The following is a 144,179-nucleotide window of genomic DNA, read 5'->3' as shown; positions in this document are numbered from 1 at the left end:
TTCTACTCACTCAACATGGAGAGTGTTTATAAGGAAATTCTTTTCGCCTAATAATGTTCAAAACTTTCCGATTTATGTAGTCACATAATCAGTATAATATCATTATGATTTCAACCACATTTTTTTTATGTGGTTCAATAATACTTCGGGTTCACTTTGAAAAACTTAATGAATTGTTTTCTTTATCGTTAGTTGATATAAACTAGTATCGAAATCAAAGTCATTTACAGTACTAAGCACAGTATGGTGATGAGCAATATTATAAATCTCTTCAATCGAAGCTGGCATTTGAAGAGTTCTAAGGAGGGATCAATTCAATTTTATTTATCGAGCATTCAATTTTAAGAATTTTTCGCTTGAGAAAATCCTCACTATATTGAGAAATCCCTTTATTATATTTGCATAAGCGTAGAGCTTGTGAGATTAAGATAGTACATAGAAACTACAAGAGGAGAAGCAAATCAAGTGACTTTTGGCTAATGCACTGGTCCGTACGCAATCATAATTGGAAGATTGAGTCGAAGATCTCAATATGATTCTAAATTCATTTTGACTGGTATTTAAATGCCCTGAAGCTGTTATGGTTTTCAAGGATTATCTCTCAAAACTCCACAGTCATCAACATTGAGATTACTTATATTTTTTCAGCCTATTCTTTCAATATTACACAAATACCATTAGCACCAAGCTGTTTACCTCAATTTCGCATTTATCATAGTTTGGAATCTATATTTTTTCTTATCCCATTTATCCCATGTTTTCCGTAAAATGAGCTCGTATTAAATCTTCTAATGTCGATAACAAAGCTTAGTGCCATCCAAGATCTGAATCTAATAGCCACCTTAATAAATTATTGATTACTTCTCTGATCTAAATGTAATAAAAATATTGTATGAATCATAACATTGACGCACATTCTAAATCCTTCTTAATTATTGTCAACAGAACAGAAATTATCTTTTGAACCCCTGTAGGCAATAATCAAAATTAGTCCCAGTTGTAATCCTACTTATATTTTGGGATATTTCATAGTACTGATAAAATAAACAATGCTAATCACTCAGTAACATTAAAAACAGATAATTTGATCTTAAGCCAATGACTCTCAACAGCAATAAGTTTTCAATAAGTTGAGGAAAAATTGTATGTAAATTATAGATTATACTTATGAAATCATCAAGCAGACATTCACCCCTGATAATGCCTCACAGGTAGAGAATACTTGATTTGATTCACATATAATATTTCTTGTTGAGTTTTCTACTGCAATTTCCATTATTTTTTTGTCAATTTTCGACTTGAACTAGTAGCTAATATACTACTACTAGAAGCTAGAATTTGATTAATCAGAGATTAAAAATATCACTTAGTATATATATATATATATATATATATTCAACTTATACATAACATAATGTATTACATTACATATTCTCTTCATAAATAAAGTATATTCTCCCCTCTTTGATTCAATATTCAGTTTTCTTGTAGTGAGTGACGATTCCTTAAAAAGTGGCAATTAATTATAATGACATAAAAAATGTCAAATATAATTTGAAACGAAAATCCTTGTGATAAATATCTTGTGTCGAACATGTCTGTACAGAATTTTGGTGTCATTGACGAAAGGCTTCGAACGAGAATCTTTTGAGATAATTTTTTTTGTCTTAAATTCTTTGTTGTTCATTTTTTCTTTGCTGCTATGTGCTATACAAGTTCTAATCATTTTTGTATCACTATAATTTGTAATATTCCAGTTCTCTATTTATTGGTGGTTTACTTTATGCTAGAAACTGCTGTCAAATATTAGTTTTTCTCTAGAAGCATTTCGATGATGAGACAATGTGTCTGTACGAAATGTTGGACAGACTTGTAGTATCGTTAGTGGTTGGCCCAACAATTAGGTGGACTTGAAAATAACTTCCCTGTAGTTAAGAGTCTGTCTGGAATTTTATTCATTTTTCTTGTTATTATCACCATGATCTCTCTCATCACCTACACACAAGTTTAAGACCTGATTCTCCGCAGAAAAAATGGAATATATTTAAATGAATGTTATTCCAATAATCAAACATTATAATGAATAGATAATTATAATAATAATAAACAAACTCATACTTCTGTGTTTTTGTCCCAATATTCATAAGTATATTCACCTGTCATGGATGATTTGATTTGATTTTATGAACTATAGTTATCTATTGGATAATTTTGTTATTCCATAATACTGCATAGTGGAGATTATGTAAATATGAATATCTTATGAATGTCTTGGCTGGAAAATAATTATTTCTTGCTCATTATGTTTCATTGCACGTCAATTCATTCTTATGAAGTGCAAAAATACGGGTTTTCCTTGATGCAGTTTTTACTGTGAATTACGATACTGATGCTGTTAGCTCACTTCTATAGAGCACAAAGTCCTCGTAGGTAGATTGATTAATATGGGGGACAAAGTCACGTGATAAAGAAGTCACGTCATATGAGGATAACCTTGGCGCAGTCGGTGAACCGGACTAACACAACATAACAGATAAGCCATCAATGCAGGCCAAAGGTGACCATCTGACTGCTGGAGAAAGTACTTCTCCTCCTCCTTCGATTGCCACCTCCCATCAGCTAGAGCAACGGAACCGATGTTTTTTACCGGGTCCCCCAATGTTTGCTCCCAAGACCAGTTCCACCTTCAACTCACCTTGGCTGTTTGTTTACGATTGCAAGATATGGTGCAACAGATCACAATTCACTTTCCTTCCAAACACTCTCTTCCCTGATGCTCAGAATCCGGGTGCGTTGGGTCATCCACATCCAGTCAAATTTATTGAAAACGCCTTCCAGCCAGCCGCGAGCTCACACAATATTAGCATCTGAGCATCGGAAAACTCGATTTTAAATTATTCCAGCTCCACCTATATGCGCATATGGCTTGCATAATAGATTAATAGGTCCTGATTGCTGTTTTCAGGAACCTTTGACCCAAAATGCGAGGAAATTCGCAGAAATGTGAATCCATATTCGTGTGTTGACTCCCATCGCGTTGCAGTTGGTATCCTTGACCTGCAGGTCAAGCAGCCTCGATGGGTCGTATCCTTGACCAACGGGATTCCACTATCAAAATATTATGAATCCCAACTAACTGGTATAATCATTTTCAGGAACCAATCAGTGGTTATGCAGATAACAAGTTATCCAATTCATCCTTGTCATCCGCTTCTAGATAAACAACATGAAAAGTTATTTTCCCTTTCTTTTCAATGTCCACTGTCGTTTTCTAACATTCTAAAAGTGGAAGGCTCCTACTATTTCCTTCTCTATCCTATAACACAAGATCACATATAATCCTATCAGATTTTGAATAATATTATTACATATATTTGATATAAATAATCTTATTCATATATTACGGTTGTATTTAACTACTGTATTACTCATTTATTAATTCCTAACAGTCTCGAAGTGGTATGCTCCTATTATTTCCTTCTCTATTGTATAGCACAACATATTCAAAATTAATAATTGTTTCAAGTGTTTGTGTTCTGTTTCAATGTAGAAATTAGTGAAGAATTGGAAAGTCGCACATAACCATTATTTGAACAATTTATTTTATGAAATTGGAATGAAAAGAAGTTTTGGACTGTAGTCTGTTTCTTTGTCCTTAAGTTGATTATAAATGATAAATAAATAGTTTTTTTCAAATTGAGTCGAGACTGTTATCATGGCTATTGTTGCATACTTTTGAGAAAATTACATTTATTCATTAACTTAAAGAAATAATTCAAATATCTACAGATATTTCAATTTTCTAGTAATTGAACTGTGATTAATATTTCAAAACTTGATAGCCTCTGTGATTCAGATGAAAACCGTTCACTAGATAGAAGTAATCTATCGTCTATTTTTGACATAGCGCTACACGACACGTCTATTTCCCGTATTAAAGAATTTTCCAAAACAAGCCACTGATTCAAGAAGCCAGAAAAACAGTGAAGAAGGTGTCATAACTATTATATGATTACTGTCTATTTCACTGGTTAATCGAATTTAAAAAAAAAAAATTGTTATGTTAATGGTTTGAAAACAGATAGAGTTGTCACGTGATTATTACCTTTTGGAGTTATTTTGAAAATAGACTGAAGCTGTATACAGTCATTTGAAATCGATCTATGGAACATTTTCACACTTAAACAAATGTAATATTGTACCTTCAATATTGTTAGATAACCGCTGCAATCATTATTTTCTGAGAGAGCCTAATCATTTTGAAGAAGATTCAGATTGTAAATTAATTTGCATCCATGCCTGCAAATTTGATCGAGATTGAGAAAAGGAAATACAGTTTCAGAAGATTGATCGAATCGTTTTCCTTGTTTGCAAACAAGTTTTGACCTAGGTTGTTGCCATTTAGTAGGTCAATGTACTTGATTCTGGCTCACAGCCATAAGTGTGTTACACCTTTCAAATGAAAAATAAAAGTATCATTATTTATCTCCAGTGATCTTTTCCACAAAAATTTTCCCACTATTGATTCGAATTGTAATTTGAATGTAGTTTCTGATAAGTTTGTTGAGTGGAATAGTTCATCATAATCCACTGAACTACAGGGATATCTTATCTATCTCATCTTCTTCATTGCTTTCATTTCTATCATCGACCTCCCATATAAAATTTGCAAATTTCCACTAAAAATAATTTAAAGAGGTTTTAACCAGTTTGTAGAGCTATCTCTGAGAAGAAGCTCAATCTTTTTGTTTCAAAAACATGAATTCATTTCCATTGTTTCAATGTTTAAATAAATTACTTAGTCCTTCAACAGGACTAAGTGAGAGAGGAAGATTGACCGCAAAGGCTGCAAAAACTTGAATGAAAAATCCGTAAAGTGCTCGTTTTTTGAAAACTTTCTTTTAATCCATCATATTTCATATAATTTGAATAGTAAACGAGGATCTCTCGTCAGTTTTATTCTACTAACTGTGAAAGGAAGTTCGAATTGCATGAATGGAAAATATTTTTAAATCAATTCCATTCACTCTTACTCATTCCACATTAGGCTTATGTTCTCAGATGAGGAGAAGAACATGAGTGATAGTATGGAAACAAGAGGATTTGGGTTAGTGGAAGCTGGTGCTAGGAGAAGAATTGCATCACATCCGATCTATGAATCAGCGCTTGATCCTGACTGGAACAACGTCCTTCGGTGGAATGCTCGGAATGTCCGGAAAGACATTGAGACTGCCGACAACTACAGAAAGTGGGAGTGACCCACTGTCAAATAGTGGAGCTCTTCAACAATCCTTTCTTCCATAAATGGTTATGCATTTGTACAGACACAGCATATCTGTAGTGCAGCACATACGATGAAAACAATAAAAAAAAACCCACGTGAATCGAGGCACCTTTCTAAGCTACGCCCTACCTTTATGTACTCACATGATTCAGTGAAAGGACATTGATGCGAATATGACAATGTTTCTGAAAATACCTGACTACTCAGATTGGGATATTTTTAGACTTCGCCTACGAATCGATCTCTTTGAGAAATTATTTGTCATCATCGGAAATTTCAAGATCGTGACTTCGGCTGGCAATAAGAAACTATGGACCTTCAGTGAACAGGCCACATACATTCCTCAACAGTTCGGCAGGATATGATGATGATACGGGAATTTCATTATTGGAAGATGGATGTGGATGGACGCTAGATGTGGAGATCCTGAATGACACTCACTTCCACATATTTACATTTTGAAGAAATCACAAATTGAAGAACAATCAGAATTGCTTCATATCCTAATTGGAAGAGATGTATTTTAATTTTCAATTTTAATTTAACTAAAATTCAGGGTTTAAGGGTGAATGAAATCTGTACTGTAAGTGCTATTATCTACGGTCACAATAAGTGATGAAATAACTCGAAATTCATATACATACAGATGCAGATCAAAAATATATCATTAGACTGTCGATAATATAATGACAAGATATGTTTAATGAGAAGAAGATTTTTCATAACAGAATAGACTAGAATGATTGCTGTAGCAATGTGACAAGAAATTACTATAATATTACTATTGTAGATGATGAATTGTCCTCGAATTCGATTGAAAACTGAATAGAATCATAAATGCGAGAATAGAAACCTATGTGATTTTACTATGATTTTTACACCACTTGAGAATTAGGTTAGTTATGATGCAACTTGTATTGATGCGAAATGTCTCATTATTATTGAACCTGCTTTACACATGTTTTGATCTTCATGAAATATCTACTAGGGAGGTGAAGTGTGTGCGTCGAAGATAAATTATCTCCTCACATACGTGTCTCAACTTGCAATCCGAACTATGGAACAATACATTGTTCATCGGCTTTACTGAATCTTTCCTCCTAATCTATTTTTGGAAAACATCCCTTGCAACTCGCACACTTCCTGAATACCACCCCAGGAGTCAATGACCGATTGGAACACCATTGCATTGGCTTTGCAAAACAAAAACAAAATGTTGTCTTCAATGATAGAATCAGTCAAATATACACATGCCACAGAGATATCAAGATAGTTGGCATTCAAGTTTGAAGTGTATTATGTCTATGATATGGTATAGATTGAAGGAACATCACAGTCAGGATTATATTAGACGTACAAGTCTGTAATACTCATACCACGAAGTAAACAAACATTGTTCCTATCTTCTGTGGTAACTGAGAATAACTAAGTGATGTAATTTGTATTGATGCGAAATGTCTCATTATTATATAATAATGTATAGGAGTTCCATGACATAGGTCTACTATGCAGTCTTCTCCTCCTGCTACATCATATAAGGGGAAATGCCAGAAATCAATGAGTTTGAGCAACTTTTTGATCAGTAAGAGTTGCAACATATTTTGAGATTTCATACGATGGAAATTGATTTTATCTTTCTTGCATTTGGTAAATACCTCAGTGGGGGAGTTTATCTTAAATTTCCTGCTGGAATATTACTGTATGAAATTTTGTTGTGGAATGTTTTTCTATTTTACTAAAGTGAACTTTAAACTTTCCAGTGGGATACCGTAGATAATGGACATAAAATTATTCCAATGGACGATAAAATTCATTCGTCCAACTGATTACAAAGAATCTATTTCCTTAGACAGGATCACTCGAAGCTGATAGTAAGGTACTAATGATTTCCTTGTAATGTACATTGAGCGAGGACTGTTACCATATTTTGTAGGAATTATTTATTCGATTTTTAAGATAAAATTTATCGTAATTGACTCAGTAATCGCAGTTAAAAGAATACTCTTGAAAAAGACAACCTGTTTGATCATGTTTCAAGTCATAATTTTTTTCAAAATTGACAGAATTAACTCCTGTGATTTTTCCTGTCATTGACAATTTTCAAGGCAACATAATTATGTAAATATTTGCAGAGGACATTGTACAGTTTTTCACCAGGTTCCTCAATATTGTGCAATAGAGTCCGTTTGAACTGAAGTTATTACAGATTATTACGTAGGACACCAGTGTACCATACATAACGTAATAAAACGCGTATATCAGTAGACTCAGTTATTCTCTACTCCCACAATGTTTGAGGTAATTGTTTTAGTTCAACAATCGGAGAATGTTTGAAAATAGAATATTGTCGTTGGCGTTGGCGGTGGTCCCTAGTCAAACTCATGTAGGCCTACTCGTCATAACAGCGTTATCTAGTGACCTCACGCTCTAGAGTGAACTACCTAGACACCTAGGCTACTCAGCAAAAGTAAACTGATTGTATTTGGGATTCACAGTTTATAGTTTTAACACCACCTGTATATTAAACTTCATGTTCTAACAAAAAAACAACTTGTCCCACTGACAGACTTGACAGTAATTGTTTCTAGTGATTCACTGATAATTTATGATAAAATAAAAATATGAGGAATTAGTTATATGAGGTTGAGCACAAGTATTGTAATGATAATAGGACAAGGAACAAGGCCTATGGTTATCAGCCCATGTTATATAAAGGTATATACAATTATTATTCTCCAAGCATCAAACTATAATGGCACTGAAAACATAGTAGCCTAGGCTGATGTTTAAATATTTGAGTTCCAGTATTTTATACACAATCGAAAAAACTGGTTGAATTGAAATTTGATGTTAGACTATAGTGAGGTCCACGTTATAATGACAGTATTTGATCAACTTTGGTTTTGCTATCCTTGTCTATCATTTGACAAAGCCGGTGGTACTATCCTTTTCCAGGTCCACAACGATGGCAATTATGTTTTTGAAAGTGTAAAAATATAATTAATTAATGCAGAGAATCGGCATCGCTATTCTTCTATCTTTATCCACTGCCATTATAACGTGGACCTTACTATAGATTCTCAGTGTATCGCTATTGTCGGTTGAAGAATTGATCGTTTTGAAAAAACCTTAAGTTAGTCTTACATGATTGGATAAAGGAGCATTTTTCAGTTCAATTAATTATTTAATTCAGTTTTTATTATAATAGTACCTACTACATTTCTTAAATTATACATTCAGTAATATTTTCATTTCGAAGATCTTATGTGTGTATAAAATTAATTAGTGTATAAATTTTGTACAAGTGACTAATATTAAGTTATGTAAAGACTCCACGTCAGCATACAAGTTTTCTTTTGCAGACGTGTAGCACAATTATTTTATTTAAAAAAATTATTTGTACCATGTACTTTTTGTGCAATAAACGATTTGAATAAATTCCCTCCCCTCAATTTCTCTGTACTTTTGACGGATAAAACAAGCCTGGTAAAATTTCCGTGCAGACTGTTTGGTATTGGAAAAATAATAAAGATCCAATTCAGATACTTATCAATTTCTCCAAAGAAGTGATGGAACAAGAAAAAAACAGGTGGTAGTAGTCCAAAAATTCTCTTGCTCCTAGATTCAGTTCAAGAGAATTTCCCAAATAAGATTATGACAGGAGCATAAATAACTTTTTTGAATTACAGGTATATTCTCATTTTAAACCTCATTGGGATAATAGCGAATTGATCTAAATATACTTCCAAATTGGTGATGGGAGCTTGAACAGTTTTGTTACAATAGTAGAAACTTCTATGAAAATTTGGTAAAATGTGCCGTCAAATGACCTCTAAAATAGGTTGAAATAATGTATCAGGAGCTACACCACCTTTCCAACTTTCCAACCGTTGAAGTCTCCACCCTTATCAATTCACCCGTCTATTTGCATACGACGGAATCCACAGTGGTTAACACTGAATGGGACTAACTTTTGAATTTTTCAATAAAACATCATTGGATTCATTATATTTAAGGGAAGGAGAGAAGTAATTGATTTGGATTTTATCATAGAGAGAAGAATACTTTAATAAGTAATTCTCTAATTGGTATCTAAGTAATCACTTGGTAATCACTCCTAATTTCTTGTTAGTACTAATCTATAAGTAATATTTTTTAATCTCCGATTTTATTAATCAGAAACTGATCTAGATCTGTCTAGTGAAATTAATTAAATTTGTTATGACTGTGCCCCAGAAAATATGAAATGGACAGCAAAGACGAATCATTCTTCAAATGTTAGTTCTATGATTTAAATTTGTTTTTTTAAGATTTGCATTTTTTCAAGCTTGGAGGTTTTTCTTGATATTCTTCTCTACTGAGACCAACTTGGAAAAACATTGAAACTGCTTTAAAAACAATATTATCACATTCCCGAGTTTGATATATTGGGTTGATGATGTTCTCATGATTTACGATTGAGAAGAGGAATCAACGCTCTTTGGTGCTTCCACTCCCTCATCCTCAATGAAGTAGGAGACGAGCAGAAAAAGCATGAATGAACTTGCTTGGCGCCAACAGCTCGTAGGCATATTATAGCGGATCCGTTATCACACATGAATGTGTGAAGCGAGTATTGGAGCAACCTTGTGTGTGTGTGAGTGTTCGCGTTATGAATGAACAAGTGAGTGGGTGACAGAGACAGGAATAGAGTTGCACTTGTTGAGTAAGAGCTCGAAAAAACTGAATCAAATTTTCAAATAGTTTGAGCGAAGTAAATGTGTTATCAGGGAGAGAGAATGAGTGAAAGCGAGGATACAATTATTGAGGTAGCTATTTCTTAGGCAGAAGGATATCAAGGGTTTGGTGTTGGAAGGAAGATGCCTGGTTGCGAGCTGCTATGGAATTGGTCCGAAATGACGTCATTGATGACATTGTTACGAGATCATGACGTCACGAGAGCGGTCAGCTGTCTAAGGATCATTCACTCATTCTCTCTCTCTCGCCGACTTATGGCGAGAGGGGAGGCTGACTTGCGTGTGTTTCGTAGAGATACTCTTTCCTCTTCTATCTCTTCTACTGATAGCAGGATAAAAAGGATCGCAAATGGAAACCAGACAAGGATAAAAGTTACAATATTCTTACGAAAGCCAATAGACGTCTGTAGTTTATTGGAAGTGGCAACGATGAGACAGTGTATTCCTTATGGAAGAAAGCTGTCTGTCAGAGTGGACACAGTTGGGAGGGTGAGGAGAGGCTGCGAACACTCACTACTTTTTAACTGGCGCACGCGCGCGCACACAAACGCAAAGCTGTGAATGAGTAGAGGCAAAGCTTTCAGCCAATCGCGTACCAGGAAGGACCACACCTGCTTCGTACTATTGGTTAACCATGGAAAACCCGGTGAATTCGTCATACAGATGAGCGCTGGTGGGGGATCCTCAGAGGGTTGTCATATATGCACGGCACACGGCCACTTTCCGCCAGTCTAAATAAACATTCACAGTCGACACAAGCCAAATTAACAAGTGATTTTATTATCGGCTTGCCGGTACGTGTGCTTTTCCTTGGCAACATTTTTGTGACAAGAGTTTTCCAAGTTGTGCAAGTATGGTTGCTGTTTCGGAAAGTGTTGGACTTGATACGAAAGTGAGGATGTCTCTTCGAAGATCTAACTCATCCAAAGGATTGTCAAACAATTTGGAGCAAGAGTCTGTTGTGCCATCGGTACACTTGTCTGAGGACGACATGTGCCGCGTTCTCGATCGCGACCAAAGAACAGTGTTTGCACCTTTCAGTGAGGTCTGCCGGCGTCCCGGCGTGCGCGTCACATGCGACGGAAAGACGTCGTCTCCGTCCCGACACGTGAATCAGCATCCGGCTGAATCCGCGGTCACATCTCATTCCTTATCACCATCTGTCGCGTCAAACTCGTCATTCACACAACAATCCACAACGACAGACCGGAAAAATGTCAGTGCCGTTTCCAAAGTTACGCCAAATTCATGTCGAACCACATCTCACCAACAGTACCCAGCAGCATCCAGTTTCCATCAACGTTCAAGTTCCTTTGCTTCAAGTAAGTTTCACATTATTTTCTTAACTAATCTAGGATTTTCTATCCATTCAAATAAATGCATTATCATTGCTACCTCCCACTATACATTTCCATCAATGTGTTTCCTCATACTATCACAAAAATTTTGTAAAAAATGTTGATCAGTTATCTCTATGTATTTCAAACCCAACACTCTATAACAGTTTATAGATCTATTTTTCAATGAATTTATAAAAAACATCATTATTTATTGAGTTCCGTCACAAAAAAAACAAACAATGAAATTAATAAATGATAAGACAGTAATGCTGAGTGATAAGGGCTTCCTGGAAGTAATAGGTATATCGGATTCCATAGAGATTGATTAAAAATGTATATTCCAAATTATCAATATCTTATTGATCATGACATTTTGTTCCAGCCACAAATGCCACAAATGCATTTGTCACTCATGCTACAAGAAGTAATGAATTTTTACAATTCCCAGTCCTGATTGAAACTTGAACAGGTCCTTATTTAACAATTGGAACTTTTAGAAAAATCTTTAAGCTTTGTCAGCATACCTTGCACTTCATTATTATTATTGCATTTCAAGTGACTCTCGATATTTCATGAATAATTAATCTCATCAAGATTTCAATACTCTTTATCTTATGACTCAATCATTCTGATTATCGAGGCTTTTGATAATATATTGATGTTATCGTACGAAACGCATGATTCCCTGAGTTCACCTAGGCCCTACTTATAACCTATCTATTGATAGGCTCCTTGTTAAGCTTTACAGTTTTTTCATATATTACATCCATCCCAATTCAAAGTGACTCCTATAACAAGCCAGTTATAATATTATCCTATTATCTTTGAAATGCAAGGAAGGAGAATTTCCAACAATTGTTCTGTTTTCACTGATAGCAAAGAGGATAAAAAGTTTAAAGTTCAAATATTTCTCCTTGTCCTCTTCGGTGATAGTTTGGCTATTCATTTGATAGTGGAAAACTAACATCTTAATAGGTAGGTACTTGAAATTTGAACAGGCAAAGATGATACTTCGTGGACAGGTGTAGCTCTAGACAATACAAGGGAAGATGAATCCCAGGATTGTTTTCTGTCATAAGAATACGTAACGTTAGCTCTCAATAAAGGTGATAATGGTTCCATTGCTGGAGCATTCTCTCATTCCAATTGCTGTTTTCATCACAGTGTGTTGTGCTTATTCATTATCGATGCTATTCTTCTACCTTTAAGAGATGTTCAGGGGTTAATGACCGTGACTTTTCATTAACAGCAAATCACAGAGCTTCAGATTTGATTGTGATTGGTAGACTCATCTGATCAATCGGCATCTTATGACTTAGCCAGTCTAGAAATTGTTTAGATTGAATGGTGGAAGAGACAAAACATTCCTCTCTGGAGCTAGTTGGAGAACATGTGTTCGTTCTAACACAGCGCAATGAGCAATTTGGAGCCCATGTAACTGAATATTTTACATAGGAAAAAAAGAAAACAAGCTCTGTATTTAGATTATTTTATTGTACACAACAATCTTTTCATTAAGTGTAGCAGAGATTTCTTGAATGCTGTAAGATTTTCGAAAAAAAAACTCAAAGAGCAATTTGTTTTTAACGTGATATTATCACTCTCCTATCTCAACTATAAATGCTAATTTTATTACCATATTAGGCCTATTCTCAATTTACTCAGAGTCAAGTGCGTGGAATAAACCTAACAGGGAACTCTGTAAGATGAAGTTTTGCATTGCAATATAATAGTCTAATAATTAGCAAATATGAGACCTATAGCATTTATATTAATAACATCACTTTTTTCCAAATTACCTGCTTTTTTGTTGTTATTATGTGTCTAATCCATCTAAATTAGAAATTTTTGTGCCGTAGGCCTATGTAATATATTTTTAAACTGGACATTTCTTTAAAGAATAGTGGAAGATTTTGGACTGCATTATTTATCAAAATCGGTAGAGAGGCAGTTTTGAGCTAAGCCTGTTTCTTGTCTCCCAAATAATTCTGTTATGATTTATGTACTAGTAAATAAATAAATAGCCTTTTAATGATCAATTTTTCAATCGGAGCTCAGATATTTTATACCAACATGCTGGAAAGCCATAACTGAAGGAGTACATTGTGTCACAGCATAGAGTTGTCATTATTTCTGACCCTACCACAGTTCAAATTTTCCCTACATTTTCAACCCGTGAACAGTGATAAATAGTGTTCGATCACAGAGGCCTGAATATTGAATGCAATCTAATTATAGTCATATGGTGATCCCAGTTCGCATCATGGAAGGAGAACAATACAATAAAAATCAAATTCCCACGGCGATGACATAATACAATAGAAGCAAGTGTAAGCAAAGAATCAGCCAACAGAACTTGCTGTATTTACTACAACGGTATTGATTTTTCTTCTCTAAAAATAGGTATAAAAACAGTTGAACACCATATATGAATGTTGTTGGAATAAATTAGAAATCTCTCTTCTTGTCCATAAACTCAAATGGATAAAAAGTGCCGGAATCCATATCATCCTATTTGTTTGTTTGGGAGTTCCCATCTAGGCCTAACGTGTGAATCACTGTTTTTTTTTACATATAAGATGCTTATGAGTATGCACCATAACATGTTTTTTACTATTAAAAAAAAGAGAAATTTTAATCACCCAAGTATGGGGAAACTCGTGCAGCATAATATTATCATAGAAGATGTGATAATGTCCATCAAACAGTCACATAGAATAACATCTGTATTTCAAATTTAAAAAACAAAACAATGTGAGTAATATTATATCTCTTGTTTGGTTTTTTCCTGTTGAGATATAAATTGTTTTGGTGATCAATTTCACTATTCTATTCTATTTACTATACATTTAATTTCAATTGAAAATGTACATAATAGAATCTTCAAAAAAATGTTTAAAGTTTATATTATAAACTTTAAACATTTTTTACTTTCACCCATTGAAACCCAATTAGAATTCAAGTTCAAAGCATCTCTCACTCGCTCTCTCTCTCTCTCTCTCAATCAATTAATCAATAAATGCATAATAATCTCTCTGTAATTCTTCTTTCAACGTTCGTGTTATTCAATTTCAGCAGTTCAATCCCCATCCTTTTCTAACAACATGATATTGTTCGAGACAAGGATATACAGTTCAGAAATCTGGAAGCGCTAAGATGGTAAACGGAATTTTCCTTGTATAAAATGATTTGCTTGATATTAAACTGATAAAATCTATAATTATCAATTGAGTGATTGGGGAGATAAGTGCCTCAGCAGATCTGAAAAAACGAAACTAGGTAATTTTGTGAAAATTGTAGACGACGGGTGGCTGAAGGCAAGATAGGTGACTCACAGGTGTACGGAGATCAGCAACAATAATTACAGCAAGCAAGTTGGTGGCTTAATTAGCCGATTAGCCGATACTCAATAAAAACTCATGACACATCTCGTTCGTACTTATAAGGATGTCGAGCATTTCAATGTATGTGAACAATCAATTTATAGAGAACGAACTGTTTCTGGATACTGGCTGCAAAGTTCTGATTTATGGATTTCTAACTATTCAAGATTTTTGACACAATCGGTTGAATAGGAATTCATTCCGATGAACAATTTTTTTCATTTTCGAAATGATAATTCTATTATCTTATTTCATGATAAATGATTCAATTTTTTAAAATAGTCTAAATTCTCTTTATTCTATACAGTTTTATTTTCTCTCGCACTTGAAGTCTATACACAGTATTGAATGATAACGTCTAACAAACTAAACTCTAGAAAGTTCTTTCATTGATGCTGAGAGAATAATATAGATTTCTATAATCGGATAATTTCATATCAGATTGAACACCATTTCTTGAATATTCTGATTTCCATTATCATTCACTCATCAGATGAACATACTGCAATAGTAATCAAGGAAGAGATGGGTAGAAATTAATTTTTATATTGTAAACATTCAATGTTGATTCCTTATCGTTATATTCGGTTGATTTTTCCTAATATCTAGCCAGAAAAATATAATCGTACGTGAAAAAGTACTACCCTGTTCACGAGAGCCCTCAATGTTGACTGCAGTTTGTAGTCAAGATATACGTTGAAGCTATAATTTTGTTGAGAAAGGCTTGTCAAACCAGCATCAGTGCAACATAGTGTTGAATGCTCAGCTACTGAGTGGAAGGACGCTTTTTGAAAACTGTACAATCTTGGGAGGGCTGAATAGTCTGCACGTTGGCATCAATGCCTGCCTACCTGACCACCTATATTTAGTCACAATGATCTCTCTATTCACAATCAGGAGGTGAAATTCCACGGTCTGTGAAAGAATGACTTGAATGAAACCACACACTACTTGAAAAAGGAAAAGTTGCCTTTCTCTGTCAACACTAAGTACTACAATGTGAATGTGACCAATCGACCATAATTGTGCGAGTCTTCATCCCCTTGTCAAGGATACCATATGTATCCAGTATGAAACAAAAGACCTGTCATCCTCTGGCCAGGTTTTCAAAGTTCTTGAATTCTACCTCTCCGGAGAGTGACTCCGGTTTTACATCTAGATTGCTCTTGCTTAGATCTTCAGCGATAATAGAAACAATAAAATTCTTCTTTTGAATATATGAAAGAAGTTTAGACCTATACAATATTCTTTGTATAATACAATAAGCTATTTTTGTACAATTAATGATGCATTCATCATGTGAGCCTATGTAAGTTATGTTCCATTTAGAGTAAGATCGAAGAATGATCGGTAGATAATTACCCAATTTACCGGTTGGTGAATACCCTAAAAATGCATAGAGAAAAAAATTGTAGATTGCTTATAAATTGATTACAAATCGCTTCTAACAAAGCTTTTCTCATGAAAATCTTCGTTTGAGTTTGAGAATGATTCTCAAATTGTAATCGTTCTCAAATTCGAATTATTCTTTCAACAATCATAATAAGTTAGTGGTTAGAGTGTCTGCGCACATTTTTTTCTGGTCCGCGCACAGGCATTTGCCCATGCAGACCATTTTCTGAAACATTTATTTGATTTTGTTTATTCCTGAGATTTTTTCATTTCTGTTGTTTGTATTGAAACTGAGTACATAAGATATTTATTTTGTAAATTTGCAAAAAAATTAAAGATACATTATGAATAGGTACATCATATTCTTGGTTTGAGCACGGTTCATTATAACTTGATCACGAACAGTTATAATAGTGTCGGAATAAATGGGCTATGTATACATAAATCATGTATAAACATACGTCATGGCAGCATGATATGCATGAGAAGTGAATAGCACTTGAGGCAACAAATTCTCGAAAATATACGATGTCCATCTGCAGTGGGATTGAATCATCGACGGGGTGAATCAGGCCAGCCAAGGCAATGGCAACTTTTTTTATTGCTCAGCGAATGTCATGTGATGACATTCGTCATGTAAAATATCGCATTAATTGCTGCCGGAAATATGTGGCTAATAGCTCGGTGCTCATATGTACGGTCTTGGCCAAGTGTCACATCTTATGAGCTGGACCGGCTTCTCAGTTGATTGGATCACCGGTAGGTCGAATTCTTTAGCAGGCAGACGAGAGCGCATCTTCATGGGAGGTGAGGGGATGGATGGCCTGAGCAATCTTCGTCTTAATAAATAAGTGGTAGACCTGGATCGTTGTCTGTGTCATGTCTATCGGTTGGCCGACAATTAGTAACAAACTGAATGCCTCTATCTTTCTTTAAGCAAAAAGTGTCGCTTGATTCTCATCACTGTCATCTATAACTTCTCGAGTTCATAATGATTAGTTACTGGAGTGATTTGTTCAAACAGTTGTCATAATAGCTTCAATTCGTCTTGTTTCTCAAATAACAAACTTTATTTCATTTTAAGAATTTGGAAGCACTTTTATCATATTTCACTTGAATGTACTGAAGTAACAATAGCATAGTGGTACAAAACAAAATGTAATGGTTTTCATTTGTCATATCATATGATAATTTGATTACATGATATGATATTGAAAACGATTACACTCAATGTGGATGAATATAATTATTTATTCCATTTATCGATACATTTACAAATACTGAGGGATACTTGCAGCTCTATTAGTTTATAGGAAGAAAATTGAAATATAGAATAATGAGAAAAATTGTAATATAATTGGACAGGGAAGGAGTACTATTCTCTGAACTTACAGTGCTCAAGCCAAGAGATTAATGCAATTGTATGAAAATTTAATGGATGATTTAGATCTGGAATAATATTTTGAAGAACGTAAGAAAATGTTTTTATCTTCACAGATTGGTAATGCGGTTTGCTTTCCATAGTCCACGGTTTGGAATTACGTTAATACAGTGGGACGTTTTTTAGGGGAGAAGAATCTCAAGTCATTGATTGAGATTACTTTAGAATCAAACCTGGTATTTTGTCTCAATTATTCCTGAAATTGTTGGTGGAATGTATAAAAAATCCTGATCAAGATGGCGCAACTTGACATAGCCGACATAGGGTTGTATGCGTGTATCACTTGTAAAAAATAGTCTACATTGTGTGCATCAGTGGCTAGACTGATACTTGAGTATGGGAACAGCCCGGTCATAAACATTAAACGTATTGCAACTGAGAAGAGCTGCGGTTTTTTCCGCTAATCCTACCTGTAATGGAGGAAACAGCTATGCCAATTACCGTTCATAATTGCAGACTAATGTTTCCAATTCATCATTCCACGCAATTCCTTAGCTGCTTGCATCCAGTCTGGTGACAGTTCACAAGGGCTCGTTAAACGGTGGCCAATAGGCCTACTAGGTCTGTCTCTGTCACGTAGGCCCACTACATGCAAACCCAATAAAACATCTCACTTGTTCATTATACTCGGTTGCTAGGATGCAAATATCGATTAAATTGCTCAATTTCATATTTTTGAAGCAGCAGTGGTTCAAAAAATTTAAAAATGATAACATTATGATAATTTGAGTTCTTATAGTTCAAATGATTTTGCGATTTGAATGAATAGATCTGAATAAATTGGGACAAATTGATGAATAATTCACTTGGTAATTTTCTACTCTCAATTTATTAGTAACTCCAAGTATCACAATAATGGGATTTGTTGACGAATTAAGTGCATTCGGGGTGTCAAAGTATAGAAAGGCAAATTTCCTTGAGAATAAGATCTCATCTACCAGTATCTCGAAGTATCTCTTGATAAAGATTAGTATATTTGAAAATAATTTCCAATGCATTCCATGTAAATAATTATATTTGAGTTTTTTCGCAGTTCGAGACTGATAACCCTGAGAACCCAGTGAGTTACTCGTATTTTATCAGTAGATCCCCTATTTATTTATTTATTTCTCGTTGTATTGAACAGGGGATAGAAGCAGAGACGAACAATAACAATGTTCCTCCATGCTCTCTATATGGTAGAACCGGGATATTTACCTCATATTCTAGTCAACAGATGAATCCTGAACAAAATTCAGTCATGTAGACGATATGGCCGTTGAAACAGGGACAAACATTTCCCGTTAATCGGATGGACGGCCTCCAGAATATTCTCCATTCAATTCTATTCTGCAGCGTCGCGGCTTTATTCTTGCTAGCTCAACTATGAGCTGGAAGTATTGCCTTTTCCAACAGATAGCTTTGCCGCCCAATTAGCGCAGATTACAGAAGACAACCAGCCAATTGCTGTTGAAAGGTGGCACAGATTGAAACTCGTTAAAATGGGCACAACAATAATAACAGCTGAAACTGAACGAAACGGAAATGGAAATCCTAAAAGGCTGAAAAAGCAAAGGAGAAGAGTATTAATGAGAAAACGAAGATCGAGTCGGTGTTATTGATGAAAGGCTGTAAAAAAACTATAAAATATAAATGTAGACTTGTTAAAAATGAAACGGAAAGAGGTAGCATACAAAATTATAATTTCTAAAGTTGAGGTTTCAACTTGGAAATGAAAAATACATTATTCCTCGTTCCCTTCATTCTCGCGTATCCACTAACCTTTATGATAAGTCCTTTGTTCAATATTGTAAGAATATAATGTGTGAAAATTTATTCAGCACAATCCATTATGGAATAGAACTATAGGAGCTATCTCTCCACTATTTTTAACTAACACAAGTAACAAACAGATGGAATATAGTACTGTAATACTGCAATTTACAATGGTATGAGTTCCTGAGGCATAAGTGTCCTTGCATTACACTGTGCATTCATGAACAGGAATAAATCTGAAAATCAGATTCATCAAGTGTAAAAATTGAAAAATTCAATTGAATTGATATCAAACAAAAATCTTATTCTCATTCACAAGAAATTGAGGATGTTAAACAACATGGTTATACTCATTCTCTCTTTAAGGGGCTAGAATAATTGTGAAATATGGACATTATCAACGAAGTAATTGAAATATCTTTCACTTTCTTTCATTAATTCCTCCTCTTCATCAATTAACGCGTTTATCTGATTCCCTTTCAGCCATGATTTATAATTTTTTCTATTATGTTTTTGATGGGTTTTATTATACCGCGATTTTTTAAATACAGTAACCTGAATCATTTTCATTGAAATGAAGAAACCTAATACCATTGTCTATTATCATGATAAAATATTATAAATATATTTTATCATTATATATTCTATAACATAAATATTATGTTCATTGAATGAGTTACAATCTGAGTAAGAATGAGATTTCATATGAATGGGAAAAACATGTTCAAAGGTTGAAATTATGAGAAACCATCGAGGCTGTCTCAACCGTCGAAAATTTACATCAGAAAATATTGTAGCTGACGTAATGTCGAATCCAACCTCATCGAGAAATCTGAATGAAATATATTAACAATAATATCATATGTTTATTAATTCGGAAGAGAAGAATAAAAACTTGCTTTCAATTTTAAACAAGCGTCAACAATAATCATATGTTCAAAGTGATCGAAATTTGTTCCCCGCTTTCTGGATGATGTTTTCATGTGTTTGCCAAGCTCCGTTTGATCTTGTAGATTTCATTAGGACGGCAAGAAATTGAACGTTCAAAAATCGATGTGTGTGTAAACTGGCTTCACAGTATTCACGATGTTGTTAATGGGTTGGTTGATTTTTATGCTGTTCTGTCTGTATTTATGTTCAGTATTTTATGTGTACTTCGTCTTCTTTTGTGCAGAACTAGTCGAAGTGCTGACATTGAGCGCCTGTGTACTGAGCCTAGTCAACCTGCCCAACACAACCACAGCCGCACCGATGGGATCCCGTTCGCCGCGACGTCTGGACGACGAACCGCCCTTCTGGACGAACCCCTGCCAGGTCGGACCCTACTACCCCGACCAGGTCGGCGACTCTGTCGATGTGTCCTACTACTCGATGCCGTCCGAGATCAGCAACAAGGAGCTCATCAACATCATCACCGTCTCAGCTCAGGTCGCCATCAATGACTACTCGACGTTCATCGATCCCTACGTGAGTTTCATTCGCTTCATTTCCACATTACAATAATATTTAGTGACAATATTATCAAGTCATACAATGGTAAACAGCTGCTGTAACAACAAAATTAGCGTTCAACGCTAATCTACGATTACATGTTAATATGGTTCCAATCATATTGTGTTTCATTCGAGGATTGAATAAACAGCTGATCCTCCTCCGTTTAAACCGAGATGGCGCATAATATGGGCCTAGAACCTCTCTCAGAAACGCTTCCAGCTGATTCTGAATCAATTTCGATGCTATAATTTGATTTATTTTAAATCTTATCCAAAACTTATTATGGATATTATAATACAAAGATATTATGGATATTACGGATTGTTTTTCTTTTAAATTATTATATGAATTACAGAATAGAACATAAATATTGAGTTTTCGTTGTAACGAATTATGTGTTAGTACATTGAATAAGTTTTTAGATACTCAATTTCCATCAGTACGAACCCCTAGGTCTATAGAGTTCATGACACCAATGTTAATTTGGAGCGAGACTGAATGTGTTGATTACATAATATATCATTTTATCAGAGTATACTACAATATGTAGTATATACATACACTATAATATTATACTTGTAAACAAAATTTTCAACAAGCATCAATATGGCCGCATGTCCAGACCTCTTTCTATAGTCCTTGAATAACAAAGTTCAATACTATTATGGTGTGTTTACATGCATACAGAATTGCTTTGAATTTCCAGTTTCTGTTCGTACTATATTTAAAAGCGAACGAAATTATATTTTCTTTCTTTGTTTATCAATTTACCAACTTTTGGGAATTGCCTGCACAAAGCTAAAATACAAATTCGTATGAAACGGTTATTGTGCATGTATAGATCATTTTGATCTGTGATGAGAATGAATGAATTGGAAGTCATGATAAATTTTCCCATACAAAAGCTATATATAGATTATATTCCAAATGTAAAGACATTTGATCTCCTGATGTCGAACAAGTTTGAACGCAGTATTGGAGTTGTTAAGTGTTATGACCTCTTGCACTAGCTCCGATAACTGTTTGATGGAACCAGCTGTGGAAGACACTAAACAAATAAGTTTCCTCTTCTGGATCAGTATTTTAAAGACGGACAGAAGAATGAAAATGAGAGTGAATGAATACACAGAGCGCGCCCTAGGTGTTGGACAGACAACACTATTTGAACACATCCTGTGAGTTATGAACCACCGGAAACTACAAGACTTAGCTCTTCTTGGGCAACGGTCAGAGATGAAAAGTTCATTAGCCCAGAAACCAAAGAAGAAAATATTCTGACTCAATAGATGAAATACTAAAGAATATTCAAAAACTTTTTACTGATAATAATCCATAAACTGATATGGAACTCATGAGAAACAAGTACTGTATCTCAGTGGTCACAAACTACAATAATAAGAAGTAGAAAACCCAGTCAAAACTAGATTTTCTGGTCAAAATATGTTTACAGTACTGAATTTGGAAATAATACAAAATATTTGGACTAGAAAACCCAGTTAAGACTAAATTTTGTGTTCAAAATATGATTTATCATTTTTATTTCTTGCTGAAGTAAGCTACTTCCTTGAAGTAGGGATAAAGAGTAGTTATTGTTATGTGTTGGAGTAAATGTATCATGCCATTCATATTTTTTTCAAAATTCAATCGGAAATAAACAAACATATTGAATTTTGTATGTCCAGTTGAGGAAAATTGATTGGGGGAAATACAATTAAGTTTTGTAGTGTAAACAATAATAATTGCAAGCATGTTCTGTAAATTCTCAATATCACTTCGACATTGATGATGAAATATTCATCATTTTGCGCCTTAGAAAAAGTTCAAGAGTAAGTGTATTTTTGCAAGGTTCTGCCGATGACGCATAAAAAATGACCAAAACTTAATGCGCACGACTTTTAAAGAGGAGACGTGCTTAGAGGCGTGAGACAACGGAAACTCACGGTTGACACAATGGTGCAACCAAAGTGGCTAAACACGCGTGAGAAGTCCAATACAGACATCATGATGATGATTGTGATGTTGTTGAGCATTGGGATATATCGAACTTTGTACCGCGTTTTTACGATGCACGTCAAACACGATCGGGCAAAGGAAATGAAGCTATAAACTGTAGGCAAAATAGCCGCCGCGCCACTGCTTGTTGGCGTCAAGCTGTCTAGCACTCACCGCCACAGCCAAGCCAAGCCAAGCCAGACGCTCTGGCTCCATGTCATTGCCATTCAATAATAAAGCAGCCGCTTCACATTGACCGTTGTCGTTGTCGTCTCAAGATAACAGGCTTTCGGCGCTATCGTACATGCTCAACTAAAATAATGTTCACTGTCGAGAAGAAAAATTATTGGTTGATACTAATACTAATCATATCCTACCTATCCACAGTTCTACGTTTTTCCATGGTTGCATAAACAATGTTGTATAGCTGGCGACAGATATTTTTAAATCCATCCATTCGCAGACTCTGCAAAGCTACAGATTTTGGTCAGAACATTACAAACATGAGCAATACGCCATATTCAATGGTTTGATGTTAACAATGTACTTAATTGTTTAATCCAATAATTTGGATTCGATTTTAACCTTTTAAAGTTAGGATTGAAATAACTCTGATTGAAGCTTGATAGGACAAGACTATCATAGTCACATGTACTGCACTCTTGTATTAGTATCGATTTTTAAATTTCAACATCTATTGCAATATTTACTGAGTGCGTTTTTAATATCTGTATGAGCCCAAAATAGAGAATGCACTCCTGGGAACAATTGAATTCAAGTCTCTTGGGAATAAATGAGAATGTAGGTTCGAGCACGTATTTTGAAACTGATTGATGTTTGCTCCGATATATCCACTTGAGTAGACACTATTATGAATTGAACTGAAAATCACGTGATTTATCCTTTTCCTGGAATTGATTTTCTCTATTCTCCCACGCTACAACTTTCTCTGTAGATCTGCATATCTTAAAGCAGTGTCATTTATACAAACGTGACTTTTTTAGATTTTTCACCTCGATACAAAAGTTTTATGAGGCGACAGGCTGTCTGGAAAAAATTCAGACATTGTTCCACACTGGGCAGGAAAATTGCATCAGATATTGTAAAAAAATGTTATTCTCAGACATTTTGCTTATTTCCTCTCGATTATCTTGAGAAAACCCGATCGAAATACCAAATAGATTATTGAATGTTTATTTAACTCCAAACATAAACGAGTCATGCCGATTGATGACACAATCTATTCACAACTTTAGATTGTCATCATAGTTAAGTTACAGCTGTGAGAAAATTCCGCTAACGAAATCATTACAAATCAATGAATTTGAATTATTGACACTATTATCTCCAACACTCAAATTCTATTTTCCAAGCAAAACTTGAAGTTTTCTAGAAACAGCTATGATGGCTCCACTCTACTCTCATAGCATATTTTGAATGTTCGAAACAATAAACATTTAATATATCAATTAAATCACTTGATGACTTTATAAACAATAATTTGAAAGTAGAGTTTAGAAAAATAGTTGGTGCACTAGCAGACTTTAGTCTAATTGAAGTTTTATTTCAATTGTTGACTCAGACTGTCTGTTTGTATAGCCTGAATTTTAATTTACTAAGAACATTCAAAACTCATATCAATTGTTATATAGGCCCCCCTCCCTATAAGGACAGGAAGCGGATTGATACAGCGATCAGCGAGGCTTTTCATTTGAAAGAATCAATAATAGATTGCTCAAAAAGCATTGATGGTGGAGAGAGGAGTTGATGACAAGCACTGGCAGTAGACAGACAACTGTGGCTGCCACTGCGCTAATCATTGGGGCAGGTTGACATCCCAGACGATCCTCCAGTCGAACAACGGATAGACAATCAGAAACTGGTTACACCCATGAATGCTGCTGGGTGCCCCACAATGCATGCAGTGGTGACTCCTGTCGGCTCGGAAGGAAATGCCTCGCGTGTCACCTGCAATTATACAAAACCAACATACGACGGTCTAATCTCCTCCTAATGGTTTTCAATTATTGCTGTCTCCAAAAACTTTTAACAAATTAGGTTCTCATTAGATGCCGATGGACAGAGAGTAGAGCGAGATGGAACGAGGGTGAACGTTCACAAAAAAGTTTCGATATCAAGTACGCATGCATGCAATGTCTACAATGTCTACTCTACTAAACAAGCTCGACATTGTTGCTTTGTGTCTGATGGTAATAGTTCAACTAGAACACACGGGATGGTGGTCATCACTTCAGTCATTGACTTCCACAGTCAACATACCTCTACAAGTTTTGTCTACAACTTCGCATCAATATGGTTCACATACATTTCAATTGACAATTATTCGTGAACAAAAGACAGAGAATTTTGTGTATTGATAGGCTGCTCAACAGACTCAATTATAACACTGATACTGATTCACACTCTTCAGTCATGAAACTTACATTCTTAATCGTCAGATGGAGGTAGCAAGTAGAGAAACAAAATTTTTGTCAAATTTTGTCTGTAGTATAATCAGCCAAAAACATTTAATAACAAGTGTTTTGAAATATCCCGATTATTGTCTTGATGAATCCTGAACTTGAACTTTATTCAAATATTCCATGAAAATCTTTATCTTTGTTTCAGGTGTCAGAGACATTCCAGAAGCCTCTAGCTCAACTTCTCAAGGAGTTCGATGCGAATAAAGGTTACACTTGGTTACCTACAGTTCCAAAACAGCTCAACCAAACTCTACCAAAGGAGTTCAAGACAAAGTTGGAGGTGAGTTTTCAAATCATGAGGTTGATACAATGAAGTTTACAGATATAATGACAACTGGAGCTATTGCGCCCGAAACGTTACAACGTTGGGTGTTTATATGAAATTAATCTTTCTACTATAATGAACTCAATGCGAAAACAAACTCTGAAAGCTGCTCCACAATCTTTTGATTATAAATTCAATTAATGACTCTATTTCCCACACTTATGGCGGTAGCGATTTTAATTTCATGTCTATTCAATATTGATGTATATTTTAAAGTGCATCCATTTTTAAATCATGATGTGGAGAAGGATGAATAATACAATTAATGTTTTACTCAACTGATGAGTCCAGAATAAGTTGATGTCACAAAACAGATTAACATAAACATCTTGCTTTCCTCTATCCACTTAAATCGTAGCCTACTGCAACAACAGAAACAATTTAATCGGTTTCTATTGGCTCTGAACATTATACAAATTCTGTGCCTGTGTGATGATATGCAGTTAACTTCTAGTTTTTCTTAATTCACTAGAGATGTGTGATAGTTTTCCTAGCATCAATAATACAATATTACTGTCTCAAAAAAAAACAAGTAATCCTGTTTAATAAATAACTTGATAAATTCACATCACAATTTCTGAAGCTTCCTTGAATCGATATGATCTAATAATGGTATTTTTCATTTGTTTCAGTTGGAAACGGCCCTACTCGACTCGTACGAGTACCTGCAGCGTGTGGCTGTTGGCATGGAGGCAGTGGCCAGGGACCACGATTTCTTGGGCACTAAATTCCAAGACCACTTCAAGCGTAGTCTCGATGAATTGAGAACGGTGAGTTCACTTTCCAAGCACCGAGATGCAAATTTCTAATTTCATAATGAATCTATGACTTTCCATTAGAATCAGTTATTGGATAATAATGTAACACAATAAAACATGAATAATGTGAGTAAATTATCCAAAAAGACAAAAATTCAATGATGTTTTTATGCAGAGAGATGACATTGAACAGTTTATTCTGAGTTTATGGCTGAAAATATGTTTGTTTACACACTAGTGGATCTCTTTTCCTATCAGTTTATTCCTTTCGCTTTAATCGAAACAATTCAATTCAAATAAGTTATTTCACGAACCCCATGTGATTTCATGATGTTCTTCATTAGAGTAGAGCTAGCTTTATAAACGAAAATTATTTGTTGATCTCATGGAAGTTGGCACTTTTCGAAAATGATCAATATTAGTGAAGGAGCTTGCCAATTTGAGATGTTAAATATACTTCTACTGGATATGGATTTTCGTTCAGTATTCCAGTTTATTTCTAATCAAAACAGTTTTTCGCCTACATTACTTGTAGACTAGCTATGATTTCATAGTAGAGCTTTAACTTCATCTTGGAGTGTATGCTGATATGTCTGTCGTCTTAGCAAGCATTGTTAGATTTTGTATTCGTGGTGTTTATTGATGAAAAATAAACTAGACTAACTCAGTCAAGAAAAAGCGAAGTTTAATTGTTTCAGTAGAGATTTTCTAGAACAGTATAGAGTATTTCATTGAACATTCATGATAGATTTTGTTTTGTTTTTTAGAGACGATGTGATAATAATTTGCTATTTTCTGCTTATACAGGTTCTTTGCGAAGTGAACTCGGTGATCGGCAATTTTAAAATCAAGATGCGACCAGACATTGAGCGCTCAATCATGCCGGACGATGTCCGCCACCTGCCCTCGGACACAGACCGTCACATCCGGGACTGGCTCATCTTCCGGGACTACATGAACGTGATGGAGTTCGTGCTCGAGGTGTTCACTCACCTCACCGATCAGATGTCAACCAGCTCCTGAGTGCTGCGAGTGCTCCGGTTGTCTCGCTGGTCGGCGCGCAACTGGTTCAGAAAAACGAATCAACTCAATCACAATAATTATTGATGCTGCTAATCAAACAAATCAACTTATTCAAAATTGATGCTGCCAATCAAACGTTAACTGCTCGATACCCAGTTTAAACTGTTTCAAAAACACAAATCAACTTATTCAAAATTGATGCTGCTAATCGAACATTGACTGCTCGATCCCCAGTTCACTTTCACGAATTATTATGAAATCGATTATGTAAAATTTAAAGATGCAGAGCATCTCATAATTTCTTTATTTTATTGATTGTTCATTGAAAAACGGCAGAAAATTATTGTTAAATCGATTATGTAATTTAAAGATGCAGAGCATCACATTTCTTTGTCCTATCAATTATTTATTTGAACACTGCAGAAAATCTGTAAGAATGGTTTATGCTTTCCCTATTATAATATAAAAAATAGGCGAGGGTTTTTCAGCAGGATTGTGAAACAGTACTTGTTCTTACATTAACAATATGAATACCCTTTATAAATTTATATTTAACTTTGAATTTTTTACGTATTTGACCAGAGAACATTGATAGGAACATGGGATTTCAAAGAAATCAATTATTATTGTTTTACTCTTCATGTCTTACAACTCTTGATGTATTTGAAGAAATGGTTTCTTCAGTACCCTATGTATTTGGGATTGGTATCCTTAGTACCTATGTATTTCATGTCAGTTCAAAACTGTAAATATTGTATTGTATAGCTGTAGTCCTGAAATAATTTGAAAACAGTAGTATATGAAGTCAAAATTAGCTATATTTTGTCTGTGAATTCATGGTTTTAATTGTGTGCATTATTGAATATTCATAAATACTTATAGATCAAGTTTTAAGTCGAGCAAGTTTATAGAAATTTGAAAATTAGAATCAGTATTGCTAACCAATTGGAAATGTCTCAATGAGTGTTTAGAATAATTAGATTCAATAGAGGATAGTGTGATGTTGATATTCATTTTTATAGATTATTTGGAAAGAACAATATTTGAAAATTTGTACAAAAAATTATTGAATCTCGAGTATGAAAAATAAATTGATTTTCAGTTATTCTAGGATTCTATGAGACTTCCACTAATTTGTTAATTATTCTCCTGTTTGACACCTTTTCAATTCCACAAAGCCATCGTCTAGTTTTATATTTTTATTTTATTGTGATTTTATCAAGAGAAGCTTGTATTTTACATAAATGGACATATTCCCTAATGCTATCAAAATTTCAAGTGTGGTACTTAGAAAAGCATATAGAGTGGTTGAATAGAGAACTTAGTATAAGCTTAACATAAATTTATTTATTCAATGTATTTATCTACTGTAGGATTGTATCGGAAATTACCTATTGACTAGTGCAATAATGCAAGTCGTACTATTTATTATGTAAGTCATTCTTGAAATATATTGTTTCCTATACTTTAAACATAAATTATTGAATTAGACTGAAATGTTAATCTTTATTATCATCATCATCATCTGATATAGGAATAAGTTAAATATTGTTGCTATTACAGTCCAATCGTCATATTCAAAGTATAAATTATATTGTTGGCCATAATTACTTGTGAATGTTTTTATAATGTATTCATCTATAAATACTCATAATCTCGTTCGAAAATGTATTAGAATTTGAAAGTTTACTTGAACTATTCTGACACGCTCACTGGATAACTATTAACTCTATTCTCTTAAGAAAACTGTGGAAGTGAGAGGGATGTATATTTCATGAAAAATAAGATAGTGACCTAATGTAATGCTTCATCTAATGTAAATAGCATATTTCTCCTAATTTTGTCTTCATTAAATGGTGTTTAATCATCTCTTTCTTTATAATTATTGTTATTATTTATTTATTATATTTAACTATTCATATTGTTGTTATTATTTATTGTGACTGTGATATTATCGTAAGTGTATGTGCACTATTTATTCAAACATTATCAATAAAACGTAGATTTCAATCTTATCAGGTTTATGAATTCTTAATAATAAGATCCTAGTCCAATTAGAATCACCTAATGTGTACCTACATTGAAATTCCTCTTCCGGTGAGGGTGATATAGTGAAAGAGCCTTTCATTCTATATGAGACCTGGTTGGACAATATCTTGTCATTGTCCATATTATTCAACTTATCCCGAAAAGGGCTCCCGGGCTCCCGTGGAGGATGTTCAAAGGTGATAACATTCTTAATGGTATCTTTCAGAAATGTCAGTAATTTATTTTCCTCAAATTATGCTCCCATATATTATAATCAATATCTCCGACTATTGTAGAATCACATTTTCCAATTAATCCAATCAATATGTATTGTTCTATGTTCCATAGCTTTTTTCCTGTTTAATTCATGATATATATCATTCAATTAGAGAATGATTTACAACAATGGACATCAAGATTGACGTGTAGAGTTCAATGGTAGCAGAAATTCAAAAGAACAGTTTTGGGCTTTAAGCTTGTTGTTCCTTTCCCAATCATTCATAGTTGAGAATGATATTGTATTCATTGATTTATAGATAAATAAATAAATAAAACTAGCGTACAAGTTCAACTATTAAGATCAAGAGACATACTAATGTTGTTTTTCTTCCATGGTTATGAATTGCTATAAAATTGGAACACTTATATATTCAATTATTTCAATAGATATTTACTTTTTCCATCTCATATTTTTTGTCACGTTCTGTCTTCATCACATATCCCCACGAAATTAACCTTTCATTCCAATGAAATGTTAAAATGGAATATTATTTCAACAAATGTTCTCAATCTTTTGCCATGAGTGGACACAGAAGATACATTATCGTCCCTCATTTTGATCTCGTGTTGTGGATGCTACTTAATACAAATGGATAAAATAAAATGAATCTACTCATTTGTACTTCAAATGTGTAGTTAGGCTACTGTTGATTACTGACTCTGGCGGTCACAGGGTGGCTTCAGAATGCCATTCATCCATCGTACGATATTTTCTCCATTCATACATTCATTCATGGAATCTAGTCGAGTGCCGAACATGACAAAAGAACTGACCAGTTTAAAAGTACTACATTCCACTCAATGAACGTAATTCGCCAGTTAATTCAATAAAATTAAAGGACAATAACATGAAGACTATTGACATTGATGAAAAGTCATGAATGTGTGTACGTCACAACATAATCAATCACGCACCTTATCCACCAATGGAAGCAATGGATAACGGCCAGGTTAGATTAAATTCAGGTTTTTGAAACATTTTTAGAGTATGAAGAACGCTTTTGCCCTTTTATAAGCACATAAATGCGATATATTACGCCCTTTTTTGACCTTTTGGAATGCAAGTTTCCAAACAAAAAGTTTTTTAGACAAAATACGAAAAAAAACTGAATAACAACGCTTATAAAAGGAATCAGTTCAGATTTGTAAGAAACACTCCAGATTTTGGAAATCATGGGTCTTCTCGTTGCGTATACTGTAATCTGAACATTGGATACAGGTTGTAGATGTGAGGAACACCCTCGCGTCAGAAACACACTCTCTTTCTTTCTATTTCACTTTGACTTTCTGAGAATTCTTATTGTATCTGATTTATTTTAAAAAGCTTCTATTGAACATTTCAGATATGCTTCACTGTCGTCATGAAAATTATTCTTTATAAGTTACAAATTAATAAATCAATCTGAATTGAATTCTCTCACAAAGATGCACGTTTTTTCAAGAGATCCAATAGATGGTTTTGAAAAATTCTCTTGTAGGACACGTTTCTTCGACAAAATTGCGAGTTCATCACGATCAATATACCGTTACATTCTTGTTTTATTCTATATTTAGTTATTGCATAATCAACCTATAAAGCTGAAGTTTTGATGACGGGGCGATACATTTGTTTTAAGTTGCGAAGATTTTAAATATTACTTGTTATGACTATAAACTATAAATTCACGGTAGGCTGGAATAGATTTTCTCTGAATCCTGGAATGCAGTACATGGAGAGACCACCCACAGTCTAGAGACAACTTCAATATAACGAAAATTGATCATAAAACATGATTTTGAGAGCTATTTTCATGAACTGTTTGACTTCGCACTTCACTTCTCCGCTTAAAACAGCAGTTGAATATAATCAATTGCTTCGTTACAGAATACATTAATTAATGAGTGATAATATTTGATTCCGTACAACCGAAAAGAGATTTTGAAGAGATTTTGGTTTTGATAATCAAGAATGTTAGTGGAGCTTGTCACAAACTGACACCGGTTGTTCAGGACCTCTGGGCCTGAGAGAATGTCTCGCTGAGTGCAAAGCATATTTTTTCTGCTTTATATCCGCAATATTTCTAATATAGGCCTAAAGCCCCGCACATACACATCGATTTTTGTTCGTATGTTATTTTGCCGTCCTTATAAATTCTATTAGATTAAACAGATGATTCCAAACGATGTGTTTGTCAAGTTCCATTCAATATGATAGAATTCATAAGGACGGCAAAATATCTTACCAACAAAAATCGATGTGTGTGTGTGTGTATGGGGCTTAAGAAACTTGCTGCATTGTCCATTGATTGCGAACATGACTAATTTATTTATTAAATAATAAAATTAATAAATAAAATTGATTAAATTATTACAAAAATTCATGTGATTTGGTGTCATAATTTATTTATTCCATGCCATGCTGATAATCTGCCGGAAATGAACAGCAAATTCAAAAAAATCAAAATCCTAAAGAAGGGCTCTTTAGAAAACTGTTAAACGGTGCAAAATATCGATTCAATTATTCACTTCACTCAAATGATTCACAAATTTTCATTTATTCACCATAAAAGTAAATTATTGTTATACTGAACCGCTGCACGTTCTGCACAAAGCTGAATTCCCACATATACGTATCAGAGTCCGTTATCGGTTCGATGTGAATAAAAATACCCTTTTCATGAGATCTTATATCAACTGATACTTCTATTTATCTACCACTTCTACTATTCATACTCGCTCAGCCGGGCTGAGTGGAGAGATAGCCCAATTACCCAATTAGAGCTCATGGGAAGAATATTTTCACTGAACCGAACACAAACTCTGATACTGAGATGTGGGGATCCAGATTTAATCTGTAGCTCAACTGTTTGCCTAGCTCATTATTAGGGTAGAAATTTATGTAGTCTATCTTGTAAGTTGAGATTCAAAGTAGCTTCTATCCACCTTTTTCCAGAAACAAACGAAAATGTTGAACTTTACATTTGAAAACTTGCCTACCTGATACTGCTCAAAGTAGTTTTAATAATTGAATGTAAAGTTCAACATTTTCGCATAAAAGCGTTTCATAGCATTTCAACGTTTTTTCAAGACCAGGTGATTGAGTCTGTCTGGAGCAGGGTATCATGCAGCACGTGGCCTGTGGATAATGTGGCCAGCCGACAGCCGTCTCCTCTGTTCAATAAGCAGCCAATGATCGGAGGGTGAATGCATCGCTCCCCGTTTCATTCAAGTGATCGAAATGTGTTTTCTTCTCAAAGAAGAATGACTTCCACCGAAAGGAGGTCTGCCGATGTCACCTGCAACTTGCATATCCACTCCTCGACCTTCGCGAGGCGCTTTGGTGTGTGGTCCCACATGAACTTAACGACCAACCCTTATCTGATTAAATACGACTGCACTAGTAACCAGTACAGTCCGATATAATTAAGTTGCTCGCTTGCTGTGCCAGATCGTATGGTCCACTCATTCATTTAAACAGCTTACTGGGTATATCCTCCCACTGAACGCTATTTAACAGGATATTCAACATCGGCTGTACTACAGATGGAATTAAATAGAGAATGCATTTATTCAAAGTGCAAAATTTAGGATTTTCGTTCAATAATAATTATCGGCAGTACTAGTTGAAAAATCTAGTTCGAACCATGAAACAAAATATTATCAAAATATGAAAACCATAGAGCATATTATTATTATTATTATTGTTGTGTGAAGCCACAAATTCTGAGCAGTGCTCAAGTGTCATACAACATCCTATTATATTGAGCGAGCAATTTCTGTAAATAGTTTTATATCTGGTTATTTATGTCCAACGGATCTCGAAAACGGCTCTAACGATTTTAAGGAAATTTGGAACATAGTAGGTTCATGATATAAAAATTCGATTGCACTAGGTCTCATCCTTGGGAAAACTCGCTGAAGGACATGAAAAGGATAATAATTATTCATCCTTGGAAAAACAGATGATAATTTCGTCGTCTGTCGATAACAGAAGATGCGTGAGCCTGTGTGGGAAATCAGCTGTGTAATCAATCAGCTTACCGTATCTCGCGAGAAATCTAGAAACTCTAATAGACTGGATTATAATAATCTGATTTGTTGACATGACATGGTATATCTTAATATTCAAAATTAATCATTATTTACAGTTTTAAGTGATTAGTGAGTGTTATTTTGTTATTCAATTTGTTTTTTGAACAATCTTAATTAGAACTTTTCTGTTTTCAAATATTTGGACTGGAAATTGGACCTGAATTCAAGTGTATGGAACATAATATACTTTTTGGACCATTTTCAGTTTATAAATCGAAATTCGGGGAAGAAACTGTTTTGGGCTGTGCCCGTTAGTCCTTCCCCAATCATTTTGAAGAATAATTGTCTTCTGTTTATCAATAAATGAATAACGAGCGAAGCTCGGTGCTCCGTTATTGTTATTTTAAGAACAGAGTCATATAAATGCCCTAAAACACTCTTCAATGGTATAAGAACAAGCCTCTACAAGTGTCTCAATTTATTATCGTTGATACGAAATTGTTTTGTTGATACGAAACATAGACATCAGTCTTCTATGGCATCGCAGACTGCCACAGTCTATGTAGCTTACACTACAGTGAAAATTGACAAAAATACAAAATTAATATACTGATAGAAAAAATTGGTTTTATTGTCAACGTCATCGTATAGTCTACACTAGCCAGCACTGCTGTTGAAAGTGAATGTAATACTTCTCTTACCAAGTTGGAAGACATTGATTCTGTAGTCAATTGTGTTTCAAGACTACAGTTTTGTCTCTAATCAGATTTTCTCTCATCTAATATGCAGTACAGCATTTGAAAGGCAGCATTGAATTCACTCTTTCTGTGGGAGAGGGGATTTTGTGATAAGACAAAAAATGGAAGAACTTCTTGGGGATGTGCAGTGATTAAGGAAATAAAATAAACTTGGATTTGTAGGCTCTTAAGAAAACTCTAGAAATAATAATAAGCCTGGAATCGAAATCGAACAAGACATTTTCAATGCTATATAGTTAAAAAGTGAGAGATTTTAATAAAAATAGTTGAGTGATGATTAACGATTATCCAATTTTGAGATGATCTTCATTATCTTGTTGAAATAAGTGTGTATTTTGCTTGAATCCTCCAATACCATAGTTTTCAACTCTGAAAAAATCAACACTTTGTAGCTTGTTGACATCCAATTCTTAGACTAAAATTTGGTTAATGAAAATGATCACGTAAGGAAACAATAGTATGATTAATTCCATAGAACTATTGTACTAATTTTCATTGGAAGGCGACCAGATCTCATTATCTGGCGTCCAGATAATAAGAAACTTGCATCTTTCTTCCTGCATTGACATGTTTATTGGCTGTGTCTACTATTATTTAATAATGAATATATATTTAATAATGAATCATTGTTAGTTTTATGATTTTTAACTTAACAGAAGCTTGCATAATGTCATAGCACAAGAGTTTTTGATCTATACAGCTCTAATATTGGTTATTAATGAACATTGATTGATTTATTATAATGCAGTGAGGCTTTTCAATAGGAGGATTTATAACAAGTGTGGTAATGAGCAGCGAGCCACAGACACTGTGAGCATGCAATGGGATAGGGAAGGAAGGGTGGTCATTCAACCACCAACGCTGTGTGCTGGGACTGGGACAGAGCAGACTGCAGGACCACAGAGGAGGTTCAAGAGGGATCTGAGGGGGCAGAGACCCCCTCCGAAGACAACAAAACTGCGTGTCCCTTCCTGTCGGCCGCTACGAAGGTGTGAGCCTTTTTGTGTTTTGGCGTTTCATGGCCCTACAAACGAGCTGACTCCCTCTCCCCCCCCATCAACCTGGTCTTCTCACCTTTCCCGATTATATGAATGAGGGAAGAAATTCCTCAAAGAAAAGCAAAAACGAAAATGCCCTGTCAATTCAGAATCAAAAGAAAGAGAAGAGTGAAAGAGGCTTATTTGGTAGTGTAGTGTGTGTGTGTGTGTGTGTGTGTGTGTGTGTGTGTGGTGTGTGTGTGTGTATGTGTGAGTGTTTGAAGGTGTTTTGGCTTCCATTCTTCATTTTGTTCTCGCGCATCCTGCGACTAGGCCTATATATCTTCCTTTAATAAGAGAGGCTGAAACTATTGTAGTGCTGGTGTTTGGCGCCAGTGGACTTCTGGAGGCGCATGCGCACACACGCGCCCAGTGAGAAAACCATGTAGCCCAGCCATAAATCTATTAATACTTGGTGATCAAAAACGTTTGCCGCCTATTATACTCGGCAGCCCACCTCAAAACCCATGGAACTTATTTCGCTCAAAGGTTTGGCGAGATTTTTGACAGGCGCTGACTCACACGGATTCCACATGGCAGAGCACAGATAATGATCTAGGAATGCCTTGTTCAATAATAAGCTCCCAACCACCGTGGCCGATCCTTACTTTTTATAATAGCAATATGAAACGTCAATGAATTTGTTCGAGTGGCCGTCTAGACAAGCTACTCGCATCCCATCCTTAGAAACAGTTAGCCGTAGAGGAATGTTGGAATTCGAGCTCCCAAAAAATATACCTAGTTTTCACTTCACGTAGGCTATTCATTGAATTTTTCTTGGTTCATCACTATACTCTTTTAGAGCAGGTCCAATAGGAAATACAAAAACCTTTCAGTTTCCAATAGCCCGTTGCACAACCAAAGTAATATTGCAAAAGTAAAAGAATTAATGTTTATCAAGATTCTATAAGTCTCTTCCACAGTGATAAGAGAATAATTGTAATACTAGTAGTTCTGTGAACAGAAGACCTCACGCAGTATTCTCATCCACAAGTACCTGATGTCACTTGTTTCAAATGTTAACAAACTCAGTTCACGTTTGAATTTGTATTCCATATGATATAATTCATCCAGTTCCGTGATAATCTTTCTATCTGATGAAAATTAATTTCTTACAATCAAGAATGTTATAATTTCTCCAGCATTATTTAGTTCATTCGTTTAATCACCTATTAAATTGGGTTTTTGGAAGGTGAGAATATTGATATTGATGGGCACGCATAATTATACCATGACTGCAAAACAAAATACTGAAACCAAAGACCTTAGAGCTGCGATTAGACCGAAATTATTAACAAAATGTTAATAACTCAATCCTCATAGATTATATTAGATTGAACATAACTTATCATACACATGATGAAGATGTGTGTTTTCAACTTCCGTTCAATCTAATAGAATCTATAAGGATCAAGTTATCAAGATAATGTTAATAACTTTGGTGTAAACCCAGCTTAAAGATGCATACCTCTTTAAGGTCTTTGATTGAAACTATAGACCTTATACAAATACAGTAATAGACTGGCTTCTCTACACATCTGTGTAATAACTTGTCAGCTGATTTATGATGAATAACTCTATAGTCTGATTTTTACTCTAATTTTGGCGTATGAAGGAGGCTCCTTTTTCCATTTATAATTATTATCCTTGAGATGCAAAATTTCCAAAAACCTTGTATACACGTTGACGCGCAATTTAAAAAGGAACATACCTGTCAAATTTCATGAAAATCTATTACCGCGTTTCGCCGTAAATGCGCAACATATAAACATTCAAACATTTAAATATTCAAACATTTTAAGAGAAATGCCAAACCGTCGACTTGAATCTCAGACCCCACTTCGCTCGGTCAACAATAGATACGTAATATACGTTAATTGTAATACACGTAGATGTTTCAATACTATGATCCCCTCTCATCTGTCTCAAACCGGAGAAGTAGATTTACAAACATTATTTGGATATAGGTTATCACAATAAAAAAAAGATTGTGGATAAATATGGAATTTACATTATATAAAGATTGTCCTGTGCTGTAAAAAATTGTAATGACATGATTAACAATAATATGATATCGATTTAGTTTCTATTTTTCATCGATTCAAGTGGGTATCACTTATTCCAATATTCGGGAAAATTTCACTACCGTATTATTTTGAGCTCTTCCTGAGTTTTGCAAAAGCGTGATTTCTCATGTTTCAAGAGGAAAATTTATTTATGAGAGATGTGATCTCGACTATAGATAGGCCTATTCACAAGTTTATAGTGTTTTTATTTACAGCAAACAGTCATGGGAACCATACAATGTATGTTACTTCCAAATAATCCTAAGTAGTGTACTTGCTAAGAAATTTGATAGGCTGTGTCCTCACGTCTTATGTGAGATCTTCATACTTTTTTTTAGAGTTTAATCGCGTATGAGCTCTTGCTCTGGGGGAATAGTCCACAGTTCAGGATATGATATATCCTATTATATTAATCGACCAATTTCTGTATATCTGTTTATATATATTTTTTATATCTGATTATATGGTTATTTATGTTCAACGGATCTCGAAAACGTATCTAACGATTTTCACAAAATTTGGAATATAGTAGGTTTATGATATCAAAATTCGATTGCACTAGGTCTCATCCCTGGGAAAACACGCTGAAGGACATGAAAAAGATAATTCATCCTTGGAAAAACATGATGATTTCGTCGTCTGTCGATAACAGAAGATGTGTGTGCCTGTGTGGGAGATCAGCTGTGTAATCAATTAGCTTACCGTATCTCACGAGAAATCTAGAAATTTTAATTGACTCCATCAAAATAATCTTATTTGTTGATATGAGATGGTATTATATCATAGTATTCAAAGTTGATCATTATTTTACAGTTCCAAGTGATTAGTGAATGTTATTTTGTTATTCAATTTGGTATGTAAACAATCTAAATTACAACTTCTATGTTTTCAAATATTTGGACTGAAAATTTGACCTGAATTCAAGTGTATGGAACATAACCTACTTTTTGGGATATTTATAGTGTATAAATCAAAATTCGGAAAAGAAACAGTTTTGGGCTGTGCCTGTTAGTCCTTCCCCAATCATAGACAGAATCGAGTTCTGTTTATCAATAAATAAATAACGATCAAAGCTTGGTGCCTCGATATTTATATTGGTAATTGAAAAAAAGGTTATAAGAATAATCACAAACTCTGGAAGACTAGACTGAAATAGGTATACTTACAATAATAAACTTGTATTTTTTACTTGCCTTTTATATACAAAAAATAACTGAACTAATTTCAGAAGAAATATACATTCCCACAATACTATACTCCGTGCAAATATTCTTCAGACTTGGAGGAATTTGCGGCGCAGAGAAATGGAGGGAGATCAGCCAATTGCAGTGATGGATTGAGTCATAGGTGGAAGTGTAGTTGTTAATTTGTTGAATAGAGTCAGTCGAGTCTGTGATTGCAGAGAAGATACTTCCTAAGATCATGAGCGCTTGAATACTCACTGATGGACATTAGAGAACGCTGGCCGGTACACAACGGAAACATAGCTGCCATTGTATCCCTGTTGCTGTATTCCTTCTCTGCTGCCCATTTCCATCCCAAGTCCGAAGTGATTAGGAGTAGAGGGATAACGGAAATATAGAAATACCTTTCTGCAGGCTGACTGAATTGCAGGATAGCTATGATGCTGTTAGAATAAGAATGTTTAATAAATTACCACTTGAGTGGATAGAAGCTCCATTTCAATTATTTAGAAAAAGGCTGAACAGCGGGTTATATTAATTGAGAATTCATTTTACAGCTTCACTCTCTTGCCGATAGAGCATGAATAATTGAGAGTTTCAACTCCATTCTTTTGTTGCTAGTTCAAGACAACGGTTTCAGTTTTGTTTGTGTGGAGGCACTAGGCCTACATTGTAGGGAGACTATTTAGTCCATTTATGTCAACATTTAAAGATCGATTCCAAACAGAAAAAGTGAATGGGCGAAGAAGAGAAAAGAGAATGCAAACTTCCTTTCCCGCTACAGAATTGTAAAACTTCTGGACAGAAGAGTTATGTATGGGCTAGTGGAATGGTCAGCCCACGTGCTTCCATTAACTAAATTTCAAGTGCTAGCTGACGCGAAAAAGACCATGATTCACAGATCCTTGACAAGCGCGTGCTTGAATGGGGTTAGGTTAAAAGGGGTTTCTTGTGTCGGCATTTGCAACCTAGCAGTATATGAAAAAGAGTATAATAAAGACAAAGGGCCATGCATATGTATATTGTCAAATACCCATGATGCCTCTAAAACATTCCTTTCTGTTCATTTTCCAAAGAATAGAAATAGTAGAAGGGCTTTCATGCACAAACAAACCTGCATTTTCCTATGACTCATGCTCCAGCCCTTTTTCAACGGTAAAAAGCAACGGTAAGTTGGCCACGTTTAGTTCTTTGCAATGTTTGATCGGTCAAGTGTAATAATGAGACACCACCGATCAGGATGCGTTTCTTCTGAAACTGTTTTTCAGGAATGACAGGTTTGTTCAGGCAATACTTCTTCTGAATGCTTTTCAAAAATATGTGATCAAAACAAAGTTTCAGTGTTCAAAAGTTCATTGAACTTTGTCCCTAGAGTGGATAGATTATTATGAGATAAAATTCAAGTCTTTAAGTAAGTTAATTTACTATTCATTTATGTATTTTGTACATAATTGAACTTGTACATTTGATTACTATTGGTTTTACTCAAAACCATCGGTAGCCTTGTACATTTCAAAAATAATACCAAACACATTATTTATGATACCTCTTTCAATATCCTTTTTTCTTTAACGTGAACTCAAATTCTAGGGTGGGGTTCCATCATCAATGCATTTTGAAATATTTTTGAGTTTTATACAGTATATCGTATTGCACCACGATGTTCAAGTACCTCTCACTTGTGTACAGTATAGTCAGTTTCTTGTATGTCCACTGTCCATTGTGAATTTGGTTACTTCCATTTATTTTTCTGTATGCTCTGGTTCAATTTTTCCTCCATTGTTATCATAGCACCTAGTGAGAGACTAATAAGCTATTATTTATATTGATAAGAGATATGGTTCGATACTAAACTGAATGGCTCAATGGAACTAACATGGTTCAATGAGATTAAATTCTCTGTACGGGAATTGATAGGCTTTTAATCTTCAATTGCTATGAGTACTTTGAATTGCATTCATGGTTCTAGTTTAGTGAATAGAATATTTTTCCTTATTCAGAACAAAGTAGATCGATTAGAATAATTCTCAACAGTAGATTCTCATCCATTTTTGAGTATGATGCAAATTATTTTTTATATTGGAAGTATAATCTTGTTAGATCTTCGACACTGGATTCAATTAAATGAAAATTCAATTCAAAAAGTTCTTTATGCCTCATAAAAACAAAATAATATGATTCACAATCTGCTGTCAGTTCTAGATACTCTAGATACAAGAAATCATACATAAAATAATATTTTTGTACAGTAAAAAACTCAAACAGAATAGTTGAAATTGAATCAAATAGGAAGTGATCCTCAAAAAATCATAATCCTAGTTTTCATCTTACATGATGAGATCATAACTCATCAGGATTGAATTATCAGGGAAGAGTCGTGAACTGACAGTGCTTTAATTCAGCACTATCAGATTGCATTATGATATACTAGCAAGTAACCCGTGCTTTGCACCGGAGAAAATTTTGTGTTGCAAACTGCAGGAGTCATGGAATAACAATTTATTATATTGGATAGAAACATTATGATTATTCTATTGTGATTTTTTGTTTCGATTTCTTTGTCTGTATATTTTGTATTTTATACTAACGACGTGAGTGGTGGAGTGGACATTACTGCCCAAACTTTGTCACGTCAACAAATATTGAAAAAGTGATTCAATTCTATTCTATACGCCACGGAGTCATTTGGAGTCATCTCTATACGTCACGGAGTTATATCAGTGATGCCCACATGAGCTGCAGGCTTGTGCATGGGTGATGAGATAAATGATAATGGGAGATGAGTTGGCCTACAGATTGAGGTGGCTTCCTAACCATCTTGTTCGTGAACCTATAAGTGAGTCTATTCATTTCACGACAAACAATAATAACTAGTAGTTCTGTGAACAGTAGACCTCACGCAGTTAAAACGCACAGTCTCTTCTAATACTGTTCTGTCCTGAGATGTCGGTGTGTAAACATCTAATGACTGTTTGGGTTGTTGTAACGACAATAATAATAAATTTCAATTATAATTATCAGCATTACAATGCTAATAATTTGTCGTAAACAACTATGCTACTATCATCAAAAGCTTAGCGAGTTGAAAGCAGAGATAAGTCGGGAGAAAATAATATGCTACTTCAAGTTATCAATTGTATGTTTCAATGCTTGCAATTAATATTCCACACGACAGCTGGTTTTTTACCAAATTACATTGAGATATTAATATTGCATGTGTCATTGCATGTGATTATAAATCCACTCGACAGCTGATTTATGATGATAATTCTATAGTCTGATTTTTCAGGTCACATTGGCGTTCGAAGGAGACTCCTCCTTGAAATACAAAATTTCAAAGAGACCTTCAAATACGTCGACGCAGAATTCAAAAAGGAACATACCTGTCAAATATCATGAAAATCTATTGCTGCGTTTCGCCGTAAATGCGGAACATATAAACATAAGCATTAAGAGAAATGCAGAACCGTAGACTTGAATCTTAGACCTCACTTTGCTCGGTCAATTAATGACTTGTCTAGCAAGTGAGGCCGTTGAAATCAATTTTGAATAGATGAGAAAGAGATAGCCTGAATTTATCTTGTAATTAAAGGCCGTATTCACCAACTACGTTCACCAACTACGTTAAGTTGTAGATATGGTCGCATTTATCATTTTTATGTTTCATTCCGGGTTTGAACGAACAGCTGATCTTTCTCTGTTCAAACCGAGATGGATTCAAGAAAGGTGATCAGGGGAATCTCAAAACTGTGTCTCTACATCAATCAAAATCCGTTCACCAGAAGTATTATTAGTTGACACTGCACACTGCAGTCCCTGTGGGAATTTGCTCAGTAGAAACGAATGAACTACTTATGCCAGAGCACGCAGAACCTGCTAAATATGACGCTTATGTGTTTCATTGCAGGTCTCCGTGCTTCTACCCTCAGCAAAGCTGATTGTTCACAGAGATGCCCGCTGAAACTGCCAGCCTGCTAACACGACACTTGTAACTTGTAAGCCACCTGTAAATAAATCTACTACGTATCGGTTTACTCTTTTGTGCGTGCAATGAAGAAAGGAAACTGGCATCCTTGGTCCTTAAGGAGACTATTATTTTACTCTTTTTTGCACTTACAACCAGAAACGTTACGAATTAGTTAATGAGGGTGACGTCTGATTCAGAATTCAAAATCGGGAAAAAATAGATTTTCAGATCGTAGCCTCATCTCTCATCGAAAGATAGAATAATAATTATTGTGGGACAGACAATGGATGAAAATACAAAAAATTCAATTTGGAATAAACTTCTTTCAAATAGTATGGAGCATATTCAGGTCCTTGCAAAAAAAACTAAATCAAGCTTATTTTGTAATTCTCACCCTCTCTCACTCACTAGACAAAAGCACCCTATTGGCTGTCTACTACGCATATGTCTACTCATATCTAAGCTATGGAACCATTTTCTGGGGAAATTCTGTTGATAGCGGTAAAATTTTTATAATCCAGAAAAAAAAATAATAAGAGTCATTTGTGGATTGAGATCAAGAGATTCTTGCAAAGCATTCTTCAAAAACCTAAACATTCTAACGCTACCATCTATTTATATCTATCAATTGTTGGTTTTTGTTAAACAGGATTTAGATAAATTTCAATTTTGCACAGATAATCACGGGTATAATACACGCAATAGTAGTCTCATTGCTTTTCCAGTACATAGACACACAGCTCTAGAAAAAACTCCATTCTACTCTGGAATACGTTATTTTAATAAATTACCCGCAGCCATCAGAAATCTAGATTCAATAAACAAATTCAAACTAACAGTCAGAAAAATGCTAGTAGAGGAAGCCCTATACTCTGCTGCCGAATTTTAATTTGTGAAAAGGGGCTGTACAGTGTAACTTAACTTTTTGTGACTTTCATTTCCATGTGAATTTGATGAGATACATCATAGAGTGTATTTATTTCTTTTACTTTTAAGAAGTTAGAACTAAGTCTTTTAGATATAAATTTGTTCTAGTATTGACATGTCACCAGTCAAATGAGTGTTACTCAAAAATTGATGTAATGTGACGATAAATAAATGAATGAATGAATGAAAGTATTGTAAATGCTACTTTCGAAGAATAAGTGATTTGAAAGTTAGCAAAGAGGTAGAAATAAAATACAATTTTAAAGGGGATTATGTGAAAAAACTACTCCCTGAGTTGTTCTAGATTGATTTCTGAATGATGGTGATCGAATATATATTGGATTTTACAGTCGAAAAATTAATCCAAATAATGAATGAATAAATGTATAATATGATTAAGGATAGAACTGGCTTATACACGTACGGGCGATAGGAAATTCACGAATGACGAACGCATCATCACGTCTGAACTACTGGACTGATTTAACTTGGAATTTGCATATAGATTATTTATTTACCGAGTACGGTTATAGGCTTATTTTAAATTTTTCAAGTTTTCAGTTTGTCAAGTTTTTGATTAGACCCTTGCGGAGCACGGGTTACCTGCTAGTAATGAATACAATGTTTCTGCTTCTAATGAATAATGTATAAATTAATCCATTTATTTTGGGCTGAATCATTTTAATGCAACAGTGATAGTTGAATAACATCAAGGCTGAAAAAGGTAGCCCAATGTCCATTTTGTCCATTCTACCTTTCCATCCTGGATAGCCAATAATATTACTAGTAGTTCTGTGAACAGTAGACCTCACGCAGTATTCTCATCCACAAGTACCTGATGTCACTTGTTTTAAATGTTAACAAACTTAGTTCACGCTTGAATTTGTATTCCATATGATATAATTCATCCAGTTCCGTGATAATCTTTCTATCTGATGGAAATTAATTTTTTACAATCAAAAATATTATAATTTCTCCAGCATTTAGTTTATTTGTTTATTTTTAATCACCTATTAAATTAGTATTTTTGAATGTGAAAATATTGATACTAATGGGCACGCATAATAATACCATGACTGCTGTCACGTGGTATTTTAGCACCACAAAATATTTTCGAAATGAACTATTGAACTTTAATAGAATTATTATAAAATGGAAAAGAAAGATAACCTAGTCAAAGAACCACTCAAGTAAAATCGAATGTTGTTAGTGATAAAAGAGTAATCGTATTATCTAAAATGATAAGAAAAAACATGCATAATTGTGATTCAACAACTATGAGGATCCATTGGCAGAATTACAAATTATAAAGCGGCTTATTTATTATTGGCAGATCATAAAAAATAAAAGTTTGCATGTACATTTGAGGTTAGAATTATTTGTTTACACTTTTAAATGAATCAATCGATCTAGAATAAATTGATAGTTATTTGAATCAATACCTAACAAATCAGCTGATTGTTCGATCAACCAGTACAAGTTGAATTATAAAGTTTACTCACAAAAGATGTATTATATATACTGAGGAAGATTTATGTAAATAAATAGGGACAACTATTATTGCTGCATAAATATTTATTACAATCTAAAAAAGTACAAAAATCAAGGGTATACAAAACTCGTATAAAAAACTAAATATATGTTACATGTTAGCATCGTATATCGCGATTTATTTATCAGAATAGTTTAAGACAATCACCCCATATATTTATATAAATACTTTTATTTATTTTTTCTATTATAAAGTTGAAGAAACCCTGAATCTGAAGCAACCAATTGTATGGAGTTTGTTAAATTAAAAGCCAATCAGAAAGAAGCTTACAAATCGTTCAAGGAAGAGATAAAATTTTTCTGAAAACCACCTTCTTCTGGCTTGTGATCTCGTTCTGAAAGGATGCACATGGAAATTAGGGTTCTTCCTTCTTGTTAAATTTTAAAATTATCAAGCCAATCCCTTTTTTAAATGTGAACTATTTGTAATTAATGTTTATTTATCTGTGAACTCAGTGTTGTTGAAGAGTTCGTAATTGTAATCAATTCCCATAAATATATCTTTAATTCGGAAAGAAATCTATAAGAAATCTGGACTACGCGCGAGCCCAGCCGAGACGAAAAGGACCTGCATAACTAATTATTGGAATTAACTAGTTCATTCTGCGAGACCGTCAAGAACATCATTAATGAGAGTGTTAGATCGAACGAGCTCGTTTTATTAAGGCCTTTTGTTAAGAGTTGGGGAATTAATCAAAGCGCTATATAAATAAATGCGTATCAAGGAAATTTTGCAACGTTTTGAGTGCTATCATATAGTTTATAAGAACGTTTTATGAATTTTATTTGATATATGTAGGAAGCTTACTTTCATGCACGGCACGGACTCATTAAAAACCCTGAGATTTTATTTTTCAAATATCAATTTTATTAATTATTATTTGCTAATTGATCAAAGCTTGTCCTATTAAATCTGCAGACCGAACAGGTTATAAATTGTAGAATTCTGAATTGACTGGAAGTCCAAGAATCAGTATTAAATATAATATATTTATAATTGTTAAAACTCACAATTGTGAATGCCAGTAAACCTTGTGATAATTATTCAAATATTAGAAAAGAATTTATATATATTGAAAATTTATAGATATAAGAATATTTTATATATATATATATATATATATATATATATATATATATATTGTTTATGGGAATATATTTTGTGTTTTATGTCAGCATACAAAATCATAGAAGTTTATTTTATCCTCATTCATCTCGTGATATACAGTTTGGGCTGTCTCAGTACCAAGAAAAAATATTCTGCAGCATATAAAATTAGTGAATCAATTAATATTGATCTTATTAAGTGCATTCAGTACTTATCATCTTTTGATGATAGTCATACTAGTTCGCCAGAAAGAACATATCAATAATTATATTAATAAGGTTCCTGTTATATCATATAAGGATCCAGAGAGCTTCCAGAACTGGCGTTGTAAGTTCTAAGGAATTTCGGAAGGATAAATTGGTGGATACCTGTATTCATGGTGAGCGTTTTAAAAATCAACTAGAAAAAACTATAGTTGGTCTTCATTATTCTCAGTTGGGTACATGGTTACTGGTAATCAGTCATCAACTGTCTTTTTGATTTCCTTATTGGTATTCTTCAAGAACTTCATAGAAGCAGCGGTAAGAATTATTAATCACCAGTCATTGAACCTTGTGGTGATTAAATATATTTGGAAAATTTTTTTAAAATATATTTTTAAAATGTATCTACCACTGAGCTAGAGCTGCGGTTTGAACCCAGCAAATTTGCGAGCCGGACGGCCTTAACTATTTACGAATTTATTCGCAAATTAGGGACTTTAGCAACTGCTCTTATATATACTAAATTTACCATTTTACATAATATCACCCAACAAGTGGGGCAAACGTTTACCATTTCACATAATGGCTTCACAACGTGGGACTCTATCATAAGAGATGAACCCCCAGGAATTACGTTTTCACACTGCAAAACAAAATATTGAAACCAAAGACCTTTAAAACTAAAGATGCATACCTCTTTAAGGTCTTTGATTGAAACTATAGACCCTATACAAATACAGTAATAGACTGGCTTCTCCACACACCTGTGTAATCACTTGTCAGCTGATTTATGATGAATGATTCTATACTCTGATTTTTACTCTAATATTGGCGTATGAAGGAGGCTCCTTTTTCCTTTTATATTATGCTTGAGATGCAAAATTTCCAAAAACCTTGTATATACGTCGACGCGCAATTTAAAAAGGAACACACCTGTCAAATTTCATGGAGACCTATTACCGCGTTTCGCCGTAAATGCGCAACATATAAATGTTAAGAGAAATGCCAAACCGTCGACTTGAATCTTAGACCTCACTTCGCTCGGTCAATTACTGTTGAATAATAGTCTCCCGAACATTGTCAGCTCAATATTATCTCTATCAAGTTTTATAAGGCATTTTCCCCTTTATATAAAAATTATTAACAGTTTGGAATAATGTAATCAATGATTCTAGAGCTATTCCTCCTCCCTCACCTGAAGCATTAGTTGATTTTTTTCAGTACTATTCTTGGAATCTCTGCTGTAGTGAGTTTTTATTGATAAGAGATTCAGTAGTGCCAGACAGCATCTTCATCTGAGCTCTTCTAGGTGAAATTTCATACCGATAAACTTTTCAAACAATTACTTACTTGAGTATCACATTATCATCAACACACTATACGCAGATTTCAAGCTATGGCACTGTTTTTTAGGCTTTAGAAATAATATTAGTGAATAAAATTAATATATTGTGACATGAAATGCCATGAAACTATTCTTTATGGATTGGCAATGGGACAACTAAGTTTCTCCGATGAAACAAAGAATTTCTATAATATAACGAATATTCCATATATAGGCTACAAAAAAAGATTGGAAAGAATTATTGTAATAGCCATTGTTTCATAGTCTAGAGTGACTCGTTCAGTTCAAATCATATTTCAATGATCGAAACGCAACTTGTGAGCTACAGTAAATTCTATCATCCGTGGATAAAAAACCATTTCATGTTCAAAGTTTTTCTCTTGATCTAACAGATTTTCAGGTTCAAAAGGTGGAAGTCCTTCCTTCTCGAATGGTTTGTCTTAGGTAGCTATTACGAAATTTCTCCCTACATACCGACCGAACAGAAATCAAGAGACTGTAAGGCTAGGCGCACACCAGTTAGTCAAGACAAGATAAGACATGATCAGACACGTTTAGTCACTATACTTCACATTGTTGTTTATGGCACAACTCATACTTATTAGTTATTGCAATTAGAAATGTCTTCATAAGCGACTATGTGAAGTATTGTGTCTAATCATGTCTTTTCTTGTCTGGAGTATCTAGTGTGCGCCTTGCCTAATAGTTTTTGTTTCATTACTGTAATAGTCACCGTATCATCAGCTATTTTTTGAAGTTGAAATTCAATTCAATTTATTTGTAATGCACTTGATGTCTTCTTCTACAACTGCAGTAAAACATTTCTTCATTTATCTATTCAATTATAATAATACTTCTTCCCTATCTGAACTCACTTGTGGAAAATCAGGATAAGAAATGTTTTCGTTTCAAAATTCGGCAAAGCGATAGGTTATAGCTGCATTCATAGATGAGAGGCGGTGTGGTATGCATGGGGAGGTTGTTATGTGTTATGCCAGCAACCAAGACACACACAAATGCCGACAACAAGCGTGTGAAGATTTCACATGTGAGATTTAGTGTGAAAAATGGATGACAGTGTTAACTGGCGGATGTATTTGGCTCTAGAGTCGAAATAAAATATTATGAATCAGCAGGGGGTGGCGCCTCAAAGGCTCTGCGGCTCTCTAGTGAGATTCACAGTAAACTGTCAGAATTTCTCATGAATAACACCAACGCTTCCCATTCAAACAATTCTGTACAGTTTGGAGTAAGTCTCATTGTAGATATATGTATCCAGGACATATGTATTCAGTCTGACATAGTCCTACTATACTCTCATCATCATTTTCTCACTGAAACAATTAAAAGTATGATAAATATTGTTCAAGGCACTAACAATAATGACTATCAATAATTAAAAAGTTATCGGGTAGCTTGTAAAATTATTGGCTACTAGATTGATCTATTAATTTAAAGAAGCATAATCATCATGGATTATTTGTACTTTCAAGTGATTTAAAATAAAAATACTATGTATTGCTTTTGTATATTATTTTGAGGCAATTAATTTGATTTGTTCTTGAAATGTATGAGACAAGGGCTACTTATTTTTATTTATAAGATAGGATTATAGTACCCTTTGAAAATAATTGAATAATAGATAAAGAATATAAATTATAACAACTAGTTTCAGTGTTCACACCATCTCCAGGTTATAAAATAAATTTCAAATAAACGTTTCACTAATGGTTAATTTCAAAATGTTTTTTTTTAATTAAAAAAATGAAACCATTAGTAAAACGTTTATTTGTAATTTATTTTACAACCTGAAGATGGTGTAAACACTGAAACTATTTGTTATAATTTATATTCTTAATTTATTATTTTCAAAAGATACTATAATTCTATTCAATAAATAAAAATCTGACTTCATTTGATCTGTAAAATTCCAATAACTTATCTCATATTCACACGCATGAATATTTCTCTTCATCACATTATCATGAATTGAAATTGTAGCATTCTTGAACTCTTTCTGATAAATTGATATTGTAATATTTTCTGAAGTTCTTGTTCAATATTGGGATGTAGAATCAAATTTTCAACTGTACATGGTTTATGAACTTCATTGTTTCCATTTCAAATTCTACATGACTTCACGGGTAGGCTACTGAAAAAATAAATTTATGAGAAATCCTCGTATTCTCATACATTATATGCGAATCAAAGACAGCCTTCTATAACACTATTCATTCACAATCCTGGGTACTCCATGAAATAATATGCATTTTAAATATCTCCTGCAGATGACTATCTTCGATTGAGAAAACAACGAGCACAATAAGTTCAAAACCAAATACCATACATTCAAGAATTCTATTTCTAAAACTGTTGGAGTAGTTACAGGACTTAAAACCTCTGTAATGACATAGAGATAATACAGTGTGAATGATGAACTATTTTCAAAAAATAATTATTTATTGATGTGAAAATAATAACATTGGAGTGTCATGATTTCATCGTCTGCTCCAACCTGGCCGTGTCTTTTTGCATTCAGTACAAACTCACAGGCGATAATTCAATCCAGGACAGTGTCACCATGTTAGGCCTACTTGAGAAAAATGTTTTATAGGATGTTGATAGGATGGAACGTAGAATTGAAGAAGAATCGGACACAGTTCAAATTGAAATGTTAGTAAATGTTAGGGCAGATATTTGTTGAGCGATTTTCAACGCTGAAACGACCAGTGCGACTAATCGCGATTCCGTGGCTGATGTAGGCGGTTTGGGTACTTGAGTTTGGAGGTGTGGACAAACAGGCTGCAGCGTGACTGCGTTGACTGCGTAGCTTGAATCGTTGAATGGGACCGTTGCGAGCTTTCAACAGCGCGCTTTGTGTGAATGCATTGTCAGGACAACGTCCACGACGGCTGCAAAGGTGTTGCTGATGATATTGTTAGTTTAGTCAGTTTGAAAAGCGCAGCATGTGGTGGATCTACAGCGATTTCAGAGGTCTCTGGAGGAAATGGGGCAGGGAGTGTCACCAGGAGTAGCTTGTTTCGTCGTGTAAAGTATTTAAAAGTGAGTTGAAAGATGCCGCAAGATCTGGCGCCGCATGCAGCTGGGAACAGAGTATGGTGTAGCCTGCGGGTGGCGTCCAAATTCCACACCACTCGGCCCCCCACAATTCCTATGATATTTGGCGCAGCGCATCCATCTTACCTCTTACATCTGAATGCGGGGACCGGAAGTCATCATCCTCACGAGGACACCCTTCGAGATGATGTCCTCGTCTCCTTCTCCTCATCCAGCTTCATCATTCGAAAACAACATATTCACATCCTCCATTATCTGCATTTGTCCCCATTCATACGTCAGGTGCTTCGTCCGGTCTATCTCTCTGATCCCCGAAAAAAACACAAACACCTCCTTGTCTACTTTGCTACATCTGACCCGTCGTCTTTCACACCCTCACAATCTTCAGCATTAACTCTCTTAAGCAAACAAAACACCCTCACACAATAACCTAGCTGTCGGCCGTGGAAAAAGCCCACATTAGACAGAGATACATGCAATGCTTTCGGCGATCGTTGAGAGAGACTTTGAAAAGTTTTTCTATTATTTTGTCGAGTGAAAGGACTCGAGAATTAACAAGCCGCGAGCTGGGAGAAGAAGACATGACTGGTTGTGATAGGACCGACCTGTCACACACCGCTTATCTCAGCCTGTTGATCTTTGTAAGTGATAATTTAGTGCTGCTCTGACAATGCTGCTCGCTGCTGGTTTCTCACTGTTTTGTGCTACTCAAGACTGCAACCGACAAGACTGCCCCAAGGTGACAAACTTCGACAAGACGTTTCCTGTCCATATTTGAAAATATTTGGAACCTTCTTATCGAATTTGAACGTTAGAAGAATGGTCTCTTCATGATTTATGAAACAATGTCACAATATTCATCCTTAATAAAACTACATATAGTAATTTATAATTTTTATTTATATTTTCATAATACAATCGTAGAATTTGTGTGAAAAAAATGTTTTTTTTTTTAAATTATGTCTTCTGTTTAAATTTTTTTCAATTTTAAAAAAAATTATGTCTGCTGTCATAGGAGATTGGGAGATTGTGGTCATGTCGGCGAAGTGAAATTCCCTACGGGGCTCCCCATAATTTAAGACATACGCTAACAACAACAATACAATCCTTATGTTATTGGTCAATAGAGTATATCATGCTTTCTTCTTTTAAAATAAATATATGAAGCTGTTATAGTGAAGTTCAAAACGACAGTCTTTTTTCTGGTTCGCGTCCACTTGTCCATGGGTAATGAAACGATGGCATCCTCATATAACCATTCCCTTGATGTGATTCGTAGCTTACCCATAACTCTGCTGATGAATATTCATGTTGATTGTGCCTTCCCATTATATGGCCTGTATCATGGCTTACTTTAGATAAAGTAAGATATCTATCTAAAGTTATAAAGATATCTATCTATAGAAGGCTATGCCTGTATTCAAAAGTATTTCAAGTTCGAACTTTGTCAAGTATAAGCTTAGAACTGATCTAAATTATCAGCTGACTAAGTTTGACCTTGAAATAGTTTTGAATAGAGGCCTTTTGTATTGGAGTCCATCAAAACTGTTCAAATTTAGAGAGAATAATAATTATATTATTGTGATAGAATAGAACAACAACCAGAATCTTGAAATTCCAATAAAATAATTATAGGTATTTTTATTACTATCAAATGCTTATTATTGAATAATAGTTATCTGTAAGTATTGAGTTTATAATAGTGTTTACTAGAGTTAAAATCCTATCTCACAAAAAATATCATATTTATGTAAAACCCCAACTATTGAATTGTTCACTGAATATCTGTGCCATCATTCCGGGAAAATAATGATAAGTGACATTGCTTACTCGTATGTTTGAATAGTAGTTGGAAATTGATATGAAAAGAATTACACTTGAAAAGTATGGCACTTAAGCCATGAGAAATATCAAGTCAAATAGCTTTACTCATATTAATTCCAATCACTCGTGCAGTAAAGCTGCGTTTAATCCTTTTAGATTCTATTAGATTGAACAAAACTTATCATACACATGATGAACATATGTGTTTGTCAAGTTCCGTTTAATCTAATAGAATCTATAAGGATTAAGTTAATAACATTTTGTTAATAGCTTTGGTGTAAACCCAGCTTAAGAAACGCAGATTGCTTTGTATCTCTGTCTTTGATTCAAGCACTTGTAAACCAAGTAGCAAAAAACCTTATCATAGAATTCAAGCCCATCATAGAATTCAAGATCCGGACTGTCAAATTATTTTTACAATCCTTTACTAATCTAGCTCTCAAGAATCCCACCAATTTCCTTCACGACGATTACATCAGATATCAGAGCGTGCATCCCGATGGATAACTTTTAGTAGAATTTTAAAGTTAATTTCTTTATACAACTTTATAAGATTTGTATTTTTTGCCTCAACCTATTTTATACCTTCCCAACTTGCAACCCCGGGGCAACTCCAGGTCGGAAACAGAAGATAATTTGATTACGAAATAGCAATAAAGGAATGAGCGTGCGAGCCAGTTGGGACCTTCTGGAATTTCCGGATCGTCCGAGTGCTCTGAAATCTCAAGATTTCCGGTCAATTTATTACCAACTCCGGAACTTGAGCATACCGGTAGGCAACACTCTAGTCTATGGAATGGAATTATTGAATAGCATTCACTGTCTAGTATTAATTTGTTACTATTCTCAAGTTTTTCTTTCATCACATCAAGAAACTTAACCTACTAGGTAACAGCATGCGAGGAGCGTAGGAGATGATGAAATAATTTGCAATATGTTGGTACTGGGTGTAGTAGTACCTACTATACATGTTAATTTCACCTTTAGAGAGTAATTTACCATCTATCGATACCTAAAATAATTATTGTACTCTAAAGACACATGCGTATATTCAATAATCAGTTGTAACATTGAACAGGATAGATATTTTTGTGCTGTGGCATCCATCAATAATATTCTATAACAGCTTTATATTTTGTACTTCGGTTACGTACTGTACTTATAAAAGAGTAAATAAATATTTTTCATCACCAAAAAATAAAATCATTCAATCATTTTATAACCTTTGTCTGCGTTTATTTTAATGATGAAAGGTTTAAAGAGATACTTTTATCACTCACTTATTCAAAAGCACATAGCAGCCTTCAGACTCTGAGTCTTCTTTCACCACCTTTCATAGCCCCTTCATTCTATCAAGGTAGGCAACATACAATACATAACCGAAACACACGAAAATATTAATTTAGAAGTGAATTTAGTCCTGTAAATATTTTTGAACATGGCTCAATATTACTCAGAGTAATGAGAAAAAAACAGAAAATGCTATGAGTATGAGAAACAAAATCTGTAACAAAAAATTAGATGGTAATAAAAAAACTGGATTGTAATATTTTTGCAATAATTTTAACAAATGGCTATCCCACACTTGAAATATTACATTTCCAAGCAAATCTAATCTGATATGATTCGACAACAATCAATAGGATACCTATAGCAAATATATAATAGGAAGGGCCTTGAATTACATTTTAGTGATTTTTTATTTATTGAACCTCTCTTTTGTAAACCATGATTGAAACTTGTTCCCAAATACTTATTATTTTTGCAGACTCTCATAATATTATTTGGTAGACTTTGAAATAATGTTATACATATATAATTAGACTGTATCATTGTTTCTATACCAAAAGTTTGTCGAGTATGTGCGTGATTTATTCTTGTTTGGTTGGAAATCAAATATTTTCAGGTACAACTCACTCAATCATGAATTTATAAGGAAGGAATAGAATATAGAGGCTATAAGAATGAATAGTCATTTATTTAAAGTCACTGTAGAATAGAAATGCAGAGACTTTATGATCAAATAGAAACAAGGATACTAAGGCTATAATTAGAGATACGATAAAACTAATTATTATACTTTTCAACTTCTTACAGATCGTATTCTTTTTCTCTATGCTATAATACAGTCATTTGTTTATAATCATTGTAAATAGAAACAACCTAATACGCCATCTGTCGATAGATATGAATGAACGTTGTGTTCTTTCAAAGACGTAGTTCCCCGCTTCACTGCTAGATGGCAGAAACCTCTATACATAGACTTGAGAGTGTCTTGTATATAGAAAATCTTGTATACAGAGACTAAAAAACTGAGTGGACAAGGAGCCACTATAATAATGTGTCTGATTAGAACCATTAGTAATGGTTGTGATAGTAATGCCATAATATAGTCCATAATATAGTCATAATATAGTCCATAATATAATCCATAATATAGTTATAATATAGTCCATAATTTAGTCCATATTATAGTTCATAATATAGTCCATAATATAGTCCATAATATAGTTCATAATATAGTCCATAATATAGTCCATAATATAGTCCATGATATAGTCCATAATATAGTCCATAATATAGTCCATAATATAGTCCATAATATAGTTCATAATATAGTTCATAATATATTTCATAATATAGTTCATAATATAGTCCATAATATAGTCCATAATATAGTCCATAATATATATTGATAGTCCGCATCACTATAAAGGTCATTACACCTACAAATATTTTCATAATGTAAGAATTGAAAAAATATATGTATTCTATCGATATATCGATCAGATTATGTCAAAATGAGTGGATTTTATACATTATATGCCTAGTATTATTATAAGACGAACCCTAATATAAAATAACTCGGAATTCAAATTTCGCTAACACCATCACTGTGTCGCCTTTCACTCAATGTGAAAGCATCGGAACAATCGTAGTTTTCAAAATTATATATTTATGTATCTAATTTGTTATTTCTGAGCTGTTGAAAGAGAATGAGTGTATTTTTTAAAGGAGGATAAACACATTCGACCAAACAAAACATGGTTGATATGATCTGAACTAATTAAGAACAACCGACCTAAAAATGAATGGTTGTAAACGAATTAAAGTCCATTTCAATAAATAAAAATGATTGGTGACGTACGAATGGAATGAACGCAACTCCTTGGCATTATAGAGAAACTTGATTGAATAATAAAAAATCAATCAATTTAGTTGAATGTTTTCTCTGGCGGAATTCTAATTTCTCATTAGTATACTATCAAAACAATAATCACATAAAACTTGTTTTGAGAGTTACTACAGGTGTCCAAGTTTCCATAATTTGTTGTTGGTGATTCCCTTGCCTCGTGCAAAGGATTAAGCTTATCATCAACAAGAGGAAGATAAGTATATTCTGTGAAAAACTTACAATGACTATGGAGTTGTACCGTGATATTGTATTCGAAGAATGATCATGATATGCCCATTAGGTTTTGATGAAAATCTTGTACTACCTATGAATTTACGAGCAAGTCAATTTGAGTAAGTAACTTTGAACGTACCGTATTTGATAAGTGGAAGATCAATTCAAATTCACATATCCTACTACTCTCAATACTCCTGCCTCAACAAGTATTGACAGAGAAAGAAACATTCCATACTTACGGTATAGGCCTAAGTGTTTTCTTTGTTAGTTGAGTTTTAATATTTTCCACAATTAGCTGAAACTATCTTCAAATTCCAGGAGATTAGATAGATTCTAAAGTCAATGTGGTCTGTGACAAAGGACTTCTTGAGGTACTCAACTTCAGACTTCCATAGATAACACATTTTCTCTCATTCCATGGAGGATCTGAAAATCTTCATTTTTCATACTGAATATACCCATACATTCATTTCTAAGTATTAGAGCTGTTAGTTTAGTAATATAATTGATTACCGTATCAGGTAGAAATTCAGTTGAACGAGTGGAAAAACATGACCAGTATATCTCCGTCTTTCGGATGAGACGATAAGCCGTCGGTCCCGATTACATAAAAAGTAGTCGTCATCTCTCATCACCAACCTTCTCACTCATTACCCACTGTAAAGCTTTTCCTGGGGGAGTTACTCTCGCCTCCAAGGATAGGTCGATACACGTATAATGATGAATCTTGTACTGAGTCACCAGTATTGAGGTTATAAATTTTGAAAATGCGTGCGTGGACGCTAAGTGAGTACCAGACTGATCGATTCACTACAAGATTCGATACAATCGTCTGAGTCGCGGGAGGCTTTAACACTCGCTCACCCTTGATTCCTCTTATGACAGATTGTATAGTGATAAAAATTTTTATAAGCAGTGTAGCGGTTGCTGAACACTAAATCCAGATATCTTAGAACTATTACCTGTAATGGAACAGCATACAAAATCATACAGGTCGAGCAAAAATCCCGATGTAGATAATTTACGGGACTGCGTCTCTAATAAATTCAGAAGGATTAAGATAGGGTACTTGGACCAGATATCGTTCGGAATATATTTCGAGAACAGAGTCTTGTCGGGTTTATGCTCTATTGTAGGAAATTATATGATCTCCAGCTGCATCTGCTGTACAAATGACGAATTCGCTCCTTAGTCGAGGTTGGTAACAGATAAAAGCTGATATATGAGCAGGTAAGGATAGAGAATAGATAATCTCGATCTGACCCCACACACTACATCCACTTAGATCTGTTCCAATATCCAGATTGATTCAATTATTTCAATGATCGTACTCGATAGGTTCTTGATAATATAGAACGTGTCAGACACAATAATTGACAGGCTTAAGAAATAATCGAACTCAGAAGACGAATTGACAAAATTTAAATATAATATAATAAAATATATAGTTTGACAGTGCAGATATAAAGCTTGAATTACAGATTGAAAATAGTTTAACATTAACAAAAATGATTAGAAATTTTCTTGTACTTGCATGACACCATGCATGATTCAACAGAATTTTATGATTGATAAATTTAACAGTTTGTGAAAAATGGTGAAAATAAATTATAAAATATTTTTTAAAATTTTGCTCGGGGTCGTGGTTCTGGCAGCGGAGGATAGCTAATCAACTACAAGTTCTTATAAATTCTATAACAAATAAAAATCTAAGATCTTAATGGTAATAAGCGCTTGTCGGCGTGGCCATTAATTTAACGAAGAAAATGTTATATTTTTTTTGCACTGTAATTTCTTTCAAAGCGTAGATTGGAGCCCCAAATTTCAAAACTTACGTGAAACTCCTTGGCGGTCGTGGTTTTTCCTTTGGCTCAAATTTGTTTGATCGGCGGCGGGTCCAGGCTTCGGTTTCAGCACGTGTGGAGTTTTTAATTAAATATCTCCTTCACCAATTAAATCAGGGAATAAAATTAAACTTGAAACTCTCGAATTATCGATTGATGAAATAAATTTACAAATAACAAATAAAATAGCCTAAAATATTGGCTCACAGATAAAACATATAAACTCGAACAAAATTTCACAAATAGGTCTTTGGTAACTTTTAACAAGGTCTTACTGGTGAGGATTTCAAAAGGGAAGTGCCTTGTCTTCTTCTAAGCTCGGGGCTAGAACCTTTTCTTTGAGAATCTGTGTAATTAATTTGCATGAAAATTTGCCATTGGTAGAATGATTATGACGTAGGCATGACGTCAGTGGCAAGCAGTAAAATATAATTCCTTTAATTACAATAATAACTTAATTTGTATAATTCTTTAAACTGCTTAATTCTCTAAATAGAGTTCCTCTATACAGTGTACATGCACTAGCAAATATTATGATAAGACAGGTTTGTTGTCTGATAACAGATTAACATATGATATTTTCAAACGATCACCCTTTTAGTGCTATTCTATGGCATATGATTGGCTTAGACTTGCCAAAGAGATTCATTCACCATGTGGTTCAGTTGAAACAATAATTTATAATTTAATATTCCTATACAATTCTTATTATGTTTGAAACTGTTATAATTAATTTCTGCTGCTCTTATCAATAATACAATATTCATGCTATGACCTAGTTAGTCACTATAATACTTGACATTATAATATAATTTCGTGAATAATAAATAATTTTAACAATAATACATACATTTTATTCTTTATTTGAAAGTCTTGGTCCTCTATTAATAGTTCTTAATTTTAGAAATAATATTACAGCTTGCATGAAAACCTGGCATGACATTTATGGTGTATTGAGTCAGTCAGCTGTGTTTGAACTGCTACAAAACATCTGATCAATAGTAAACAAAAGTGTAACCTCCAAAATTCAATGAGCAATTTATAAACGATTCGTACTCAATTTGCAAAATAATTATAATTTTATAAAATAATTCTCTGGAAAAATGTGTAGTACAGAACGGTACTCTTATCTGATACACAGCTGTTGATAAGGAAGCTTTATCGCTCGGTCGCTAACTATTCGTTTAGCAGATCTTTCATTCTATAAGGGTAATTACAATTTTTCTGGTCGATTCTCTCCTTTCATGAGATTTATTTAAAAGTTTCATCACACCACGTACAAGCTTATGTGGGCATCACCCTCAATATTATTATTATATTGTAAATAGTTATTGTATAATTCTCAATTTTCATTTGTTAAAGGTTACTCAACATAAACAGTGTAAAGACAGTTTCTGAATGATTCAGTTTTCATTTCTGTTCAATATCCACACATTCCATCTACAGTTTGTGGCAATTATAATTATAACAATTATGAATTACCTTGGCATATGAGATCTCAGCTTTGTAGAAACAAGAATGAAAGCTGTCAGGAAAGATTCCATGATGTTGACATGAATGACTGACGATAAACATGCAGCAGGAGAATGAACATGTTGACAGAAATTACTATGCAAACATCTACCATTATCGTGGATTCAATATCCATTTAAATTGTAAATTTGCAAGGTTTTGCTTTTGATAATTCATAGATGATTATCACGCATTGTTGTTTTAATTTATTATGATGGAGGTTCAACCAATAATTAGTGTAATATATTACAGTACAAAGTACCTAACCATATTATTGAGAGGTGGACAGCGATTTACGAGTATTTTCACTTTTTCCCGCAAAAATATTCTTCTTGTGATGACATGTATTTTCATCATCAAACACTTATATCTTTCTCATGTTTGTAATGAAATTTCATTAGGATAAAATTTTTCAATATGGTTACGAATTTTATTTGTCGAAGCCGTTTCACAACCTGATCTCTAAGGAAATCATTGGAAATGATAATAATGTAGGAAGTAGGAGCCATGATATTGATACAGTATTTGAGCATGGTTAATATAGGAGGCTACTGGAAGTAGCGATATCATAGTCGCAAACTGCAATGGAAAATCTTGAAATATCAATGAGAATCATTTTAAAATATCCAATTATTCCCTGTTATGAACTTATCCTAGTCACATTCACCTACTCCATTCAATAAGAATGTGTAAGTAGTATGTATATATTATATACATACTATATATTACTATATAGTACATAATATATACTTCATGCTCTACTAAATATTCAATAGTGAAAAGGCTGAAGTGCAGAGAGGCATTGAAATAATATGTTCTCCAGTGTTACTAGATTACCAGCTCGTGGTTGTCATATCGGCTCCCATTCTGTTTAACTGTTTTAGTTTTCTATTGAGACATCAAGTTTTTCCATTCAGCCACGTGTTCCACTACTGAGGGAACAATAACATTTGTTATAATAGGTTAATGAAGGCACGTGTGTCATAGACTCTTGATATTGTGAACATTGGATTTAATTTCAGTATCGTTGAATCGACCAACGAAGAATTGTTCCACAATTCCTATTATTGATCCTGGTCATAATGATGAGAAGTAGTTGTAGTCAATAAAACGTGGAATACCGGAACCTTATTTCAAAGTCATTATTATCGATGCGAAGTGCTAGATGTACCAGTATAGACAATTCAAGATATCCATAGCATTAAATATTATAAAAGATGGTCTAGTATGAATAACTTGGTTTCAAAACTTATTAAAATGAACCAAATACGATAGGTAATAGACTAAATTAATGCTCTCAGAAAGGACAGACTAGCAGTAGAATACTACAGGAATTACAATAAAGACTATTCCAAATGGAATATTTCCCTCTATTTTAGCCTACCGTAGTGTGTGATATGTAGAATATTATTGTATCTGACTATAACGATAGATTAAAGATAAATGAGTGTCATTTGTCTCTGCTATAGCATTACTGTTCCATCACACACAAGAAATAAATCTTCAAATTTAATCTGTAATAAGAATGATATTCAATCGAGATCTGAGTTGATCACTGGCTGGATGTTGCTAGAATAATCCAAGGAAATCCGCGATATCATTTGATGTTAAACTATTAACCATGTTATGACAATTTAACGATGTGAAGAATATTAGAGAATCGTGCATATCAATTATGTTTGTGGGTTTTGAGACACATTTATGGTGCTATTCGATAAACATCGTAAATAATCTTTGTTGGACATGTTTGCACCGCTAATATAACTTCTAATTACGATTAATGCTACTTGAGCATTGAGTATCAATATTCATCCAGTTGAACTTGGCGGTATCAATAATCACATAACGACTAGTGTTGTGTTGTCGTTAAAATCGGAGTAAAATTCATTGCAGTCTGTCCATTTACAGAATTTCTTTAGATTTTCCTTGTTTCCCTCTCATTCTCATTCTTGATAAAGTAGAGTGTTAATGAAAAGAATATAATTAAAGTATTTGAGTATATAGAATATATTATTCTCTCGCAAGAATTGACGGTTTCATAAACAAATTTTACTCTAGTAACTTCAAATTGTGAATTCACAATTTTGTTTTGTAATTCTGTAGTTCATACTTTGTAAATATTTATAGAAAGGTTAGCTATGTTTTGAGGTCTTGTAGAAAAGTGTGTAGGCTAAGGTATGTGGTTCCCATTTCTCCAGCACTCTGAAACCGCAATTATTGTAAATAATGAGATCAGTATTGTTGCTATCAGAGACGAGATAAAAGTTTTATTTTGAACCTAATAATATGGAAAGTGTTGTAGTTCTACAAATAGAATAGAATATCATTGTTTGAACTGTTTGATTGAACATGAGCCATAACACAGCCATGGTGTTGTCTTATTAGCCCAGTTGAGACTAGTGTACTGTCTATACTCTCGTGTACGGTCAAGCTGTACTCTCGTAAACAACATCGAATGCAAAATTCTTCCTGGAATCCTGAAGTCCCTGGTAGTCAAAAACGTTTACATTCCAGCAATTCACAATAGGTTTGATGTTGAAAGAGAGTTGGAGAGGGCTGTGAGTTTATATTTTTTATTCATCCATATTTTTATGACTCAGATAGCTAGTGATAATTGAAGAGGAATCAATGATCGTTCTTGGAATGATGGGGCAAGCCTGGAAAGAACTGTACTCCATTTTTGGCCATCGTCCCAAATACATCCAGTGAATTCTACAACAGAGCTGGTCAAGCTCTTAAAAATTGTCCTATATTCTAACAACATCTTGTATATCTCCCAAGAACTATTCGGAATCTATTGACCCACTGCTTGTCGCTAGAAATTAATCTAACTTGCACACATACTATAGAAACATTCAGAAACGCTATAATTTATATAGAAAAGGTTGTCAAATTAATCATTCATGTATTGCACCATTCCTTCAATTTATGAATCCTCAACCTTGAAATATTGATGCATATTTGATATTATTTGACATGAAATTCAAAATAAATTTGATAGACCGAAAACAATATAAAATCGTGAAAAGAAACAAAATAAAAGATTCAGTCGGATTGTATATGATTACGATATGGATTAGAAGTCGGTATACCTTGAATACAAGGTGGCATAAGAATACAAAAATTTTAAATTCCAGTATGTGAAATAGAAGTCATTTATATAATTAGAAATTCAATTTCTATTCAAGGATTAACGTATTTGAGGCTACTTCAACTTGAAACTCGAAGAACTTCTTCTTTGGGCTGTATTCCTGAACTAACCGAACACAACCAAATTTTTTAACATACAAAAAGTATACAGAATAATTTACATGTTGGAAAATGTTATTTCGCCTCAACCTTTTAGGTGGTATTTGAAGTAGAATAGTATTGCAGCTACGTTGCTTCATTCAGTCAAAACAGTTGCCCTTATACAGTATAATATAGTACGCCGTCCAGAGGTTTATATCCGATTTATAGCTGGCAATAAAATCATGGAAAGATGTTATCAGCCTTTTAATTTCTATTCCAAGCAATATAGTGTAGATTAAAGACTGTTTTGATATTGATAGCTCACATTAAATATCATACATTAGAAAAAAAAATTAGATATGCTTGCCAATTTCAAAATTTTATGTAGTACACGTGCTTCAACAAAAAATATCCATGACATAGCTATCCACTAAGCAACAAGGAAATGGATCAGAAATCAGTTACTGGTTAATACTGTTCCATCTCCAGTAATTCATCATTTAAAATGTATTGATTTGTATAGAGAATGAATGACAAAAATCGCTAACGGCAATTTAAAGTATTCCTATGCCGGGAAAAATGAAGATTTAAAGTATTAAAGTATTACTTTAAACATTTTAAGTAATGTCAATTTAAAGTATTCCTATGACTGGGAAAAATGAAGATTTTCTAAGAAGATCAGAATACACAGATACAGAACTGGAGCTGCGTTGGCAGTCCACAAACTACAGGCTTCTTGTGGAGCCGTACTTCTCTGAATATCATTTGAGCTGAATTGTTTCTTGGTGATTCGGAGCCTATCTAAAGCTATAGTAGGTCCACTCATCAGCATCCATCTCATTATCCAAGTAGGCCTACAAGCCTGGAGCATCACACTCAGAAAAAATATATTCCCTGAACTTCGTCACTTCATTACTCGAGCACAAGAGTTTGCAGCTTACTCAATATCTCTCAGCACACTTATACGTGATTTCTTGAGGCACTAGGAGAGCCGCTCCCTGAAAAAATCAGCTTTTAGGATACTTTGTAGTCGATATTACTTGCCTCATTCTCAGCAGGAAACAATTCGAGCTGAATTGAACTGAAACACAGATTGCTAATTTCAAAATATTGCATGAGACTGAAACCATTCACAGTCAATATTTCCTCGCCCAGATTTGACAAAGTTCAATAAAACTATCAGTCTGTTAAGCATATGGTTTCCCTTCTTCCTTGAGAATTTTTGGTCTCTCTCACACGGATAGCGGATATGTCACGGCTTCTGCTCCCTCGTAATTAACATAATTATTATTTCGTTCTCCTACTACTGTGTCTCTCACACGGGGATCCTACGACTCGCGCAGAAGACTCAAAATGTGACTCAATTATTTCTAAAAATTCGACTAACGGAATTTGACAACATATTTGTGTTCTTATTCAATTATTTTTCTCAAAGTTCAACTTTTAAGATTTTTGATTTTATATTTGGATTCAGCATTTTGAAATTCGAAATGCATAAGTCCGATTTCAAAAAAAGGCGTGAATTAACTTCTAAAAACCAATGTTCGCCTGCCGACTACTAATGAGAAAATACATGTCATTCTATTCACTGGACACCATCGTTTTCAATGTAGGCTACATCGCTTTGACTTCTCATTTATAATCGCCTATTTTTAGCTCAGCTCAACACAGCTAGCTTGTCACTCTCTTCACTGGATTGATGAACAGGAAAATTGCATTTCTGCATTTGTAGACTACAGTTCTACAAGTAGATTCCAATTTGAAATTTCAAAAATTTGAAAGGAACGTACTTGAGTGCTTTACAATTATTATTGGTGAGCAATTTCCACAAGGAACGATTAAGAGTTGGTTTGTTAAGTGTTGGTCTTGATTCGCGTCAATTGAACTGCAAGCAGATGGTTGATGATGGAAACCCGTTCGAGGGCGATACAGATTGTTCAGGAATGACGTCTACTCGAAACGAAACCAATGGCAAGGTCATTGATTTGCACTCATCTGCAAGTTCATTTCATAGGCACCTTCTACCCTTGCTAAGGATGCACAATGTCAAAATAAAAGAACATAATTGAGACTTGATAGACTGACTTACTGATTGAAACTCACATTTACGTACACGTTCAATTTCGTACCCAAAGTGCATTCTGAATCAATAGACTCAATCAATCAAAAGCCTTCAATGACGGTATAAAAAGAAACTATTTGGAATAGATAGGTGAAATGAATTAAATATGTATACATTTTTAAAATTATATCACAGACTAAGTAAACAGACAGTTGTAGACCAGATAGACTGGTAGGCCTAGACCAGGTTAGATATGTGATGATTATCCTATACTATTGAACGAGCAATTTCTGTTTATATTTTTATGTTTAGATGTTTGGATGTTTAGATGTTTAGATGACAAGATGTTTAGATGTTTAGATGTTTGGATGTTTGGATGTTTGGATGTTTGGATGTTTAGATTGTTTAGATGTTTATATGTTTGTATTTCACCAGATCTCGAAAACGGCTTTAACGATTCTCACGGAATTCAGAACAAAGTAGTTTTATAACAAAAATTCGACTGCACTACTAGGTCTCAACCCTGGGAAAACTCGCTGAAGGATATTTCAAAAAATAATTATTATTCATCCTTGGAAAAACAGCTGATAATAATCATTTCCTCGTCTGTTGATGATGGAAGTGAGCGAGCGAGTTCATTTGTGGGACTGTGTCAAAATTATGACTCAGCTGTTGAACGTTTGTAATCACTCAATCAGGTACTTAGTGCCGATTGCAAAAAGCCGGGTTATTTTTAATCCTGATTATTTCCAGTAGATCCATCTTTTTGAAATGGTCTCCTCTGATTTGGTTCACGAGAAATTAATCAGGATTTAAATTTAACCGGCTTTTTGCAACCGGGCCTTTGTGAGGGAAATTTTTGCATTCCTCTGGGAATTAATATTAACTTTATTCTTTCATTTATAATATTACTGTGGTTGAATAGAACATTTCTGTATGAACTATGAATGTTATTATGATTTCTTCTTTCGTGATTAATTTTTCATGTTTTTGTACTCCAGAGCGAAGCTCGGTCCCCGATACTACATATTTGAAACATGAGAAAATAATGAATTTCTCTTATAAGATAACGGTTATTGAACCTGCAGTAAACTAAGCTACTGTATTTATCGAATATTTGAAAGTTTCAGGAATCAATGATTCGTGATGGCTTGCATTTTTGAGAAGTCCTGTATTCCCTCTACAAATTTACCAATAAATTCACTTCACTATAAATAACCACATGTTATAGTGAATGTAACATCATATATCAAAAAATATTTGAATTCTCTTTTAAAGAGATTCAAGAATTCAACTGTACACTGTGATTCTCAATTCTAAAGATGTCATGAAGAATAATTAAAAATATTTCTCAGCGCGACCACGAAGACGACCCTTTCTTGAGTGATTTAATTCGACATTATTTGATAAAACATTTCTGAATTGAAGTATATATCAACTATTGAAGTAAAATCTTTTTCACATGCTAAATAATGTTCATCCATCCATTCAATTATTGGTTCATCTTATCCTTCAGATCTAAGAAGGTAAATACAGTGGGATGTGAATACATCAACATAGCCGTGCAGGTTGAGTACGGTATGTAATTTAGCGAGCTGGCAATCGGCTGCCCCAGGGTTTGAGACTGCAACCACCTGGTCTTCATTAGCCTGTCATATCGAATTGAATTAGAAAAAACGGCGGCATTCCTTTGCGATGAGACAATCCAATTGATAGCAAGTGAAACGAGCCTTGAATCATGTAGGCTTACAGGTCGACCAGAAATCAGACGATCAGATTCATCTTCCAAACGACATAATATTGATTTTGTGTATATGATAGTAGGATTCGAATGTCTTTATTATATGCGATAGAAGAGACTGAGAAATAAATCATAGTGGGTTGGAAGTTGGAAGGATCGTAGGTCTTTCACGTAGGTTATTAAGTAACAGGCTGCTGTAGGCAGCAGGTAGGATACATGTTTATTTATCTTATCTGATTTTTTCATGTATTATCAATCTAATTTTCTACGGTGGGTAGCTCTTATAGAATTGTACCTAGCTTTTGATCTGAATTTCTATGGTTGAACCATATCTTTGTGCTTGTTTTTTTTTCATCAACATGACATCTTTTGTAGTGCTAATCGCTATTTAGAAATTTATCCTGTATGGTGCAACCCAGTATATGAATATATTGATTGAACTCAGATTATTGTGAATTGATTATTATTTGAGAAATTGAGTTTGTTTGCGATTACACAAACTATCATAAAATACAGTGAGTGGTGGCTATTTTAGAATGTGCCTGTCATCAACTTGAATCAGTTTTACAAATATGAATAGTAAATCAATCAATATTCTGATAAAACTTGAACACATAATCAGGGTTAAATATAATATTGATTTTTTCTTTAAAACTATCTAGAAACAAATATTCAATGATTGGTAGTGGCAAAAGAAAGATATGTTGGCATACCTGATGATGTGGCCAGTGGCCAAAAGCAGAACTATTTTACACTCCCAATATTCTTCCAATATCTCATCATACAACATACTGAGCCTGTGAATATTTCCATAAATTCCACCAGCCAACTTGTCTAGTCCCCAAATATTCCCATAATCCCACCATTTTTCAAGATTCCCAGAGTAAAGTTTCTTGCATGCTGTCTCAATACAACTTCAGAATAGAATAGAGGAGCTCCATTCATGATGGATTACAATACTGGAAATAATCACAATGACAGATTAAATGAATTCGCTACACTAATATGAGAGACTTTGTTTTAGATTGATAGACAAGGGATCAAGAAAGATCATATTTGAACTCAACTCGAGGAATTAAATCAAATCAACAATATTGATTTTTCACAAGATTATAACAAAATTGCTAGAAACGATGTTTTAATACAATATTCACAATTATTATAAGCTACTGAAACAAGTATCTCTACCAAAACTGTGCCTAGATCACTTTAGTCAACTCCCAATAAATTCTTTCGATGGTTGTTACTGGTTTCAAATTGAGCCACCATAACAGTCTACTCTGACGTTAGATCATTCAAGAATCACGTTATTTAATCATATTATGATGTGGATAGTGGAATAATGACACTAATAAACGTTTGTTGGACAACAAATGTGTCAAAAATTTAACAAATTATTAGGGAAATGATTTTACATCCCATTTCATTGCAAGCTGATCACTCAAACAACATTCCTCCAAGCGATAACATTATTCGCACAATGCGCCCCGCTGTCTTGTCATAGAAATCAGCGTGTGGTCTTGTAAAAACTCAGAACTTGATACTCCACGTCCAACTACTGGATACTGGTGTTTCCAAAAGGTCTTCAACCTTGTATGTGTCACACACATTTGTAAATTTTAATTAGCTTCTACACTGATTATGACAAGATCTGATCTTCATACTTACTTAGTAAGAAAACATACAGACATATGTAAGTCATTTTAGTTTGTTTCTCATTTTAATTCAGTTTTAGTTCTCCATGAGAAGAGCCCTACCTGCCAATTCAATACCATTGTCAACAATGAAAACCATAGATCATCTCCTGGTGTACTGACTTTAGTTGTATTAATTTGTTTGTCACTATCAAATCAATGAATTTTGCAGATTGAAATGAATGAGAGATTGCATTTATCCAAATCCCAATGAATATAGTTTATTCAATTTAGATTTTCCTTTGATAATTATGTTTGTTTATGTTTCTGAAGGGACGGATTCAAAGAACCGAAGCTTATTGTGTGTCCCAAGTATGTTAGTTAGGCAAACCAACTCCCGTGTCCTTTACGAGATCCAGGAGTTTCTTCCCTATACCAACATCCCATTCCTCACCTGGTTGCTTACAGCCAAACAGAGCCCTTCTTCTAGCTCCAAGACTTTCGCAATCCAGTATGATATGCTTAGCAGTCTCTTCAGACTGATTACAAAGCCTACACATCTGGCTTTCATTTCTGAGTTAAATTGTGTGATGCTAATAATTACAATAGACTATTTTGTGAGCCAATTAATATTTTTTTTTCTATTGGTCAGTACTATAGCCATCTAGTCTAAAGACTAATGAGCTAATTTTTTCTATCCTAAATTACTACTTGAAAAATTGAACAGTGAATTTCTCATTAGAAACTCTTGCTGCTATTGTTTAATTAATATGTACACTTATTGACTGCACTATAGAAGCTAGATTCACTCAATCACTGCTCTGCTCTTTCACTGGACACTACTTGAACAAGCACTACACTAGTTCAAACGGTTTCCTCCTTTTGAGCCTCCGCACCAACCCTCCATTGTATAGCAGCTGGATCGCCTCGACGTTGTCATGTTGGTGCAGTCGCCCCTCGTGCCTCTCCGCATGCCTCTGGATCTCGGTGCACACCAGATCGACGTGAAGGTCTCTATGAAGATCGCTGTTCCTGACATACCAAGGAGCATCCACAATGTTCCTTAGCACTTTGTTTTGAAAACGTTGAATGATATTGATGTTGCTTTCTTTGGTACACCCCCAAAGTTGTATACCATACGTCCATACTGGCTTTAATATCTGTTTGTACAGAAGTACTTTGTTTCGGATTGAAAGGACAGAGTTTCTTCCGATCAGCCAATACAGCTTCTTATATTTGATTCCAAGCTCTTCTCTCTTCTTCTTGACATGGGCCTTCCAGCGAAGCTTTGCGTCCAAGGTCATACCTAGATACTTGGCATCATTAGCATATGGTACAACTTGGTTGTTGATAGTTATTGGTATGGGCAGGTCCTTCTTATTGGTAAAATTGATGTGAATCGACTTTGTTTCATTCAATTTCATTCTCCACTTTCTAGTCCAATCTTGAATTTTGTTGATGGATCTCTGTAGTTTCTCTGTTGCAATATGTATATTACTGTCTACTGATAATATGGCTGTGTCGTCTGCAAATGTTGCTGTAGTATTCTCATCAAGACTGGGAATATCGCTGGTATAGAGTAGGTAAAGAACTGGTCCCAGAACACTGCCTTGAGGAACTCCTGCTTTAATTTCCTTCAAATCAGAATATGAACTTTCATGCCTGACCCTAAAGTATCTGTCAGTGAGATAGGATTGTAATATATCTGTATATTGCTTTGGTAGCACTTTTTTGAGCTTGAAAATGAGACCTTCATGCCATACTTTATCAAAAGCTTGCCCTATATCAAGGAAAGCTGCTGAGCAATTTTTTTTCTCTTCTAAGCACTTCTCTATTACATTTATAATCCGATGCACTTGATCTATTGTCGAGTGTTTCACTCTGAAGCCAAAGACAAGTTAAGTAATGGCCTGATTAAACCGGTCAAACTTCTTGGAATTTATATGGACTACAAGCTGAACTGGGACACACATATTGAGCACCTTTCAAAAAAATTATCTCAAATAGTCTATTTATTGAGAAAACTAAGAGGCTGCGTGAATTTGGATACACTCATATTGATCTATTTCGGGCTTTTCCACTCTCATTTGAGTTATGGTGTGCGACTATGGGGTAATTCCGTCCATGCTAAAACAGTGTTCTTATGGTAAAAAAAGGCTCTTAGAGCTATCCTAGGACTAACACAGCGAGATTCATGCAGGCCAAATTTCCCTAATTTGGGTATACTTACCCTTCCATCTCTCTTCATTTATTCCAATTTAATTCACGTCAAGAAAAACTCAGAAAAATTTTCCATTCATGAAGATTACCATGCATATAATACCAGGAACAGTACGAACATTGTAGCACCACAAATAAGACTCACTAAAACTATGAGAAGCCATACTTTCCAACAGTGCATATTGTACAATAAACTGCCTCAAACAACCAGGAATCTGCCTCCAAACAAATTTAAGAAAATTGTATACAGTTATCTGAAAAATAATGCCTTTTACTCACTTGAGGAATACCTGAATACCTGAATTGAATGTATTTTATGTAATGTAGATAATTATGCTTTTCAATTCAATTTGTATCGATTTTCTGTTCAATTGTGTGTAGACTACTTTTTAAAAGTATGTATTATGACTTGCCTAAAGCTATAATTGTAGCCTGATGGTTCATAAAACGAATCTTGAATCTTGAATTGGTGATTTGGAATTATGTGCTGTCTCTCAATTATTGGTTTTAGCCTACTAAGTAAAATCCTTCCAAACAACTTGGATAGGACCGGTAACAATGATATTGGCCTATATGATGATACTTCATGTGGCTCTTTACCTGGCTTCAGTAGCATTATAACCTCTGCTACTTTCCATATTCCTGGTACGAATTTTAGTCCAATTAATATAATAACTATAAAACGAATTATTTTCGAGTCGTGGAGCTTAAGTTTTTACTGTATCAAAAAGATAGTTTTCATATGAATTACACATCAAAAAGGTTGATAAGAGATATATTACAGTAGTATATTTTGCACCTAGGGCGGAAAATGTGTGTTTGCCCTTTGACGAGATCGCAGATTTCAAGTTCAAGACGAAGTCGAGAGCTTGAAGCGTTCGAGCCTCAAATAAATGATGATCAATAATTTTACTGTGACCATTGCAAGTATTTGTTTGTAGATAGTAAATAAGCTATTTGAAGCTAAGCATTGAATTAATATTTGTTTGGGAATTAAATTTAGTTGAATCTTGAATAAATAGTTTTAGCCCAAGTAATAAACATTTTAATTTCATGATAATAATTTTCCGTTTACGTTTCTCGTGTCAGAGAGAAGACACATTATCATGGTCTACATTTTTTATAGGTTTGCTAAATAGTAGTCATACAAGCGTATGATTAGTATTGCAAATAGCACATACTAGTCTATAGTAGCGGAAAAGTGATTTCTGAACCACCAACTAATTTTTAAAGATTTTTGATATACAATTAGAATCCATCTGAAAAATACAATTGATCAATACGAATGCCATTTTCAATTTTCCATTTTCTATCGTGATAGCTCCAGTCAAAAACCTCCGTAAGTGCCATGTCGTATGAGCTGAGAATTATTATGAAAGCAACGGCAATAGCTACATGAAAATTACTCCAAAGATATGTTCCTCCTCACATTCTTACTCAATAAATCATGACACACACTTTCTAAGCAAAATTTCTATTATAAATCATCTCAGTCTATGTATGCTTAATAGAATAACATTACAATTGAGTTAATACTTCGTTGAGATTTCACACTCCCTCAAACAAGTTACGAAAGAAAGGTATTTTTTGGCATCTGCCATTGCTGGAATGTTGAAAGTCACCAGAATAATTTTAAAAATATTCAAAATGAATCATTCTCGGTTATAATACTAGTATCACCAAGTGATGTTATCTGAGGAAGGAGAAGACAACTTGGTTGTGAGATGGAACGTGACCACTTATAAACAAGACACCACTATGTCTACGAAGATGCGGGAAGGACAATATTTAGGAGTGTAAACACACAATTTCCAAGTCATGTGCCATATTTATATAAATGTGGCTACAAGCAGAGATTCAATTTCTATGATTTATTTCTAAGCAAAATACATTATAAGTACCATTTTAAGCTTTCTCTTGCAACTTAGTAAATTTCAAAGACTGCTCAATAATATACTGTACTGTACATTACAGTACCTTTTCAAGTCATTAGTTTCGTGAGTTGGCACTCTTGTTTTATTATTCATTACGGTATTATCTATTTGAATAATAATAATGATATTCGTATATGGCTTTGTTGGTGTGGAGTCCCTGACGGAAGTTCCACCTCGCCTGAGTATATCATTTAAGCCGTCATATTATCCATTTTGATAATTGAGTAAATTGAAAATTATTGATCGAAAACAGATTTGCCAGCCAGGATAGCCGAGACGACTCAGGCCTTGCATCATGCAGTCATGCACGTTGCAAGCTACTTGGTCGTGGGTTCGAATCCCGCCGGTAGACATAGACGTTTGATCATCAAATCACCCTCGCACTTCCAATTACCCACGCACAAGCAAGACGCTCATGTGGGCATCATCCACAATAAAAAAAATATTTTATCAGTCATATAGGCTATGGAAACTTGTCTAAAACAGTATCTATTGAACAGTATATAAAATATATACTATAGATATATCTTGTTCGTTCAAGGACAAATCCCCGCTTGAAGCTCAACTATTCTCAGGATAAAAAACTACTTGTTGAAATATACTAGACAAAATAGACAGCTTGTTGATAATTTCTCAACACCACAACAGTGTTATCATCTGCCAATGTTCTATTTCAGGTGAATGCTGCTTGCATTGGTTTACTTTGTGTTTTTCTTTCAATGTTCAGGTAGAGAGTGCATCTCACTTCGCAAGCAATGCATTTATAAGCTAAATTTAGAACAATGCATTGCAGATCTCTATTAGTAAACAATTGGTAACTCTCGATTTTTTCAGAAAACAATAGGTTTATTACAAGTCTAATTTTAGTTAGGTTAAAACTAGATTATATCAGTATTCCCCGTGTTTTAGGATAAAGCACGACTTACTTTCTGAGAGATCAATGTGAAACATTGTTACATTGATTCGTGAAGATGAAATAAAATAATTGTAATCTTTCTAGTATTATAATAATTATTGTAATCTTTCTAGTAAGATTCAAATTATAGAAACTATTCAAGTATTATACTAGGAAATAATCCTTGAGTTTCAAATAAGCTAATTTATATTTGTGGATTCATTTTTTTTGTGAATAGATTTTTTGGATGCATTTTCCCTCATAGTAAGAAAATAATTGATTCCGATTACTTGCGAACAAGGATGACCTTGCACGACTGAGATCTCAGATGAAGATAAATACTGTAAACTGAAACAACCTACAAGAGGAAAGAGCTATTCTCGAATTTAAAGTTATTGCATTTACTTCTTTCGGGAATATGAACAAAATAGCCATGACCTCTACAATAAAAATGTTGTAATGCCACTATAACGGCGAAGAGAATACGATTCGCCATTAAGAAAAAGTTACATTGTTTTTACCAGGATGCATGTGACCCTCAGTTACTATACAAAGTACTTGTGATTTATTGATGAATTATAGAATATAAATCATAACCATCTTTCATGTTCCATGAATGGAGAATGATTATAATTTCTTAATGTCGAAACTGTTGAATGGTAAAATACAAAGGCTGATAAATTGGTGAGATTATGATGGATTGGATTCCTGCTACTTTAGTGTTCTGCAAGTATTCGAATATAAAGACAAGGGCTTTAAAACAAATAAAAAAGGAACATTCTATATACTTTGTACTATCCACTTATATTCTGCTTGAGTGAAGGTAAAACGGAGGGGTTGATTTGCATAGAATACCAATCTCTTCTATTGCATTGGACTTGGAGCTAATGATGCTCAACTGCAGGTAATGTGTTGGATGGAATGTTTTATTTGCATTCTCAAGAGCTTTTATTGTCATATACAAACTCTCACCAGACACAAAAATGCTTCAACTACCAAGAGAAGTGACTTTTTTCACTTGGAATGCTTCTTCAAGTTACATTGTACACCAATTAGGATAGATTCTAGTGGTGTGAGCGCTTGAGAAGTTTTAATTGGGAGTTTTATTGACATTTAGGAAGATTGGTGGTGGATTTGAATTCTATTGTGCAGTACTAAGCAGCTGCAACTGAGTTCCGCCTATGCAGTTCCGTGTAATGAGGGGAAGATCTTTTATCGCATTTCATTCTAATGATGTTTAACAAAGTTACAATAATTGGCTGAGCTGTTTCAATCTCACAATGCTTATTTTTTTGCATTTCTCCAATACCTTGATATTTATTGGTACTCTTAGGACTCCCAGTCCTACAGCATAACATATTTATTATTATAGCTTTATGAGGATGAGCTATGAAGAAATGACTATATCACGATAATCACCTTTGAATAAGTGTTTCTGACTATTCATCAGCAAATTCTTTTCAATTTCAAGAAAGACTCCAATATGTAACAATAGTTGAACTATTTTGCATGTAAAAAACCAGGTACGGATCGATCGAATGTAGGAAAATATGAAAACCCAAGAAATCAACATTCAAGCTCTGTTGAATTATATCCTTTACATAATCGTATATACTTTGGAAAAGAGAGAAGGGAGAGCTGATACCCGTCTTCTAAAACAAACCGTTTACCGATCAAAATAAGTTAATATATGAAGGTTTTATGTCTGATTAATGAGTAAAGATCAAATTGATATTGGGAACTGAATTTGATTGGGAACTAAAGTAGTGTAGTTTGAATGAATCAACTTCACGAAGAATTGTAGGGCTATATTTCCTGAGCTTGACATCATACATAATATGAGCTAGACTCATATCGCAGGAAAATGGGAATGGGACCTTGAATAGAAGTTGTTGTTCCACATGAAACATAAAAACAAAACTTTTCTCAAAACGTGACTGAAAGCGTTTGTCTGACTCTCACATATACAGGGAAGGGAATATGTTCGTGCAATATTATGTCACTAACCATATAAGATTCTGCAGGAGACATATTTAGTCTGCTACACTTGACACTGTCGTTGATGTTCTGTCACGGTAGTCTCCATTCGTTTCAGGCTGTTGGAACTGATAGATTCATTCAGTCCTCATGTCAGTGAAGATTCCGAACTCCTCCTTGTGGATTCATCCACTCTGGAAATGATATGATATTCAAATGCAATATCAATGCTCTCGAAAAAGTAATTCCAAAAGCTTTTTTCTGTTTGAGCCTCATCATAAAAATCGATGAGGCATTAATTTCCATGAGATAATATATTGAATTAAGCGAAACGTTAACCCTATTCTCCAAAATATTATATCATTGACTACCACGTTAAATTGTCGGTCCCGGCTGAATGAACTGTATGACAGTCGTAAGGCCCATTGACGGCTTAAATGATATATCAAGGCGAGGTGGAACTTCCGTCAGGAACTCCCCACCAATAAAAGCCATACTAATATTATTATTGACCACCATAGAGCCAATATGTAGGTAGCATTTTTGTAATACTGGATTTCAGAATTATCAGAAACATGCCCCTGAGCTTATGACTCAAATAATGAGTATTTAGACTTCTATGAGCATATGCAATCAGCAAAAAGTAGCAATCATTTGACTGGAATTCAAAAAGGGGAGGAAAGGTTTTCTATGAAACTTGCATTATTCATGCGCTATTCCATGTCCTTATCAGGCTCTCAGATAATCTTTGCAGAAATATTTATATTCATGAGCTGGGGAATGAAGTTATAAGAAGCTTTTCAAAAGGGGCCAAGCAGCTTAATTATTTTAATTCACATCGGGCATTGGTTTAATCTTTCTTGCAATTTTGCATGGAGCTTGAAGCTGATCTTTCGTAGCTCATGTTATAAATGATAGCTTTCGTTCGGATAACTGAATGTTTCCAGAGCTCGAGCGATCATCACTAATGGAATGCAGATTGTTTCTTGATGCAGCCATTATTTTAATAAGATAAAGTATGGACTAGTCAATCTATTCTCTTCTCCATTTGAAATTGGACACATTAAAGTTCCAGTAAGAACTGGATAATTGCATGAAATGCCTGTTCTCTTGATGGCGCATGATTGCTTCACAACTGGGCATTGAAACTTTTGACCTGCGCTTCCAGTAATGCCAGAGGATACTACTCCTTGTCCTGGCGTTAGTGCACTTCAACAGATACGTGTTTCCCAGCACCGGATTTTTTCAAAAGCTCCCTCATACTACTGTTAATACAACCAGTCATAACAATGGACATCCAGAAAAAGTTTTATATTGGACAATGATTGGAGAAACTTTTTTCGTGAGATGTTCTAGGAAATGGAAATCTGAATTTTTAAAGATAGGAGCTTTACAACAACTCTTCGTTCAGTGTATATGGAAATGAAAAATATTTCTTGCAAAATATTGTTGCTAGTGTATAATAGCATAGAGAAACAATAGCATAAGTAGATATACCATGGTATAGGGCGTTTATGTCGCAACTTTTACTGTTATCTCAAGCCGATAGTTCATGTAATTCTTCTCCGTGAAGCTGTGTGACACTGGTAGTCTCTCATATTGTGCCGTTCATACACTCTCACTCCAACAAAACAGTAAAATTCGACAATAATCAACAGTAATCGGCTTGAGATAACAGTAAAAGTTGCGACATAAATGCCCTATACCATGGGATATCTACTTACGCTATTGCTTCTCTATGATAATAGCGTTTGCATTCAGTTCATCTGAAATCGAAATTATCTGAAACTTCAACACTGAATCTCCCCAGAGAGCAGGATGAGTGATACATAATATTTTTAATACATTCTGCTCATATCAAACAAAAATATCCAGACTTGATTATCCAATCAAGATTTCCAGTTCTGATACCATTGAACATAATTCTATCGTATTTATTACTTCAATAGGGTAGGATAATATTTAACAATATCAATATATCGCCTTTTTTCAAAAACAGTTTAAATGGACTATTCTATCTTCTTCGTTCCTCAAATAAAGGATAAACCTTGAAAATGAAAATAAATACAAAATAAGATATTCTTATATTAAAAACATTAACGAATATAGGTAATATATGAATAGATAGTTGATATAGTGCATTACACATAATATAGGCCTACAGATCTCTGTTATTATAAAAGTATGTTCATGGCTCTTCAGTCACAGATGGCATTATAGTTTGCTATAGCCTGCAACCCTCATAATATATCTTAACGTACCGTATCATAAATATCCGTTTAGTATTATCATAGAGAAACGATAGCATAAGCTATTGTTTCTCTATGGTATTATCTACTGGAAAAATGTAATATTGATAATTATAATAATAATAAAAACAAATTCAAAAATTATGTTTGGGAATATATGGCCGTCACAGATATTACTCGAATATAAACTCTGAAAAGTGTTGACAAATACGATTCACTCCATACAAACTCACACACGATTTCCATCGCAAAGTAATAAAAAACCTCTACCTGTAGTCATGTTTATCCTTAACCCAATCCTTTATCAGTTTGCACCAACAGAACATTTTCAACTTGTTATCCAAATATGAGAAAAAAAATTAAATCTGCAAGTGGAGGTGGACCTAACTAAGATAAAGCCAGACCTCTGAAAGTGAAGCTTGGTAATGGATAGTAAAACCAGTCGCCTCGATTAAAATGCAAGTCTCCCCCCCCCCAGTAAATTAAAATGATGCGACTTCGCTTGATAACATTTGAAACTTATCTAGACGTGGCTTATGTAACAAAACTTTATAACTTTGCTGTAAGACGACGTTTCACAACACTTTGCAAAAATGAGTCAGTGAATGTTGGAGTGTAATTATTTGGGTGTATTTGTGTTTTCAAAGCAATAGAGATTATATCAATTCAAAGGACTGTGTTGATAAACAAAAGTTTCATTCTCAAAGAAGAAGAAGATTCTCCGCGAGCATGTGCACGTGATATTTTGCGTATTTATTTGGATGTGTTCATGCTAAGCGATAAAGATGATTTTAATCTGTTGGATGAGATATTGAAGGGCCAGTTGTTAGGCAATGGATAATTTATGATTATTTTTCCAAGATGGTAATAACAAGAAAGTTATTCGAAACACTTTTGGCAGAGAGATGGGTGTATTGGGAGGAGAAAAAGAGATACGCAAATTGCGAATGTATGCTCCATTCTAATAAAAAATGCAAATCGATTCATGCCAAGCTAATTGAGAAGGTGTAGCCCTGTAGCCTATCTGTGGTCGTTTGTCGAGTCAAAGATTAAAAAGCGCACAGATCAAGCAGACTGCATGGTTTCACCTCCTGCTTGGGCGGATTCTTTCGTATGTGTGTGTCTGTGTGTGTTGAGGAAACTGTGTCGCGAAATTGCGCATACGTGAGTGCAAACTGCGAAGCAACAATCGTAGACTGATCGGCGTCAATTTTGCCCGAGGAAATACCGATAGAGAAGGAAAAGGAGTGAGATGTGAATGGGAAAGGGTTAGGCGAGTGGGTGAGTGTGCGCGTGTGCACGCCCATCTCAGCTGAAGGGGCTACTCATGACTCGCCAGACCTGTGCTCTTCGGGAGGAGGACTTCAACTTACTTATTTGCGGTTCAACCACCAACTCGCAAACATTGGTCCTCGGTCGCGCCAATCCTGTTTCGATCGAGTCGACTTTCGTGATCGGGAAACTCGGAAAAACTGTCAGTTTTACTACGATGTGCGTCGACTTGAGATGGAATGAGTGACTTCTATGATGTGATTAACGATTAAAACCGGATAAATTGAAGGATTGAGTAACAGTTGGAAAAATGGGTGAGTGGGCCGACAGTATTTTGATTTTATTAAACATTCTTCAGTGATTTGAACAAATTTTAATATCTCCATGTTCTAGTTTCTGATTTTTTATTGATATTCAGTTCACATTGTGTAATAAGAGATTTTATCAGTTCTTAATCTTATTTCTACAAATGCAATCATGCAATCAAAACCGAACAATTTGTTTCTTATGTGTCAGGGAAGTGAAGTGATTGCATGATACATTGTGTGCAGCCTGAGGAAATATGAAGTTTCAATTGAGTATTGCTTGACGAATTCGAATAAGTGAAAGAATATCAATATTTATCATAATCACTCACTGAAATATTTGTTTCTAAGAGATAGGAAATTCAAGTTTTTCCAAAGTGGCTGTTGATTAATAAAAAAAAAACTTCAAATAAGAATAAATAGGTGGTGGTTTTTCGATGCATTACTTAACTAAATATTGAAATCTTGAAGACAGAATCGATAAGAAATTCAAAATATTCCAGTGAAAGTAGAATTTGAATTATGTGCAGAAGAATCCTGAAGTGTTTTATTAAGAAGTATTTTTCAACTTGCTATTGTACATATTGTGTAGAAATTGACTAATTCATTCATTTAATGAGATTTGAGATATAGAACAATGTTTTAAAATTTAAATTTTAATTCATCTCAATATTGTTTAATGGTTCAATAATTTTTCAGTTCATACATTGTAAAATAAGCTAGATTGTTAGTTGTTATGGATAATTAATTTTCATTCGAATGGTCTTCGCGATATATTTATGCATACTTGAATCATTCTCATTGCTTGTACAAACAATAATTTATCTTTTCATCTATTGGATTATAAGCTATGTTGGGACGAATGGAAAAAAATGATTATCTATTCACAATATTATATTAAAAGAGAATCCGAAGATAGAGAAGATATTAATCCACTTTCTAGGATACTTTCTAGTGATATTGTATTTTCTCTGTAACTACAAACTATAGTTATTATAAACTACTGTCGTTCATAGTAATAGCTTATGGTTATAGTTGGAGTGATTTCAACTAAATTTGAATTCCAGGTAATATCAGTAAAATTATACCATAATTGTTGCACGTGAAAAATGAAAACATGTCTTCGAAGATTGGAAAACATTCATCGTCTTGATAGAGATTTATTATGAAAAACACTGCTTCTCACGTAAGAAAATACTGTAGTCAGAGTCATGGTATTGATTTCTGGATGTTGGTTTCATTTTGAAGTTGAATGAACTCTCATGTGGATGAACACACCAAATCATATGAATGAACTCTCATAAAATTTTACGGGAAAGTTGATGCTCAAGAAAAACAGGCATGAATCCAAACGCAGATTCTCCTAAGATTCCAAGCAGATTCTACCAAGTTGTAAGGTTTTCAAGTTCAAGTCCATGATGTTATTTCCGAAGGGAAACGGACTTATTCTACACCCAAATAAACATGGCCTAGTCTCTAGAGTACAGGCCTCAATTGCTTTCGAGATAGTGTATTTGTGAACTAAATGGTCTCTAGGTCTCCATCCTGGAGTTTAAAGATAAAAGCTAGCCCGATCCGAATCTTAACAATATTAATTAAAAGAAGTGGTTCACACGACTCGAAACTGGAACTGGTTGTTGAGAATGAAGCAATGATTCTGAATGGATATAGATGTTATGTTTATGTGCCCCAGTAATTGAGCCGTTAAGGAGTAATACGTTACACCGTAATACTATCGAACTTCATCGAATGATAGTAATTTATGACCTGGGATTATAGAGTTGCTCACATAGACGTCATCTTAGATAAATACCAGGTATGAATAAGTTGGCGATAAAGTCATAAGTTTGAAATACTGCACAGAAACTTCTGAACGGTTTAAACGGGATTAGTGTCGGCTTAAAATGTAAACGACAATTCCTTATTCGTTCCTTGGCGAGTGCTGGAGCAAATGTTTTCCAATCTCTCGATAAATCTGTGCAAAACTTACTTGTTGTTCTGTAGGATGAGTTTGCACATCTTTCTTTCGAATGTTTGGAAGTCTGGAATAATTTCAAGAATATTTAGTCGAGAACAGTGTTTGAGATCGATGACCCCCATATTATTGCAGTATGTTTCTGAGCACGCTCCAGGGGGTTCCGGGTTCAATTGACTTCCATCATTTTCCAACTACATAATTGCATTCGATTATTCTGAAATAAACTTGAAAAGCTTGTTGGACCGAGTAAAGAGCCAATACTAATTTGATTGAGAGAGATGTTTTGGTGTTTGGAAGTGGGTCAGAATATTGCTTCTAACAGCTTGCTTGATTTTATTACCAAGCAGCAACATAAGCATCAGCACAATCTAAAAGTATCCGTAAATAATAAAATAGTTGGAGAATATAAAAGAGGTCGCAACAGAGTAAGTTTCCTCATAATGCATCCTTGAATATAACGAATCCATCTTATCTTCTGTTTTCCAAATGAAAGTGGACATAAAATGGCAATCATGTTCAAAACTTACTTGGACCGGAGATCAATATGGTCAACAGTTGTTTAATATTGAGTTTCATGTACCATAATCAAGGAACTTGTGTTATTTTCATATAACCCATTGTTGTCCAATCTAGATAGAATCTCAATCATTACCCATGAGTGGAATTTTATTTTTTCACAATATCTTAGTTTATGACTATGACAGAATGATATCAGAAAAATTAAGTTATAATCTACCACTTTTTCGAAGAGCTACATTTTTATTGCAGCATCTGTTGGGGAAATTGTTTTTGGAACTTTCAAATACTGAAAGAATGAGTATCTTCCAGTGTAGTATCTGTAGTATGTTCCAGATCACGAGAGAAACATTATATTGTCGAGAAAAATAATTTGTTGACAGCCTATCAATCACATTCTCGATTATTATGCTCGAACTTCTCTTCCCAGTAGTAGATGAGTGGAGTTTATTATTTGAATACATGATTGAACTCGATGGACCGAGGATCTGAATTGAATGAAATAATCAAGAAGAGAGCGCAAGCTGGGTCTAGCTTGTAGCCATGGAGCCCCTGCTGTGCAAAGCTGATAAATCTCTTCAATGTGAAATGTGATTGCTGTTCACAGAATGAGAGATACATCAACAAATGTACATTTATTAAAATGTTACTTTGTAGGAGATGATATATAAGTCTCATATCATGTTTGATTACACAGAAATATTATATAATATTTGCATGTGGACCACTGAACTGTGGTGAACTTTTTAAATCCTAGATTTGAAGGCCAAGGTTTGGTATGCATGCTGATTGATGAAGTAATGTAGTTCGAACATATTTTCGAATGCAGCTCCAAATTAATATTCTCTAATACAGCTCTAAATTAATATCCTTCGTTTAAGCATTTAAAAGAATTAAATATTCTAATAATCATTATCAAAAAGAATACGGTTTGAAAGTATAGAGCTTAAATGATTTTGTTCAAATAAGAATCATGGTAGAAGGTTTTTATGGCATAATAATCTTAATCAAATTGTAATGATATGATGATTGATTAGCAAAATGTGTTCAACATTGAATTATTGAAGTAAATAAATCGGTCTACTATTCAGATGACTGAAGATGATAGTTAATTCAGAGTAATATGTTGAGATTAAGAACATATAACATGTTAGCAATCTACGTACTAGTAGTATTGGACATACGATGGCTGATAGAGGATGAGGATATTGTCACAACTGTATTCTTCGTATTCCACTCCTTTCAAGAAATGAAGTAGGTGTGAACAGATAGACGATTCTCACTCAGATGTAATTCTTCACAAGATAATAAATTGAAGCTACAATGGCTGAAATGAATACAATTTGTCAACTATACCTGTATAGTATTTGAAGAATAATTGAGGATCTCAAATCATGATATCCTCGAAATATAGTTCAATTTTCAAGTGCAATATTCCAATGAAAAATAGTGTGAACAACCTAATGTGATTTAGGTTCAGTTTATCAGAGATTGACAATGGTATATTCACCGAAACCGGTCTTTCTAATTATCAATAAATCAGTGAATTTTGACAATCTCTCAGTCTTTTTCATTCAATAATGTGAATTATTTTCTATTAAGAGGAACCTTTGTGCAAGTGCTAATGAATGGATACCGCATCATATTTTATTCAAATTATTGGAGGATTGCGAGTGTAGGATGCTAGTCGGTTTCCTGCACAGGCTAACAAAGACTACAAAATCAACGAAGGTAGCTTACTCTCTGATTAAATCGGTAATAACCCTCTCAATATGCTCTGCAAGTGGGTAGAGAATATCACCATGCTATGAACAATAAGATCACGGAGCTTCTGGTTTCGATTATTCTTAAGATTATCACGCTATTACAACAATAAAGGAGTCAATTCAACCACCTCTTCACTGCTCTCTCTATACACTAGATTATAACACTTTCGATTATTGCATGATTATAAAAATGATTAAACCTCTTCTCAACTTCTCAGAGTTAAACATAATTTTAGCAACCACAGAAAACTCACGTTGTACCTCAAAAATTAATATTAATTCATTCCATATATTATTAATATTGTACAACATTGTACAATTTTCATACCTCTTAGAATTCGATTTTGATCATTCCGTAAATATAAATTTCATAAACTCATTATAATATAACATTTCAAGTAATTCATCTACAGAAATTGATGTTTTTTCATTTGAATTATTTATTGCCGCATCATTGTCCAATTTGTGATGTAACCATAATAACAATTAATTCCACACAATCAGCAAAAAAATTATGTATAAAAAAGGAACAAATCATTGGAAGCTTTACTAATAGAAACGCATTGAATTGTTCTCCCAGTTCATGACACCGGCAAGGGTTAGTTCTGAGAGAGTTTTAGGCTGTCTATACCAAACCGATATATAGTATATCATAAAAGATTACAAATATGATACAAATATATTATTCCTTGACCTATAATACCATATCTATTATATTAAGATATACTCAATACACAATGCACATAGCGTACATTAGATGTAGGTACTTCATTCAATACATGTATTCTAGGTAGATTGGATATTCTTAACGGTACATTTGTGTGATCAAGCAATTTAGTCCCAGATGTGCGCATTTAATGAAATTACACGCTTAGTGAAGTTCAAAATTAACTTCGAATAAATCAAAAACACCGCTAGTGAAGCAGCAATGTTGAGTTTGAATGTAACTTCATCTCCTGTACTTGATCACGATGAGTCAGTCATACAATGTTGGTAACAGCTCATATAAGCTGTACAGGTGCCATGCGTCAGATAATCATGATGACTTGCTTCTTGAACAGAGTACATTCCACTCGAAAAACTTGATGAGTTAACATTGTTGATTGATGCCATAATATTATTTGACGTTGACTTGCTAATTCAATGATGTTTCAATCACGATCTTTATTAACTCTATAGCACCTCAACAGGCAATTCAATAGAAAGCAAGTTCACAACAGTTCCGTTTCGCGCGCATGGCAAATAATGACAACATGCATTTTTCGACACGTTTTCTTATTGTACATTTTTGCATAATACACCTACTGTTGTTATGCTTTTGTGATAAAACAGCTCATAAAATTCCAGGGAGACCATGAAGGTTGTAAAAGGCTAGAAAGGGTGCACTAAATTACTGAGAACTGAGAACATCTCGTTCAAAGTTCTTCATTTTTATTGTATGCATCGATTTTCAAAGTGATATGAATATACAGATATAAATACCCAGGTCAGGCTTGGATGTGGAATGTCTGCTTATCATTATAATTTACAATATACAAATCGTCACACTCTGTGGATAAATTGTAGTGGAATAAAAGTTTGTTGATATTCCCCTTGAAAAAGAAGAGTGACATCCATGATCAATAAATAAAATCATATCAAGCAGAAGAGAGCTTTTCATTTTTGGAGGCTGAAGAGAAAGATATAATATGTACGTCTAATTTGTGTCATATTTCTTTTCCGAACAAGCCAATTAGAATGATTTATCTCTTGGTGGAGTTTTTAATTACAAACTTTAGATTTGAAACCCCTATATATTACTTGGGGTTGTGTGTTGGAATCGATTGATAGCTTGAAAAAATGTTTTCACATAATTTATTGCAAGCAGGAGTTCAGTTCCATACTTTGATTTATTGATTTGAGAAATACTTATTGGACACACGCTACTAATTTTTTACTAAAAATGCTAGCACATGTAAGCAGCAAACGTCTTAACTTACTAAATATCTAATCAACAAGCAAGATTGCATGCTTGATGAATCATGCTATCATTCTTCCATGTAAGCAACAAGTAGCCTAACATCCTACCATATCATCAACTTAAAATCAGTTTATTTGCGTTTTCGAGGCTCTCGGAGAAAACACATAACATTGAGGTAGAACGATATTGATTGCTTCACCGTGATTTCTACACGATAATACATATATCAATCAAACAATCATAAATCAATAAGGTTCAACAGTGAACGATATCAGAGTTTTAGCGACGCAAATCGAATTAAATCATAAGAAATGGAACTTGGAATAAAAATAGATGAATGGGAAAGATTCAAAAGAAGAGAATATAAGTGGAAGAAACGAGATATTTTTGACCATGAATGACAAATTCCGCGGTAAATTTCATCAGTCTCAGTATCTTGAATTTCCGAAATTTCAAGAAAAATAGTGAAAATACGTCGAAAATCTTCGAACGAATACAATAGGACTCAAGTTTATTCGAACTTTTTGCAAAAGCATCTATTTTCGAACATTGAGAAAACAATCTACTTATAAACTCATTAATTGGTGATGCAGAACCAGACCATCACACACTCCAGATGTTGATTCACTCCCAACTTATTTTTAGCGCATTTTACGGTCCACTGATTGATTCAGGTACTCTCATGATGACTTTTTTATAATCCGACCTCTCCTCTGATAAGGATAAATCGTGAACATCCTATTTCGGCCAATTTGTATGAAGATGTTCAATCGTTGGGATAAGAGAATTTTTGGAGAAAGTTCGTGAATTTGTTGAAGAATAAGAGAAGAGGCATAGGAGTAAATTGGAGAGAATAAAATGTATTGTTAAACCTTTATTTGTTAACCCATCCATTTTGATTTTGTCCTAGTTGATAGATAAGCGAGTAGAAAGAGTTATCAATCAGAAATAATAGTACCTACTCTCATTGCAATAGTAAAAAACGGGTTGATGGAATTGGCTAACTCGGAACTCGCTGACTCCATGTTAAACTGTCGTATGAATCAAAACTGCTCTGATCATGGTATTGATTCATATGGCAGTTCAACATGGAATCAGCGAGTTCCGAGTTAACCAATTCTATCAACCCTAAAAAAATTGAATTCATGATTTGAGTCATGAATAAATTAAGACTAATTCGATCTAAAAACTACTATACATCAAGACTCAATATCAATATGAGCTTTTTGTGAAGGAGATATTGTAGAACATGTTCAATGAAAATGACTTGATATTGTATAATCCACTTTTTTATTGAAAATGAGTGAGGCACTAGTTTTGGTTGTTACTTGTTACACCATTATCAATCACTAGTAAACTGGAAGCTTAAACATTGAACAGCAGTATTTAAAGTGTAGGAGAAGCCCTACTATTGGTAGCCCTACTGATGAAGATAGAGTTGTTCTGTTATTGGCCGCGACTATGCTTTGAAATACTAGGGCGTGTATAGCTTCGGCCAATGACTGTATAGCTCAACTTTCAATGGTTAACAATGGATTAATTGCCAAACATAGAGCTTCACGCTCCACCCATTCTATATTATATTCTCATTGCTTTCAGATTAATGAAGATTGATAATGGTGTTGCAATTGAAAATAGTATTCCAAGTTGTTTTAATGAATTAGTGGTTTTGATTATATCATAACGCTTCCACTTATTATATACATAAATAATACGGTATCACTTCTACACATTAATCGTCAATTTTCTCCTGAACAGAATTCACTCATTTTAAGCCCACTAGTTGGTGTATATTCATTGATAAAAAGATTTTATTTTAAAGAGGAATTCAATTTTAAAATACTTTTATACTTTACTATTCCACCCAGCAAAATACTGAAATACCAACTTCTTATTGTGACCGTCTGGATTATCGGCAACTGGAACAGCGTAACATAACTGTAATTATTATGTACCACGCCTAGTCATAAAATCGCCCATTTCATGAAATAGTAATTATTTTGCTCATTATTTGAAATAATTGGCAAAAGGTCTGCCTATTATCCTCAGAATATGCAATTCTTTAGTTAGTTTTGTTTCAAGAAATCAGTTTCGGAAACTAGATCGCCAAGCATGTTCCGTGAAATACGCACTGTACGTCTCTTGCAGTAGCTTTCATGGAAAAGCTTTCATGAGCTGTTCATTCTTGTGAGTTGATCAATTTTTAAAATAGTTTATAAATAAATATTATAAGTGAAAAATTATTATCTATGATTGATGTATCCTTTCAAGATGATAATGGTATACTTACTTAGTATTCTTTCTTCATTCAAGGAGGAAAGGTAATGTCTATTGACATTGCACTAAAACAGTAAGCTTGATGATCGATAAATATTCATCAGCTTCATAATAGGTACGTTACAACCACATTGGGAAATAAATTGATCGTTTTCTCCTTTTGAAGAGCATATGGTCATTTTCTAGACTATTATTTATTAGAACTTCATTGGAAGGTACGGCAATAAATGAACTTCCTAATGCTAATAGATAAAAGCAAGCGTAATCGAATAAAAGCCTAGTCGTAAATATTATTAATCGATCAATACCTGTGTATGAGTAAAGATTAGGATAATGTATTCATAGGCTTACAATGCATTTCAATCGACTAACATTAACATGCAAAACTTCCATGTCAAGTTCAACCGGGCAATGCAAAAGCAAAGTCCGCACTTCGATGATATGATTACAAATTAAAATCCTGTGTGCATTACTGATTGCTATTGAATGTATTTTCCATGGTTTTGTAGCGATAGAAATAACGATTCTATCAAAAGACTCCTGGCATAGAGCCCCATAGATACTGCCCCTCCTTCTGTGAACATGACAATCAGCATTTGAATGACAATGTAATAGTTGTTATGTTTGTCGTAAGGAAGGCAATAAAAATCTAGTTCTACACTCAACAACAATGTATGGTTATTGTATGTTCTTCATAATAATTTTCAAGTGGCTCATTCAATATTTACTAACATTTTGTTACTACTGTATAAAAATAGAATAAAGTTGATGTGATCATAGAGAAAAGAATACTACTATCACTCATTTATCTACTTATTTGTATATCTGCGGATATTTGTTTGTCTCTGATGTGATTCAGAACTAATAATTATTATTGTGAGTTAAGGATATATCATGTTATTGCAGTAAAATATTATCGCGGTTACAGTAAGCCTATGAGCTCAAAACTCTATCCAACAAGAGTACTGTTGCCACAGCATTGTTTTTGAGATCTTTATTATCAACATTGATGATCAGCAGTGTAAAGATTGATTTCATGCTTATACCACTTACTTTGATGATGATATCGCTTTCTCCTACCCACCAAAATCAAGAAAATACCCCTCCGCGTTCAGAGGCAATCTCTTCTCTTATCTCAATTTATTTTAAAATCATATCTCATAAACCAAAGAGCACCTGAGATTGACTGGTAATGATGCCAGTATTCAAATCTTTATTGGAACACTATCGTGAAGGTCATATGAGATATGACTTCTTTCTGAGTATATTAGAGACTTCGTTCCTCGCAAGGAAACAAGAATAACTTTCCAAAGTACCGATAGATTGAGTTCAAAAATAGGGAATGTGCACCAAGTTATTTCGTCGTTGGTGGAATGCACGATTATTATTTTAATTATCATCTATCAAACATTGTACACCATTGCATCAACTGATGATTGTAATGAATTCCTCGAGGAATCAATACGAATCTGAAACATATAGAGATCTCATCCATACCTTTACAGTATTTCAATAAATGGAATAAATAAAGAAATGTCTATTTCCAAAAAAACTAAAACTAATACATCAATTACAGAATATATTAGATACTCTAAAATTATATACAATAGTTAGTTGAATTTCTTTTAATGTGTCTTCTACACGTTTAGTGTTTTCTGGGTGGGAATTGACCTACTCCACGATGGCGTACCATGTTCTACAGATAGAGTAGGTTTGCAAGCATTTTTTTTTAATCAGTCTCATTAGTTTTACACTATGGCCTACCTTAATAGCATTTGTTGATGGATTTATTAGTGTCATTTGTTTTATTCGATGAGCTCTGGCAGAACAAAATTCGTATTAATATAATTTAGTATCCGTAGTTCAATTTATTGTGAATCAAACTAGTATTTTGTGATTTTCAAATGTAATCAAAGTGTATAATACGGGATTCGATTTTTGTAACAGTCCAATTCAACAAAATCAATGAGAGAAAACGTATATATTATTATAATTTGAAGTATAGCAATTTGTTCATAAATTAGTTATCAATGAATTATTTAAAAAATCTTATGCTGGATGTAGTATGTTATATTCAGTAGGTTGGTTGTCTCGATCATTCGGCATAGTTAATGAAGTTGTCCAATATATACGGGGAAATCCTTTTGGCTGAATAGTAATAATTTCAGAACACATTTATTAACTTTACTAGCATTTCCAGTTAGTCTAGTGAAACATGTATTTATAATCAAGTGTTGTGAAGATTTGAGAATCAAATCTGAAGTGGCGAAAGTGAATACTGAAGTTCATGAATAATTAACAAAAAAGTGAATGCATGGTTTTGATTTACAAGAATGGTATGCTAATGGTGGGTAGAATGGAAGCATGTTGCATGTAGCCATGTACTGTATTGTATGCTTGAAAAATATATGAATGTGTGTTTGTGTGTGCTCAATCAGTACATCACCTACATTACTGGTGACTTACTAATGACTGAGTTATGCTCCATGAACAATTTACTTAGTGTTTTGGTAAAATACTAGTATAATCGTAAATTATAATAGAAAATAATAGGAAAATACTAGTGCAATGGCATGTAGGTCACTGTTTGGGATATCTCCCTCCAGCGCTATTGCGGACACCTTAAAAAGGAAAAGCAATGATATCATTGGCTGCAATCTTCTACATACATTCATTCTTCTTGAATTCTTGATTTTATTGATGCCTCCCACCATAATGATGAAAGTGAATCTTGACGTAAGTGAAGCTCATAATTCAAATGAGCCAGACTAATACCTTTGCCAAACAGGTCACCAGATTTGTTTATCATGCAAAGGGGTGTACCAGGATTCGCAATGTTGGAATAAAGAATTCAGAAGAGACACAACCTAACAAACTGAACAGGAAAAACATAATTTTCTTATGTTGAACTGATAGAACGGATGGACAACGGATGCGAATTCCTAGTGCAGCTCTTTCGTATTAGCCATTTCGGAAAAAATGGTCTCAAAATTTATGCTTCATGAAACCGAAACACGCAGATAGCCTTATTCTTGAAAGAAGACCCTGACGAAAAATGGTCTAAATTGGTGACAAGTATTCATGCGATTCTTCAAGAAATCTTCAAAGATCGAGGGAAGAAATAAGTTTGATTGATACATTACAAAATCGCATTTGTGAGATTTAGTTATCTTGTATTATCACATTCGATTCAAACATTCCAAACCTTGGCAAAGATATTGTACTTTACTATTCTATTCTTCCAAAAAATTAAGTATCTTGCTACATGTGGCTGTAGACGATCGATTGGAGTAGGCTACGCTACATTGTTCACTTTGAAAATGATTGTCACCACTTGTAAAAAGAAACTTAAAAATGAACCGGCTGAGGAATTGTTAATAGTCTGAATTGAATCGTCAAGATGCATTCTAAATCTTATAAGTTACTGTTTTTACAAGTAGGTTCAACATGATATTATATAGATTGATAGTTTTTCTCTCCTTGAATAGAATTGGAAGGAATTATTCAAGAAACAATCAAATATTAATGTTCCGTTGATGAAGAATTTACAACCCACAAGAAACATAAAAGCATGGTATAATGGTTCTAATTTGGAAAATACTAGGATTTTTGCAATCGTAAATGTTTGGTTCTCACGATAACCAAATCTCATTGCATTCCAAACTATTCATTGCAATGACGGCTGTTATTTGAAGATTAATATTTTCATATTGATGTATCGAATTCAAAAGTTGCACTTACAAGTCTGATCAAATAATATAGTAGGTGTTGGAAAGTCAATCATAAATTTACATTGCAAACTTTCTGAGCTCGTATACTGAAAGAATACTACAAGCGTAACCAGAATAAATCTAGTTAACAAGTCATCAACTACTATGTTCGTATCAGAGCTCACTAATGGACACATATAAATGACAGTAATGAAGAATAAGGGATATGTTAAATTACAGTGGAAGCTACTAGGGAACGTGAGTTTCAAATAAGCCAATCAAATTTGAGACAGAAGTTGACGTTGAAGCTGCCATTGGCTGTAATGAGCTGCTATCAAAAGTCAGCCGCCCAGTAATAAGATACGGCTTTTTATTGCAATTCAAGTCGGGTAGGTGGATTTTCCAGAATCACTCTGAATATGAATCTGATGGCGATCCTGATAATCGTCTTGCTTCACTGAGTCGCTCTCCATTAAGCCGCTATAATTTATTCACAAATTGCATCGCGGGTAATAAGCACACACTAAAAAATGTGTTTTGCAAAGCTGCAATAAATAATCGATTATGCAGATTGTCATATAAATATTTATTTCTAACAAGACAAATTAATCCATCAGTCTTTTAAAAAACTATTTGAACAGTAGTTCGACAACGGTTTTAATTATTGAACACGATAATTATCGGGATATGTGTATTATATTTCATTGATTGGGCTGTCATTGGCCAAATTTATTAAGACACATGAACTACAGTAACAAATGTAATATCTCACTTGAAACATGAAGAACATGGATGGGGGAGATATGGAGAACATAATCCATGTACAGTAGTCTGAACTTCATAAATCGTATTGTGTGCATATACAGTTGAGTGCATGTAACAGCTACCAGAGAGAACTTCTATACTAGATTGTTCATTCTGAGCTGCTACTCTTTTGAAACGCCTTCATGATTGAATCGCTAGGCAAGTAACAAATAATTTGATCGGAAATAATTAAATTAACAACAGTAAAACAATTATCATCTACAAACTAAACCAATCATTGGAACAATATAGAGACCTATTCTAGGCCTAGAGATATATTCAGAACTTTCATCAGCTCCTGAAATATTCAATCAGTCTCTCTCTAGCGGGTATTTTTTCCATTCATCTATGGGATTACCAAAAACCAGTTCTGATGTGAAATTATATTAATTATGGTTGATTAGCTTCCAGTTCAATAACCTGGTCCAAGTCTTTCTTCTAAACCGACAAGCAGTTTTTTTCACAATTAATTACAGCTCGATGACTTCTTCATCTCTCCAATGTTAATGAGATCGAACAAGTACCGAATTTTGGCGAAGATTACCACTAAACTGATCTAGCTCACTTTCAGAAGAATTTCATCGACTAGGAACTGTCAGATGATAGGTATTGGATATTCTGTCAGGTTTTTAGTCAAGACTTGTTGGGTAGAAAACAAGATCAGTATGGACGACTAATATTACAGAACAGAAATATTGGAAGTTATTGAGAACACGCCTTCAGGATCAATGTGATAATCACCGGTGCCAAAAGAATCGAAAAAGGATAAAAAAAAACTATTCGACCAACAAGAGCACGTCATAGCCTAGATAGCCTACTCCTTCCTCGATTACGTATGCGAAAATGCTATCAAAAAGTCATTAATCAAACACTTCGGAAAAATTCGTGCCCACCGTAAAGACCAGGAGCTGATTTACGCATTAGCCTATTAATCCAGTTTGTGATTGAATATCAAATAGGAGCATAATTCATGAATGGATAAATAATTTATACGTAACACTAATTGCAATAGAATTTGCAGGAAACGTCCGATAGAGATAAATTATAGACTGATATTTCTTGGAGTAACCTCAATATTCTAGCAGTATTGTTCGCTAATTGCACTAACTTGATTTATTGCATCCAGCACACCTGACAAATCACCAGACAGTATCCGAGCATGAGAGCTGGTCTATTATAATATATTCATCCAAGAAGATCAGATTTCGTGAGTTGGAAATCAATTTACTGGAACACCACCGAAGAAAAATAATTCAAGCGTAAATCGCAATCAAGATTACAGGTGTGATTCAAATTTTATTGGCCGATATTCAATAACACTAATTGCTAGAACATGATATGAAATTGAAATTCACCTGTTCATAGGTCAAATCATGATTCAAAAGAGATGATTTCAAATAGCATCGTATAAATCTGTCACATGATTTTATTCAGAATATCGGAATTCTTCTTCCTCCTATTTGATTACTATGTTGAAGACAATACAGGAATTTGAGTCACGTTTTTCATGTCAAAGTCTCAAGTTCTAATAAGGCGAACTAGAGAATAGTGTCCGACGTAGTGAAAATTCACATCAAATTCCATTGCAAATATCTAAATACTCATGGGCTGTTGCAGCAGTAGGCCTAGTTGTGAAAGGGATACTGGATTGAATGTGCGAGATTTTTAACAAGACGAATAATCTAGTTGGCCATTAGCTGGATTCTCTTTTCACCTCTCGAAATCCAAGCGAGAAACTATTCCGGTTACTACACGAGCTTAACTAGCTAAGATAACTCTATAGCAACCTGATCCGGATCAACATAGATTATCAAATATTGCCACCTGAAATCTTAGAAACAACACGCGAAATACGAGGCCTTCGGATCTACTTTATTGAGTTAACATCATAACTTTGTGACTGTATCCACTTTTCCACTTAGCGACTGTTCGCTACGAATTTTTAGAACAAGGGCGTTCACTCAATTGATCTTCTCTGCTTATATTGTTTCAAGAATTCATAGATCATAGTAAAACCAATTAATAATTACAACTACTTCTATTCATCTCTTTCGGTTAATAGACTTGTGTAATGGTGAAGATTGATGAGTTGTATCACAATGTAAGGTAAAGAAACCGAAGAATAATGTTTCTCTCCTATATTGAAATGTTTTTGAACTAATAAAAAACATAAAACTCAACGACCTCCCTCATCTTTAACCCTAGTGGGTGATCAATGCTGATAGTTATTGGAACAGGTTGAAAGGTTAATCGAAATAAATACTTGTTTCATGGCATGTTTCATTCCTCGTAGTTTCTTATCTATATCATGATTATAAGTTTTAACATATAAATTTATAGAAAAGATTGCCTCAATCTAGTTCTCGTCAATTAAGGTCAAGTTACAAGGATCATGATGCTCTAACCATTTCTATCTGCTGCATGATAATGAATTCTTCATTCACAACTTCCTAATTATATTTTGGAGGATTCTGCTGTTATTGCTGTAAAGATTGGACAATGTTTCTCTTCCCTAAGTAGATGATTGTCCTTGTTTAATACTTGAAGAGAAGGTAATGGTTCTGAACACATGTTTATAAACCACTGGGATTGGAACCAATCGTGGTGATTGCAACCGATAGTTACAGCTATTTTTCCACCTCTACCTAAGCCTTCTCCTCCTCCTACTTCTCCTCCTCCTCCTCCTTCTTCTTTTCCTCCTCCACCTCCTCCTCCTCCCCCTCGTCATCCTTCTACTACTCCTACTCCTCCTCCTCCTCTTACTCCTCCTCCTCCTCCTCCTCTTCCTCCTACTCCTCCTCATCCATCTCCTCCTCCTCCTCCTTCTCCACCTGTATCTTGGGCAGCTAAAAGAAAAAGTGAATAATATAAGAATGACCTCTTTAAAAATCGGGATAAATTGAAATGAGAACTTCTCTCCTTGGACCAATGCGATCTATGTTTTCTCTGGGTAGGTGCGAACAGAACGAGTAAGTTGCGGTGAAGATCGATGCCACTAAACAAACATCTGTGCAATAATACAATCATTTAAATCTATTGACATAGATTTAGAAGAACGCATGAAACAATCTGAAATCTGGAATGCATTTCGAGCTGAAATCTACTTATTAACCTAACAGATCTGTTCAACGAAGAAAAGATTAGAATTACTCGTAATCCATCAAGTCAAAGATGAGACAGATTCCAAATGTTTGCTATGATTTCATGTTCTTGGATAAAAACGTTTGTCCGAACAGAAGTTAATAAAAACTGTACAACCGATCAAACAGTAGATCTAATATTCAGGCTCTCCATTCCTGAACAAGAACCTCGAATAATACTTTCTGTTGATAAATTCTGCATTATGCAGTTTCGAATGAACTAGGTTGCGGAAATCAGATATTTTCTTGCAACAGTAGATTTATGAATCCCTATTTCAGATGCAATGAGCATACATTGCCGGTTGAGAAACAAAGAGCTCGACGAGAATGATACACTACCTCTACCAATGAAATCTATCTTTGTCACAAAATTCGAATAAATTGAACCAGGAACAGGTACAAGTAAAACAATAGGGCCATTAATCAAGCAGGTTGACAAGTTTTTTGCAAGACCTTTCTCATGGAAAGAATCGAATTACGGGCAGGTAAATTTTCAGGTCAATGGAAAGTCTCTTGCTGCTAACGTTTATACGTGCAAAGGTGCTATTGAAATGAATGCTCACTCAACCATTTTAATCCTCATGTACGCAAAATCTTCAAATAATTCATATCGTTCTCGAGAATATCTCAGATACCTCTATGCCAAATAAGACAATGTGGAGAATTGTAACAACTTTGTCTCCACAGGGGATATGGAAACCTTCTTTCAATCTAATTTTTTTGAGAGAGAATATTATTTAGGCGTGAATGTGTAGGGTAAATGGGAATATAGATTTTAATATAAGTGCACATGCACTATATCTGATATATCTGAGAGAATGAGACAACCCATCATAGATGATTCAGTTCACTCTACTCCATAGTATTTCATAATAATTAGGCCTATTGGATCTGATTCTTCCAAGGGTGGAAAAATGTTCATACAAGGAATTGTCATTCACTTATGCATCAACACATCTTACAGATATTCGTTTCTAGATTTTGCCTGGAAAGGTATCGAATCTACTGAAAAGGAAACTGCTTTACAGCTTCGAATACCTCATTTAGTTTATGAGTTGAAAGATAAAAATTCGTAATTCTGGTCCTCAGCTTGAAAAATTGGTTCTAGCTCACAGGATAATATCATATTATGAAACTAGACAAATGTTCAAGGCAAAAACTATTCACAGTTGGAACAAAACTATCTCAAATTTTCTGTTGAATTTGATGGAGTAGAGCTGTATAAAATTCGGAACGCTCCAACAAACTATAAGAACTATAACGATATCCCGATCAATACAATAGTTGCGAGCTATATTATGCAGAAGGAAAGAGTTTTCAAGATAGAATAATATATTCGCAGCTAGGCTACATTTGAGAGATGACTACTATTACTACCAGACTATCCACTCCAATCTTTATCCATTCTCACACTTTTACTCGAATTTGGATGAATCCAATTCTATCAGACTAGCAAAAAGCATAAAACTGTTATACTGCTCACAATTTTGAATGAAATCACTTCTCATCTACTCCTTTGTTACAATACAGAATTCATTCATATTGGAGTACTTACACTGTATATTGCTCTCCTGAATAAAACCCAGCCATGCATAAACTTGTGTAGCATGCAATACTCGAGAGCTGCATGGAGAAATTCTTTATTTACAAATTTCATCAACAATAGCTCAAACACGATTTTCTAACTTGACCTACAAACTCTCCTAGAGAGTAACAGCATCACCATTAGGGAGAGGTTTTTAGTTCATATGGATAGAGAAATGCAGTTCACAATTGAAATTTACTATCGCCTCTGCACTTAGATACTCAAGAGCTATGAGTTATATAACCAGTTCAGCTGTGTTTACGATATTACAATATATGTTTGTGACAAGATAAGTTCTCCACGGATACTTTAACAGTAGCTTTAAATGGTAGCTACTCGTACTCTGTCATATAAAAGTCAACTAAGCAAGATATTATTCAATATTGAACAGATCAATCGCACGGTCATGATGCCAGAATAATATAAATACTCGTAAACTACCCACATTGAATTGAACGATGCTTTTCTATCATTAGACTAGCCGTATCTTATAATATGGAACCTTTAGTAGCCCTCTTGAAGACGTATGCACACGACTGCGATTCGCATGACGGTGACGGGAGCGAGACTATTCTAAATCCGCGGTTGAATGGTTGAATTAGTCACCGTCGCCGTCATGCGAATCGCAGTCGTGTGCACAAGGCTCAACAGAAACGAGTCTTTGAAATGTGAAAAGTCTCTCATTACAGGATTGAAGGAGCGATGGAGACTACTTTCCTTGACAGACAGATTGTTAATTCATTCAATCCTCAAGTTCCGACTGAAACTAGAAAAATGTAAGACATGCTGAAACAATTTTTGCTCCATAATAGAGCTCTTTAATTCGTCTGTTAAGGTCTTCGTACTGAGCACTGGTTATTACCCTTTTATGAAAATGGGACCTAAAGAGCTAGAAATGAACTAATCTGTTGTAATTATTAATCATTAATTGATTCTATTCATTAATTCATTGACCGAAAATTAAGTGGCGGAGCAGTGATGTGTGATTTTATAACCTTGAAAATACTTTAGATAATATCAACCCATTATCAAAATTTTGGAGAGAAATGGTACTGGCTCAGCCTAGAATTTCCTCCTTAGTCATAGCCATATTATGATTATAGAGTTCTGTACAATAAACGGAATGAAATGATAGTTGTACAAACTACAATGGATTCAGCGTGAACAGTATGATATTACAAGAGTTAATAGGATAGTATTAGCGACGTTTGAAAAAAGCTAATAACAAAGTTTATAGATATTGTGCAGAACAGTTTAAAAATAAAAAAGTAGGAGTAGAATCAAGAAAAAAAGACAGAATGAATATGAGATAAGATGTGGACAAATATGTTATCTAGGATGTATAGATTGTAGATTTCTTGAAGAATTTCATTTGGAATCCCTCATGGATATTAGTTTTCGAAGGATCTCAACTGTGGTGGCTATAGTTACTATTTAGTGTATCCTTAATTTATGTTCGTGATAGTGTAAGAATTCGAAAATTGTCATATTATAAAAGGCTGGAGTAATTTGGTAGGAAATATGCACAATGACATGGATTAACAGAGGAATATTCCATTGGGGAATGATTTACAGGATGGTACTGGAAACCTCCACAATGCTTTCGCAGACAATTCCAACCTTTGAACTCACTAACGAAACTATTACAACTAGTTGGCTACAACTACTAACCAAACAAAAAAAGTCGCCATAAAAGCTTATTTCTTCATTTAATCTCGAGAAAAGGTTATAATAATGCGTTTTACTGGAATGTATAATCACAGAAAGTTGGAAAAATAAGCATAACTTCAATGGGAATTTCGGAATGCCGCCAAGGTTGGTGAGTTTGACCTTCGCCTTCACATTTTCTATGACATATTCCTCCGTTAATAGTTTCCTGATTTTTAACTTCTCATAATCCTGGCAAACGTTAAAAAACTTAAGCAGCTAGCTTAACTGCTTCTATTCACATCAACATCTTCATCGTCGGTTGAATTAATCTATGAATTAGAAGAGAGTATAAGTCCTGTAGTAGAGGAGAAATATGAGGGTAAAAGGAACTTGAATGAGTGTGGATGATATAAAAAAGATGAGATTGCATTCAGACAGAGAATAGTTGATCGGTTATAGCTAAGATTTAATGGAATGACAGGAAAAATAGTCATAGGGGGAATTCCTTGTCTTTTTTCTTTAGAGCTACTTCTAGTATAAATAAAAATATAAATCTCAGTACCCTTTTGAATAATTTTTTTCAAACATTTTTTGGACATTAATGCCATTTTCAAGACTTGAAGACTTGAAGACTTGAAGACTCATTTTCAAGACTTGAAAATGGCATTAATGTCCGAAACATGTTTGAACAAAATTATTTAAAAGGGTACTGGGAGAACTCCTGTTTGTAAATATGCGTGTTTATAGATTAAAGTAGGGATGTCTTGAGGTCAGCAAGAGAAAAGTGGAAATAGGAAATAAGATCAAATTTCTTCAATATGAGGGATAGCGGAGAGGAACAGTATTACTGTATAATACAATGTCAGGACAGAAAAATTGATTTCGATAAAAAGCAAGGAAGTATTGCTTTGCAACTACTTCATTCTATCCCACTGATGCAATATTTCCATGCAGGTGTGAAAGACAAAGAATTGTTGAGTTCAAAATATATTAATATTGATTCCATTCTTTAAAATGTATGAATTCAGGGCTACTTTCTTGTATTTATAAAATAGAATCATAGTACCCTTTAAAATTGATAAAATATTAAAAAACAAGAAAACAAATTGTAATGTAATATTTGTATTCTTGTTTTTTAATATTTTATTAATTTTAAAGGGTATTATGATTTCATTCCATATTAAATTCACTAGCATTAATTGCATAGGCTCCACCCTATTCAAACTTAATTCGAAACAGTCGGTGAAGATTTCAACTGCATGAGAGCATGAGAAATCATATATCCAATACAGCAAGTTTATTTGAATCAAGAGTGAATCATTATTGTGAAAAAATATCCATGCAAGTGTATTGTGAGTAAGCATAGCAGTATTGATTAGTCTTGAATGTAGCCATACTTCGAATGACACAAAATAAGTTTAAATTTCAAGTATAGGAAAAAAGGCAAAAGCTCTCCAACTTCAACTTACATAATGCTTCGGCCTGAGGCCCTAAGGCCAAGGAGTTGCTTGTTTCGATTAGCATTTGGAGTTAATGTGATTTGTTCAATCTGATTTGTTGATTTAGGTGTGTCCGTCAGCTCCAATAAGATATCTACAACCTCTTTCATCTTTCACTAGAAAATATTCCACGACTGAACCGACTGTGAGCACTCTATCGCTGCAAGCCCATGACAGTTGGGAATAATTCATTTCCATTCATTAATAGCGACTTGTAGTAAATAAATCACAGTCCTTCCCTGTTACAACTTGTTCCGCCATCGTATTGTCAAGCATCTTCAGTGCATAGTTTCCATGAGGAAGACATTTGTTCAGTTGGAATTCAACATTTTTCCTATGTTTTATTATTCAGAGGAAAGTGATAACTAACCCACGTAATAAGTTCCGGACAACATTGTAAGACTTAATGATTTGATCAGTATTCGAATACCTGTATTCATTACTGATTCAATTTATTCTATCGTTGATTCAAGCAAAATATCACTGTCGTAATATTTCATATCTCAAACCTGAATTCAATAGAACGTATTACAGAAAACAAAATTGAATGAAATTATTTTGTAGTGTCGGTAATTGGGATTCTCCACAAATTATGACCTCTGAAGAATCACCATGAATATTTTCAATAGATGGATAGATAGATAGATAGAGAATTTTATTTTTAAATTCAAGCATACAATACGAATTGAATACACTAGATACAAGTTCCAACAAAATAATTGAAAAGTAATACTATCAAAAATTCTCAGGCATGGCCGAAGCCGTCAGCCAGAGTTGATAGTTATTGTACTTAGGTGGAATCATCTTAATCTTATCATATTAGTCAAACAGGTGACGGATAATAATCACGAATTCCATTCTCGAGATAAAGTTCAGCAATAGAAGGAAACACAGATGCACTTTTATCTAGATTGACCTGCCAAAAATTGAATGTTCATTCTGCAGCATAACAATTGCAAAGTTTAGTGAATACTTTCAATAATCATCAATAAATTATTCCTCATTTTTCAATGAATTCCACTACTATTCTGTATTGCATATTATTATTTATTGTATAAATTTTCCGTTTTTTCCTTTTCTGGTTTCCCTATTCTATAACCTCTTTCACCAATTGTCTCGTTTAGAAACCCACCGACACAATCTCACTATCATTATTAGATTTATATATTAAGCCTTCTTGCAGTTTGGTGACATATTGATAAAAGAGATAAGGTAGCCCACCAAACAGCCTGAGTTTTGTTTACATAGGGAAACATTTTTCAATCCTCATTGCAAATGTGGAATGTGCATTGATATTTTCTCAGCTTGCTAACAGTCGAGATATTATGTGTGTGCATTTGAAAGTCATGAGTAACGGCTGCAGTCTTGAAAGGGGTAATTTCAAGCATATTAGCCTCACTGCATCTCAGTGGTATTTATGGCTGAGAAGGCGAGAGTAAATTGAGCACCCACTGAGTCATTTGTTGCGAGTCATTGTTGCGAGTCGGTGTAGGTTAAGCTAAGCACTAGTTCCACCCTGAAAGTCGAAGCACAAGCAAAATATTGCAATACCCAACCGACTTTGTTGTGGATCGCTGGTTGAGTATAATAGTGGGTTACGAGATTTGCAATTTATGAGAGGCCACTGCTTGCCTGGATGTATTCGTTTCTTCCAGTGCGAGATTCACCAAAGATCTCTGATAACGATCTAATATTAAGAGACGACCACTGATAACGACATAATATTATGGGATATAGGTACTGGTGAAGTAGTTGATAGAAATATTCAGTTATTGTGCTCACAATATTCATCATTTGTGAAATCTATTGTTCAAATGCTGTCAAATAATATTCGATTAAATTTTTCCCCACATACTCACCTGCTATTGAATTTCATGTTGAAATCGATATAGCATTTCATGAATCGAACAGAGTTTTGTGTTGTACTCCATCATATAGTGGGACTAATTGAGTAGTTTCGCAATGAAAAAGGAATTATCAACTCTGATTAAGCAATATATCGGCAGGACTAATAATTTAATAGTTTCACAATAAAAAAAGAATTATAAGCCTTGATTAAGCAATATTTCAGCAGACTATGTTATCTTGTATTTTTCATATCCTATACTATTAAACGAGCAACTTCAGTTTATATGTTTGGATGTTCAGATGTTTATATGTTTGTATTTCACCGGATCTCGGAAACGGCTCCAACGATTCTCACGAAATTCAGAACATAGTAGGTTTATAATATAAAGATTCGATTGCACTAGGTCTCATCCCTGAGAAAACTCGCTGAAGGACATTAAGAGGATGATTATTATTCATCCTTGGAAAAACAGCTGATAATAATTATTTCGTCGTAAGTTGGTGATGGAAGTGAGTGAGTGAGTTCATGTGTGTGGGACTGTGTCAAAATTATGACTCAGCTGTTGAACTTTTGTAATCATTCAATCAGGTACTTTGGGTGCCGGTTGCAAAAAAGCTGGGTTATTTTCAATCCTGATCAATTCCAGTAGATCCATATTTTTGAAATGGTCTTCTCTGATTTGGTTCACGTGAAGTTAATCAGGATTAAAATTTAACCGGGTTTTGTGCAACTGGGCCTTTGTGAGGGAAATTTTTGCATTCCTCTGGGAATTTCAATTTACTGTGATTAGATAGAACATTTCTGTATGAATGTTATTGTAATTTCTTATTTCGTAATACATTTTTTATGCTTTTGTACACCAGAGCGAAGCTCGGTCCCCATATTTGAATACAAATTATTCAAGTCATACTCATCATCATCATCAGGGCTATTAAACCTATCTAGCGACAGCTCAATGTGGATATCTTGTATGATTATTCATACAATATATTTTTTCAATACAAATCTTACATTTTTGTCTCAGTGTATGATATTGAACACTACAGGAGCAATACTCTCAGACCCTTGAATCACCTTATTTTGATGAAACATTAGTTTCAATGAAAACTTAAAGTATTTGCGATTGGAGTAGTTCTTAAAACACGACACTTTCGCTATTCTTGGATAACTATCTCTACCCTACCTGAAACAACCACAATTTCAGTAAATTGTTACCTAAATAAACTCTTGTGAAAGATGGTTCTATTTATAGTCCATGACTTGGCTCATGACCTTAACAGCACTGACCTCACGTTCTCAACATCCATCCGCCTTTCATGTAAGTCGTCACTCCCGATGTGAAGTAATTAAAAAGTGATAATAGTCCGAACAAGTTGGTAAAATCTTGATAGGCTGCATGCTATTGCTTGGTGCCAAATGACGTTTTACATGCAACGATGCAACAACCCAACGCACAGATCTAATCAACTATAGTTTATTCTTCCCTCCAACTCACGACAAACCTAATTAGACGATGAACAGTTTCATAATTGAGCTTAATTTTATTCATAAACCTCTACTCAATCGGTATTCTGAAGTGATAAAATGTTATCAAATCTGATCGGAGGCTACTCTAATAATAATGTTGCTCATTATAATTATCGTATCATAATCTTGTCACAGTTCTGAGGTGATCACAGCAATGAAAATCACGGTCTCAATTGCTATTTTTATCAGGAAAATGATTATTTCCAAGTCTTCCAATGAAGTTACCTGTGAGAATCAATGATGAGATATAGAAGTTAGATGGGTTGAAGCGGGAAAACTAAATCAACTGAGCTCAAACCATTGTCAACTGTCCTAGGAATAAGTGAATCACGGTATGAAATGAAATGAATGACGTCACTGCCCAAGTAAATATCGAGCATAAAGACAAAGGATAAAATTTCTTGACACTAATTTTATGAAATTCTATGGGGTTTGTCTGTAATCAGGAATTTCCCAGATACATATTATTTTAATTCTCATCCAAGATTGAGTATAGTAGTATAGAGTAATAATCACCGGTATCACATTCTAGTTAACACCGGCAATATGCTTTACAAGTTAATGAGAATGGTTGTTCATAATTTCCAATGCCTATTAAGTCTGCAGCAAAATGTCAAATTGAAGACACTGTCCAGAGCTCCATGGCTTCCACATTAGAAATTATGTTAATTTTAATCCACGTGGAAGTAGTTTTATAAACAACAGCATTTCTCATAAGGTCTGGTAGGCTTCAATAAGAGTCGTGATGCTCCAATAGTTATTGCGAATCCTTTCTCAATCGGAGGTTCAAGTTGTGGAGCTTGGATTCATACAGATGGTATAAAATAATGCAATCCCACATTCCTTCCTCAAATCAACAACATATTACTAGAATGAAAGTCCGCCAGCAGCAGCAAGTCTGGCTATTTTAATGGCTCAAGAAAATAAATTTCGAGTATCCTCCTTTGCCTAAACTGTTCGACGGCGTTTTCTCCGCGCCAAGTTGGCAATGGTGCGCTAACCTGTCTGTGGTTGTGTTCTCGTGACTTACGATTGGCGATTGCGAAAAGCGATACCGGAATATTGTTGCTGTCTCAACTATTCATTGACCGGAGATTTATCGGATCCATGAATGTGCAACTACAAAAAACAGCTGATAATAATTATTTCGTCGTAAGTTGGTGATGGAAGTGAGTGAGTGAGTTCATGTGTGTGGGACTGTGTCAAAATTATGACTCAGCTGTTGAACTTTTGTAATCATTCAATCAGGTACTTTGGTGCCGGTTGCAAAAAAGCTGGGTTATTTTCAATCCTGATCAATTCCAGTAGATCCATCCTTTTGAAATGGTCTTCTCTGATTTGGTTCACGTGAAGTTAATCAGGATTAGAATTTAACCGGGTTTTGTGCAACTGGGCCTTTGTGAGGGAAATTTTTGCATTCCTCTGGGAATTTCAATTTACTGTGATTAGATAGAACATTTCTGTATGAATGTTATTGTAATTTCTTATTTCGTAATACATTTTTTATGCTTTTGTACACCAGAGCGACGCTCGGTCCCCAATATTTGAATACAAATTATTCAAGTCATACTCATCATCATCATCATCATCATCATCATCAGGGCTATTAAACTTATCTAGCGACAGCTGAATGTGGATATCTTGTATGATTATTCATACAATATATTTTTTCAAATACAAATCTTACATTTTTGTCTCAGTGTATGATATTGAACACTACAGGAGCAATACTCTCAGACCCTTGAATCACCTTATTTTGATGAAACATTAGTTTCAATGAAAACTTAAAGTATTTGCGATTGGAGTAGTTCTTAAAAACACGACACTTTCGCTATTCTTGGATAACTATCTCTACCCTACCTGAAACAACCACAATTTCAGTAAATTGTTACCTAAATAAACTCTTGTGAAAGATGGTTCTATTTATAGTCCATGACTTGGCTCATGACCTTAACAGCACTGACCTCACGTTCTCAACATCCATCCGCCTTTCATGTAAGTCGTCACTCCCGATGTGAAGTAATTAAAAAGTGATAATAGTCCGAACAAGTTGGTAAAATCTTGATAGGCTGCATGCTATTGCTTGGTGCCAAATGACGTTTTACATGCAACGATGCAACAACCCAACGCACAGATCTAATCAACTATAGTTTATTCTTCCCTCCAACTCACGACAAACCTAATTAGACGATGAACAGTTTCATAATTGAGCTTAATTTTATTCATAAACCTCTACTCAATCGGTATTCTGAAGTGATAAAAATGTTATCAAATCTGATCGGAGGCTACTCTAATAATAATGTTGCTCATTATAATTATCGTATCATAATCTTGTCACAGTTCTGAGGTGATCACAGCAATGAAAATCACGGTCTCAATTGCTATTTTTATCAGGAAAATGATTATTTCCAAGTCTTCCAATGAAGTTACCTGTGAGAATCAATGATGAGATATAGAAGTTAGATGGGTTGAAGCGGGAAAACTAAATCAACTGAGCTCAAACCATTGTCAACTGTCCTAGGAATAAGTGAATCACGGTATGAAATGAAATGAATGACGTCACTGCCCAAGTAAATATCGAGCATAAAGACAAAGGATAAAATTTCTTGACACTAATTTTATGAAATTCTATGGGGTTTGTCTGTAATCAGGAATTTCCCAGATACATATTATTTTAATTCTCATCCAAGATTGAGTATAGTAGTATAGAGGTAATAATCACCGGTATCACATTCTAGTTAACACCGGCAATATGCTTTACAAGTTAATGAGAATGGTTGTTCATAATTTCCAATGCCTATTAAGTCTGCAGCAAAGTGTCAAATTGAAGACACTGTTCAGAGCTCTATGGCTTCCACATTAGAAATTATGTTAATTTTAATCCACGTGGAAGTAGTTTTATAAACGGCCATAAAAACAACAGCATTTCTCATAAGGTCTGGTAGGCTACAATAAGAGTCGTGATGCTCCAATAGTTATTGCGAATCCTTTCTCAATCGGAGGTTCAAGTTGTGGAGCTTGGATTCATACAGATGGTATAAAATAATGCAATCCCACATTCCTTCCTCAAATCAACAACATATTACTAGAATGAAAGTCCGCCAGCAGCAGCAAGTCTGGCTATTTTAATGGCTCAAGAAAATAAATTTCGAGTATCCTCCTTTGCCTAAACTGTTCGACGGCGTTTTCTCCGCGCCAAGTTGGCAATGGTGCGCTAACCTGTCTGTGGTTGTGTTCTCGTGACTTACGATTGGCGATTGCGAAAAGCGATACCGGAATATTGTTGCTGTCTCAACTATTCATTGACCGGAGATTTATCGGATCCATGAATGTGCAACTACAACTACAATAGAGTCGAGATAAATGGTACCTGAGTGCAGTACGGGCTGAATGCTCTCCCAAGTACGGCGTGCATGCATTTGTAGAGACCTCTCATTACGAATCAAACGAGTAGGACGTCACATGGAGTACCTTCAGTCGTTTATCTTCTGATGTCATATTCAATTCTTGTCGCAGGAGTGGAATATTATGAAGATAATCAAAAGTTTGAAACCAAGGTAATCCAATAACCCAATTATAACAAAAAACTCTATTTCAAAACCAAGCAATTGAGAAGCTCTATTCGAAATCTGTTAATTCAAATGAAAAACATAGATCTAAACGAAAATAATTGACATGCATCAATATGTTAACCACAATGTTCAGAGCCTGGATTCAACAGGAAATAAATTACTGAGTTCACATACATATAATGTATAACTTCCTCTAGCTCAATGAATGAGATAGATTATGTCTTGATATAAATACTATATCTCGATAAAGACTATATGAAAAGTATGTACAACATTGTTGAAAGCTAGCAAGTAGTCTAGCAAGTGTTGTAATGAGTAGTGGCAAAATAATGGAATTTAGTGGTGAAAATCAACTGTATCTGCCCTTTTTCAAGTCTAGGAAGAGCTCCTTCTATAATTTCGTATAGGTGGAGAGACACAATGGATTTTAATGTTTTTAAACTCGCCGGATCATAAAACATCCAAATGTTTCATTATTTCTATTATTACTATTTCAATGCTAATGTTGAATAATGTATTAAACGTTCAATACTTGATTATGATAATCATGGCAAAGCTTGCCAATATTCGAGTTTTGAAACGGCGTATTTCTAGGGATGATAATTATATCAAACATATATAGGCTGGAGTATCACTTCAAAATGAAATTTCCATTTGGAGTATCGTCAAATTCATCAGGTTTGAAACCACTATTCACTATTGAAAATCCGAAGAGAAATACGAAATTAATTCTTCATTTCATTTCATTTTTAGCCTAGAACTTAGGGTTGAGTGGTAGAGAAGTCTAACTTAGCCTAATAAAGAGTAGAATATTTTTATTTTCAACTTATGGAGATTTTATCGTCCTGTTTCAGGGAAATGGTCAAGAGGGTTGACTAGTCTAGCAACCAGGGTGGCAGGCAGCCGCCTGGGCTCCGCCTGGGTTGCCGTGTTCTGTTGCGGCTCTGTGCTGGTCGACTCCCTCCTGGTTCTCCCTGGGCCAATGCACCACGCCGCACTCTCCCCCGTCAACACCAACTGGCGCTATCCTTGCGGCAACACTCTCATGGCGAGTCCGATCTTATTCAAATCTAAAAAATAACTCAACTATTTTTGGTAAATCAAGGAAGAAATTTTGGATAAGGTTCCAATACCTCAATTAAATCACGTCAATTATTACAATCGATTCCATCAAAACCGCAATAGAATAATTTGTCACTATTAGAATTTTGGTACAGCAACGAGTTCTTTCTAACGTGAATGCATTTTTTGTGATTGAAACAATCTGAAACGTGTATGTATAATATGTTTAAATTATTCACTTACAATGTATTATAATACACACTTGCCAAAAATCGACGCTCTGTCCGACTGGGTTCAATGAATATCATAAACTATTAAACTGCTGTGGAAAGGGAAACGCTCAATTCTGATACTATAATTAATACAGTACTGTTAGTCGTAGTTTTCTATACAATAAAATGATCCAATATTAAATAATGATTTAGATCATACGGTATATCTATTAAGAAGAGTAATAAGAGAAATAGTAATAATCTTGAAAATAATTGAAACTTGCCAAATCGACGCTCTTCCCGATTAACTTTGATGGATGTAATAAACATTATGGAGAGGGACACGCTGAATTCTTTTACTATAATCATGGATAAACCATATATTGATTTAGTTCATCTCTGATTTAATACAGTTCTGTTAGTCGTGGTTTTCTTTACCAATAAAATGATCCTATATTCAATAATGATTTAGACTCATACACGGTATATCTATTGAGAAGAGTAATAAGGGAAACATATATAGTTGATAATAAACTTGGTGAGAAGATGAAACATCAAATTGACTTTGTTTCTGATTAGATTTTTAATGTTGTAATTAATTTCAGATGACAAGATCAAAGAGCCTGGCACGATGGAGGTACTGGAATGTTGAGCATGATAATGATATTGTGGAAGGCAAGAAGCATCCAAGCAACCGGCCTCTTCGCAGAATACGAACGCAGATAAGACACACCCAAGATCATTTCATCAAGCTTCAAAGGGAGATAGCTGATATATACTCAGGGGTGAGAATTTCGCCATTAATCATACTTACTCCAGATTCATATCAAGAATAATATGTTTTATGTCACGATTATCTGGTCCAGTGGAGTAATAAATAATCAAATCCTCGTTAAGAATAATGAGACTAGCAATTTCAATCTGTTAAAAAAAATCCTAAGGCCATTTTAACAACCCTCACTCCCTCTCACTTGCACTCAACCCTAGAGAATGAAGATGTAAGATGTGAGAGAATTAAGATACTGTTGCTCGCTTGGCGCTGTGGGTTTAGAATAGATCGAGGTAGATAAAATAAGAACTATAGTGGAACTAAAACATCTTCCAAATCGGAGGGATATGCGGAACAGAGAAAAGTAGGGATACAGCAACCGCGATGTTGCTTTGCTAGAGCAGACAGCGTTCTATAGTCTTTAGTGAGTCAGTTTGGCTGCGTACCATCAGAAATGAATTAAATCGTTATATATTATAGGTACCATACAACACTAATCCCACACCTCCAGTGGTCAACTGCTATGCTCATATACCGCGAGATGAAGGGCGCGATCTACAATCCAACGGCACTGTCAAGTTGGTAGGCAAGTATCACAGAGGAGTTTAGCCTGCGTTGCATGGAACCACCCACAGAAACGTCTGGTTATCTTACCCACAGACACATCGATTTTTGAATGTTCGATTTTTGCCGCTCTTATAAAATCGACCAGATTGAACGGAACTTGGCAAACACATGAACACAAACACATCATCTGTTTGCCAAGTTAATCTAATAGAATTTATAAGGAAGGTAAGAAATCGTACGCCCAAAAATCGATGTGTGTAACTGAACTAGATGTGGGCACAGTCTCTAGTGAGTGTTCCAACACCCCATGATAAGCATACGTAGTTTCCTCTCTGAAAGCACTGCAATGAATAAACCTGTCAACTTGGCAACTACACTTGTTTCTATGACCACGGCATCACTCTATTCTCGTTCTGATTGGCTGAACCTGTTCTCCATCTCCCTCCAACGTTAAATCGTCCCTTCAGGCAAAAACGGAAGAAGACTTACTTAATTATTGTACAGATTACTTGAACAGTGCCTTTTAAATTCTATCTACTTTGAAATAGATAGTAATTTCATTTTGATATTTTGATCATAATTATAAATTCACTATCAATCAATTATTCTGAAACTCTTTTCATCCAACTATAAATGTATCCGGAATACATTATTGATGTTGAATTGTGAGTTAGATTAGCGGGTCTACTTTTCTTCCAAGTTTCCTAATATTTTTCAAATAATTTCCAGGTTATGAAGACAGTAACAAACGTCCATTACAATTGGTTGCCAGAGAAGCAGCTCCACTGGTTTCAAGTGGAACTACGATGTCTAGACAAGCATACAAAGGTGATACAAATATTAAATTCAGATTAACTAATCATATCAAATATAATGAATACTGGCTTAGAGAACACAGCAATTAATATTTCTCTATTATTATTCTATGATATTATTCTATGATAGCAGATAGATTGATGAACGGCTTACGACCAGAAAAATAAAATAATACTTATGATGGATTTACATTGTAATGTAATGGTGAAATTCATTTCCAAAATTTTACATTATTCAATAAATTGATCATGATCATTTAAAAAAAATCATTCATGCACTTGAAATTATACTTCAATTCAAGTTCCATATTTCAAAGATTTCTTATTCCATGAAACCATTAAAGCCCAATAATTAAAAACATATTTTCCAATTTACGAAGCATTTTTTATTGAAAAAATCAGAAAATTGTAATGTAAAATTGATCTCGTGGTCCAATAAAACAATATTGTAACATTTTTCAACTATTAACTCTTAAGATACATAATAGGTCTACTACATGGACATCACGCGAAGACTAGGATAGTAACTGTTCATTTTCAACGTTTCTCTTCAACTTCTCTACTGTCATACTATTTACTCTACTAATTTTATTCTATTTTGAAAAGGTTTAAAAAACTATTCTAAGAAGTAATTTTTATTGGATTGAAAGCATTATCACGTCAGGTAGAGAAGAGAATAGCACTTGGTTCATGAGAGAATCAATGAGATCGAGAAGAGAGAATATAGAGGGAATCAATGAGATATAACTGCTCGGGGATAATGTAACAGCTGCAGGCTTTTTATTGACAAGAGGAAAATCAATTCGTATTCATTAACCAACTAGGGAAATTATTTTTATTTCCATTTATAGACTTTGATTTCTCAACGGCAAACTTTTTAAAAGAATAGGTTTTACAAAATGCATTCATTTTAATACTTTCAAAATCAGTTAGTAAGAATTTTTGTTTGAATAGGTGGAACGGATGCTACCGGCCTTGCATAGTGGTCTAAGGAACTACTCAGCAACATTTGAATCATTAATTGGCATCAGAGACTTCAGCAGCATCTATTCGAGATCTGACTACAACAGACGATATTATCTGCTAGAGCGCATAGCACAAGAATTGCGAAGTGTATGGATGAGTATTTTAATTATTTTACTCTATTCCAACAAGATAGAATGCAATTTTGAGGTTGGGTATGGGGCTATATGGTCATAAGCAAATTATTGTATCTGGGTGAATAACAATAGTCCTAAATACTAGGGATGATTTCTCAAATAAACTAGTTTGATGATTCACTCAACAATGATCATTTCTCTGAGGGTGAGAACTCATATTACTATTGCATGTGGCCCAGTTTTATAAAGTTTACAATGTTTCCATAACAAAACAATATTAATTGGCTTCACTCACCTACTCAACCAGTAATAGGAATAATTCCAAATAAGAGAAATTCAGTGTAAAAAGAGATAGAATCGTAAAACTCACAGTAGTAGTCACATTTGACACATTTGCTAATGTGTCAACTGATAAATTATTAAAAGCAAAAACAGGTCAGTAAAAATTCATTTATATAATATATGATATTCATTTCAATAATAATAGGCATCATAAAGAGCATTGAACATTGGAGTCATCGTACAAATATCGTACTTCAATATTCAAACCCGTATTTCAAAGTAGAAACTATATTAGGTGGGCCTAATATGCCTACAGATAAAAGTGCGATATATCTTAGGAAGTATAGATCCTTATTTTTTCAAATTACTAATCTTAATACTTCTTCCAAACAAACTAATATGGTTCCGATGAATACACGTGATACTGTGTACTGAATTATGCAAATTGTGTTTTTCAGCTATTATGTGAAGTGGAAACTGGCATGATGTACATGGGACTGGCAGTACGGCCCCCGGGGCGACTCCTGGAAATTCACAGGCATTTCAAAGAATTAACAATGGACCACACAAGGGTGATAATACAGGATTGGGGAGTGATACTCAGCTACCAAAACTATCTGGATGACTGGACAAGAATGATAAGAAGGGTAGTGGGTAAAAAAGGAAATATGGCTTGTAAAACAAAGTCCAAGAAATCAAAGTTTCATAAGCGACCCTTAAGGTAGTTTCTCTGTTGCCACGATACTATTATAGAAACATTGCATTCTGCGATTAGAGATGCTGAGAACTCGCTGATGTATTGAGCAGTCCGCTGAAGCTAAGCTTGATCACTTATTCCTCAGCTACTCCAAGAAATACAAAGTTAAAAGTTTAAGTCAGAAGGTTTTACAAATCAGAGCTATTCTGTTGATATTAGTTGCGAAAATTATTCTGAAGTTATCTTGAAATCCCAAAGAATATTATAATGCCAGTTTCATAGTATTATTTTGTATTGAGAAAATTCACACAGGGCAGGTAGGCCTACTGCAACTGGATCTTGATGAAACCGATTGGCAAGAATTCATCATGAAATTATAAAGTTTCAATATTAGTTTGCTTATCCCAATTGATAAAAATACCAAAATACCAATGTTAGTTTTTTAAATTTGGAATTACTTTTGTAGTGATATTCAATTTTCAATCTCTAATGAATGGTAGAAGGCAATTACAATACATTCTAAGACATGACCAACCAAATCTATTTTAAGAAATTTTCCATTCACAAGTAAAATTGAAGTGGATATTGTCTAAACAAGTTCATTCGTGGACAAATACGAAAATACTTACGGTACTTACACGAAAATTGGTTCTTGTTTTGAGTTGAACCTATCATAAGTGAAGGTTGAGAATAGGACAGATGAACATGTTTTTCTTCCGAAATCTAAACACTGATAGAGATTTTAGAAAAGCATGTGCAATCACTGCAGAAAACCATGAGATGCGAATCTGGGTCAGCCAATGAGGTAAGTACCGCAGTCATGAAAGCGTTCTAGGCTTTCTTTTAAAATTCCATCGATTGTCAATCGTGGGATTTGAAACGATTGGTTCCCAACCACAAATGAGAATTGGGATAGAGGTAGGCGACTATATGACATCTTTTGCACTCGAATAGTTCAAAGCTCACACATGTTAGTAACTTGATTTTCATATCTAAGTAATCAATCTTGCAAGTCAGACTATTCAAGTACTCCAAAATCGTCGTCAAATTGAGTAAAAGCTTTTAACATCGGAAAGATTTATTGCTATTCGAATTTTATTCCCTATTGAATTAACATATAAACGTCAGTGCATTTCATGATGCATGATGTCTCCCGTGTTCAATCAAACTGCTGTTATTCAATCATTCATCGCTATTTCTGCAAACTCATTCTTCTAAACAGCCCGAAAACCTCTGGAATGGAAGAGAGACTGAGTTCCACCAAACCAGAAACGCTGGCAAAAATCCATAAATCACTGTAATACGTACCAAATGATAGTAATTGAAAGAATAAAAATCAGTACTCTACAAAAAAGTGATAAAATTTAAATGCATCAAATAAATACAGAATTAAATGTAAATTTTGCATTTCTAAACGAATGATTTCAATCGAATAGTCATTTTTATAACATGCAATCTGTCTTGAATCATGAATATATTTTCATACATGATTACGAATAAATCTTAGATTTGAATATTGATTTAATAGTCTTATTGAAAACGACTTCTGTTTTTTGTGCAGTCTTTCTCTTTAATCTTACAGAATTAGTAAGATTTGTACGTACGGATAACTTACCTATTCTATTATCACAAAAATATGGTACAAGAGTATTTCAGATGAATGTCTAGATTCAATAAACGAAGGTGGATACTATTTGAAAAAAACTTGAATAGCATCATCTGACAATAATGATAATAACGAATAATATTCGAGTAAACTTTTTGAAGTAGAACTTCAGCTAGAAGACCAAACATTAGTCAGACACCAAAATAAAAAGACTACAAAATGATTGTTCAAAAATCATTCCCATAATTATTATGGAGGAATATTTTCAATTATTGTAACTTAGAGCCAAAATACAGTACATCAGAGATGGTCAGTCTAGAGAAGTAGGCCTACCAGATAAATTTGTTAGACTAATGCCTTCTTAGACCTTTGATCAAGATAAAAACTTTCTAGTATCACTTCCAATCTGAAAGTAACGAAAGTAACTACTATATTATTGAAATATTATGAAATAGAACATGATAAGAGATTGATTTTATCACTCAAAAATATTTTTGTATCATTGAATTATTCAAGTATTGTTTCCTAGCTGTATACGAATAGGTTTATGATTTGATTTTGTTTATTCCCTGTATGATTATTCTTATTTAGGTAAATCTCATAGCATTCAAATCAGTATTATTTTCTAATAATATAGTTATTATTTTTTATTAGGTTATAAATTTGTTAATTTCCAATGCAAAATCATGAAGGGTTCATTGTTTTAATTCATAATGTTCAATTAGTGATTACATTGAAATGGCTACAACACTTAATACTAATGAAGCTGAGGTCATGATTTTGAGCTTGAAAGCAGTCTAAAATAAACAAATTAAGAATACAATAAAATGAGATTCATATATGCTCTCAAGATAGTTTCCTTGTAATTATTATTAGAAATAGAATTGTATTAGTAAGAAATAATTTACAACAAATATCAAATAGTAACTTACTAAACAATGTTAAAAGTGAATAAATAAGTGCAGTATTATTCTGTAAGTTTAACTATTTGTAACTTTATAGTTTTTTCATTATTTATTATGTCTTGGATAGGAACATTAATTAGAATTCAAGTAAGAATAGAGTTTTTAAGTTCTTGACAATGTTAAGGTTATTGAGAAATATGCTGTGATATCGAAAAAAATGAGGTAACAATAATTATTAAGATTAATATGAGGAAGAGTGTTTGATCTTTGAGAGATGATGAATGTTTGATATTTAGTTTTTTAAGTGTGTTTTTTACTCAATCTTTTTAAACTAAGTTGATACTAGTGACTTTTTTATTCAATTCAACAAACTGTAAATCGAGTTGTTAGTTTATCAATTAATATTTGTGGCTCTGTTAATAAATAATAAAATCATTCACATGATATCCTCCTCATAGCTTTCAGCTTACCAGAAGGCTACTAAATAGTTTCAACTGTGGAAGCTTTTTCGTGAGAATGAAATAATATTTCTCATTGATAGGCCGATACTTAGTTACTTACCGGTACTTCAATAATGTTCATGTTATGATTATTATTGTAATAAAAGATTCTAATTACACTTTGTATTGAATAAATAGCTATACAGAATCAGATTGGTAATTATTCTCCAAAATATCTTTATTCACAATATTAGTGTGAGAGTTTCAGTAGATGAGTTTAATTGTTGAATGTTATATTATTATCTATATGATATGATTAACCGAGCGAAGTGAGGTCTAAGATTCAAGTCGACGGTTTGGCATTTCTCTTAATGTTTAAATGCTTAAATGTTTATATGTTGCGCATTTACGGCGAAACGCGGTAATAGATTTTCATGAAATTTGACAGGTATGTTCCTTTTTTAATTGCGCGTCGACGTATCTACAAGGTTTTTGGAAATTTTGCATTTCAAGGATAATATAAAAGAAAAAAGAAGCCTCCTTCATACGCCAATATTAGAGTAAAAATCAGACTACAGAATTATTCATCATAAATCAGCTGACAAGTGATTACACAGATGACTGTGTGGAGAAGCCAGTCTATTGCTGTATTCCATAATAGCCCAGTCAATAAAGGTTTTTTCGATCCGAAAATTAAATAAAAGCTGAATCTTTTACCATCGATAGAACCCTCCCAGAGGGTCATTCTCCCAAAAGTCCCAAGAAATCCCCTTGGAGCTTTCCCCCCTAGCCCCCCTCAAAGTTGAAAAATGCAGGTAATCACGGAAAATCAATTATCTCTGTACCCATTGATCGGAAACAGTTCTATTATATGCCATTCGATTTGTTACATTATAGACTACAATATTGATTATATTCATTTTTCCAATAAAATTAACAGTTTTCTTGATAAAATAATATATATGTAAAAATCTAGGGGGTTTGCGATTTAATTTTTTTGTTTTCTTCGATTAACTTCAAAGCAAGTAGTTTTAAAGGGAAATGAGCCGGATAATTAATGTAGCCACTCTCATTGCAAATCCATTGATGTATATTGTTATGTATTTGGGATTCGATTTGACGCTGTGGAAGGGGAAACAGTCGACGCGGAACGGCGCAGCTGACTCTCTTAGCCATAGTAAACAGCAAACTGGAAATCAATTATCTTCTAATCGATAATTAATTAATTATCTTATTAATCGGAAAAAATCTATCATTATGTCATTCGATTCGTTAAATTAAGGACTACAATATTAGTCAGATTCATTTCCTCAATAAATCGAACAGTTTCCTTGATGAAATAATATAATGTAAAAATATAGGGGTTTTTCGATTTGATTTTTTTGTTTTCTCCGATTAACTTCGAAGCAAGTAATTTTAAAGAACAATGTGACAAATAATTATTGTAGCCACATTCATTGTGAATCCATTGATGTATATTGTTATGTACTTGTGATTCAAGTTGACGCTGTGGAAGGGGAAACAGCCGACGCGGCTGACTCCCTTCACCATAGTAAACAGAATAATACTGCTGTCTACATTGCATCTCATTTACACTATGGCCTCGAAACAATTAATTTTTTCTATTGTTTTGACATGCGCTGTATATAGATTTTCACTTTTCAATATTCTAAAAAATATTACGATTTTCTTGATTTTACCATGCTCATGATAAAAATCAGGATTTCGTTGTTTGCTCACAGAATTGATTATATTAATATTTGAAGTGTGCCTTCTCCATACGAGTCAGAGGTAACACAATTTGATAACTCTAGTTTCAGATATTGATGTTTTTCAACTTAGTTTCATGATATATTATGTGTCCAACTCCTTCATCTTATCCTTATTTTGTGAAAAATGAAGATTCAAAATTTCTTTTCATAGCTTTTCTTGTGTTTTATCTTGTTTCATCACTCTTTATGATTCAAACACTCGATAATAGAATGAATATCATCAAATCACGTGTACAAAAAAAAAAAATAAAAGGGTGGGCCTACCTGACATACTATATGATAACACTGTACTCCTGATAAGTTGAAAATTTTCAAGCTGAAAGTAGATTAATTTGTTGCACATTCGGTTGAAATATTAACAAATGTTACCAAATATTACCAATATTATCACATATAGTGAGAACGAATTACTCTGAAGCTTCCTATTCTCACTGAACATGAAGAGGCAATGCCAACCCAGAATCGCAGTTAATTCAAATCATTATTATCAGAGCTTTCAAATTGATGCTATGTAACTATGGATGTTATCCCCATCTCAAAATTTCCCTATTCATCCTTATCATGATTCAGAATAAAGTAGTTGATCTCTATAATCACAAAAATCAATGTACAGTACCTATAATAAATAGTAAAAATAACAAAATTTCTAGTACTAATGCAACTTTTTCTAGGTATGAATTTCAATGCTCATAAAATGACTTTTTGTCAATCACAGGCAGAAATTCCAATGATCATCATAATAGTAATTAAATGGAAATTGTTTGTATTGCACATTGTTCGACGTAAGATAAGCTACATCTTTAAGGTAATCAACGTATTTAGGATTATCATGTTTATGAATGAAAGCGAGACTGTGATAGAAGATTAGTCAAACTGAAATATAAACATTATATACAATGCATATTTCTGATCAACTATAATTACAAATGATAGTATCAAGCCGAAATGAATTGAGCAACTGAATTTCAAAGTTACTATCCACTGTTCAAATCGCACTGTGATTTCCTTTTACTTCCAAATAGATTGAATTGCCTCAATCTTCAACGTAAAAATTATTGTAAAAAAACAGTGGAATGTGAACGTCATCCAAATAGAATTTGAATTTCAATTTTCAGATCATGAAATTCATAAAAAACTAATTCTTGAGAGGAGAGTGATGAATTGCAAACAGTGCAAGTAACATTGATACAAAGCGATACAATGAAAATCAACATCGATTAATTTAATACTGGACTTATCAAACTTATATTACCGTTAATTTATATTATTTTTAAAGCTTATAAAATGTAAAACCAACATTTTAAATTTTCTCTACTGGAGCAAAACATCGATAGAAAATAAAGAAGAGCCCATTATAAGCACAGTATACTAGTGTACTAGAATTCACTTGAACTAACTCATCACTTCAACCCTTCAATGATCACAATGAACTAGAATGGTATAAAAACCATGAAATTGATAATCAGGTACATTTTTCAAATAGCTTCACCCAACTAAATCTGTGAATGCATAAACAAAATCTGTGAAGTCATAACAAATCATGTTCAATAGAATTAATTTGAATGCTTCAAATAGAAAATGATCTATTCTTTTGATGCCCTAATCAAAATCAATTTCAATCAACATTAATCGACATAAAGAAAAGCTTTTGCCAACCTTGTGTAATGAATGACAAGATGCGAGTGGAGGTGAAAAATCGATATGTTAACAAAAATAATAGAAGATGATGAATCTTCTTTCAATTAATCTTATACGTTAGGGTATTTTGTGGTTAAATGTGAAACACTTTCATGATTTTCCTACCTTTTATGCATGCTTACTCTTTCATGTTTGCATGGCTTTCATCCTTAGAATCTACTGAATTTTCATATTGGACTGTCTAAATAATGTAGATTCAACTAGTAAGAACGGAAGATAAGCTACTTTACAGAGAGAATCATAGAAAGTTTCAACTCAACAAGCCCAATGTATACATTTTTTTATGCCTCAGGCGTCATATATATTTGGCTCAACTGAAGGTATATTATCAACCTGGCTTGGAGAATATTAACTGTAGAAAACAGCAAACACTGCTCGCTATGAAATTTCAGGAAATTGCCACTGTTAACACTATTGTAATCTATGATTCATCTCAGTTTTTGACATTCATAACTTATGATAAATTTTAGCATAGAATTATGATAATACACACATATTTTAAGTATGTATTATATTATGTAATAGTATGAATATTTTATCGGTTGCAAACAATATCTTTGTCTGTCATAGAATGCATGATTTAGCACATATATAACAACAAAATGATTTTTGAGAATTTCGAGAATTAAAATGTGGAAAATTAGTTTCATCGCATGGCAAAACAATAGACAAAATTAATTGTTTCGAGCGCCATAGTGTGAATAAGATGCAACTTAGAAAGCAGTAGGCCTACTACTGTATTTTACTGTTTACTATGGTGAAGAGAGTCAGCCACGCCGTACCGCGTCGACTATATCCCCTTCCACAGCGTCAAATCGAATCGCAACAGTATACATCAATGGATTCGCAATGAATGTGGCTACATTAATTATTTGTCTAATTTTCTTTAGATTATTTGCTTCGAAGTTAATCGGACAAAACAAAAATCAAATCGAAAAACTCCTAAATTTTTACATATATATTATTTTATCAAAGAAACTGTTCGATTTATTGAGGAAATGAATCCGACTAATATTGTAGTCCTTAATTTGACGAATCAATTATAATTTCAATAATAATTGGAACAAATTTATAATGATCTGTGATACAAATAATGGGTAAGATAGAAGTCCAATCAAATAGTTTTTCTATTGGAGATTATCACATACTTAATTAAGCATTTATTAAGCGTTAATACTTTTAAAATAAGCATTTTAAAATTAAATCTATTTCACTTTAAACACTTTAATTTAATCTATTCCACTTAGCGGAGCACGGGTAACACGTGATCGTAAGTAATATTAATATTATCAACGATTTTACTTAAAAGAAAATTTCAAGAACAGGAATAAGATGTCGCATAAGAACAAGTCGTAAGATGTAAGTACTGTATATTATTATCAATAAGCACATCCCCAGATGCTTTCCAAATAAACGCTTTGATTTATTCCAATAACTAGCAGAAATAGAAACAATATAACTAATTGGACCAAGAAAATTATTCAAATGAAAAAGTGAAATGCCTAGTCAGCGGTCAGATGATTATTATTGAACCTAATAATTTGATGGAATGATGATTGATAAAGTCTTAATAGAATTCTGTACAGAAATCGGTCAAAGTCTAGCAAAGATCGAATGATTAAAATGCAAGTTACATGCAATCGAGTGCCAATAAATTTGTTACATAGGAAAAGGTACTGTAAGACTATTTATCCATACTTCAAGTTGGAATGAATCAAATTTAAAGTACCAATTAATAGAATCATACGTTCATACGCATTTCTATAATAAATTATTGAATAAAAATATTACGAGAGATCTATGAATATTTCTATAACACTGCTGCACACAACATCTTAAGAATGGGTATGACGAATTATATTATATGATAAATTAATAATATTTATTATTTTGGTAATATTCTATGTATACGAATACTATCAAAGCGTTCTATAATATGACAATACTTCACAAAATTATTTTATGAAGATTGATAAGCATCATGAAGTATTTTATATTGCACCCAACTCAAAAATCAGTAATAATAATAGATTATGTTTAGGTAAAATATTACAATGGCTGTGGAAACTTTCTTTGTGATTGAATCAATGAGTAGTAGCCTTATTTAATCATGAAAACCTCTAATATTTGTAGAAAGGCATTGGGAACTGTGCAATCGGTGCATATTTGCACGAAAGCTATTATATCGAAGAAGAATTCAACACTGGGTGAAATTAACGATAAATAGGCACACTCGAATTGATTGAATAATTCATGTTGGAAAAATATCAATTTAATCATAATAGTTGCTCCAAGTTTTCTGCTGATAATTTTGAAATTGATGTGCAAGTTCAATAGATACTATAAATGCAACATGATGGTTCAGTTAATTTTCAGTCGATAAAATTTGAAAGAGTGGATAAAAGAGATAAGACTGACTCACACAAGCTAGGCCTATCCATGTGGGGACAATGATGACACAAATGATGTTGGTTGAGGTAAATGATGTAATAAATGATTGAGCGCAGCTCATCCAGTGCTCAAGAGTTTGGCCTCGAGTTTCCAAAACCTTTAAAAGCACAATCAAAATTCTGATTGAAAGAGTCTGCTACGGTTAGCCGTTCAGGATTGATAACGAGATCTATTGTTCATGTTTCATTCACAGATTTAGTGTGTTTTTTACTAAAATTGGTGTTATCACGAATAAATGATCAATAATACTGTATAATACTGAAATTAACAACCAACTGATACGGGAATCTTGAATCGGTAGATATTATTTATTACATTTTGTAATAAGCAAAGATAATTGAACACATTGAATAATTATTATCGAAATTGTTTTTTATTATATCTAGAACTTGACAACTTGACTGAACGAAGGTTCCTGATTTTAAATGAATTGAGACTCCTAGATAAAAATTTACACTTCATTAATTTATTACCTTGGCTGGTCAGCAATTAATTTAAATTTTCATATCCCTGTGTGGAGGTTGAGGCATTTTCATAGCCATACAGGATTCTTAAAATAAATAATCTCAACATTCTATAATATGGTTCAACTATAAATCTTTAACGATTGCAATTAGTGGAAAATGATTTGAATTTTAAAATATTCTGTTGATATTGTGCAAAAGTTTAAAATCATTTAGTATTTGGAGTGGTTTTCAGATTTCAGAACGCTTGTTATCTATGATTTTTATCGACTGTTAACAAAAATCCTCCAAAAAATCATAAATGAAAGGTTGATGAAAAAATATTAAATAATAAAGCTCAGAAGAGCTTTGTGAGTAGTTATGTATAGAATTTAGGTAGTTATAATAATATAATTTGGAGGATGATAATTACAGAAAATGTAATACCGAATGTGAATTATGGAAATAATGATCAATAATCAACCTTAATTGTCAATCCAGTATTTTAGTGAAATTGTAATTTATTGCAGGTATTCAACGCTCGAAAAGTGAATTTTGAGAAAGTAATTGAAGAAATGGAAATTCAACAACTGATTCTAAAGAAAGTAGAAAGACTCACTAAAATACTTCAAGTTTTTGAACGGTATTAACAATGTGAAATAATACATAGAATCTGCCATGTGACATTCTTTCAGTGTTACTTTGAACTAACTCTATCCTCCATATAAAACCGTGAATTTCATTAAAGTTTTCACTAAAAAAAGGAATGATAAAATTAGTACCCATGACAAGTTTCGTCACATTGGGATTGCTCATGTATAATCGTAGTAGATTTCAATTATTTATAAAGTTGGCTATTTTTTCAATTTCGTACATTCCACTTATTAGTTCAATCCCTCTGGCGATTGATGTGAGTTCTAATCAAGTTTTGAATAGTATAGAAAATAATCACAGTGTTGCCCCATTTTGGGAAAATCCCTGTGGACTGTTGGCGAATACATCAGAGCCATTGAACACAGATGATGTGAATGCCACTTACACGCGCAGCCTCCGTAAGATACGACAACACCTCAAAATGGCTCAGCAACATTTGACCGCCTCCAAAACCAGAAGTCTATTATTTTTAAATGTGAGTACAGCTTTTCTTATATTTTTTTCGTTTATGAAACAGCAACTATTCTATTTTTTCAGCTTTTTAAAAGTAGTCGATATAGGTTTATTTTTTAGTCAGAGTCAGATTTTTTCAGGCGAGAATGATTTTGTCAATACCACTCAGTATAAACACAGACGATTAATGTTTTGTCTAATGGTATCTTTTTTCTATGCTAAGATTGAAGATTTGCTTGGAGAGATGATGAAACATTATTGGATTTTGTATTATTAGATATTGTTGGCAAAGACGTTAGCAAACTTTGATTGAATGATGAAGATTAGTTGTTTACGTTCTAATACTGCCAAGCGCATGATTGTTTGATCATCTCCAAACCCACGAAAACTTTAAAACCTTTTCATAAAGAATAATCTAGTAAAAATATCTAGAGTAGTTAATATTTATAAATCAATCACCAAAAACTCTGAGAAGAGAACAAATATTTTATGTAGCAAACCAAGTAACGCAAAATAATGACATTCAATTAATTTATATTGAATATTCTTCAAAATATGTTACCTTCAATTTACCGAAAAATAGATTAAAGTACGCTATTTACGAGTAAGAATAATATGCTCATAATTTCCCCAAAAATGAGAGATGTATGAGATTTAGAAAAATTATTTAAAAATAGGAAGTACAACCCAATGTTTTAAAGTACCCAGTTAACAATATTACAAATTTCAATGCATTGATGTAGTTTTTAAATATTTTGCTGAGGAAATAAATTTCCGTGCTACAAGGAAGGCTATCCTATTATATTAAGCGAGCAATTTCTGTATAATTATATTTATATAAATTTGGTTATTTATATGCTTATATATTATATCCAACGAATCTCGAAGACGGCTCTAACGATTTTCACGAAATTTGAAACATAGTAGGTTCATGATATAAAAATTCGATTGCATTGGGTCTCATCCCTGGGAAAACTCGCTAAAGGACATGAAAAGGATGATAATTATTCAATCATTCATCCTTGGGGAAACAGATGATAATTTCGTCGTCTGTCGATAACAGAAGATGCGTGTACCTGTATGGGAGAGAGACAGAATTATGTTCAGCTGTGTAATCAATCAGCTTATCTCACAAGAAATATTATCTAGAAATTTCAATCAACTTGATCAAAATAATCTTATTTGTTGACATGACATGGTATATCATTCTAAATTATAAGAGTATATCTTAATTTTCAAAGTTAATCATTATTTTACAGTTTTAAGTGATTAGTGAGTGTTATTTTGTTATTCAATTTGAGTTGTAAACAATCTATATTAGAACTTTTCTGTTTTTCAAATGTTTGGACTGAAAAATGGACCTGAATTCAAGTGTATGGAACATAACCTACTTTTTGGACTATTTATAGTGTATAAATCAAAATTCGGGGAAGAAACAGTTTTGGGCTGTGCCTGTTAGTACTTACCCAATCATTTTAAAGAAAAGTGTTCTGTTTATCAATCAATAAATAACGAGCGGAGCTCGGTGCCCCCATATTTCGTTATAAATCAAGCATGATAATATTATTTAGTATTCCATAATTCTATCTAATAAAAAGCACGTCTTTAATTCCACATAGGCTATTATCATGTGAAAGTGTGAAAAATAAAACAGAGATACCGATATTATTCACCAACTTACATTTGGCATTTGAATAACAATTTCAAATGACTTTCACAGACTCGGAAAGGACTTGATCGAGACAATTATAACAGGAATTGGATTCCAGATATTAATTCAGTGACACCAATTCTTGAGTCAAATGGCGTGCAGACATCAAGCAATGTGAGTGATCTATGTATATTATTATACTGTCTGTATTATTTAATAATGTGCCATATTCTATTTCTGTATTCTATTTCTATTTCTATATTGTATTTCTGTAGTACCTATTGTATTTTCTGCTGTATTTATTATAAGATTTTGATGTGGGTAATGAGATGTGGAGGAATAAAATTACAAAGTCCAACACAGTAACCAGTAACAACACGGTAACCAGATTACAACCGATATAACGGGGCCCAAATTCATGAGAAATGTTATAATGAATATTTTTGTTAGAAGACCGGTAAGGTATCTTAAACGGTAACCGATATATCGAAACCCTGCAAATTTTTGCGGCCAACTTGTTTTACAATGTTGTTTGACACAACCTATAATTGTCCGAAATCGGTCGAGTCTTAAAAAAATAAATAGTATACTAGTGAATCCATAACAAATATCAATTATTTTTTATTGTTAATTATTTATTATAATGTGCATTATTTACCACATCAACTAATTTGTGATTAATTTTTTTTGCAAGTACGGGGAAAAACTGTCAGTATTATACAGCGATTTGCAGAGGTTTGCAGTTGCTTTCGAGCAAATGCAATTGGATGAAGGTGATGACACGGACCGGAGAGTTTGTCTAACAGTATTAACCGAGTTTTTGAGAGAGGTAAGTCTCAGTAAATATCATAGTACAAAACTTGATAGCCTGATCTTCACTTTGAAAAATATACTCATTCTTGAATGGCAAGGTAACATATAAAAACACAAGACAAAAACTTCTAATTGCGAGCTTATTCCTATTATTTACCACCATCCTACAAATCGTCTGTCATTCAGATCAAAGGTGATTGAATTTTTCTCGCCAAAGCCTGAGAGTTCATTATTAGTGTTGTAAAATATATTATTGATTCAAAGGTGTCATAAATTTGATTATCTTGTGTCATGAAAAGGCATAAACTATCAGTATATATGTTTTGACAAGTTTCGTATCTACTTCTTGACAAATAGATATAGATGTTCCTCCTTGTATGAGTGAGAGAAAATGGAAAAACATCAATAAGGAAGCTGAACAAAACTGTGACAGACACCAAGAAGGTTAGAGAGAGTTGTTACAAGGTAGTTACTCCACTAAGACCTAATAAACAAAGATTTCGAATAGTTGAGTATTAGGCCCGCCGCAAAGTAGACCCACGCTAATCCACGAAAAGCAACCCACGCCATGGGATGTTTTGTTAATCTTAGGGGCCGGTTTCCGAGTTCAGGATTCAGTTAAGTTCTAGACTTTAAACAGCTGGAGTCAGAAAATTGGCTTTCCTAAAGGGGGCGTAGTCATAGTACACGTTTAAATTAAATTTCGAAAAACTAGAAAATTGAACACAAAATAAAATAAAGAGAAAATAGTGTTAAATTTCAGCTATTTTGGATTAATTATTTAGGAATGTCTCATTTCGTCAATGAAAAACGTTTCCAATTATAGAAATGAGAAAATAAAAATGACTATCATAAAAATCTGGTGTGGCGCACTCACACAACTTTCCTTACCGTTATGAAAATTGATCACCTGACGCTAGTGTTTCCGCGCATCTCAAGTCTACTATTCAAAGATCTGAGCCAGCTGGTGACAGGACAATAACGCTGGAGACATACCAGGTCTGCTAACTCTTCATAGTGAATCATTCAATAGAATCAACAGTTGCCAACAGTTTGCAATTGGATAATCACATTTTCTCGAATTTCGAGCTTATTTCCAATTTTAGGTGAAAATGTCACTGAACATTAATTGTAGAGATTTTTATGCTCAATCTTTTCCACTTGAAATTCTTCGTTTAAATTGTATCTGAAGCCTGATAATTGGGAATCTAAAATCAAACTTTGCATAGATGGAGCGGAGATCCTGAAATTTTTACAGATATGGTACTTGTGGCAGTTGATAGAGCTTATCGATGACTATTTCAGGTAAAACTTTAATCAAAATCGTTGGAGCCGTTTTCGAGAAAATCGCGAAAAACCCAGTTTTTGAATTGCCATCTTGAATTGCATTTGATCGAAATTGTTCGTGTCGGATCCTTATATTTTAAGGACCCTACGTTCCAAATTTCAAGTCATTCCGTTGATTGGGAGATGAGATATCGTGTACACAGACGCACATACACTCATACACACACACACACATACAGACCAATACCCAAAAACCACTTTTTTGGACTCAGGTGACCTTGAAACGTATAGAAATTTAGAAATTGGGTACCTTGATTTTTTTCGGGAAGCAATAGGTACTTTCCTTACCTATGGTAATAGGGCAAGGAAAGTAAAAACTACTACGCCCCGTTTCGGAAAGCCAATTTTCTGACTCCAGCTGTTTAAAGTATAGAACGTAGCTAAATTCCGAGCTCGGAAACCGGCCCTAAGTGACCTAGCTGGCTGTGGTCTGGTGTCAGAGATTTCAGGTCATACCTAAAAAATTTCAGCAGTGACATGACTGAAAGCCTGTTTAAGCAGCCGGGACAACAGGCTTTACGTTCTCATCAGAAAACTTTTTGTTAATTTCAAATGATCAACACTGAAGTATGAGCGCATATGTATTGCAATTTATATAATCAAATCAAGAGGAAAATTGTGTTTAACTATTTCATGGTTCGTCAAAGAAATTTCTCAATGATTCTCTGTTAGCTTCAAGTACTTGGAGGATTTTCGAATTTTGGTTATGTTAAAAAAACTATCAATAGGGCTAATAATGCTTCAATATTATTATAGACTAGTAGATAACCCGTGATCCGCAAGGGCCTAATTAAAAGCTTGACAAACTGAAAACTTGACTTACTGGAATCTTAAAGTATTGAAAATAAGCCTATAACCATCATCGGTAAATTAAGAATCTATCTGCAAAATTTCAAGTTAATCAGTACGTCAGACGTGATGATGAGTCATTCGTGTATTTCCTATCTTCTACATTTATAAGCCGATTCTTTCCTCTATTATTTTTATTATAGCTGTATTTGTGTCCATGAGACCATGATTGATATAAACCCTAATTGTAGTTTTTGAATAAAACATATTGCCTTTTTGTTTCAGCTATTATGTGAGGTTGAGAGTACAATTATAGAGCTTGGCAACGAAGTGCCACAAACGATTGCTAGGTCAGTGATGAGCCCTCAAGAGAGAAGCGTTGCCAAGGCAACATCCTCCAGTGGAGGATCATACATATCAACAACGCAGAAAATGATTCGGGACAATGGCATCCTCTTCAAATACAAAGAGTTTCTAGAAGCATGGTTACGAGTGTACAAAATAGCAAGGAGAACTAATAATAATAGCGATCAATGAGAAGTTCTAATTTAGTAGACTTATAAATGATGTGCTATTATAGAAGAGAACTTCTACTCAGTATTAAATCAATTTTATTGTAAATTTTATTCATGTACGGCACAAGATTTTACTCACGTATTCTTCACGATGAAGCTAAGATAAAACTATAGTATTCAATCATAACTAAGTAATTAATGGAGCCTTGTCAACCCACAACCAAAGATATTATTTTAGTCAAATGTTTATTTCTGTGATATAATTACCATCCATTGTTTCATTTATCAATAAAATGTTATGTAATGGAAAAAAAGACTAAACGCTTTTAAACATCGAAAATAAAAACTGATTTCTATTGTTGAGGGGAGATTACAACAGAGGAGTGGAGACTCATTGGAACTTTTGAAGCACATTATAGTGAACAAATAAATTGGAAACAGATTTTTGTTATTGAGCAGATTGTGATGAGTAATAATAATAGTGTTTGATTTCGTACATGGTAACTTCTTCAAATAATAATATAATATGAGATTCAATGCTCCACAAATCCTATTTAAAACTTCGTGAAATATAAAACATTAGGTTTATATAGAAATTTCATAAGATAATTTTACACTCCATGACTGAAATTGGTTACAATTTTCTTCTAGATATAAAATGAAAGAGGTCTTATCGATTGCGACTATTTTTCAATCATATCTCGTTTGATTTTCAGCTTTTTGTTATTGAGAATGTGAAATAAATTTAATAAATACTCTTGAAGAAAACAACAACATTCAATGTAATAATTTTTATTTAATATCAAGATACATCCTGAAAATATACATAATAGTTTTTGAATAAAATTATATGCTAAAGATAAATTAAAACCTTTCAAGTTTTAGAATTGAAAGTACATTAATAAAGGTTTTTGTACTTGAAATTTTTGTAACTACTGCATAGTGAACTAAAATCACACTAGTGGTTGTATTTTAATAATGGTGATTGCAAGGAATTTTAGTTGAACCTGACGTGATGCTTGAAAATTGACTGGCAAGTGATTCTACCTCGTGCCACTAAAATTGATTAGTCAGGTGAAAATAGAAAGTCAAGTAAATTGAAATTGTCAAGTGAAAACTAGCCACTAAAATTGACAAAATAAATAGTACAGAATATTAACACTTCCTCCCTCCTCCATCAGAAAATGTGAGGCCCATTTTTACACTCAACTTCAAAATTTTCAAGAGCGAATTTCATAAAAATAGTAAATATTGAATCTAACATCCAGAACGAACAGATTAATCAAACAGAAAAATTCACATAGGCAGTAATAAAAATTGTCCATAAGTTAGGAACTAGGTAGCTTAATTGAAGCGATTGAAATAATACATTATCTGAGCTCACCACGTCTATCTTTGAACTTCTTTGCTCTTAAATTATAATGATCTTCAGTAACATTTAGGCCTAGGACATGCAATAAAGATTCTACCACTCTCGATTACAATACAGGGAGAATTTTTAAAATGATAATATCTTTCGTCGACTGTTTACTGTTTAAACCATCCAAAGGTAACATAGAAAAAAATAGAAATATTCGTTTGTTAAAATACACATTTTTCTATCATGTACCTAAATGAAATAATCCACCAGACGAAACTACCTCACCATTGATTATTCCAGTAGCAATATCTCATATCACAGTTATGTAATTGAAGAAAAATATCGCATTTCTCGGATACAAATTTCGATAGGAAAAGATGTATTTACAGTATTGGTTACATTCATTTATAGATCATTTATTGAGTTTTACTGAGATGGAGAAAATTTACTGCAGTTGTTGACATAACAAGTAGGTTTTAAAATGGTTTAGTGTTACTAGCAAATAAAGTTCTTCATACCAGATAAAGGGAAAAGCAAAGTTCAAGATATTGAAGAATAGTCAAAGGAAACCGAAGGAGTGGTTATATTATAGTAAGCTATTGAAAAAAATTAGGAATGAGTTTAGAGTGACCTAAGTAGAGAAGGAAAATAATTGAATAGATAAATGTATGCAAATGAAATGTGGTTTAATACTGATCTGCTGTGTTTGTGCTGAATGAGTCCTTATTAAATTCAAACAATATAAGGGAGAGGGAAATAAACTCTACTTTTTTTCTCATTCAGCATAGAATAAAAACAGATTGAACCACATTAGCAAGTTTTCAATATTTTTTGCAATTGTGAAGGAAGAGTTTTGTTTGGATTCGTATTTGGAAATTGATCAATCTGATAAATTCAAAATTGTAGTAGATACATTTTTTAGACTCAAAATTGTGTACGATTCAAGTTATCATTTAAGTTACGTAAGTAACATAACCTATATATAGACTGTGTATTCCAAATTAAGGTTTGAAGCAGTTTTGGGTGAATGCCTGTTGTTCTTACCTGAATTGTATTTGCATATGAATAAATGAATCAATAAATAAATATAGAATAAATTACCTAATAATGTTAATGATTTTGTAAATATTGTCATAGGATCTGTTGGAAAGAAAGAGTACGTGGAATTTTGAACCCCAAGCTAGATATCAAGCCTGTCATTGAGGATTAAGAGAATTTTCGTAAACTGACATATACTTGCAATCAATAAGCTACAAAATAATATCATATGGTTCACAAGATCACAAAACTCATAAAAAAGAGAGAATTGAGGAGTAAATGCACGCGAAATGAAATAGAATATTTTTAAATTATATAGAAACGGCCAGAAAACTTAAATGTGACACATTTTAGTTTTCTCCCATGCCTAACGGCGGGATTAGGACCCACGACCAGGTAGCGCTAGCAGACTGAAGGGTGTACGCCTAAGTCGTCTCTACTCTGCTAACCTGGCTGACATTTGATTAAAAAAATTTTCATTTGAAATTAACATGAATATGCTTCATGATTTGTCAAGAGAAATATGAAAGAGCTATGACGGTTCAACTTCTTCTGTTACCTTTCCATCGGCTTTACTCTGTAATGACTCTGACTCTACCTTACCTGATAGTTGGCTATCAATACCACTATTATCCTCAACTTTTTCCTTCTTTATTTTCACCAAATCTGTAAAAAGATCATTTTAATGATAATCCATAGTTGAATAATAACAAATATTAAATCTGTGTCAAATTAATTATCTGATGAAAAAATTAAGGAAGACAATTGAAAAGTTAGTAAACTGCAGGATTAATCTCATTTATAGGATATATCTTTGAACGAATCAGCTAGTTCAAAAAATAAAAACTCACTGAATAGATTGATCATGGACAAAAATATAAATTATTTTAATCTAAAATCTTGTTTTATAACAACAAAAAATGCCTTGACAGCACATGAAGAAAATTATTGCCATCAGGCGTTCTACAAAGAGATCCACTATTCATAGCCAGCATCTGATTAAAATTGGTTTGCTATCATTGTCTGTCATTGAACAAAACAGCTAACTCCATCATTTTCTAACTTTGCATTGTTGTCAGACTTTAGGTTATGTAGAAATAGAATGAACTACCAAATGTTCAATATTAATTATTATTTTTTATTTATCTATATCAGATTGTACAAAATTATAGCTTTTGAAATGACCCAATAGGCTTGTGCCCAAGACTGTTTCCATTTCAATTTATACAACATTCCAAACATAGGTACATAACACCTACTGTGTCACATTTCCAAAGATTTGTCACATTTTTTTATGATTAAATCTTACAAATTTATTCTATTTCATTATAAAATTTATCATGATTGAATGTAAAGAAGCATTTTCTCGATTAATAAAATAAATTTGAGAAAGCATTAATCATTATTAACAAGAATCAACAATTAATATTAGATCAGAATGAATTAAATCACAACTACATTATAATATGGAAGGCGGTGGAAAAGGAGTAGTTAAAACAACGCTTTCAATTCTGAATAATTGTAAAAATTATTCAGAATTGTTAATAGATTTAACAATATATATTATTCTCTTAATATATATTATTACATTAAATAATATAATATTATTCGAGTGGAGAATCATAAAATTATTACTAAAAGAAAATATTTTTTTACTAACCTGGTAGTACAGCTATGTTTTCTTTATCTCCTAAATCAACATTCATTTGTTCGTCGTGCTCTTCATCATTATCATCATCATCCTCAACCATTTCCTCATCCACAACACCGACTTCTTCGTCATTAACATCCTCATCCTCTTCATCATCTTCGTAATCGATTCCTAGATCGTTGGCGGACTTCGCTTCTCCACCAGCATTGACAACCGAGCTCATATGAGGACCCATTCCCCGTTTCAGAATAGCCGCCACTTCCTCTTGAACTTCTTTCCTTTTCTTCTCTATCATCTCTGTTGAAAGAAAGCAAGGAAATGACGGATTAAGATAACTTAGGAAATAAGAGAAATACGGATTAATTGAGGCATTCGAATTTTTATTTTTGGGAGCTGAGTAAATACATGGAAGAAATTAATGTTGCTTGGAAATTGAACGATATTTGCAGGCTTGCAAGTTGAAATGAGTTTTAATTATATAAATTTTTCATCAATATAATATGAAATAATATAAAAGTTTATTGAATCATCATTTTATATCAGAAATGTAAATGAATAAATAAGAATGATGGTCGATTCCTTAATAGTTTATTCAGAACAATATTCAAATGGATTCATATTATGTGATGTTGATAGATTATTATTTACTAATGATCAAAGTATTTTAAATAATAAATTATCCAAGGTACAAAGATAATCAACAGACGAATAATTAATTAACATTAGAGATGGAAAATTACTTAATCGATTCTATTGTTAACTAATTGAAGATAACAAATTTTTATTTAGTACAACCTATAGTTGGTAATGTCTTGAACACACACATAATGAAACAAATCTGCATGATTATCTCTAAAGAATGATCATTTCATTCAAGATCCTACTCCAGTAGACAGCCAAACACAAAACTCACTATTCAAGTATTGATATAAAAGTTAAACGATTAGGTGAAAACTACATGCCTCAACTTGAATTAATTTAGGTTATTTTATTTAAAAAATATAGAAATTCAACAAAACTAGCCTATAACATTGAACTCAGTACAAATAATCATCAATTTTTTATTTTATTAATAATTATCATGATTAAATATATTAAAATTATACAGGAATAAAATGATAATTTAATAATTATCATGATTATAGATATTAACATGTAAGTAAATGATACAGGAATGAAATAAATGAGTACATTAAAAATCCTCCAAATCAAATATTTCTATTCAAAGTGTTGAATATGTGAGTAGTGTTTATTAACATTTGAAAAAGTGAAATTTTATAATTTAATTTTCAATGTACCCATTTTTGTATGATTCATTTACAAGTGAATATCTTTGAAATAGTTTGAGAAATCAATGTGCGGTTTTCGCCATTCGTTTTCTCTTGAAATTCTGCATCGAAGTCACGAATATACGAGTATTACATTCTTTGACATATATCACCTTCCCTTTCAAGAAAATGAAGTTAGATTCAAAATGGCGGACCAAAATTTTGAAGTGACAGAATAGTAGTTTTTTCCAATTCTAATAGGATCCCAAATTAAACATACTGTTAAATTATCCTTTTAAAAGAAATATTGTGTAAATGTGATTATGTGTAAATGATTCAGCCGTTCTCATAAAATGTTCACCAACCCTATGAGTAAAGTGAGTGGCCTACTTACTTGTGACAGACTTCTGACTAGATGCCAGCCGCTCCTCAGTCTTCGCATTGTGTGTTTTGGGCAAGTAGTACAGATACGGTTTGGATCGAGTCTGAATGAAATTAAGCAAAGGCTTCTGTAATTTCTCCCAGTTCTCTTGCTGTGAAAGAAAAAACAACTTATAAATCTGGAACCTAAATTTGGTGTGGAGATTCATGGAGGTACATTTATCTTACCCACTCGTGTTCTACCTCATCCTAGAGAAATGTCAACTAAGTTATAACATAGAGAAATGATAGCATAATAAGATAGCATGGTATAGGTGATTTATGCTTCACATTTCAAACCGATTTTTGTTAACTCAGCCGATTACTGTCTATTATTACTGTATTGGCCGGGTGGGAGTGTAAGATCGGCACAGTATGAGAGTGTACCAGCGTCACATAGATTCAAGAAAAAGAACTACTAGAACTATCGGCTTGAACTAACAGTGAAATTTAGAACATAAACGCCCTATAACATGGGATATCTTCCTATGTTTTTCTCTCTATGGTTATAGTTGGTTTACCAGGAATAGAGAGCTAAGTGCGAAATTGGATTTGCCAACAATGAGTGCAGTTATATTCCTAAAATATAGTATAATTTAAACTAGAATCTCAACTGTAATTCTTATCTGTTATCTCTATTTACATAACTGTTATATCATTCTGATTTTATACTATTTTATATTTTTATAGAAAGAAAATTTGATTTCTACCATGTGAGGAATTATAATTTTCTACGATGACATTTCTATGATTAAAAGAAATAATGAGTTAATAATGTTTAAAGAATCAATGGATATAATCTAGGAAAAAAGACTAGATAGTTAGCTGCCTGCAATTCGATCAGTAAAACAACGAAAGCCAAAGAGCTATTTTATTAAAAAAGTATGATGCATTAACAATAAGTGATGTAATTCCTATTTTAGTTTTATATGATTCATTAACATTACTTAGTTCTCGTATAGTGGAATACACAATAGCACAATTCTTCCAACAATACCATTCTATAGAATTTTGACGTTATTCAACTAGCTGGTTCGCTGTATTGTGTTGAATAAATAAATATTATTATTACCTCTTGAATTCGAGCCATTTTCAGTTCAATATTACGAATCTCCGCTTGCCGTCGTTTCCTGTTCTGGAAAAGCTCTTGTCTCTCCCTTTTTAGTTCATCTTTCTCTCTTCTAGCAGCTTCTTCCAATTGCTTCTCGACCTGAGCTTTCTTTTGTTCCTATGGATTGAAAAAATACATAAATTAGCGTACATGAATCACACAATACAATCAAATTAATACAAGTATCAGATGAGCTCACAAAATCATGAGCTGTTATTGAGTAATACTGGTAATGAAAAGTAATAAATATAAATATAAATCAACAGGGATTGTCATTCCAATCTTGTAGAGTGGAAAACAAAAATCGACATCAACTTTAAAACAATACTAATAAATAGAGATAATTAAGAATGGGATGAAAGATGCAATATCAAACATGGTAGTTATAAGTTTGGTATTGTAATTTAAAAAGCATAACAGTATGATAATGATATATTCTATGATTGAGGGGAAGATAAGAATCCTTAGATGCCAAATATCATATTACGCTGAAATAGTTACTTTATATAACATGTTAAAAATTACTTTTATAATATTGTCGAAATTGAGATATAGCCTACAATTCAAGGAATAAGGAAATATCTAGTGTAGTTGAGTTGGCCAATGGATATTATTAGTTCAGGCCGTTCAGATATTATTAGTTATTATACTATTCGTGATATGATACACGATAAATCTGATTAAAAAAGGATTCTGAAACAAAATAACTGATATTCACCCTATCTTTCAGCCTTGTTTCTTCTTGTCTGAATTTATGAAGAGTTCCTAGAAGTGCTCCAAACATTCTCCGGTTCCTGGAATAGCACACCATAAAGTTTCAATGAATTGAAATATTCCTATTCAACTGAATAACTACAAAATATAATAAATATTACAAAGCAGTTATTGCGGCAACATGTAGATTTTTTATATGAATGAATAGTTAGATTTGTACTCAATAGGCTATTATTTTTAACAAAATCATGTACTTAGATAAACAATTTTCTGCATGTAACAAATGTAAAATTTGTGGTTAGTGTTGTTGCAAATTTTTAGTCTGATTCAGAGCATCTATGTCTTCAGCACTTAAGTTTTTAGAGTAACATTAGCAGTCAACATTTTTAAATATTTCTCAATTCTAGAAATTCTATTTCCAGAATAAATGGAAAGCTCATTACAGCTCACGATCCAGCCAAGTTCAAGGTCATTGATATGATGATATCATAATATTTTTTCATATACAGAAATTGTAAAATACTGATTTTTCACCAACTACAAAGTGATCTACAGTAAATGAGGTTCGTATGGTAAAAACAATAAGATTTTGACACTAGGTTACGAATTTCGAATATTTCAAATGTCAACACTTATTTCAAAAGTTTAATCTGATAAAAGTCAATTCAATTTTTATTAAATTGAAATTATTCATGAGCAGCAATCAGATTTTAAATAAAAAACAAGGAGTATGTGAATCACGTGCCAGCCTCATGACATCGCTGTAGAGACCAATAGTTTCTCCATCGTGGGTGATTAAAACGCATACAAGTTAGCTTGCAATCAAAAATAATGATTCCAGATAATAAAGAGCTTACCTGGCTTTGCTATGCTCATCGGCTCCTTGTGCAGTTATTACCTCTTGTCTAGAGGGCTGCGAAAACGAGCAAAGGTTGACTTGCGAAGACAAAGATGGCTGTAAAAGATAGAATGTTTTAAGCAGAGAAACAGGGAATTTTCGAATGGTCATATAGGCTGCTATTTATGATATGGTTATTGTTGTTTACATTACATATTTAGGACATATTAATAAAAACAATATAAAACTTTTAGTACCCTTTTTATTAAAATATTTTAAAAACATTTCAACGACTAGTTTCGACCTACTTTGGCCATTATCAAGTAAAAATGCAGTAATATTCTTGAAGCAACTAGGAATATTTTAACTTGAAAACGGCCAAAGTAGGTCGAAACTTGTTGTTAAAATGTTTTAAAGTTTTTAAAATATTTTAATAAAATGGGTACTACAAGTTTTATATTTTTCTTATTAATTTGAATAAAGTAGCCCATATAAGTGAAGTAATTTAGGACATAATATCTTGACTTGTAACATTTCTAATGTTTTTTAACAATAAATGATTGGATTTGATATGTCATTTCCACAACGAAGTATTCAATAGATTCAAGCAGTCCACAAAACAATATGATTTTTTATTGATATTCCAGAACACTGACAAGTGCAATAATTGTACTACGTACATCATAATTGAATTATTTAGAAATTTTATCAGTATGAATTTTTATTTCAATGAAAATTAAGCAGTCTCAGTTCATTCAAATCTAGTATATTTTTGTAAATTACAAAGAAATAATAAGTTCATCAATATAAATTTTGTTTTGTATTTGAATATTATTGTTTCAAATTAGTACATGGAAAACATGTTTACCTTATTTCCTTTTACTGGAGTGCTATCTTCGTCTCCACTCATGTTTTCGTCATGCCGATACCGTGGCGGCCCGGATAACCTGTCAATCATTATCGTTGAATCAAATTATGCATACCTAAAATACATATTTGATCTTCTAGGGACTGAATCGCAAAAGAACAATTTGAAATTTTCCAGGACCGTTTAAAAATGTTTTAAAGAAAAACTACTTTATTTCCGTGTTGTACACAACATGTTCTATTCACCTACATTGATAGCAAAAAAATTTGTCATCATGATCTTCCTTGGTCAAGCATATCCACTGTCATACGTAAGTGGGTGGTCTTTCAACTCAGGGATGGACAGTCCCACACAAGGTGGGCTTAGCTCGCTGGACTTATATCTGTACGTAAATGCATTCTGCCGACATTTATGATAAATATGCAATACTTGGATAATACAAATATTTGGATGAAAATATACTGACGGATATTTTTCAATTTTTTAGAGAAAACAATGACCGATTATCATCTTTCATAATATTCATGTACTCTATCAAAGTAAAAACTTATCCAGCCTATATCTATAGTATAAAAAGAAGCACAGGTTGAGAAATAATTATCCATCTTAGCAGTTATATTTTTGAATGAAAGGAACAAATACATTTTTCAAGATGTTACACTCGGATTAATCAAATTAATTTTCATGCATATCCTGTTATGCTACATCTTGAAGGGGAGCATTGATTCAAAGGTCTTACGCCCGGTTTCTAGAATTTTTATGAAATAAAATAGTACATGGTAAGATTTAGAGGTGCTTAGGCCTACAGCGCATTTCACTATTCATCAACTGCTGCAATTCTCATGAAGTTACCTAAATCTGTTTATTTGTACAGAAACAGTAAGATACAGACGGTAAGCATAGCAGCTGATGAAAATTAAAAAGCATGTGTTCGTGGCGCATAAGACTGTACGCACCTTAATAAGTGTCCTATAGTTTGTATGAAATAAGTTGATGAGACCGAAATACTATCTTCCGAATACTTTTGACATTTCAAAAAAATACCAATATTATTCTGAGAAACGTTCTCGCTATCGCCATCCACGCATCTTTTGAAACAAAAACGCTTCTGGAAAATTTAATGTTTTCTGCTCGAGACCTCTAGGCACTGACAAACATAATCATCAATGAAAAATTAACTATAGGATGAAACTGATCCAGACACCAATAGAAATGAGATATTCTCCCCATTATTTCGATATAAAGTACCGGTACTTACTCATTACGATATCTCATAATTCTGTGAAAAGCGACATTTAAAAAAAATACCGAGTGACCCAGAATAACAAGAATTTTAAAACGCCATAAAACATTAGTGGGAAGGACAAAAATGATTTCATTCAAACTAATGAACACATCTATCAATTTTTGACAATTACTTCTTCAAGATGGCTTCCTCCTGCACGAATACACTCTTGAAATCTGTGTTGAGATTCCTGAACGATTGCTGCAAAATTTCAGCTGGAATATTGTTAATTTCGTTTTGAATTGTCTGTTATGATTCAACCACAGTTATTGGTCAAGTTGTGAAAACGTTTGATTTTAGATAGCTCCACAAACAGAGAATCGCAGGTGGACAGATCAAGGGACCAGGAAACGCAGATGTTACAGCGATCAATGAGGAATCGTCAACACAGATTTCAAGAGTGTATTCGTTCAGGAGGAAGTCATCTTAAAGAAGTAATTGTTAATAATTGATATGTGTTGTTAATAATACTCAAATGGCAAGTCTTGAACTTTATATTAGTTTGAATAAAATCATTTTTGCCCTTCCCAATAAAGTTTTATTGCGTTTTTAAAAGTTCCCGTTATTCTGTGTCATCCTGTATATATTTTCGGGATGTTTTCAATTTTATAAAAAAATTAAACTTCCTTTTAATCCTTCATCTCTGAATTTTTTCAGCACTATTGATATTCAACAAACAATTATTATTTTATTTATTTAATCATTCAGAAGTACACAAATTACAGAAAAGTACCACATGCTTTCGCCCAAAACGGTAATAACGTCAATAATTTAGCCAATTATGTGGCTAAATTTAGAAATTTGCGATTAATTACACAATTTGGCAACGCTGTAATTTCTTCAGATGGAGAGCCTAGTCTCAACTAATTTTATACAGACTATAGAGAACGGGTTTTAGAAGATTGAGATAAGACTATGGTAAGTTACCGGCTGAAAACAGTTTTGGGATCTCCTAGTCTCTTTTTGACGGACGGCCGCACCACCTCCGCCGCTCCGCGTCCAGTCCACGAGTCCTCCTGGCGTTCGCGTCCCCTCGTCGTCGCTGTCACCGTCCTGCAACAAATGTCTTGTCTTCACTAGTCTTTTCCAAATAAACACACTTCGAGTGAAAACTATACAGACTAGAACAAACATGATTCTAAAATCCCACGTATGATTCTCAGTTACAAAAATTAAAACGTAGGCCATTTGATTGATTTAATTTTGTGTCATTGGGTGTGACTTTAACTTAATGATATTAAGAGAAGAGCTTCGTCAATTATTTTTAATAGTTGGCAAATTGAGAGTAAGAAAAAAATCAGGCATGAGTTCCAAGTACCACGTTGAAAAACGTAGATGTACTTCTTCATGAGGTATACTTGTATTTTTGAAAAGAATTGGATTTTCAACTCTAGATAGCCCAAGTCAACTTATTAGATGAGAGGAAGTGTTCCCATGCACCACCTTAGGGTGTGCTACTTCGTTTTCTTTCAGAGCATCATATTATATGACCTGGTTCTCTGGGGTGGAGCTGCTGTGCATGCAGAAGAGAGCCTTGCGGGTCATCTGAGGGGCTGACAGACTGGCTCATTGTCGTTCTCTCTTTCTTAGAGAGAGGATACTTACAGTATTTGCACTCTATATTTTTCATACGCTTTGCAGGACACATGCGAATCTTGCCACCAGGTAGAGTTTTCATGCCTACAATACAAGGGGGAGCCACAGGTTAGACGTCCCGTATCAGAGGCTGAGCAGGACGCGAACTGGCCTTGCCCACCTGTCTGTGAGACTTTTCAACAAGCTACCAAGCGGCAAGAGACCTATCAACCAGGAGATTTCAGGGCGCGCTGAGGGGATTGCTAATGGAGAACCCATTGAGTTCAGGAACCCAAGGGCTTGAAGAAAACACTTTCTATAGGTTACATGAATTTGTTGAAGTCACAGTGACCATGCCATCTTGATAACTCAAGTTTATACTCAGGACTAGCTTCAAGAAAAGTTATATTCTTATTATTTTGATGCAACCCATCCGTCTCCGCTGGTCTTGGTGAAGAATAAGTGTGTAAGTGTATTGTATTCTATCAGTGAGCTCTTAATGTTGGAGAACACGCTGGTTCGTATTTTTTACGTTCTGTTGTTGTGACTAGCAATTGGGTATTAGCTTTCTTACTTTTTTTGACGTGTCCTCGTGGTCTTGTGATCACATTATGGACCTAGAATACTAAATAAATAGATAAACATGTAATTTTTAGTTACACAATTAGAAAATTAACAACCCAAATTTTAAATCATTTTTTGTTGCAGTGCTATTCATGACTGCAGTGAGGTCTACGTTGTAATGACAGTAGAAAAATAGGAGAACAACGTTGTCGATTCTCTGCCTTACCATTGCCTTCTGGAAAATAGCTGATACCAGTAGGCCTAGCCTATATCATCTAATGCAATATCAACTGTTCATTCTTGTTTGAATAATCAGTTATAATTTATATATGTTGTAAAACAAATATTTTCAAGAATTAAATAGCCTAATACATTTTTATAATTGAGATAGGCTTTGTCAATTATATTTCTACATTGTTAACGAACTGGCAATAGCCAGTATGTTATAGCAACATAATACTGCAATTATAACAAGGACCTTACCAAAGCAGTCAACTCTTGCTCTAAGCCTAGCTTTTAGAGCGCGTCCAGCTCAAAACAAAAAGTAACTAACCTCTACCGAATTCCAAATTATGAAATCAAAAACGACGGTGCATCTGCATAGCTTATGTTCTTTACTAAGGATTAAAGAGTTATAAAAGTAGAAATATGTCCTTCAAAATTATGTTGAATATAAAATAATAGAGTATTATTAGTCATAACAGACGAACAGAGCCTTAAAACATAACCTTACCTGGAAGGCGGCCCATCATTTGGATCCCTGCCGATTATTTTCTTGATGTTTTCTTCCACTCCTTTCAAATCTTCTTTAGCCTTTTCCAATTCAGCTTGTAAGCTTCCATAAACCTTCATTATTGATGATTCCATGTTTGTATATTGTATGAACCAAATTGAAATAGTAGCCTATAATTCACAAACTATAGGCTTTCTTACCAGCCACGCTATTTTGGAAATTACAAAGTTCACGTTCAATATTTTAAAGTGATAATTCACCAGTAGATTAAATTATTTTTCATCAAATACCCTTTACAATAACTGGAAAATAGATATATTTAATTAATTACTTGTTTTTATAAAATGAGGAAAGGAATAATAAAGATAGGTTAGTATTGCTTTTCAACAGCGTCGTTGCTGTAGCGTCATAGAGTTGAAAAATGAACAGAAAAAAAGTGCTTAGTACAGTAGTCACATAGAGATGCCCAATTTTCTGAGCATTCAGCTTACGGGTCGCATGAATTGGGAATATCTGGAACTCAAAATATCTTGCAGCTAGGCAGAATTGGAAATATTATGGAGCTCCGAATATGTTGACAGGCGGAACTCCGAATATTGTGCAGGCCGGCGGAACTCAAAATATCTTGTCAGCTGGTGGAATTGGAAGTATGTGGAATTGGAAATATATCGAACTCACAATATCGATCGTTATTAGCGAGACTGTGTAGATGTGGGATGAAACAAATTTATCGCAAAACAATTCAAGGGTTCTATAGTTAACCTAAAATAAATTCATCAACAGTCGTCAGTCTTGTTTGAAACAGATAACAGAGTTTTGAAAACTTGCATAATATGTACATGACTATTATTTTATAAACCAATATAATTTTAATATATAATGAGCTATGAATTATTACCCTAAGTGGGTAATTAGTCCATATCATTCCAGAAAATAAGTCAGACTTGAACCATTTCTCAATCACAAACACATTACCAGTACTCCCACTCTGGCACCGATATTTTGAGTTCCAGATATCTCCAATTCCGCCATCTGGCAAACAAATAATTTGAGTTCCAGATACTCCCGATTCCGCCTAGCAACATATTTCGAGTTCCAGATATTTCCAATTCCGCTGTCTGACAAATATTCGGAGTTCCACCCAGCAACAGTTTTCAAGCATAGGACATTTAACATTGATATTTTGAGTTTCAGATATTTCCAATTCCGCGGCCCCCAGCTTACCAGCACCCCAGCGCTTCCAGCGAGGAAAACTACAACGTTTGGTGGGTGGGCATCAAAATCTATTCGTCCAAATAAATAATATATTTTTATCATTAATCTATAACAAAATGAATTGCTTATAAATTAAAAATGATTGTTCAATGTTTGTTTGAACGAAATTTTGGTTCTTCAGATAAAACAGCATGCTTCAGGCAGCATTTTCAAGTAGAATACACTATTTATTGTAGAAATAAACACACCAAGAGTAGGAATAATACTAAAAACTTTTCATAAAAAATTTTAAAGGTTTCAAGAAAAGGGATAAATTATCTACATTAACAATTTATTTAATCATTATAATGATTACTCATTCAAACAATGATCATGCACAGGATCCAACTGGAACAATTATAAGGTATTGGAAAATATTCAATTTTCCTCATTGAAAACTAATTTTTGGCACTCTTCTTATACTAGAGATGTTTATTGACATGGGAGTGAATACTATAATTTTATCTTCTATTCTGTATTTGAATGCAGATGGTTTAATGATAGTTGATATTTGAATGTGGTTGTTGTGCCACAACAACCTAACAAGCAGTTACAGGTTAAAACAATCGTAGCTGATAAACTTCCTGCTGTTAGTGTTAACGAACTTGTCGAAACGTTTGAAACAAAATCTTCTCCTAGTAACAAACAAAGTGCTTCTGTTTCCAATCAGAAGAAATCTGATACTTCGCGAGTATCGCATATGAACTATAGTGCCACTGTAGGTAAAAAGTCAAAACATATTATTGGCTCAGTAAAAAGTTCTTCCACTGTGACTGTTGAGAGTGGTGTTTTGCCTCTGAGAACGGTTGATAAGCGTAGATCAATCTTTATATCTAGGCTGCAGCCTGAAGTGACGGTGTCTGAAGTTACCACGTATCTGAATTAGTCTGGCATAGCCAGCACGGATTTTGACTGCCAAAAATTAAATTCCAGGTATGACTCCTATTCCTCTTTTAAGTTGGCTGTAGCCAATAAGTTCTTTGATCATGTGCTGTCTGCTGAATTTTGGACGGAGGGGACTTTAGTTAAAAAATACATCCCTGCAAACAGGAAAAATAAGCAATAATCTAATGTTTTTTTAGGCAGTCCAAAACTGGCTCCTCAACTGAAAGACTAATCGATTCTGACGATTGTGTTTCCATGCATGATTTTCCTTGTGATAAACTGCTTTTTGACATGCTTTTTTATAATGTGCAATGCATTAAAAATAAAGTGAATGAACTTGAATTGTTTCTTAGCACAAACATGAGATTTAAATTGCTGTGTCTGTCTGAGCATTGAATGTGCTTGGATGATCTAAAACTTTTTAAAATTGCTGGATATGAGTTGGTAGCCTACTTCTGTCGAAGTGAGTTCCAGTGTGGTGGGGTTGCTATTTATATAGACACATCTGTGATTGCCCACTTTGCATGCATTGACATTTCTATGCACTGTGTTGAAAAAGAGCATGAATTCGCATGTGTATCCCTGTTGCATGCGAAGTTATACATTGTTACAGTCTATCAGTCACCAGCTGGTTGCCTTCAAAATTTTTTCAACTCACTTGAGGGACTTGTCGTTCGGTTA

At 33.7% G+C, this 144,179-nt stretch overlaps 4 protein-coding genes across 5 annotated transcripts; 3 read left to right on the top strand and 1 right to left on the bottom strand.

The window, feature by feature from the left end:
• The first annotated feature begins 10,456 nt into the window (after positions 1-10,456).
• On the top strand, positions 10,457-29,421 carry LOC111047659. 2 transcript variants are annotated; one of them, XR_005571167.1, is made up of 6 exons: positions 10,741-11,342; positions 20,506-20,798; positions 25,446-25,580; positions 26,258-26,395; positions 27,191-27,497; positions 27,535-29,421. XR_005571167.1 is itself a non-coding variant. In XM_022333469.2 (5 exons), exons 1-5 carry the CDS (start codon positions 10,874-10,876, stop codon positions 27,404-27,406), a joined length of 1,251 nt encoding a protein of 416 aa, XP_022189161.2. In that variant the 5' UTR covers positions 10,457-10,873; the 3' UTR covers positions 27,407-29,421. The 2 variants fall into 2 exon arrangements, 1 of the variants encoding a protein (XP_022189161.2); XM_022333469.2 differs by having other exon boundaries at positions 10,457-11,342; positions 27,191-29,421.
• Positions 29,422-78,754: 49,333 nt separating this feature from the next.
• On the top strand, positions 78,755-115,553 carry LOC111047910. The gene is made up of 6 exons (XM_022333767.2): positions 78,755-79,069; positions 107,748-107,941; positions 108,773-108,952; positions 110,233-110,331; positions 111,273-111,431; positions 112,159-115,553. The coding sequence occupies exons 1-6, from the start codon at positions 79,066-79,068 to the stop codon at positions 112,423-112,425; spliced, it is 903 nt and encodes a 300-aa protein (XP_022189459.2). The 5' UTR covers positions 78,755-79,065; the 3' UTR covers positions 112,426-115,553.
• Positions 115,554-122,215: 6,662 nt separating this feature from the next.
• On the top strand, positions 122,216-128,620 carry LOC111047626. Its single transcript, XM_022333427.2, has 4 exons — positions 122,216-122,841; positions 124,540-124,644; positions 125,165-125,299; positions 127,705-128,620. Exons 1-4 carry the CDS (start codon positions 122,479-122,481, stop codon positions 127,954-127,956), a joined length of 855 nt encoding a protein of 284 aa, XP_022189119.2. The 5' UTR covers positions 122,216-122,478; the 3' UTR covers positions 127,957-128,620.
• Positions 128,621-128,710: 90 nt separating this feature from the next.
• On the bottom strand, positions 128,711-141,493 carry LOC111047643 (pinin). The gene is made up of 9 exons (XM_039425703.1): positions 141,360-141,493; positions 139,415-139,558; positions 137,203-137,281; positions 136,354-136,451; positions 135,501-135,576; positions 134,744-134,899; positions 133,646-133,784; positions 131,993-132,280; positions 128,711-130,998 (listed from the first exon to the last, which is right to left on the bottom strand). The coding sequence occupies exons 1-9, from the start codon at positions 141,491-141,493 to the stop codon at positions 130,865-130,867; spliced, it is 1,248 nt and encodes a 415-aa protein (XP_039281637.1). The 3' UTR covers positions 128,711-130,864.
• Positions 141,494-144,179: the final 2,686 nt, after the last annotated feature.

This window comes from Nilaparvata lugens, chromosome 4 (genome assembly GCF_014356525.2).
Source record: "Nilaparvata lugens isolate BPH chromosome 4, ASM1435652v1, whole genome shotgun sequence".
In the NCBI taxonomy this organism is placed as follows: domain Eukaryota; kingdom Metazoa; phylum Arthropoda; class Insecta; order Hemiptera; family Delphacidae; genus Nilaparvata; species Nilaparvata lugens.
Note: the sequence above shows the minus strand (reverse complement) of the source record. Positions and strands in the feature narration are given on the sequence as shown.

What these genes read in the sequence shown, in the direction of transcription:
- LOC111047910 (XM_022333767.2), top strand. An exon ending in CTTGCGGCAACACTCTCATG is followed by an intron (nt 107,942 to 108,772) that starts GCGAGTCCGATC and finishes AATTAATTTCAG; the next exon opens with ATGACAAGATCAAAGAGCCT. An exon ending in TAGCACAAGAATTGCGAAGT is followed by an intron (nt 111,432 to 112,158) that starts GTATGGATGAGT and finishes TGTGTTTTTCAG; the next exon opens with CTATTATGTGAAGTGGAAAC.
- LOC111047643 (XM_039425703.1), bottom strand. Translation starts at nt 141,493, where the DNA reads ATGGAATCATCAATAATGAAGGTTTATGGAAGCTTACAAGCTGAATTG. An exon ending in AATGATGGGCCGCCTTCCAG is followed by an intron (nt 139,559 to 141,359) that starts GTAAGGTTATGT and finishes AGACTAGTGAAG; the next exon opens with ACAAGACATTTGTTGCAGGA. An exon ending in GATGAGCATAGCAAAGCCAG is followed by an intron (nt 135,577 to 136,353) that starts GTAAGCTCTTTA and finishes GTGCTATTCCAG; the next exon opens with GAACCGGAGAATGTTTGGAG.
- LOC111047659 (XM_022333469.2), top strand. Translation starts at nt 10,874, where the DNA reads ATGGTTGCTGTTTCGGAAAGTGTTGGACTTGATACGAAAGTGAGGATG. An exon ending in CGACGTTCATCGATCCCTAC is followed by an intron (nt 20,799 to 25,445) that starts GTGAGTTTCATT and finishes TCTTTGTTTCAG; the next exon opens with GTGTCAGAGACATTCCAGAA. An exon ending in AGTTCAAGACAAAGTTGGAG is followed by an intron (nt 25,581 to 26,257) that starts GTGAGTTTTCAA and finishes CATTTGTTTCAG; the next exon opens with TTGGAAACGGCCCTACTCGA.
- LOC111047626 (XM_022333427.2), top strand. Translation starts at nt 122,479, where the DNA reads ATGATAAAATTAGTACCCATGACAAGTTTCGTCACATTGGGATTGCTC. An exon ending in GAAGTCTATTATTTTTAAAT is followed by an intron (nt 122,842 to 124,539) that starts GTGAGTACAGCT and finishes TGACTTTCACAG; the next exon opens with ACTCGGAAAGGACTTGATCG. An exon ending in TAACCGAGTTTTTGAGAGAG is followed by an intron (nt 125,300 to 127,704) that starts GTAAGTCTCAGT and finishes TTTTTGTTTCAG; the next exon opens with CTATTATGTGAGGTTGAGAG.